At 41.5% G+C, this 116,593-nt stretch overlaps 1 protein-coding gene and 1 long non-coding RNA gene across 3 annotated transcripts; one reads left to right on the top strand and one right to left on the bottom strand.

Moving 5' to 3' along the window:
* Window positions 1–15,752: 15,752 nt before the first annotated feature.
* URB2 (URB2 ribosome biogenesis homolog) lies at window positions 15,753–88,351 on the bottom strand. 2 transcript variants are annotated; one of them, XM_075203455.1, is made up of 10 exons: window positions 88,263–88,351; window positions 77,877–78,011; window positions 71,764–71,940; window positions 64,077–67,362; window positions 61,338–61,498; window positions 30,445–30,555; window positions 22,886–23,128; window positions 18,714–18,801; window positions 18,323–18,462; window positions 15,753–16,410 (listed from the first exon to the last, which is right to left on the bottom strand). In XM_075203455.1, the coding sequence occupies exons 2-10, from the start codon at window positions 78,000–78,002 to the stop codon at window positions 16,210–16,212; spliced, it is 4,533 nt and encodes a 1,510-aa protein (XP_075059556.1). In that variant the 5' UTR covers window positions 78,003–78,011; window positions 88,263–88,351; the 3' UTR covers window positions 15,753–16,209. The 2 variants fall into 2 exon arrangements, with proteins under 2 accessions (XP_075059556.1, XP_075059557.1); XM_075203456.1 differs by having other exon boundaries at window positions 88,287–88,333.
* Window positions 88,352–106,430: 18,079 nt separating this feature from the next.
* LOC142142937 (uncharacterized) lies at window positions 106,431–108,467 on the top strand. The gene is made up of 3 exons (XR_012689410.1): window positions 106,431–106,531; window positions 106,838–106,876; window positions 107,887–108,467. It is a non-coding gene; the product is annotated as an uncharacterized LOC142142937 (long non-coding RNA).
* Window positions 108,468–116,593: the final 8,126 nt, after the last annotated feature.

Raw genomic sequence — 116,593 nt, 5'->3', positions numbered from 1 at the left:
TTAGAAGATGGCCCTGGCCTCATATTCTCTATCTCTTCTAGTATTGGAGTCATGTCCCTCTTCGCCCCTTGCTGTGGGGCCTGAAAATCCTGCATGGCCTTCACCATCCATGAAACGAACTTGAATTGCTCTGGGGGGCCAGGCTCTTCTATCGTTTCAGGGGTACATGACACAACGGATCAATGCAATCTTTCGGCATTCGGCCATCACAAGCAGCACACACTCGATTCTTAACATTTTCTTTTTTCCTGCACAAGCTCCGGAGTGGTACTGTAAACAATAGAACAAAAAGGTACTAAGTAAGCTATTCTAAATACAAACACTCACTTCTAAGGGCTTACCTTGGGGTGTCTCATCTTTTTTGGGGCGGGCTCCTGGTCCATAGTGCACTATATTCAGACAGCTACTAGGTCCTGCAGCATATATCCACCTATAGCCAACAATCAGCCTCATATAATGTGCGTTAGTTGCTTAAGACAGGTACCTGCCCTGATATTATCAGAGTGTGTCCATTGCAGGGTAACCATTTCAATCTGTCTTCTTCCTGACAGGTGGAATGGTAAACAGAGTCAGCATTGCTGGCAATCCGAACAGAGCACTGGGCATGTCCTCCGCGCTTCTTTTACATCCCTGAGGCAGAGTTCCACGATCCCCAGACAGCCCATGTTGCAGAGAACAGAACGGTCCGGTCCCGGCCCACGCCCTGCTGAACTGTGTGACAGCAGCCTTATGAGGAAAGCCAAAAACCTCAGGAAAGACCTCTCGAAAAAACAATAAACAAAACAAAAACCGCTACACTACCCTGTCATACACATACTGAGACAGGAAGAAAAAGACACTGAGGAAGAGGAGGAGCTGCTTTATATAGGGTTCTGGTGGGGCAAATTATTCCTGTCTATACTAAGCTGATCAGGGTATTAACCCATTGTAAGAGCTGTCATGGAATTGGGAAAGGAAAAAAAATTAGAGTTCCTAGAGTTCACTGTGATCCTCTCCTTGATTTCAAAGGAGAGGAATTTCAGGATGACATCTCTCGGGGGAGCAGAGTCCTTTAGTTTTGGTCGAAGGGCTCTGTGGGCCCTCTCAATGTGGATCTGGGAATCCAAGAGGGAGGGCATCAGGTGAATAAAGAGGCTCAATAGGCAAGGCTCCAGGGATGGGGCATCAATATACTTTGTAAAATTCCAGATGCAGAGGTTATTCTCGCGATTTTCAAGATCTTTTTTTTTATCCCGGTGAAAGTCAAGTTCTCTACTGAGATATTCCAGATGTTGGCCAGATTCGATTTCATAGGTTTTGTATTGTGCGTAAGACTGCTCTAGAGTGGTTATGCACTGACCCAAGTTGGAAATTCTCTTTTTCATTTCCCCCTCTGTTTTTTGGGGAATTCAGTAAGGGTAAGTTTGAGGTCCATAAGTGGGGAGCGAAGATCAGAGATAACTTTCTTTGCTGCTGGGATATCTTGTACTTCCTTGTCCTCTTCCTGAGACGGTCAGTTTCGGGGAAATGGAGAGCCCGCGGATTGTGATTTGACTTGTCTAGAAAAATGGTGTGTTATTTCGGTGTTCTGCTCCTTTTTGCTTTTGGACATGGCTTTATGCATGATTAAAGAGGAAGTAGGTACAGATTGCTGTATGTATATAGATTGTACTTGCCTGGTAGGTAATGCTGTGGACGGACGTGTCCCTGTCTCACATCATCCAAATAGTGAGACTATAGGGGAAAGCGCGATAGGATTGCAGTTAAGGCAAAAGCCCAAATAAAGGTTGCAGAGGGCGATGTAAAAGGTGAGGGAAAGAGTCTTAGCAGTTAGTATTGGTCTCAGAGTAATCTGTGTACCTGAGAGTCACTGTAAGGGGACCTGGTTCACTTAGATGCCGTGGAAGCCAGAGAAATAGTAACGCAAACCTTGCATTAAACAGTTTCACCACTAGGTGGCGGTGTTGTCCAGGATAACCCTTGCAGCTCACTAAGAGATATTTGTCTCCAATGCTGTATGTATGTGTATGTGTATGTATATATATATGTGTGTGTGTGTGATCGTTTAGCAAAGCTTTAAGGATATCGGCATCCCGAGTTTACAGCTGGATATGGTGCAGGTAGATGGGTTACAAAGTTGAGGCGTTTGTGTCTTGCCTGCAGTACTGGATTGAGAAAATTTGTGCCTGCAGTCAACCAGTAATGTCACCCTGTTCATATCTGTATATTCAGAACAGTGCTGCCACAGCCTTTATTGCCTGTTTGACAGTGAGAATCCCTCCCCAGGGGACACTTGCACTCACCAACTTCCCCCCAACCGTTGGTGACCCACCCGTTGGTGCTGCATGTTCTGATCTGCCAAGATGGCACCGGGTGGGAGTCTTCCCTGGCGGGAGATCTGCAATCCAGGTCCCGTCCGCCGTGTGTTAGGCTTGCCCCCCAACAGCACCGATCGGGGGTCTAGGAGTAATCCCTGCACTGCGTCCTTCTGCCCAGATCAGCGTGAGGCAGCTGTGATACGGGAGTTCACGCTTGACAGGGTTAGTCAGGGGAAAGTGCCGTCTAATCGCCCAAATTAGATGGTAGTAGGGGTCTTTTTGGTGATTACGTGGAGCAGAGCTCAGCAGGGTTGCTTACGCTCTCTTCGGCTGCCTAGCTATGCCCCCCAACACATCTCTCTTTATTGCTCACCTAGATCCAGGCATGGCATCTTCATCTGTAATTAATCCAGGGTTCTTTGGCTTTGCAATAAAAAAACAAACCCCTCATACGCCTCACAAATGAGATATTAGCGGCAGCTCAGATAGATAGATGTTTAACATGGGGATTTCCCATGATTGGAGTTCAGGCCATAGGAAATGTCCATGTTATATGTATGACTGAACTGCCGCTAAGATCTAATTTGCGATGGGGAGGGGGGGCTTTTTGTCTCTGGCAGCGTTAGGTCTGCTAAGGTTGTATGTGTATGTGTGTGTGTGTGTGTGGGGTGGGGGGAGGGAAGGTGGTTGGGTTGCATTTTTTTTATTGTTCAATTATTGGCCTTAACTGGGACTTTTAAAATGGATTCAGTCACAGTCTCTGGCAACGCTCGGTCTGATTACATTTTGTAAAGAGTGCAATGCCAGGGCTTGTAATGGTACAGAGTGCCCCCCCCCCCCTTCAGTATAATGCTGCAGAAATTATTTCTGATTTCAAGGCCATTTTTATCTGTTATATAGATATATAGATCTATTCTAAGATCTATATATGAACTTGACTCGTATACATACCGGTGGATTCCAAACTTTTTCAGTTCAAGGCACCCTTAGGGTCTCCAAAAATTTTTAAAGACCCCCCTAAGCCAAAATAATTACCAAGTAGCCCCCCGCCTTGCTTACCACTGACCCTGTCCGAGGCAACCCTGTGAGATCTCCAAGGCACCCCAGGGAGCCTAGGCGCTCAGTTTGGGAACCTCTGATATACACATTAATCTTTTTTAAATGGTTATCTTAATGTTTTAATAAATATAGATAGCATGGATATGATTTTTTTTTTATCAAACATTAAGATAATCATTTAAAAAATGTAAAACCATTTTAAAATTTTTAAAGAAAATGTAATGTATATACTTGTGGAGTCAAGTTCATATAGATCTTCGAATTCATCAATATATGGACTATATAGATCTCAAAAGAACATTATAAATTACAGTCTTGATATTCAGATATTATATATCATAGTCCTATAAATCAAATATGGTGGCATTTGATTTATAGGACTACGATATATTTATATTTTTAAATGGTTATCTTAATGTCTTAATAAATATAGGGATCTTTTTTTTTATCTATGTCTAGCAATCTCCTGTTTTGTTTTGGTATTATTTATGAAACGACTTGGCTCTGAAAAATATGGCTGATGAAGATTAGAACGGAACAGCCTGATCAGTCGACTGGTAAAAGGCGAGTATGCCAGGGTGGAAGAAAATGGTGGACAGTTGTCTGGTATTTGTGAACGGAGCAAGCTGAACATCGTAGAGATGTCTCTCAGAGGATGAGGGAAGAGGGTAAAAAGAAAGATCTTGACCTGCAGAATTTGTTGGACAGACTTCACTCTTGGAAGTAAAGATTGTATGGTGTGGGGCATGATCATGGGCTCAATACAGACTGGAAGCTGACTGATTAGATCTGATCAAGGGCAGAATGGGATCCGGGAAATACAAAACAGAGGAAAATGTGATGAGGTGCTTGGTACATACAAGGGTATGAGTGTGGCCAGTGGAGAGCATGCGTGGCGAATGCTGGCTCGCAGGTGATAACGCACAGGAAATGTTTGCACAGCGGTTGATGTCTTTTAGAAAAGTAGGTGCACAGGGGTTGATATGAACTAGTGAAAATGTGATGTCATGAGAGGGAAGTGGTGTGCAAGAGGTAGCGGTGATAGAAAAATTGGTACACAGGGGGAATGATGTGAAAGAAAAGGTGTAAAGCAGGTGAAACGTGTGAGAAAAGTTGGGAGATGAGGTGAATTGTGTAAGAAAATTGGATGCACAGCATGTGATGTGAGAAAAAAGCCGATGCACATAGTGGTGGCATGTGTGAGAAGAAATTGTGTATACAGTGACACATGTGAGGAAAACTGGAGCGCAGGGGTGACAAAAGCTGGTGAGAATAGGAGAGAGACTGGTACACAGGTGGCGATAAGGGGAAAAAAAAAAAAAAAAGCTGGTGTACTTGATGGTGGCATTTGTGCATGCAATCATAAACCAGTGGACAATTTATTATGTGTAAGTTGCCACTATCCCCAAGTCAAGAGTAGTCTAATATTACATGTTCGTCCACTCATGGCACTGGGTAGACATTGAATGGAGATACACTGTTTAATCTCCTAAAAAATCATTCTAGAACTAAATATTCCCATTGGGTTTTTGGACAAGCACAATAGGGCCGTTCCACTCACTAGTAGATACCTCAATCACATCCAGTTGAACCATCTTCTCAATCTACTTTCTCACGTCAGCCCGTCTGGCTTTGGGAATGCGATACGGCTCCTGCATCACAAATACCGGTGCATTGACAGTGTCATGTTTGTCTAAAGTGCACCCAGGAATGAGAAGTAAGACATCCCCGTTCCAGCATTATACCTTTCTCAGTCTGCTGTTTTTGATAAAGCTGGATCTACTGGAATGTCAGGCTTTTTAAGGACTGTACCCACTCACTAACCATCATACCAATGTTTAAGGAAACTAAATGTGCTATATTTGTTCCTCCCTTCTCCCCAATTGACACACCCTATAACTGGCAAAGCCAACAGCTTCTAGCAGTCAATTGGCACCTTGCCAGTGAGCAAAAATTCTGCTTTTCTGAGCTGTGACTAGGAGTGTGTCCCCAGGATTGAAACATTGAACTACAGCAGTTTTAGCATAACTGCTGATTTGCTGTTCCTTAGCCTCTTTTACATGTTGTACAACGGGCCTCATCTATCTCTACCTCTCATACATTTGGGTCACAAACTGTACCAGATTTGGCTCTCTGGGGCATTGCTATTCCCACCCTTCTTTCAACAGGCCCAAGATAACCCTTGGCTGTTTCCCGAACCACAACTCAAAAGGACAAGGCCCCGTAGAGACGTTAGGTACCTTACAGATGACAAACAACAAATCTGGGATAAGCGTGTCCAAAACGGTTTTTTTTTTTTCCCCCTTGTGCCACACTTTCCTCATCACGTGCTTTAATGTTCAGTTAAAGCGTCCACTAAGAAGTTTGTTTGGTGATGGTAGACGGAGGTGTTAAGAGCCATCACCTCTAATAGCTGACACATGTCCTTCATCAACTTGGACATGAACAGAGTGCCCTAGTTAGTGAGAATTTTCTTGGGAATTCCCAAACATGTACAAATCAATATAAGCTCTTTAGCTATGGTGCTGGAATTTGTAACCTGATATCCAGAGACAGTTTCCCTTTGGTATCTATAGTCAAGCACCACTAGTATATATTTGCGCCCAAGAACGAACTTGCAACTAATTTACAACTTATTCAAAGGTTACCAGAAATGCTACTATGTCATCAGCTGGTGACATTTTCTGGCATGTTTCAGTCACGACTCACCAAGGTTAACTCTTCCTGTAAGAGCGTGTTCTCCTTATAGGCCTCTGCAATTCATAGCACCTGAGCAACCATATTCACAATGGCTCACAAAACTTCCTACATGTTCATGTCTACTTAGGTTAGGTAGTGGAAACTTGCTTCCCTAAGCATCCCTATTCAAACATAAGTTGTGACACGAGCACCATTCTGGAGATGCGCACACAAACAACTTTTGTCTTTGAACTTTGCTTTTATTGTCAGGATGGCAAAGTAACATGTAACAGAAAGTTCCAGACATTTTCTTGTGACCTTAATGCTAAAACTAACAGAAACCAACTGTCACAGGCAATAGAGTTTCTGGGATCCGGCTCGGGACCCCAGGGACTAGCTGTGGCAGGAGTGTAGAGGAAAATGGGGGGCTGGATGAATGTCTTGCTCATAGAGCTTGCTTGCAGATACAAAGAAGGTGAATCCGGGGGCGTGGCTAGGTAGCCACTCAAGACGGTCGCACTTGCCTGTAGCTCCGTGCCAAGAGGATAAAATCGGCAGTTATAGTCCACCCACACTAAAATATTCCACCCCAAAGAGCTTTTATACTCCATATGGGAGTTGCTGCTTACCGATCTTACCGCAACTGCTATTCTGGAGCTCTCCCCACGACCCCGGCAGTCTGAGAAGCGCTGCGGTTAGAAGTACAGCAGCCCAGATCGGGGGAACGCGGGGCGGGTGTCGAGACACTCATCCATGGTGTCCAGGCGCAGGACCTTGTCTTCAGCTGCTTTCGCTGTCCCTGGTGGACTGGGGGAACATAGTGCTGTGGGACCGGAAGTCCCTGGACGCCATCGCGCCCTTCTCTTCCGGCGAGTGGATCCTCGTAGTGCCTGCTGGGACCCGCTGTGACGCAGAAGGGGGCGGAGCTATGCTGAACTACACTACGGAGGTAGGGCAAAGCACCCCTCCGATAATTATAACTCCCCAGGCAGCAATCCTCAATGCTCAGTGAGTCATCTCATTTATTTATTCATTCCGCCACTGAAATCAGCCCTGAAGGCATACGCAGTACACAGTGCATAGTGGCCACTCATATTCAGATGCAAAACGGGGGAGTGGCTTAGGTCACAGTTTGGAAAGTAACCTGACTGCAGAGCTTCACAATAGTTATCAACGCATCAGTTTCCATTAATGCAGCAGGGGGACTTGTGCTGTCATCAGATAAACCCGTGGGAACCCCCCAGTGTGTGATCCAGGGATACTGTAGCACCAGTTGCCCGCAGTCTACAGATATAAAAAGTCTCAAAGCATTAAGAGGTTAACATCAAATAAATCCAGCTCAACTCTGTTCCTTTAAGAAGAGTGAAGATTTACCACCCTCTACTGTCTAACTCAAAACTTGTAATTGAAAGTGCTGCCTTATGTCTGCTGTACAATACAGTTTCTCTGTTACTGTGTCTATACTGCTATCTAGTGGCCAGACAACGACCGCTCAGCTGCAGCGAGTTTAACACAACCAAGTGACTTTTTAACCACTCAAGCCTTAAACAACATCTTCCACTTTCCATTTTAGAGTAGGCATGACCGTTTAAATAATACTTTTTGGCCCGGCCCACCCGGAAACACTCTTGTTCACATCTTTTAATCCTGCCTGGTGATCTGCTATTAATCATGCATAAAAACAGCTCCAGAGGTAAAAAGGGGACGCAGACGGGAATCCTCCAACACATGTCAAGACAGGATTCTCCCGTGCATACCACCTCTCCCCCTCCGTCTCCTCGAGCATCAGCGAGAAACACGACTGATTCTGCGGACGCTTTAGCCACTATTTAAGCCATGATGGTTTCACTCCAGAACACCTTCACAACTGAATTTCAAAAACTGTCGGCAGATCTCCGCGGCGAAATTGCGCATTTGTCGAAGCGTACTGCTTCTATTGAACATAAAGTGGATTCCAACTCTAAAGTGTTGCAGGAAACAACGCAAGATATTGACTATCTGAATAGGGAGCTTTTGTTCTATAAAGAGAAATCAGAAGATCTTGAAAACAGAGAACGGCGGAATAATCTTCAGATTCGTAATATTCCGGAATCGGTGGACCACCAGCAGTTGGAACCCTATCTGGTCCGATTATTTCAAAAATTAGTTCCTGAGCTCTCAGAACAAACCATCTGCATTGAACGTGCACATAGGGCCTTGCGCCCTAAGCCTAAAGACACAGAGCCTCCCAGGGATGCGGTCCTTAAGTTCTTGTCCTTTAAAACCAAGGAAAGCATAACTACCGCAAGCAGGAACTCTCCTTATATTCTATTTGAAGTTTCCAGGATTCAAATCTTCCAAGATCTGGCTCCTTCCACAATTTTGAAGCGCAGGGAAATGAAGGACGTCACGAGAACTTTACGAGAGCATGGATATAAATATAAGTGGGGTTTTCCCTTTCGTTTAATTGTAGACGCAGGTGGTCACCAAATCACCATAAGGGACCCTACCGAAGGCAAGGACTTGCTACGTAAACTTGATTTGGGCCGTCCGGTTCCATATTCGATCGCCAGTCAGGGATAGAAACTCTTCATTTCTTTTGGTACCAGGTGTCCATTCTAAATGTCAGCCTGCTGGTTCGGAGGCTGGACATCTACAGCTTCCAGGCTGGTGCGGCTGTTCCACAAACCAAAATCTGTCGCCCTGGGCAAGTACCATTGGTCCTGACACTCTCAACTGAAAGGAACTATGTGTAGTTGATTATGTAAAGTTTGAATTACAAATTATATTTGATAATTTGTTCTATAGATATGTCATACTTAATATGTTGCTCATTTATTCACGCGTTATCCTTGCTATTGAACTTTTCAATGTGTTCAGGTTCTGTCTATACTTTGTTTTTCAAATTGTTCTTTAGGAAAACTCCCTGATGTTGAAGGTCGGCCATGTCTCCTGGGCTCTCCTGCTGTTTTGCACACTGCGAGTGCTGGGGCCTGGTCGACAATATGGTCCTGTCTATAGTCGGTATCTTTGGAGCCTGTTGGATTGCTCGCGGGTCATGGCGGCCTCCTGGTCCCGTAGTCTGGATGGAGTCCCCTGGAATTCTGTTTTTGAATTTAAGTCTTTAAAAATGCTAAAAATGTTCCTTCATTTACGTTATTGTTTTATGGTAACTGTTTATAAGGATTTATATTTCTGTTTGTAATACGTGTTTCTGGGTGGTTTGGGTTAGGTTTCTCAGCCCGGCCTCGCACCCCATATATTCTGGGTCATTGGAGTGTGTGGACAGGTTAGTCCTCATAATCTCCCTATTCACATTACTCTAACTTTAGTAACGTGAAACCCAATTCCTGAGCCCGTTCGACCCATTCTACTTGAGACGGTTCGGATTTCCACTTTTCCGTGGGCTCAACCTCAGTGGTCACCTCTTCCCCCTCACTTTGCTGGGTGAGGTGGTCGATCACTAGCTACCCTTATCATTACACCAATAATCCCCTCCCACACTTCCCCTCCCCCTTTCTTTCTCTTCTTTTTTTGCTACCCAAGCTTTACTTGCTCCCTCTTACTTTTACAGAGCATCATGTCTTTGACTTTTGCTTCCATTAATGTTAAGGGGCTTAACACACCACAAAAGAGATCACTACTACATAGAACTGTAAAAGATTTGAAAGCTGATTTTGTATTCTTACAGGAGACTCATTTTAAACAGGGCGACCATCCCTCCTTGTCCTCCCGTAGATTTCCCACTGTGGAATATGCCTCCCTACCAGTCAAGAGATGTGGAGTTGCCGTCATGATTAGGAATTCCGTGCCCTTTCAACTTACAGCGTCTAGTCTAGACCATGAAGAGCACTTCATTATATTGGTGGGTCAGGTGGGACATCAAACTATTACTGTGGCGAATATGTATGCCCCTAACACGGGGCAATCTAGATTCTTTAACAAATTTTTCCTTGAGCTAAGTAAAATACAGAGAGGTCTTCTCCTGATAGGCGGAGACTTTAATACTATACTGTCAGAGGATCTAGATAGGTCAGGAACACGTCATGTCCCCCCACCTACCACCCAAACAAAAACGCTGATTAAACACATGGCTGGGGCTGGTCTGTTCGACTCTTGGAGAGCCCATAACGTCTCCTCTCGGGAAATTACTTTTTATTCACATCCACACAATTCTTACTCCAGAATTGATATGATCATGGGCTGCAGTAAAGTTATACAACTTCTCACTCGTACTGATATACTCACCAACCCGTGGTCGGATCACTCAATAGTCACGGCTTTGTTTGATCTGTTGGATAAATCTAAAAGTAACTCATCCTGGAGATTAAACAAATCTTTACTCAAGCTACCCGTGTTTAAAGAGCAGATTGAGTCTCACCTCCAAGAATACTTTGAACTTAATCTAACACCTGACACCCCTCTTCCCACGATCTGGGAGGCACATAAATCAGTTATCAGAGGGGCCATTATTAAGTTTGCCTCCTTTCGTAAAAAACAACAAACCTTGAAACTAAACTCTCTTACTGCCCAGTTGCAACAGCTAGAGGGTATTCACAAACAAACTCATTCAAATATAGTATATAAGCAAATCTTCTCCATTAGAGGTTAAATCCAATCTTTGTTAGCGGAAAAGACTGAGAGGGCCCTCCGCTGGCTCAATCAAAAATTTTGAGAAAAGTAATAAGTCTGACACTATGCTAGCAAACAAATTGAAGGCAAAACGGGCTGCTCAGGCAATAATAGCAGTAAGAGACAAGAAGGGTACGCTGAGTTACAACCCGAAAGCTATCAACGATTCTTTTTATAGTTACTACAAATCTCTATATAATCTGAATAAAGAGGGCACCCCTGTACCCCCTCACCGTCTAGTATTCAACAATTCCTAAAGACATGTAACCTTCCAAAGCTAGACAAGAACATAGCTTCCAAACTGAACGAAGACATTAGTGAGGAGGAGCTTAAGATAGCTCTTAAATCCCAAAAGACTTCCAAGGCTCCTGGTCCGGATGGATTCACCACCTCGTACTATAAAACCTTTAAGCATATTTTGTCTCCGCACTTACTTACTAATTTTCAATTCTATCCTACGGGGGGAACAATTTCACAGAGACGCCACACGTTGCAATATTATAGTAATACCCAAGCCTAATAAGGATCCCAAGTTGTGTGCTATCGGCCCATCTCGTTGCTAAATGCGGATATTAAGCGATTTGCCAAAATTCTGGCAAATAGGTTGAACAATCATCTGTCGCACCTTATAGACCCAGATCAAGTTGGATTCGTCCCAAACAGACAAGCTCTAGACAATACTAGGAGAACTATGGTCTGGTTTATGTAAGAAATCAAATCTAAACTTCCTTCTGTAGTCTTGGCGTTAGACGCAGAGAAAGCCTTTGATAGGCTCTCCTGGCCATTTATGTTTCAAACCCTCCAATCCTTTGGATTCTTTGGAAATTTTCTTCAAGGTATTCAAGCCTTATATCATAGCCCATCCTCCTCGGTGTCGACAAATGGTTTGAGTTCTTCCGTGTTTGGCATCGGGAATGGGACGAGACAAGGTTGCCCTCTCTCCCCTCTTATCTATGCACTATGTATCGAACCACTTGCTGCTCGGATTCGACTGAACCCAGATGTGAGGAATCCAGGTCAAGAGTACACAATATAAGATATCGCTGTTTGCAGATGATGTCCTTCTCACATTATCATCACCTCAAACTTCTCTTCCTAATTTATTCATGGAATTGCAAAATTTCGGCTTTCTTTCCGGGTAAAGTAAATAACTCCAAATCAGAAGCGCTTGCGCTACATCTTTCACCTCACATAAAGAAAGTCTTCGAGCTTAATTTTGCTTTTCAGTGACGGCCCAAAGCAATCCGATATCTGGGAGTCTATATAACAAACTCCTACGAAACTTTGTTTCAGGCTAATTTCCCCCCTTTGTTGTCCATAATAAAACGTGACCTATCGACCTGGGGTTCTCTTTACATCTCGTGGTTCGGAAGGATCAATGCCATCAAAATGAATGTCTTACCCAGACTTTTATATTTATTTCAGACCCTTCCGGTTAAAGTACCTGACTCTTTCTTGAGCTCTATTCAATCTATATGCGGTGTGTTTGTATGGCAGGGTAAGAGGCCCAGACGCAGCAAACTTTGTCTAGCTAAATCTAAATATAATGGTGGCCTGGATCTCCTCCTGTTTGACAGATATTACAAAGCTACACAATTGACTCATCTCATTTCTTGTCTCTCGCCATTGGGAACCAAGAGGTGGGTGGATATTGAAGATTTGTCGTCTCCAGATATAGGAGTTCGCTTTCTACCTTGGATTCCCAGGGCTGTCAGACCAGCCTCAGCCCTTGTTACGCCCTCCATCCGTTTTACACTGGAAGTTTGGGACAAATTGAACAAAAAATATACACTAGCCCCATACCCTTCGCCTCTCACCCAGCTGTGGAGACACCCTGGTTTCCCACAGGGGTGCATCAATGCTTTTGCTTACCCTTGGAGGAATGCAGGAATAGACCGTTTTCTTCATTTGATGGGAGAGCATGCTCCACGCTCTTTCACAGACCTGAGTGAGAGACATGCACTTCCAAGCAACCTTTACTTTCACTATGTACAAATTAAAAGCTTTATTCAAGCCCACTCATTCATCTAGGTTGCGGTTGACAACATCCTTCGAGAGGCACTGTATTTATAGTCCGGGTCGCCGTGGCTATATATCGATCCTGTATAGTTCCCTCGTGTCCTCCTCATCTTCTCCTAAGGAACCGTTTGTGCAGGCTTGGGAACAGGATCTTGGGGTGACCCTAGACGAGGAGAGATGGTTGCTCATTCGTGAAAAAATCTCAAGGTCATCTATTAATACAGCTATCCGTGAAAACTCATACAAGGTCTACACCAGATGGTATATGGTCCCTGAGAGGCTCCATTCCATCTTTCCCCAAACTTCAAATTTATGTTAGCCTGATTATGGGGCGGTGGGCTCTTTTCTTCATGTTTGGTGGGATTGCCCTTTGGTGGCTATATTCTGGGACAAAGTTATATCACTGGTCTGACAGGTTACCTCAATTAACGTGCCTAAGAATCCACTCTCGGTGTTTCTATACCAACCTATCAAGGGCATTACTAAGACATCAGATAAGCTGATCCGACACATCTATAATGCAGCTAAGTTACAAATCGCCAGTGAATGGAAGAAGGCCTCACAACCTTCTAAAGAGGGCGTTATGAAAAGAACTTGGCACACGGCATCCATGGAATATATGACTAGTCTCCTCCGTGACAAGGTTCCCACGTTCCACAAAATATGGGATCCTTGGTATAGCTTTAACAACAGTACTATGCCAGGCCTCTCATAAGCCTAAGTTGCTTCTCCCTCCTTTTCTTTCTTCAATCTCAGTAACTCTCTTTCTCCTATTCTCTTTGTGTTCCCTCTATCCACCTCTCCCCCTTCCTTCCTTCCCCTCGCACCTCTCCCCAAAAAAAATAAAAAATCATAGCAGTGTGTTCTATTCGCTAGATAAGTACAATGGTACAAGATGCACCTTTGCTATTGGGAAAATTTTTCTATCTCAATTGTTCACTTTGCAGATCTTTAACTCCCTCCCGGAATGTAACTGGATGAGAAAAATGTATCTTTATTTTGTCTGTTCTTTTTTTTGCGTTTCTCATTTTTCTTATCTGATGTCCTTATATTTAGTAATATTGGTACTTGGACAAGATGTATGACCTGTACTGTTGTGCTTTATACATGTATCTGCTGTTATAAATAAAAAGTTAAAAAAAAAAAAAAAAAAAGAAGGTGAATACACTCAGAGGTAATGATGAAGATCTGTACACAGCAGGGGGAGAAAAGTCGTAATCAGGATGAGGCTGAATACACACAAAGGGTAGAGATCTGTAAACAGCAGATAGTCTGGAGCAGTCAAAACAGCAACTTGTAGTTCTGGAACCAGGAACTATGAAGTGCTGCACTGGCAACTTGCTGAGTGTAGGAGGGGAGTCAGTCTCCAGAGGAAGCCAACTGGGGAATGGGATCAGGTGTTCAGACTTAGCAGGAAGTTTTAGCAAATGTCTCACCCAAGATGGCAGCCTCCAGTGCTGCAGACAGAAGTCACGCTTGTCCCAGGATAACATGCTGCATACAACCAGGAGGAAGATGTCCGGTAATATGGTACCGCCGAGTGGTGTAAACAGGGCTAAGACCCTGATTAGTGACACCAACTCCCTAGACAATGGCCAAATGGTTTGGCATCAGTCACACTGAATAATAAACTCCAGCTTAAGAATTTTACATTCCTCAAACAGCTCAATGGACAGGTGAAACTCGCACCTGGTCTTTAAAAAGGTGTTCTCTGCAGCTGCTGTAAGCTGTGGGAAAAAAGATGCATCTAAACCACTTCAAAATATGTTAAATCACACTCTATACTAGTGGATTCCAAACTTTCTCAGTTCGAGGCACCCTTAGTGGCTCCATAATTTTTTTAAGGCGCCCCTAAGCCAAAATAATTACCAAGTATTCACCAGCCTTGCTTACCACCAGCCCTGGCCACAGCACCCAGTTTGGGAACCACTGCTCTATACTATTATTATGTCATACATATGTCCTCCACTTGTGTATCATTGAAGTAGATGAACTGCTGTATAAATGTGTAATGTCTGCAACCTTGCCCTGTAGACTGTCACCTGAATAATTCCTCTCTGATTTTAATTTCTCTTTGCCTATGGCAAACAACTCCCTTTATCACAATATATATTGTTAACTTTAAGAGTTCACAGACCATTAGTTTATAGGGTAATTATCATAATTCTTGTTGACTTTTTTCTTAACTATATTTGTGTACTATAGCAGCTGAAATAATACCCTATAAACAATGAAAACAAGACAGCACAGTGATTAGTGTGTGTTAGGAAATTTATACCATAAGCTCCAATGAGGCAGGAATTGACATGAACTGTGAAGAAAACAGATTTTAGTTGTTACATTGGTTACAGCCACCAATATGTTTCAATGAGCCTATTGTGGGATGGTTGTATTGCTAAGACTACAAATGAAGCCAGGTGGGTAACGAGTGACAAGATGGCGAAAGTCACTTCACCCAAGTGGTATATCGGGTAACAAGTGACTAAAGCATAAAAGAGTTTAATGTGATGTGGATTACACGTATTACAAGGCTAATGCGGCTATCAACAGACCAAGCGGAGTAATTCCAGTAGAGGGGGAAAATACATAGTCCATGGGGGAGGTAAGGGTGGTTTGGTCAGTAAGAACTCTAAACCAATCCAAAAATGTCCACAGATAGGGGTCTGTTAATTCCCACAGGGTCTCGAGATGGGTTTTAAAAAAGAGCCTGTCCTGAGAGAGATGGTGTGTTTGTGTTGAGGAAAGACAGAGACTAGAGGCAATACTCTGACCAGAGTAATGTAACCCTTGGATTATACCATGTTCGATTGTTGGGACTAACATTAAATGAGAAAGTAGATAAAAATAGTTTAATTAAAAAATAGAACTGTCCATACCTGCAGGAGACAAAATGAAATGCTCAATCAGAATCTGATGTTCTATTGCAGCTTAAATATACTTTCAGTTTGATATTTTATTTTTTACATTTTTTTGTACATTGGGGTAAATTGCATACATTAATTTTATCTATTAATAAATTGTACACAAAATGTATTCACTAAATCCATCAATTTCCTATATTCAGCAATAAATTAGAATGCACTGGAGTTTTTCTTGTGCTAAACATTTATTCTTGTTGCTTCATCTTTAGCCAAGCTCAATTCCTTACAAGAATTGATCAAATTCTATGAAAATCAACTGAGATCTTACAAACCAATCATTCAGGCTGTTGTCTCTGCAGTGCCCTATAAATGCCTTCATTTTGAATACAACTGACAAGCAAATATTCCTTAAGCAGTAATTTTAGTGTGTGACAGGTTACTATTAAATATTACTGTTCACAAAGTGTAACCTTAATAATCCAGGTTGGAACAAATCATCTTTGATTCTTAAAAGAGAACATTTGTATTTAGAAACATATGCATACTAAAAAACTATACTCATTTGGAATTAAGGCATTACACAAGTTACCATTTTACTGCACATCTACAGATGAATCTTGGAAATAGTTGAATCTTGGAAATTCAAAATTGTAGAGTATGAGTTGCCTTCAGAAGTTAAGTTTTTATAACGATGTATATTTCTCTTCTCCTTGGTGTCTTGCTTTGTGCTGGCTAGTATACTCATGGTATAATTCTTTAAACACTTCTCTTACTTCCATGGGTAAGGATGCATTTAAGAACTTAATATCACGATCAATGCATAGGTCCATAATGTGAAAGATTCCTTCTGTTAAATGCTTCTTTACAGCAGGCTGAAGTGTCACCTGGATGAAAATGGACTTGTTAAATCATAATTAGAGATTTATCAATTGAATTATTTATTTGCAAATGTAATGGTGTAAATGTGTGTGAAACAGCCACCTTTCCTTGACTGAACACCATTAAGAATGATTTGGGGTTTTTCCTGTTATTGGGCCCCATCAGTAATTGAGTGTAAACTATAGATTTACATTTTAACTATATAGATAACCCAAGGCTTTTTCGTGTCTATCATTTGTATTTTGATTGGCCCAGACATTTTTAATAAGTTTTGCAATCATATTTATGTGAAACTTTATTCTCACACCTAATAAGATACACAGAAACTTATTTTAGATATACCCAATTGTGTTTTTCTTTGAAGCAAATGTTTTTACTTTAGATGGTACAAATAGTGAAATTATGCCTTTTTATAAATGTGGCACGAATGCCATCTACTACTGCTTTTACTTTGTATCTAATGGTATACTGATTAACGTCTTAATACAATTTATGCACACCTCTAATTATATATGAATGCCATGAGATAGCTATTTTTTACACCAGTCAGCCACTGACAAGTGAAGTGAATAACATTGATTCTCTCGTTACAATGGCACCAGTCAATATATTAGGCAGCAACTGAACAGTCAGTGCTTGAAATTGATGTGTTGGAAGCAGGACAAATAGTCAAGTGTAAGGATCTAAACAACTTTGACAAGGGCCAAATTGTGCTGACTGGGTCAAAGCATCTACAAAACAGAAGGTCCCGGTGTTGCCAGTATGCAGTGGTCGACAGACATGGGTGCCCAAGGTTCATTGATGCACGTGGGGAGAGAAGGATAACCCGTCTAGTCCAATCCCACAGAAGAGCTACTGTAGCACAAAGTTAATGCTGGCTATGAAATAATGGTGTCAGAACACAGTGCTTGACCGGTCTGCGGCTACGCAGAACCATACAAAGCAGTGTCCCATTGCTGACCCTTGTCCACTACTAAAAGTGCCTACAATGGGCACGAGTGCCAGAACTGGACCATGGAATATTGGAGGAAGGTGTCCTGACCTGATGAATCATGTTTTCTTTTATATCATATGGCTAGCCAGGTGCACGTGCATCGTTTACCTAGGTAGAGATGGCACTAGGATGCACTATGGGAAGAAGGCAAGCCGGCGGAGGCAGTGGGATGCTTGGGCAACGTTCTGCTGGGAAACCTTGGGTCCTGGAATTCATGTTACTTGACATGTACCACCTACTTAAACAATGTTGCAGATCAAGTAAACCCTTTCATGGCAACGGTATACCATGATGGCAGTGGCCTCTTTCAGCAGGATAATGCCCCCTACCACACTGTAAAAACTGTTCAGCATTGGTTTGAGGAACATGACAGAGTTCTGTGTTCAGAGTGTTGACTTCAAATTCCCCAGATAGAAATCCGACTGAGCTATTGAGATTGAGTGGGATGTGCTGGAAAAACAAGTCAGTCATGGAGGCCCCATCTTGCAACTTACAGGACGTAAAGTAACTGCTGCTAACGTCTTGGTGCCAGATACCACAGAACACCTTCAGAGGTCTTGTGGAACTGTTTTGGCGCACGAGGAGGACCTATGCAATATTAGGCAGGTAGTTGTAATGCTGTGGCTAATCAGTGTATATCTAGCCCAGAGGACTACACAAGCACTCTGCAATCATGCTTCATTAAGGGAAAATAAATCATTTAAACGATGTGTGTGTGTGTGTATATATATATATATATATATATATATATATATATATATATATATTGTATTATCTATTGTTTAAACAGCACTTCATTGTGCACGAAATACACTTTACATGCATAAGTAATTCATAAAGAAATCCCCCCCCCAGAATAGCTCACACTTTCACATTGTTGTTAGAACACAGATGGCAAAGTAAAGGTGAAGAAAACTGCATACCTTCTGAAGCTCATGTACATATTGTGAAACAATGGAAGTAGAAAACACAGTGAATTCTTCGGTTTTTGCAGCAATAAAAGTATACATCCGTTCAACTAGTTGTGCACATTTTAGTATGGTCTCTGATTCAGAAGGACTACCTTTTAAGAGAAAAAATGTATTACAAGATATAATGGCTACAACACATGGTGGAGTAATGATTACTTAAAAAGAATGCCAGCGATTACAATCAACTTCTGATTTTGATTATGGCTGGTTGAAACTGTGGTCAGATAATGAAGGTAAGCCGACTGCCTACAGTGACCATGTAACCACACTAATGTTTTCAAATAAGAACTGTTTGTTACTTTTCAATTATGCATATTTGCCAATAAAACCTCACAAATATTACCTCTCTCTTTTTGTCGTCCTTCTTGCATGACCGATGCAACCAATCTGTAAAAACTGCTCAAAAACGTTGCAACCGCTTTTAACATTGCCTTGAGGTAAAGTAGGGAAAGATGCATTAAAATGAGGGAATACAAAAGCAGAGCAAATAGTCAAAGTTAAACACAATTACATGTCAAAATTGTGGTCACACAGAGGCTGTCATATGAGAATGTAACTTATTTTCCATTTAGAAGCTCTATGCACATATTATAAAAGAAGAACGTTCATACAGTTCTGCAAAATATGAAGCTATTTTTGTCAGTGGGACCACGTCCTCCTCATACCTCCACATATAAAGAGGGTGGACCATTTGCTTGAAAGATTCTTGATTTACACTCATTGAGGATAGGCAAGGCAGGAATTAATCTGATTTAATTGACATCTTCCATTGTCTAGGTGCTACAGCAGTCACCCTGCTATGCACATGTCCTAACATAGTAACATAGTTGATGAGGTTGAAAAAAGACACCAGTCCATCAAGTTCAACCTATTTTGGATCTCCTGCGATCCTGCACTTATATTTGAAATTGATCCAGAGTAAGCAACCGACAATCTGTTTCAATTGTGAAAATCCCCCCAGACTCAATATTGCAGTCCTATTTTTACCCTATATCCACTACGATCCTACATTTTAATTAACGGTCGTATCCCTGGATACACCTTTCCGCTAAAAATTTGTCTAACCCTTTCTTAAACATATCTATTGAATCTGCCATCACAACCTTTCCTGGCAATGAATTCCATATCTTGACTGCCCTTACTGTAAAGAACCCCTTCCTTTGCTGGTTGTGAAATTTCCTCTCCTCTAACCTTAGGGTGGGACCACGTGTCCTCTGTATAGTCCTTGGGGTAAAAAGTTCCCATGAAAGTTCTCTGTATTGACCCCTAATGTATTTGTACATAGTAATCATATCTCCCCTTAGACGCCTCTTTTCTAAAGTAAACATGCCTAAACTGGCTAACCTTTCCTCATAACTTAATGACTCCATACCCTTTATCAATTTTGTCACCCTTCTCTGAACCCTTTCTAGTTCCAAATTATCTTTTTTATAGAGTGGTGCCCAGAACTGTACTGCATATACAAGATGAGGTCTTACCAACGATTTATACAGTGGCAAAATTACACTGTCTTCTCTTGCATCTATGCCCCTTTTTATGCATGCCAATACTTTGTTTGCTCTTGCAGCTGCTGCTTGACATTGAGCACTATTGCTAAGTCTACTGTCTACGAGCACTCTCAAATCCTTTTCCATTATAGATTCTAAATTAATTCCATTTAATTTATAGATTGCGTTCTTGTTTTTGATCCCTGAATGCATAACCTTACATATATCTGTGTTAAACCTCATATTCCATTTGGCCGCCCAATCCTCCAGTTTAAGTCCCTCTGTAAAGAAGCTACAGCTCTGATTTTATTACCTTACAGAGTTTAGTGTCACCTGCAAAAATAGAAACTTTACTCACTAAACCATCACCAAGGTCATTAATGAATATATTAAAAAGGAGTGGCCCCAGCACGGAACCTTTAGGTACTCCACTTAAGACTATTGACCTACTGAAAGGAAACGTTTATCTTGCCTATTCACCTAATACAATAGGTGGTGGAAGCGATAAAGGTGTGTATGGTGATTAGTGTTTAGCAGTGGGGCTTAGGTAGATCTGTAACCTGTGTGATAGGCGAGTGCAAGACTGAGTACTGGAACTTTGTCTAACCCCTTACAGTAATGACATGATGTGTATGTTCCCCACACCCCCCAAAAAAAAAATTATTCGTATGTGGCCTTGTGTTTTTATATGGTCATAGAACTCCCCAGTGTGACTTCTATTATCGTTTTATTTCACATTCGGAGGTGCATTATACTAGATTGCATTTTAAACAGTTATTTAAAATTTCACCAAAAGAACATTTCCACGTCTGGAAATGCCCTTTGAAAACTGAATACCTCTAACCTCTTGTACCACATAGGAGTGCCCCCCCTACTGTGTCATGCAGTGGCGGAACTACCATTGGTGCAGCAGATACGGTGTCATGGGGCCCACTGCACGGGGAACTAGCGAGCTGTGAGCCCCGATTCCCTACTCCCCGCACCAGGGCCCGCAGCCCGCTAGTGTCCTGTTTCAATTCAGCATAGAGAGAGCTGGAAATTATTGCTATTTAGATGGGAGTACACAGCTGCTGATATTATAATGCTAAAATCCTTGTACAATTATTTTTTCTCTTTACAAATAAACAAGCATCTGTAGGTGTCTACTGTGCAAATAATGATATAATGTAATCTGATAGTCTTAGAGTTGCAACTAGTGATGATTGGACTTTGAAATGCCATTACAGTGATATTACATGGTGGAGAGATAGACTGCACAGGACGTTCCATCAGTCAGCTCAGCAAACTGAATCCATCTTTAGAGTGGAAATGTCCTTTTAGAAATATTAATGCTGCTTTCTGCAAGTAGAAGCTAGGAAATAATTTTATCTCCCCATAGATTGTAAGCTTGCGAGGAGCGTTCTCTTACCTCTCTGCCTGTATGTATTACCCAGTATTGTTTTATAAATGTTTGTTCCCAATTGTAAAGCGCTATATAAATAAATGATGATGATGATCTCCACAGATGCCATTATGACCATTATCAAAAATGTTGGTTAAAAAAATACAATTCTTTAAACATCATACAAGATCTAAAGCCTTGTAATGGCAGAAAACCATTTGATTATTTGTTCAAATGGTTATATCATTAGCCATCTATATTCAAATATTAATAACAACTTTTTAGACAATTTTAATAGTTTGACAGGATGGACCACCTATGCCACCCTGTCTGTTGTTGCTGGGAACCCGCTGGGCTTACTTTGCCACCGTTCCCTTTCGTTATTCCAAATGCGCCCTCTTTCCGCAGGAGGAGGCGCTTAAAAAGGCTGCCACCACTGGACTCCTATACCGGCATCCAGAACTGGGTTTCTTCTGGGTAACTGACGCTGCTAGCGTATCTCGTTGCTGGTGTATCTGGGCTGGTACTCCTGACCTCTTAATATGGATCAGGAAAGTTGCGGATGGATCCCCCCTGGCCTATCACACTGACCAGGGCTGCATGGATAGGAGGCTGTCCAAACCTCAGACAGCCAGAGAACGGATTAGGGTCTAATCTGCAGGTCACAGGAATACAGCAATATTGAAGATGTTTTCAAGCAGGTCTTTGAAGCAAGATGTTTATTTGCTCTCACTAGTTAGAGGTACCAGTGATCAGGTCAGATGTTGAAATCAGAAGAACAAGTTTCCCATACAAGCTAGTGCCTTTTATACAATTTAGACACAGGCTATTTTTAGCATCAGGATATAACATGTTTACACAAACATGGATTTACATGCATTGCAAAGCCACTAATATTTACACTTGGCTATGAATTTCTTAAAAACCTTGCTGTGATATACTGGATCTTATTTCAGAGGCAGGAGACCCACTAGCAAGTCAAAAGGTTTGACTGGCATGAATACTTCAGACAGTCGCCGAATATACATTCCCAAAGAAAAAGTACAAACCTCAAAACAAGCCATTTCCTCACATCACAATACACAAAATCCTTCGTAAACAAAGGCTCATTGTGTCAGATACATACATCAGAAATAGGCATTTGCTTTAGAAAGGTTAAAAACAGAAAAAACGAATTTTCTACCCTGGTCTCTGAAATAACAATTTCCTATCTCAACATTAACACAAATATCAAACAAAAGTGCTTGTGCAATGATATAAATAAGCGCCCTGTGCTATTTCCTTTAAATAAATTCATACCATAAGCTATTTATATGTGATCCAGTGACAAATAGGTTAAAAGGAAATCTTCTCACCAATATCACTTACTTTCCGAAGGCGTCATTTGTTTAATTTCTTGTACCCTATCCTTCTAGTTATAGACCATTTTCTGAACAAGTTAAATGTCCATATTTCAACCTTTCTATCTTAAAATGTATGTGAATGTATATACTTGTATTTTTGGGTTCTTAAAAGACTGAATAAAAAAAAAAATAGAAGTTTAAAAAAAATAAAAAATAGTTCAGGAAACCAAAAGCATTTTTACACAATTATATATGATTACAGTCCAAGATTAACATTATGGATGTTTATAAAATGTGAAGCTACCTTGGAATGACACTGCAGAATAGAAAACAGCACTTCATGAATTGCTAGAAACACGCTGTAGTATTCTTCAGCTCTCAAGTGGTCAAGCGGCACAGTTAGGAGGGTGCTGAATGAGAGTGTTACATGGTGGAGATTCATTAGATCCATTTCTCCTCGTCTTAACAACAAGGCAAGAGTGTCTAGTAAAGGCACAACGATACGGGAAAGCAGCAAACGGTGCTTGGAAGCTTCCATGCTGAGAGTCTGCAAAAGATGCATAAAAAAAAAATAAGTTATACTCTTTCTAGACACCATGCAGATTTGCAAAACTATTATGTATCAAACCAAAAGAGAAACTTACACAGCAAGTTCTCACAAAACACATATGTATTTTTATAAAAATCAAATTTCTACATTCCCCTACCCATAGGAGGTAATTATGGCATCACACACTCACAATATGGCAATTATTAATTATTTAAGTTCATCACTAGACTACATCTGACATTCTCCTCACCCATCTAGAACCGCCTCAGTCTATCTGAAATGCTGTAGCAAGATTAGTCTTCCTCACTACCATTCCACATCTGCTGTACCATTTTGCAAATCCCTACACTGGCATCCAGTGTTCTGTATAATCCAATTCAAAATTACTCATCTTTACCTACAAAGCCCTCACCAGCAGCAACCTCTTATACATCTCAAATCTTATCTTAAAATACTCTCCCTGTTGAATCTCTCTCTGATCTGCTCCTGGCCTTTGGTTACCATCTTAGTCCCACCTACAAGACCTCTCCTCTTGCACTACCCATTTATGAAATTCGCTACTATGACAAGACAAGACTCTCACCAGCCTTCAAATCTTTAAATTCTCTATGATAACCCATCTCTATACTAGATCTTACCCTACGCCCATCTGTGCTAGCCACACTAATACACTGTCAAAGCTGTCCCAGTCTCCACTCAGCCTCACGCGCGCTCCTTTTGTTTCAGCCATGCCCTCTTTCAAATAGAATGTATTTTCTCTCGTGAGCAAGGTCCAAATTTACTTTTTTGGGGGGTGGATCTTTTATTATGCATGGTTTGACAATAAGATAAAGACACATGGCTTCACATATAGCAGCAGTAGGAAAAGAACAATTACACACAATGTAAGAAAAAGAAAAATGAATCAAGAAGTGACTCTACCTTAAATAAAAAAAAATATGATAAATTAACATAAAATATAGGGCAATAATCACTTGTTAACCTATATATTTGATGGTATTAATTTTCATTCTTGGACTGAAAAATGCTAAATTTAACTAGAAGTTGAGTATTCCAATCCACGGTTGTTGAATTTAAAGGTGTTCGAAATGCATGCTTTATCATAAACTGAGCGATAGATCTATTGTCTGCATGAGCCACATTGGGTGAACACACCCTTGCAGTACTCTGCCTCTTTTTGCACACCCATTCCCTCCCCTGTTCTACCTCTCCAGTTGTAAGGAAGAGCAAATGCTAGATACGCGCAAGTCTGCATTGATGCATATGATCCCACTAGCATAACTGTGCAACTCAACATCAGGCCCGATGTAGCCAGTCTAGACTGGCAAACATGGTTTAATGGAGACCTGTCACTTGTAGTCACGGATATTCAGAGTAAAAAGATTAACTTTGGTAGCTATCTTGAAAATATGTGGACATGGTTTTTAAGTAGGGTTGTGGCGTGCGGTGGTAATCGGATTACTGATGACCACCATGCCGACAACCGTGATTCCTACATAGACCAGCACAGGGTGACAGGCGTCTACGTGACTGTAGACCTGTCTGGCACTGCAGTGTGACGTAGGCGCGAATTTACTTCAATGGTAATTTAAAGCGCCAATGTCCGGACCCTGCAGGCTAAGTGTTAAACCAGTTATCCTGCAGGGTCTGATTTAAATTACCATTGCAGTAAGTTGCGCCCACGTCACACTGCAGTGCCGGACAGGTCTCCAGTCGGATTCGTCGCCTGTCACCCTGCGCTGGCCTCGGACATCACCCTCGTCGTTTTTCAGGCAAGTCTGCTTGTATTTCATTCGTCTTCTTTTCCCATCAGATTTTTATGTAGGAATCACAGTTGTCGGCATGGTGGTCATCGCTCACCCGTACCCAACCCGTGGTGTGGAAGAAGGAGAAATATTACAGACCTTTATGTTTCATTGGGCCAGCTTTAATCATAGCAGCCAGACCAAAAGCTGGACTGTGCGGGTCTGGATACTTTTCATAAAGGCAGAGCTTCAAAAAGAGTGATAAGTTTATGGTCTATGTGAATTCTTTGGAACTGTAGTACAGCACCTTGAGGGAGTTAGAGGCTTTAGGTTGATAGAAATGCACATTACAAATAAACCTGTTATAAAAATTATTATAAAAAATACCCCATTTAAAAAACATGTATAGTGTAATGATTTTGTTCCTTAAAACACATTCATATGATGTAAAAGCAGTCCTGTTAATGTACATAATGCACAAAAACTAGAAGATTACACAATTTCAGAGCACTAGGGATAGTCCTTGTTTTAATAAGCCAGTGTGTAATCTGGCATATCCAGAAAATTGGTAAGAGAGAAAAAGGCGCACTTCTTTAAATTAATGAAATGAAATGGCAGCCAAGGACACACATTTCATTCATTTAAAGAAGCGAGCTTTTTTCTCTTTCACAATTTTCTAGTTTGCTTTTATGGGCGTTGACCACTCCCTCCAGGTGCTGAATGCTTTATAAGATGGAGGTTCAGGGAAGGTTTTAAATGCGATACCGTGAATATAAATTTGTATCACTAGCTTAGGTACTCACCTACAGGAGATGCCTTGACATTGGCAGGTGAGCTTAATCCCAATGTAGCTATATTGTGCACAAAATTCTCCTTCATTTATACGCCAATACAGTGATTTATATATTGTTTGTGAGCGCCGGACAACAACTTTCTTTTGTTTCCAGAAAATTGGCAAACTGTAAATTGTAAAAAATTCTAACCATTAAACTCCCTTCAATAACAAGAAATATGAGTACTTGTGACAGGGTCATACAGAACTCACATAAGAATGCCGAATGAATCACTCTTCTACAGCTTGTTTTATTGTTCTACACAAGGTAATTTTCCAAACAGTCACATTGGGACCCCCACTAGCCAGGGTGGGGGAAGCCTATCAATCTACAACTCCACATTAATAGTTAATGAACTCATATTTAGTGGTAGTTTTCAATAATACAGAGAAATATCATAAAATATATTCATATAGAAACTACTACCAGTGAGCATCTGGCTGCAGTTGTGCTAGGAGTCTGTGACCATGCCCATAAAATAGGACAGGTTTTCAAAATAGCCATTTCAACAAATTTACATGTGTAAAGTGTACCTACAAGCAGCAGGTACAACTCTATAGTTACAAACAAAGATAAAAGTTGTTCTTTTTATCAAGGTACTTTGTCAAGGTACAAAGTTGGGGAGCAGGTAAGGGTTAGTTACTTTATTTCAACTCTCTGGCAACTCTGAAGAGCAAAATAATCTAGCAACTCTTTTGTAGTATGGTGTGATAATCAAGTGTACATTACTGAACATTATTTTGTTACAATGACCCATTTGATTTAAATCTACAATCACTTCGATCAAAATGGCTATTATAATAAAATAATGTTCAGTAAGGAGGGAATGTGTGTGATGTCAGTTATCAGGGATGTAATGGTGTTTGAAATGTTCTATGTGATATCAAATACATAATTAAATCTGTAGTTTGCCATGTGATTTTATGAAACACGCCAGCAGAAAATTCTTGGGGGTGCAAACTTAACAGTAGACTTTTCTGTCTGTTACAACTTTGTTAAAAATACAGTCAAGGATTTATTTAAAGTCTTTACAGTTTTCACTGCTTTTTCTATAGCAGGAAAATGATATCACATTAGCTCAGTTACAACTCTTCACATCTAAAGCACACCTAAATATAATCCTTGAACTAGAAAACTTTAAAATGCCACCCCTCTCATCCCTGTCTAATAGTAAAGAATTCAGAAAGATCATCACACATTTGGCACAGTTTTATCCACCGTTCATAGCTTTTTAAACATGATGGGGCTGATGCAGAGTTGGTCACAAAATGGGCATACATTACTTTAAAAAAAAAAAAAAAAAGTGCATACAAAAACAGCGTATTTCCGCCAATATGCAGAGTAATACACATCTCAAGATGCATATGGCTCAACTACAGCAGAATATGCACCTGGTTTAAGCCAAGTCATCATTTTCATCAACATGTACATGCACCTGCTCTCTAGCAGGTGTAAAAGATAGGCCTCATAACAAGTATACACAGTCGTTTCTGCAGGTCTGCATAAGCCGCATTTGGTGAACACGCCCTTACAGTAGATTGCCTGTGTTTGCACGGCTTTTCTCACCCTTTGTCATCCACTATCAACATCTTCGGATCCCTGGTTCTTGCACTGTGCAGATCTACTTTGTAGTTTAGCGGAGAGGCCATAATATCTATCTCGGACTGCTGATCCACCTCTCCACAATCTGTGGATGGAGGGGCCATTCGCCCTGTGATGTAGACTCAAAAACTTGGCCTCCCAATTGTTCACCCGTGATAAATATATAGATTGCTGGGACATAACATTCTGCTAGAATTGCATTCTAGAAAGTTCAAGAGTGGAAGCAGGCAAGCTGCACAGCTTCGATACAAGAAACTATTCTTCCCATTAGTTTCACGCATTTGAAGATTGAGATTTGTCCTAAAGATAACAGAGCTTTCACCTGTTTCTGAATGGCCAGTATTTTCTCCTCTGGTAGGAAGACCATTTGACAAATTAGTGTCAGAGAGGAGACACGCAAAAGTCATGCTCTGGATTGAGAAAAAAAATGGACTTTTGATAATTTATCACCAAGCTATGCAATGCAAATGAATCAAGAGAGGAGGGTCAGAGCTCGCCTTTATAAAGAAGGTCATCCAGGTATGAAACAACAGTCATCCCTTTAGAACTAAAGACCTTAAGACGACTGTTTTTTGAATACTCTTAGTTTTGTAGCCAGACCAAAGAGTAGTGCTCTGAACCGGTAATGGGATTTCTCCACCGCTCACCTGCGAAGGGGCTGTCCCTCCAGATTAGGATAGGGAGATTCTTATCTTTTATGTCTATAGAGGATCGAAATTTTATCAGACAGACTCCATCCTGATGGTTTGAGTATTAATGCAAAACCTCCTGCATTTCTGCAACTTGAACTATCACAACAGGCACTGAATGGACCCCTGAAACGCCAGTCTCTTTGCTCGGTCTTTCAAGAGGGGTGTGGAGAAGGACCACTTGGGTGGAAGTGCCAAAATGCAACCTCTTTGTTTCATGCCTCCAACCCACCTGTCCGAAGACGACCTGGGGGTAAATGTATCAAGCTGAGAGTTTTTCGGCGAGTTTGAAAAGTGGAGATGTTGCCTATAGCAACCAATAACATTCTAGCTATCATTTTGTAGAATGTACTACATAAATGATAGCTACAATCTGATTGGTTTTCCAAACCCGCCGGAAAACTCTCAGCTTGATACATTTACCCCCTGATCCAACATGGATCTTACTGGGTGAGGAGTGATCCAGTCATGCAAGCTGTGTTTCAGTGGACTTGAAACAAGAATATCAGCTAGGCCAAGCAAGGTTACCCCTTTGGTGACCTCCCTGTGGAGCACAGGACGGGCCCTCGCAGGAGTTCCTCTTGTTCTCTACGAGAAACAAATGCACCCGAAACTCTGGTCTTTTGGTATAGGAGCATTAACTGGGAGAAAATAGCTTTTTCTTCCTGTGGCCTGACAGATGATCCTGTCCAGTTCTGGACCAAAGAGGACTGTTCCCTCAATGGACAATGCTTTCAAAGGTCCTTTTAGACTCCACATCTAACTTCCATGTGCCAAATAAAGTCAGAACTCAATACACTAGACCAGAGAAAATATAGTGACAGAACAGAATGGTACAATAAAAATTCTAGTAAGAGTCCGTACTCGATACATAAGAAAGGATACAGTGGTAAATTCCTGAAAGAGAGCACATCCACATACCACACAGCCTAAATTAAAGAAAAGCAGGATCCCAAGTGGAGAGAAGCAATTAGAGCACTGAGTGACTAACGGTGGGCTTTCCATGACAAAAGCCGACCAGACTGCGGGGAAAAAAGCACCGCCGCCCCGCCCCCATTAGGTTCAGTCCAGCCATGGCACTGCCCTAAAGCAAATCCCCTTGCAATTGTTCATGGTGCCGCACTTACTGTGCGCAGCCCGCACCTGACCCATGCCCCAGCTCCTGGAGGATCCCTGGTTGTCGTGCTCTCCTTGTCATCCCTCTGCTCCTCTTGCAGAGGCAATATCATACACAGCAGCCGGGGCAGAACGCTGTCAGTCCAATCGTAGCATGTCTGAAAGTGACTGTGGTTTATGTGTGCTGCAGCTCCTATAGTGCGGTCGAGGAGCTGCAGTGCACAAAGTTGCTGTCCTTAGAGCCCTGATATAAGCAGGGAACTAGATGACCCCTCTGGAGAGGCAGCAGAAAACGCTACGGAATTTGCTGGCGCTATATAAATAATTGTTAATAATGATGATGATGATGAAATAGTCTATTACAGCTCTCATACATTGTAAAAGTATAAAAATAAAATTAGACCCAATAATAGGAACGTGTCATACTACATGGGAACTAAAATTAAACTTACAATGGATTGGTTATAGAGGGGTAGGAGTCAGCCAATCTAGTTTTAGTGTAGATTAGTGCCATACCACCAACACAGTGCTATCTATAACCATGGTTAGCAATATCCCTAAAACTGGAAAATAAATAAATATTGTATTTTTTATACAGTTGTGCATGAGAGCTTAGGTAATAATTTATTCAATTTGTTAAAATTTTGCTATTTATATTTACTTTTCTAGTATAATGGATAAGGGTCTTAAGAAACTCCATTTTCCACTACATTTAAAAAAGTAAAACCCACACAGAAAAGGGCTGACAATATGGACCTGTATGTTTTTATGCTATTGAAATCTACAGAAATGTAATCCATACAAAAAAGGAGAAGTATTGACCTTGTTAAATATAAACTTAAACCTACTACTGGTAGGTACTGTATGCTTTAAAACATGTCAAATACTTGCCATGACTTAAAAACCAAGATACTTTATGGAATGGTGACAGACACTGTCCTTAAAGATTTCTTTTTTTATTAGAAAGAAACTGACATCACTGGATGACCCATTGTGTTTCAAATAAATGGAAAAATTCTAGTGAAATATAATGGTCATATATATTCAACAATTCATCACTTTAGATGAAACCTGAAGGCTTTTTCTTTTATTATTTAATATCTTGTATGTGTTGCAATAACCTTGACATGTTGTGTAAGTGATGTCATCACTGACATAACGAAGTCATTCATGAAATCACATAATTAGTACACCAATAGGGCCATTATGATTGCATGCTACTTTAACAGTCCAATGTATTGTGTTTTTAGCTTTGGACAGAACCAATTAATGTATTTAAATGCAGAAGAGCTCTTCGATCTTTGCTTAATGAAATGCTTGAAACCTACCACCAGTGCGGTTGTAATCTGGGAAGCTGTAAACCAGAAGAGTTTCCTTTTGTCTTCCTTTAACGGACAACCAAGTAGTAGTTTGGTAAATGTGATGCCAGCAAATAGATCCTGCAAAACACAATATGGCACACAAAAGAGTGTAATCAGAAAAGAGCACAGGAATGGTACACACAATTTTGCGCAAAGATACTATTAATGTGAGACCCAGCCTTTAGCGAATTACATTCCATTTTATTACTCTCCTTTTACAACTGAAATGCTAGGATTTTTTAGATTGGAAAAATGCCCACTGAAATAGGAGATGAGAAAAGATTAAAACGGAGTGGACAAGAAGGTGGATTAGAGAAAATCCTTATTGGATTTACAGGTCAGATTTTCATGTATAAACATTACACCCTGGATTGCAAGCATAAATATGTACATGGTATGAAAATTTAAGTAAAGTTGTAAAAGCTAATCGATGATCAGTTCTACAGAACAGTAATATTACTTCAACTTAAGGCTTCAGCTTGGCTCAGTTATTATACATCAATCTCATTATATGAGCAGGGTCGATCAGAGAACATGAAGATATCAAGGTTTGAAGAACTAGCTCATCAAAAATTATTATCTTCAGGACAGAATTGCTTAGTCATTGCATAGGATAAAACACTTTTATAACCAGCAATTTCTGAATGGGCTAAATTAGTTAACCACGTTGTTCGATAAAAAACAAAACAAACTCATAAGCAGAGAGGTTTCCTGCAATATACAATCCAGCTGTGGTACCCACAGAGCTCAACTGTCATTGCTGTTTCAACATCTGTTCAGCTGTTAGCATCTGTTTGGCTGCTGGACCCTCCGCACCCTACTGTCAGCATCCTCCTGGACCTCATCGTGTCAGAGCGACAGAAACAGTCTACTCCATTAAGCCCAGCCAGCGGTCAGTGAAGTATCCTTCACCTCTTCCATTGCCCCACACAATTTGAATAAATTGTTCTTTTCTTCGCTCTCATTACCTACCCTAACTAAATACACATTCATTTACATCTCTCCATCATGCACCTACTCAAATTACAGACTATTTACTGTCACCATACTTCTCTCCAAACGCGTTTCTTTTCTCCATCATCCTATTCCTCCCTCCCTGATTAGGATTTCCCTTTCACTACTTCGCTCCTCGCTTGTCTGTACACATGAATAGTTGTCTCCTGGACACACCATTCACCAGCCTACATAAATAGAAGTAAACCTCACACCCACAAATCCTTCTCGCATGTCCTTTCTCACCCTGCTCCTTCTCATGGTTGCTGGTGATATCTCGCCTAACCCTGGGCCCCGCAAAATCCACATTATTTGCTCACACTCCTCACTGCCTCCCAAATCTTTCTATCTATCACTTACTTCCAATTCTGCCAACCTTATCCAAATATCTCCACTACCCTCTCTTCCCTTCTCCTGTGCACTACGGAACGTCAGATCTGTTTGTAACTATCAAAGTCGTATAATTGGATGAAAGAAAGTATATGGATTAATATTATTTAACCGTGTGATTGCAATCAGTACACCACGTGTTACGTGTCATGGCGCAATCGCATGATAAAGCACGCACGCATACACTTGCACTGTCACATTCATTTATATATACACTTCATATTTATAATGGTTCCATTCCACAGTCGTTTATGAGCAGATGTTATTTGGTTAATAGTTATATATTATAAGGTTATTTGTACACATTAGTGATATTTTAAGTTCAGGTCATGGGAAGCATGTCATGTTTGCATACTCTAGTTATCGATGATAGGGAATAAATGTTTAGAATGATACTGTCTGTGTAGTGTAAATAAACTAGTTTAAACTGGATTCTTGGCGAGAAAATCGGAGTGGATTTCCTGGAGAGCTGACCCCTCACCTTTGGATATTTTCGTTTGAACTGGCCTATGAACTGCACTACACTGGACCCTCCTGAAGCCTGGACCTATATAAGTAAGTCACATCATCTGTATTGTTTTCTCTGTATCACTAAGTGTATATATATACAGCTCCCTGGGACCAGCTAAAAACAGTCATCACCGACCACAGTCTTCTGGACTGAAGGACTATCTAGCTGGATCCAGCAGAGCGCAGCGTATGTATGTATGTATGTATATATGTATGAATGAATGAATGAATGAATGTATGTATAAGGTATCGGCTGTACTTTACTTATTTATTGAACTGCTAAACTTTTGCTAAATAAATTGCTTGTGCTTTGGAACCACAAAAATCGCTTAGACAATGCTTATTGAAAAACGATGAAATTACTTTAATAATTTGGGGGCTCGCAGTTGGTGGTTATGCTGCCAGACGATACGCAACATATACGAATTTTGGTTCCTCAATAATGGGTGGAGTGACGCGTCATATACAGGAAAGAACGCAATGTGTTCAAACCCTGTTGTTCATTCTGTGTTGTGAAACCGAATGTCTGTTGCATAATCTAAGGAGCGCTAACTTGAATCTAGAGACAAGAAAATTGTTTCTTTTTATTGTAGTTTTGCGTTTTAAATGTTTTGCATTGCATAGCGTATGTGTACTTCCTGTATTGCGTATGTGTACTTCCAGGGGTGTTGCCACGTGTATAAACAGTCGTTTTCATTGTCTTGTTACATATGTATAGCATAATCGCTTGTAAAAGCCTCTGAAACGTTATTACTACTGTTTGGGAAAACGGGATTTATACTTACGATAAATCTTTTTCTCCGAGTCCATCTGGGGGACACTGCTTAACCATGGGGTTAAGCAGGGAGGGGAGGAGTCTGGCACCTAAAGAGTTAACTTTTTCCTGCTGACAGCATATCCCCCCCCCACCAATTCCCCACATACCTCAGTTTGATTACCAAAACCCTAGGACGAGAGGCCAATCAACCAAGACACACCACTCAACAGAGGGGGGGAGTGGAGAGAAAAGAAAAACAACGAACAAGAAGGGTGGGATCGCAGTGTCCCCCAGATGGACTCAGAGAAAAAGATTTATCGTAAGGATAAATCCCGTTTTCTCTTCCATCCATCTAGGGGACACTGCTTAACCATGGGGACTTACTAAAACAACCCCTCTGAAGGGTGGGACCGCTCTGATCTCCTTGCACGTAGAACACTACGGCCAAAGGAGGCGTCCCCAGACGCAAACACATTAAATTGGTAGAATTTCGTAAAGGTATGGACCGAGGACCATGTGGCTGCCCTGCACAGCTGGTCCACCGTTGCTCCATCCTGTGCCGCCCAAGACGCCCCAACCGAACGGGTAGAATGGGCAACAATATGCTTCGGCACAGGGAGATTAATACGGACATAAGCCTCCCTGATGGTTAGGGTAAGCCATAGTTTGCTTAGATGCTGGCCATCCCCGTTTGGAAAAGTCAAATAATACAAATAGAGAATCTGTCTTACGTATCTTTGCAGATCTCTTAACATATATACGTAATGCCCTCACTACGTCCAAACATTTATTTGTCTTTGTTCCAGGGGTCTGAGGCTCCTCTCTAAACACTGGAACAACTATTTCCTGATTAATATGGAAACCCGAGACCACCTTAGGGAGAAAGGACGGAATAGTCCTTAAAACTGCGCTGTCCTTATGAAAAACCAGATAAGGTTCTTTGCAGGATAAAGCTCCCAGCTCCGAGACCCTTCTGGCCGAGGCGATAGCAAGCAGGAAGACTGTCTTCCATGTTAAGAACCGCCACTCTGCTGAGAGTAGAGGTTCAAAGGGAGGCTCCTGCAACATGCTAAGGACCAAATTAAGATCGCAAGGTTCCGCAGGATGTACGTAGGGCGGCTGGATATGAAGCACTCCTTGTAGTAAACTCTTAACATCCGGAAGCTCCGCCAGCCGTCTGTGGAAATACACTGACAAAGCTGATACCTGAACCTTTATGGTTCCTAATTTAAGCCCCGCCTCTAAACCACACTGTAAGAAGGCGAGAAATCTAGCCAGACCAAAGGTTTTAGAATTGTAAGACTTCTTCTTACACCACTTATATATATATGCCAGATGCAGTGGTATATCCTGGCCGAAACTGGCTTACTGGCATTCAGGAGAGTGCCTATTACACCCCCCGACAACCCTCTCGCTCTCCACAGACTAGATTCAAAAGCTCTGCCATTAAATTCAGACGGTTGAGACTCTGATGCAAGAAAGGTCCCTGTCAGCAGATCTCTTCGTAGCCCTACTGGAGTTACCAGAACGACTGGTCGATCCCCCGGAATGACCCTCCACGGGATCCTGTGGGGCAGATTTTACCTGAAGCCCCAGTGGATCTCCTGTTCTTGCGCAGAACTCTGGGACTTTCCTGTCTTTTGTTCGGTTGTTGTCCAGCAACCACCAACTGAGAATTTACTTCCTCCACTGGTACCTCGAACAAAGGAAGGCTCCTTCCTGCTTCCTCCGAATGTCCCACTGAATATGTATGGAGTGGAACCATGCGCAGGGTAGGGTCACGAAAGATGTCACCAACTTTCTTAGCAGCTTCAAGGTCCTGAGCCCTGACAGCTTCCTGTCTGACAGGACCCTGCCTATCCACTCCCTCTAGGACCTTAACTTGTCCTGTGGAGAAAACAGTCTGCTGCGTACTAAGTCCCTTAATAGTCCCAAGAAACTGATTCTTTGACAAGGGCTCCTCTCTGACCCTATTATACTCCAGAAGTTCAGTTCTAGACTGAACGCCCCGTCTGGCTTTAGCAGCACGAATGGGTTTGTTTTTTACTAAAACCCCTTCCTTCTCTGGTACTTCCCAGCCTGTGCAGCTTTGTTTAACCGAAGCAAAATCGACAGCCCTGAGCTCTTTCTGACTTGACAGAGGCCAGCGAAGTACCAAAACTTGAGATGAGCTGGCCCCATGAATCCTATCATGATATCCTGGACCTACTCGTCCGCCGAGGACTTTGTCTCCTGCTGGGCGAACCCAAGCAGCCGTCCTCCCACCCCACCCTCTGTAACCAGAGGCGGGTGGTAGTCATGCTGTTGGTCTATCCAGCAGCTTGGCAGAAGAAGCTCTTCGTGCTGCTGGGGCAAAGGATGACCTTCCTCTTCGGGACTTTCTCCTGGTTTCCACGGCCCCTGGACTGGTAGTCTGGCCTCTGCCAGACCCGCCCCCGTAAAAAGGCTGTCTGAAAGAGATAAACCTAGGCTTAGCCCTAGGTTTTGGAGTATTTACAGGCAAGGACGTCTTCTTACCCCCTGGAGCCTGTAAAATCCAGGAGTCCAATTCTGGACCAAATAGCATCCCACCCGTATACGGGATGGATTCTAACGACCTTTTAGACTCTGAATCCACATTTCCAAGTCCTTAACCATAACGCCCTTCTCGCTACTACAGCTGTAGCAGAAATAGACAATGACATGGAGGCTGACTTGTGGGCCCCTTCATATACATAGCCTGCTGCCTCCCTTAGCTGCATGGCCAGGGGTAATAGATCTGAATCCTGCAGAGCAGACTTTAACTGCCCTGCCCAGGCTTCCATAGCCCTAGCTACCCAAGTAAAGGACAACGCTGGTCTGAGGCTTGTACCGGCGGCCAAGAAGACCGACTTCAGCAGGGATTCTAATTTTCGGTCGGGCGCTTCCTGTAAGGCCGCTGACCCAGGTACAGGTAGTGTAGTCTGGTGAACCAATCTCGCCACAGGCGCATCCACCTTCGCCACCTGTTCCCAACGGTTCATATCCTCCTCTTGAAGAGGATACAATGCGCCAAACTTCTTTGGCATAGAGAACCTTTTATCTGGATGTTTCCAAGAGGGCTCTACAATATTCCTCAACTCAGCTGAGGGAGGGAACCTGACCAGCTGCTAAGAAGCTTTTTTAAAGAGAGAGCGGTCTAAGGACTTTGTCTCTTCTACTTCAACAAACCCCAGGGTCTGACGAACTGCTTTTACCAGATCGTCCATGCCCTGGTGCCTAGAGTTTCCTTCTGACTCTATAATGGATAAATCTGAACCGTCCAACAATTCCCCTTCCTCCTCTGAGGAACTCTCAGAGTCCGACACTGGCCACAGAGCCTTAGCTGGTCTACGTCTTTTGATATTACGTCTATGTCTGGGATTCTCCAGTAGTTGGTTAAGTCGGTCCAGGCCCTTAGCCACTGCTGACCAACCCACCTCTCCTATCTGGGATACCCCTAGGAGGGCCGGGGAGGGATTTAATCCGACCCCTGGGGAAAATGACTCCTCTGTCATTCCTACTGTTATACCCTGAGAAGCCATAGATGTAGACGGGATCTCTACTGGTTTAGATAACAGATTTACAAGGGTATTAACCCCTTGTGACAAGGTAGCCGCCCATTCAGGAGGATCTACCGTTAGACTGGCGCTGTCTTTAGGCTGTAACTTCACAGGAGCCACAGTGCAGCCAGCACAGAGCCCCACCTGATCCAGCCGTTCACTTGTTAATTTAACATTACACTTTGAACAGACACTATGTTTGGTGCGTGTTTTATTTTTATCTGCCATCACAAGAAAAGAAAAACTGAATCACGTTTCAGATACACAAACACCTCTCCAATAATCAGGAGATACAGATTAGGTTATTTAACATATCATAGTATTTCTAATAAAATAAGACAGGTTTGGAGAGCTTTATAGTTTTCTTTAAACAACAGTTCTCTCAACACATCATGTCTTATAATACACATGCATACACAGAAGAAAACAAAGTGATACTTAGCGGGGAAGATATGTGTCAACAGTGCACTTCTCTCCAAATGACTGCTGCATCTGTCCTCTTTTGATCTTCCACGCACTCACTCAGCAGGGGGGGGGGGGAGCGGTGTTCCTCAAACACATTCCCCTGCCACTGGTTCTCCTTCTGTGTTTCTCTCATTAACAGCGTTTTGCCCTTTCTGTATCTTAGGAAAAAACCTGTTAGAATGTGTTCCCCGTACAGCGCTATCACTAGCGCGCCATCCTTCAAGTATCCACTGCCATCCCATAGAAGGAGGGAACTTGGTATGCTCCATATGGCTTCTGGGGAACATCAGCAGTAATGGTGCTTTCTGCCTAATGGCAGCGCCCATCCTGTTATCAGCGGGGAGAGTCTCTTGCCGACTGCTTCCCGCTGTGAGAAGCGTTTCATCTTCTCTGTCTGCGGGGCCGCCCCCAGCTGACAGGCGCTTCTCCCACGAGTCAACTCAGTTGTACACAGAGCCACACGCTGCTATCAACAGAAAAAAACTTGGAAAAGTAAAGACAAAACCTATTACCAGTGAACAGTGTTCACTGTTTCTTGGAGCTCTTCTGATGCGCAGCCCTTCTCCTAGGGCACCCAATTCAAACTGAGGTATGTGGGGAAATGGTGGGGGGGGGGATATGCTGTCGGCAGGAAAAAGTTAACTCTTTAGGTGCCAGACTCCTCCCCTCCCTACTCAACCCCATGGTTAAGCAGTGTCCCCCAGATGGATGGAAGAGAAATTGCTTTTATGCACAGTGTATATTGTGTGATTTTGATACACGAAGAGTTGATTTACTGTTGAAAAGAGACAGGGACAAAGGTACTGTTTGAAAAGAGAACAGGGTATTGATGTAGTATACGGTGATTTTTGGTAGTATATGGTGTGATTTTTTTGTAGCATTCGTGACGATAAGTAGTATACGGTGTGATTTTTTGTAGTATACAGTGAATTGAAGACGTATACGGTTTGAATAGGTGGTGTACAAGGTATACGGTGAAAACAGGTTTCTAAGCAAATGTTACAAATGGTTGATGAGGTTAAGGAAGGCCAAGTTGGTTCGGCGAGGTATCTTATGTTTATGAAATATGGCGTGTACACAATAGCATATTGCGACAAATGGGTCAAGATGACCAAGGATTGTGAGAGACCTTTTCCAAAGATCGGTAGATTTAATTCAGAGGTGTTGAATAATGTTACAGATAAAGTACGGTTGATTAAATCAACAAAAGCGAGAATTGAACATGACGACTGTTTAAAATTGTGGCAACGTGAAGAGTACAGGTGGCAAGGGAGTGCGCACACAACGGAAATAAGCGTTGCAAACTGTGAGAAACTGAGCGCAAGCGCACCCTCGCCGCCAAATGCAGTTGGGGTGGTAAGTACAGCAGATACTAAAAATATAACCAGTAACTTGTATCCTATAACAAGTTATGTTAATGATAATGTATCAAGAGCAGAAGGTGAACCCACCGTCATTTCGGCCATTGCTCATGCTAGTAACATGCAATAAACACCACACGGACAAGGAAAAGGAACGGTCCTACCAGCAGGGGCAGAGGCTGAAATTGGTGAGAATAATGTAGAAATTAATAGAAGGGGGGACATCCATTATACTGCAACAGTAATTCCAGCAACTAGTTCAGAATGTAGTGATTTGGTAGGTTTACATCCTGTCCGCACAATAGCAGTTCCCAATGGGAAGGCGGACAAAAATGGTGTAGTTCCCATAAGACATGTAGCAATGCATTGTCCATGGACTATAACTGAACTGCGTTCAATTACGTCTGATTTCCCATATCCTAGGAAAGATTTAGCCAAGTGTCAGAAATTTGCTAGAGATTTAGGTTATACACATGAGCCAACTAATAAAGATTGGCGAGTGGTGTTTAGGGCCTATGTTCCTCCCAATACTGATATACAAAAGTTTATTGAGGATTGTATGTTGGAGAAAGAGAAGTCCTTAACAGAGGATGATAACCATGAAAATATTAAATGCATAATCTCTCATTTGGCGATATACTTTCCTGTGGTAGTGGACTGGAGTAAAATTTTCACTATCAAACAAAAGGTGAAAATGCAGAAGACTATTTTTCTAGAGCTCCGATAGCAAAGGCCAAATACACTGGGTTATCAGACAAAGGATGATGTACACTACAGGGAGGTAGCTGTTTCAGTCTTAATGGATGGCCTCAGGGAAAATTTGAAAATCAGGGTGCAAACGTCATTACCGAACTGGAGAGGAATCACTGTAGATGCTCTCAGGGAGTCCGCTATAGAACACGATAGAAATATAAACAGAAAGAGACACTAAGTGATAGGTTAACGATGGCAAGTATCCAAGCACTAGAGGGGCTGCACACACGACCACAGTATAATAACACCTGGTTTAAGGAAAATAAACATGAGATGAGGAAGTGTTTTAGATGCACTAAAACAGGACACCAAGCAAGGAACTGTACAATGACAAGAGCGGAAGCAAAGAGACTTGGGCCACCGATGGGGGAATCACATAGATACCCACAGAGAAGGTGCACACAAGTTTCAGAGGTTTCTCAACAGTTGCCGGCACACCTCATAGCAGCATATACTTTGAGGGAAAACTATAGTCAACTTTAAAGTTCAGGTCATACCTGTAGTCCTACAACCAGGTAGGGTAAATGTTATTCAGTGGTAAGTATCAGTATGCAGGTTTAGAAAGAAATTGATTTAAAAGTGTATTTTGTTATTGCTTGTTTTAGGTTGTCTTGCATTTACTTTCCTGATCGCTGGCCATGGTAAGGAATGAGAATGTTTGTTTTCAAATAACAAAGAAAAATAACTATCTTGTTCTTTTTCCATAGATAAGGATAAACAAAAGAAATATAGCTTAATAATTAAGGGAATTGATAGAGAAGTACAAAATCTTCTCTTGAAAGACAAACAATGGATCATTGTAACTCTTCTTTATTTTTAGTGGCTCATGATAATTTGTTTGGCAGAGTCATTATGTAAAATAAAATGTGTACATACCCTGATCTGTTTTTATGTATTTCAGGTAGAAACACATGTGAGATACAAAGTATGCGTAATTAATGGTTCATTTTGCACTTCTCTATTATAGTCAGGTCTGTCGAAAAAGGTATGTAGTTATTGTGATACAGAGTTCCATATGAGCCAACGATGGACGACACTGGATTGGATGGGTGACGTAACCCCCAGTTAAGTATGGGGAGGGGGTCATAGTTTAGTGAATAGCTAAGGGGATTAGTGGAATAAGTAGAGCCATTTTCACATAGTGTCCAATCCAGCTGTCACGTTTGCTGTAAAATCTCCTTTTCTGCATTTCTGCTTGTTTTCAAATCCTTGTGTTCTTATTATTTCTTTGCTTTCCTATTTCACGGTCTTTACATCCCTTGTCAGTATCTATATATATTATATATATATATATATATATATATATATATATATATATATATATATATATATATATATATATATATATATACACACACATATATATACACACACATGTCATCAAAAGTTTTATCCCAAACAGAGTTGAAACTCCTTCAAAAAGGGCTAAAATTTGCCCCAGTAACTAAATTAAATTTATTTAATCTTTTTGTTGATCTTAATAGATACATCAGAACCCTTAGTAGAAAGCGATATTTTGCATGCAAAGCTATTCGAAAAATGGAGATCGAAGCCTCCCCTATAGTTTTGGATGTGAATGATCATCCAGCTTTGGTGTGCTTAGAGTCACTCCAACTCCTGTTCAAATGTATAATATTAACTCCTCGTTACACACAGAAAAGTTCAAGAGGAAATCAAACTTTTATCCCCTCCAATATAAGGGGCCCCTGATAGAAAGTTTTTACAGAAAGACCATGGAGGACTTCAGGGTACTATGTGAGAAATCAGCGCAGGAACAAGTTAGGGACAATTTAACATCTCTTGAAAGAAAGGCTCTTACCAATTTGATGTCAGCATTATTATTAAACCTGCCGATAAGGGCGGGGGTCTTGTAGTTCAAGATAGATCCGACTATTTGGAGGAAGCCACGAGACAATTAGGAGACACTCAATTTTATATGAAATTGAGTAGAGATCCCACTGGGCCATATCAGCAAGAATTAAGGTGTCTACTGGATGACGCCATGGGAACAGGTGCCATCACGAAGGAGACCTTTAGTTTTCTCTATACACAATTTCCTGTGGTCCCTACATATTACCACCTGCCCAAGATCCACAAGACCCTTTGTAAACCACCGGGCAGGCCCATTATATCGGGCATAGGGTCGCTGACCACTAATTTGTCATCTATGGTAGATTCTTATCTCCAACCGATTGTCCCCACTCTGAGATCTTATATTAAGGATACAACTAGTTTTCTTAGGATGATACAAGATGTACCTTGGAAATCATCGTACCACTTTCTTACGTGTGATGTGACGGGCTTATATTCTAATATTCCACACTGTTTAGGACTCAATGCAGTCAGGCTTTATCTCGAGAAGCAGGAACAATTGGATTCCTCACTCTGTCATTTTTTACTGTCGGCGATTCAGTTTATTCTTCATCATAATTATTTCATTTTTGATTCCACATATTATTTACAGATATTGGGGACGGCTATGGGGACCAGGTTTGCCCCGAGTTATGCGAATCTCTACATGGGAAGATTTGAGGAGGAGTATGTGTGGGATTCGATATTCGGGGCGAACCTGGTCCTCTATGGCCGCTATATAGATGACCTTTTCTTTATTTGGGACGGGGATTCACAATCCATATCTAGTTTTGTTACGCATTTGAATTCTAATAAGTATGGATTAAAGTTTACTAGTAATTACCACTGTTCCACTATCAATTATCTTGATATTACTCTGAAAATCCATCAAGGGAAAGTTGTCACTGAGAACTACTCGAAAGAGGTGGACTCATGTAGTTTTCTACATTTCAATAGTAGTCACTATAGACCTTGGAAGGTAAACATTCCAAAGGGTCAGTTCCTCCGTATGAGGAGGAACTGCTCAAGAGAAGAGGACTTTGTAATACACTCGGCTAAACTCTACGATTCTTTTGTCGAATTTGTTACCCCTGTCAGGTTCTGAATAAGGCATATGAGGAGGTCGCGAGGCTCGATAGATCCAGTCTTTTAAAACAACCACCTAAGTGGCGAGGTGAGGACAAATCCTTGGTCTTCGTGACCAAATTTAATAGCCATGCGAAGGACATTAAACAAATCGTAAAGAGAAATGCCTCTATATTGGAGCTTGATGAGCATATAAGCCATCTTATTAAGAAAGACAATATAACAGTGTTCAAAAGATCTAAGAATCTTAAAGAAAAATTAGCCCCTAGCTATTTTAAGGGAAATACCACACTACTCCCTGTAGCCAAAATTCCAAATGCCGATAGATGGCTTAGTAGAGATAAGGGATTCTATAGATGTGGAAAACTGAGGTGCATTTCATGTAAATACGCTGAACATAGAGCCAAAGTCTTTACATCCTTTTCATCAGGTGATACGTATCCGATTGAAAAGGTTTTAGACTGTCAATCAACATACGTGATCTACATGATCAGTTGCAAGTGTGGTATGCACGATAAGATCTTTAGCAGTGCGTTTTTCAGAACATCGTCGGAACATAATAAAAAATGTACAAACCCATACTTTGTCAGCACATGTAAATCGATGCCAGGGAAACAATCTGGGAGGTTTGACCATTAGAGCTATTGAACAAATTGATATTACTAATAGGGGAGGTGACAGATTCAATATACTTTGTAGAAGAGAAGCCTATTGGATCTTCAGACTCAAAACGCTGTCACCATGTGGTCTCAATGACTGTATTGAACTTAACAATTTTTGAGATGTCTAGGTATCCTTATGTTAGGTATCCATGTAATTCATTTAGGATGTACTTATTATGTGATATGTCCCTGTCATGCCCCATCGCATAGATGGGTTGAAGTACTTCTAGAGGACACAGAAGTTTTTACAGTCATTCCGATTTATAAGTAATTATCATATATGTTTGGTTTATTCCAACATATCTAATAGTTATGTACGTACGTACGTACGTACGTACGTACGTACGTACGTACATGTGCATCCAATATATATGTATGTATAAATATACGTATTTCTATCTACAATTTTGATTCTCTATATGGATTAACGGTGCACCAACATAATAAAATATGATACAATAATAAAATAGGATAACAAAATATGATACAATATAATGTAACATTCATTGTTGGTGCAAGGGTATTAGTCAGATTGGCACTATTCCATTTATTGACATGAATATATATATTTTTTTGGCACCAATGTAGTAAGTTGTAGGTGACCTAAGTTATTTGTGCTGTACATGTTTTTCTAACTTTTGGGATAGTCTAATGTTTCTATTAGGATTAATATAATTCCATATGAAAGTATAAGTTTAGTGGAACCAGACCCTAGACATTGATCTGGCGATTGGATGGGCTATAAGTTTATGTTAGGTGATTCCATTTTCTGTACATTCATGTTGGTATTTTTGTCTAGTTTATTTATATATTCTTTATATTTTTTTATTTTATTTTGTACCCACCTTATTGTGGGTTGGTTTATATTTGAGTAGGGAAACTGAGTCATCTAGGTACATTTATTTTATATATAGATTTATATTCACAATATAGTGGATATCTATATACAGGAATTCTTATTCCTGGTTATGTTATCTATATTATGAACAGAGACCTTTTTATATTTATGTATATTTGTTCTAAGTATTGAGGTTCTCATGCACCTTGGAATCAATATATTTTGGCTTTATTGAACAAATCTGGAAGCTCTGATGACGCTGTGCAAACCAGCTGCCAATTGGAGAATCAATGGACTGGAGGGTTTAAATGCTGAAACTTGAGAACCATAGGAACATGCTTCTGATGAAACGGCATCTGCCGAGAAACGCGTCAAGCAGTTCATTATCGATACTTTTATACTTTGGAGAATATATGCTTTTTAATTTTTGGCACATACCAACCCCGTGGTTTTATGTTCAGCAGCGCTTGGAGGAGGACATAACAAGATCGGCTTGCGAGTGAAGTTATTCGTGATCACTTTGCTAAAGAGCATCAGCTATATGTTAATTATGAAGATCTGCAGATGACCATGCCGAACATCTAGCATAAGGTACTCCCTCCCACAAAGAGGTAACGCTGCAAGCGCTTCGAGGAGGACGCACCAGATCTGCTTGTAAGTAGAGACATTGTGACTATACTATTAAGGAGAAGCAGCTGTATACTTATTAAGAAGGCTTACATCAGACCGCGCTGAACTTTCAGCATAAGGTACTCCCGATAAACAGAGACAACGCTCTAAGTGATAGTGTTTACTATATCTAGTCTCTATGAGACGCTACACCGTCACTTTCAAAGTGGACGACAGAAGGAAGTAGCGCTTCGTAGCAGGTGTGTTGTATATACACATGGGTTCCTTTAATATAGCTCTAAAGGCATGCATACATATTGGTGTGAGTTTTTCCATATGAACAGTGGATCATGCTGAATAAAACACAATAACAAAGGAATTCCTTGTTTATAGCGAATTGTTACTACCTTGTAGCTATACAACCTTGTTTGGATTTTATGATATCATCTAATTGGCCTAATTGGAGCTGAGTGAATACTAAAGGACCCTATCCACATTACGAGGTGTTTGCTCTTTTGAACATTTATGCTGCAATTAATATAGCACTTTCTCTACATAACAAAATAAGAATAGAGAGAGTATTTTTATCTGCCAAGAATTTTTTCTATCAGCGCTTTTATCTCTATTGATTTTCTACACAGGTGCATTTGCAGTTATATGATCTTATATTGATGCTATATATCTGAATGTGTCTCTTGGGGTTGTTTATGGCCATAAACTATTGTGTATTTATTGTGCATTTTACTTTTATTTTTATTAAATACTTTGTGTGGTTTACCTAGCGCTTTTCTCTATTCTCTTGTCAGTATCTCACTATTTTCTTGTAAAGAGATACAAAAACACGACATTTGTGACATTAGACAGACAGTCAGGGATACACACACTAGATTGACATAAGTCACGGAAGCAGCCAGGAGTTTGTCTTTTACGTGTATAGAAGCTGCTGATTTTAAACGGAGAGGTTTTTGTTGTGGAAATAGAATTCATGTTTTATAAATTGCATATCTGCCTTTTGTCTCCTGTGCAAAGTGTGCATGCATATATATATATATATATATATATATATATATATATATATATATATACACACACACATATATACACATATACACACACATACATATACACACACAAAGGGTGGGAGACAGGAGACTAGCTGAAAGTAAATTAAGTAGTCATACAGATATGCATATCAGTGTAGAACACTGGAGTAGGATTTTTTCCACAAGACCTGACAATGTGAAACCCTACAAAATGTAAAATTTTCATGTTTTATATTTTTTCACTGTTAGACATGTACTGGATACTTTTATATTTGAAGAAAGTGTCAGATAGACCACTTTGCCCTTCTCACTTAGCCAAGTAGCTGAATGTGTGAATTGAAAATGGCATGTGAGTTGGCAGAGGGAAAATCAATTGACATACATTGGTCTTCAGCATTTTTCTAGTCTAGGGGGCGACGTTGAGGCGACTGAAGAACTTTTTATAGCAATGGCAGTACATGAGTAGGACATTACATGGAGGCCTTATGACAGCGACACAGTTACTAACTGAAGTAGCTTTTAGAAAAGTTCACACTTAAACACACGACTGTACATGACTGTCTCACCAGGGCGGACATGGTTGTCAAATAGACAGCAGGGTTTTATGCAACAGCCGACAAATCTGTTTTGTTTTTCGTTGTATTGTTTTAAATTGTGTAAACACACACACACACAAATTAGCTAATATATAAGATTTATGTTGCCTGAAGAATAAACAGTCTGGAAGGTGTAGAGATGCGGTCAGAAGTCTGCTGGACCCTGAAGAGATAAACAAGGTAGGCCTGTGGCTCCCAGAGTGCATCTTCCAGGCCTAGCTGAAGAAGCACCTGGTCTGACTTGGCTGGGTAAAGAAGGTATGTGCAAGCTGGTAAGAGCATACTGTATTCATCAGACGTTTCTTCTCAAGCTAGTAGGAGGGCAATGTCCTGTCATACCAGATTGAGAGAAAATGTCAGGAAGATAATACAAAGAGCCATCCCATACCTCTCCTATAGGTGGACTTTCTTCAGGTAAAAACAAATCCATTTCATCCAATTACCACATTGCAGGATCCTCAAGTATGCACTGGTTTACCGATGAAATATATCTGGGTAAAGGTTTATTGAAATGTTTCTAATGTATTGCTGTGTCATACTCAGGGCTTTTGATATTTGATGTGGTAACCCTAGAGTTATAAAAGGTGATAGGGGTATTCAAGCTATTGGCAATAACTGTATAATGTATAGTGAGTTACATATTTTTGATTAGCCACAAACCAGTGGGAAAATAAAGTAACGGTACTAGCTAGAATGAATTGAATAGAATGAGGGTTGAAACTTGATTGGAGTGGCTGGTAGCTTTGGCCACTAGTCCTCCCCACTATCAAAATCACTGCTAAACTGCCTCTTAACCTGTTGTCTTTTGTAAGGTTTTCGACTTTTTTTTGGGATGAGTTTGTAATGGAGTGTTCTAGGCCTTAAGAGGAAAAGCAAATAGTGAGACAGCAACTGAGAACGTTCAAAACACTGTCTCCTGAGGTGTTACACTAACTGTCAAGATGTTGGACTGGGAGAGTAAGTTGTGGAACTGTAATTTCCTATGCTCAGGTTGTTTGACAGTTACCAAGTGTTGACGACCTGCATCACATCCTTAGGGGTAGCAGAGAGACACACCGATTCCATCCAATGCAGATGAGTCAACACCCAGAGAAGGTTCCAGTTACACTCGTGAATCTGTTCTGGGAGACCCCAACTGCAGTTAACACCACTTGAGCCAAGGACTTCACAGAGACAGTTGTCCAGCATGATGTAGTAGTTTTTATTCCTGGTTGTACTGTCTGTGTTTCTCTCATCTCATTCTCTTTTCAGGACAGTCAATTCTTTCAATTATGAAAAAGTGAGAGAGGCTGGTTCAGGTAGTGATATTGAGGAGTTGGGGATGAAGGAGAAGGTGTTTGCAAAATCGGTCCAGCCAATAACTATTCAATTCAGGGGTAAAGAAAAATTTGGAGAGCTTGGAGAAAGCGCGAGGGGCTATTGTCTAAGGAGTATTATGTCCGCAAGTACGTTGATCCTATAATTGAAGAGAGGTGTATCCAGTGCTGCCAGTCCAGTAATATTCAGACTTGAGCAGGCATCCTTGAGAATGATTATCATTCTTGGGTGGGTAAGGTTGTAGACCAAACAATGCTGGGTGTGCTCTCAAGTGCCACAGAGATTATACCAAGTAGGACTAGTTCTCTTTCCACTAAATATTCCTGAGGTACCCAAACTATGGCGTGGGAGGTCACTAGGGGAAAGGTAAAACAGCTAGGTTCCTTAGTTTGAAGTCTCCCAATATTTGGCAGGCCGATCACTGTTTCACGTACAAAGAAACTTGAGTATTGGTAGACTAGGAAGAACAAACAGACAATAGCCCGCCCCACAAGTGTTGATGAAAAGAACTGTGGACATTATTAGAGTGTATATACTAACTCAAGCTGAAAGAGTTCATATATGACATTGTTGATACCATAGGGTAATGCTATTGGTGAACATGCATTATTTAAATGTTGTCTGAGCTAAAAGACATGCTTGGGACAGATGAACATGTTAGGCATGAAGAACGGTTGTAGGCTATTCTATATTGTTGAAACATGTTCTATTGCACTCTTGAAGGGCATACAAAAGGTTATCTCCAAGCTCCAGAGGTATATGTTCTTTAGTAAAAGAAAAAATTGTTTCTAAGATTAGGACTCTCTTTTATGGTAATCTGTCTGAGATCTACAAACAGAGTGGTTATACACAAAGGGGGACTTGCATTACAGAGCAATGAAAGGTGGCACTGAGATCCTGCATATAAAATCTTTAAAATGATAGTTTATTGTACTATCAAAGGGTGGAGCTGTCAAAGTCGTATAATTAGATGAAAGTATATTGATTAATATTATTTTACGGTGCGATCAGTATACCACATGTTACGTGTCATGGCGCAATCGCATGATAAAGCACGCACACACTTGCACTGTCACATTCATTTATACATATATTTCATATTTATAATGGTTCCATTCCACAGACCTTTATGAGCAGATGTTATTTGGTTTATAGTTATATATTATAAGGTTATATGTACACATTAGTGATATTTTAAGATCAAGTCACAGGAAGCATGTCATGTTTGCCATCATTATAATCCCAAATTTATTCGCAGTTGTCCGGTTCATTCGCCGAAGGGATTGCACATTGCATACTCTAGTTATCGATGATAGGGAATAAATGTTTAGAATGATACTGTCTGTGTATTGTAAATAGACTAGTTTAAACTGGATTCTTGGCAGGAAAATCGGAATGCATCTCCTGGAGAGCTGACCCCCCACCTTTGGATATTTTTGTTTAAACTGGCCTATGACCTGCATTACACTGGACCCGCCTGAAGCCTGGACCTATAGAAGCAAGCCACTTCATCTGTATTGTTTTCTCTGTATCACTAAGTGTATATATGCAGCTCCCTGGGACAAGCTAAAAACAGTCATCACTGACCACAGTCTTCTGGACTGAAGGACTGTCTAGCTGAATCCAGCAGAGAGCGCAGCGTATGTATGCATCAGTATTGACTGTACTTTACTCAGTTATTGAACTGCTAAACTTTTGCTAAATAAATTGCTTGTGCTTTGGAACCACACAAATTGCTTAGACAATGCTTATTGGAAAACAAATAAATTACTTTAATAGTAACACATTTACATCCATCCATGTCACGAACACGCTCCCAGCTGCCGTGACTTTGGGGTGTTTGCTGTATGAGGTCACACATGATTTCAGCCCGCAGTCTCTCTACCCATCACACAGGGTTATAGACCTAAGGAATCGTCCCCAAACACAGCGCTTTCACACCCCCAGACACTTCAGGTTTGCCACTATCTATTGAGTATGGGCAATAGGACCCCAATATACTGTCCCACACTGGCACACAGGCTTCTAGTTATCCACAAACTAACAAGACCCCACACCAGCACACACAGGGTTAACTCTTCACACCTTCAGACTGTTACACAAATGTAAATACAAGCACACACAGCTTGTTAAATCAAATGTATCAACAAATCACACACTGGCATTCCAAGGGTTAACCTGGATGAGCAATCTCTTCTAAACAGACTAATGGATCCTTTAGAGTATCAAGGACGCAACTTATTAAATTATAGATTTAATATACGAAAATACAGGGCATTCAGATATAAAGAAAAATAATGAATAAACGATTATTATATTGACATAACAAGCAAAAACTGTTTAAAAAAAAAAAGGATTACATTCAGATTTGCACTTACATGAATGGCATTTTAGCCAAGGGAAATTGGCTAGGAAGATGGACAGCTTTTCAATGTAACTTGATTTCCCCAAGTCTGACGATTTTTCCTTTCCACACACAGGTTTTTAAGCAAACTCCAATGGGACGGCATTCACAAGGACAGTGTGAATGCTAATGTGGGGGCGAAAATGTCTCCTGGGTGTCACCTAAGGTTTGTTCAAACTATTCCTAAGTTTTGTTAGTAAAATTATCCTAAAAAAATTCTTTGCAAAAACACCGTTGAACGCGCAATAAGATCAGAACAAGATACCTACAAACACACTAATTTGAAACCAGAGTGAACATTCTACCCACGACAAGTCAAAGGGAGTCTCATTGATACCTTCGAAACTTTAGTTCTCAATGATATCAGTACTATTAAACAACAAAAACACAAGGTAGTCAATTTAAAACAAACAGAAATAGAAGCACTAAAAGAATTGCAAGACATGAGGAACATCATCATAAAGCCAGCAGACAAGGGTTGGGGGATAGTCATCCTAAACATAGATGACTACAATTCAGAGATGCATAGACTGCTCTCAGACACGTCTACATACAAACACCTTAAAACTAATCCTTCCAATGCATAGTTCGGATGAACTGAAATCCATTCTGATACAAGGGAGAGATTTGGGAATTCTAAACAACAATGAATTCAATTACTTACACAATCCAAACCCCATAATTCCCGTTATTTATTACTTACCGAAAATACATAAAAACCACACCAGCCCACCAGGAAGACCGATCATTTCTGGAATCTGTTCCATTACTGCCAATCTCTCCCATTATATAGACACCTATCTACAACCATATGTGAAACAGCAGCAAGCTTATCTGAAAGACACTACACACATTTTACAGCTACTAGAAAAAATAACATGGCGTGATAGTTATTGGTTAGTTACATGCGACGTAACTTCCCTATATACGGTCATAAAACATGAATTAGGCATTCAGAGCATCAAACACTTTCTCAGTCAGGACCGCAGCACAGACAGCAGACAGGTAGAGTTCATCCTTAAAAATATGGAGTTCATTCTCAGGCACAATTTCTTTTGGTTTAATAATGAATTCTATCTGCAAACACAAGGGACAGCCATGGGCACCCGATTTGCCCCCAGCTATGCCAACCTGTATATGAGTTTTTGGGAGAATGAATATATTTGGTCGGACAGTGGCTGGGCGGCGAATCTGGTGCTGTGGAAGCGCTACATAGATGATATTTTTATCATCTGGGATGGTCCTGAATCCTCCCTCCTTCAATTTTTATCCTACATAGACTCCAACGATTATGGGTTAAAATTTACAGCAAAATATAGTCAAGTTTCTGTCGAGTTCCTAGATCTCGAAATTTTCATCCTAAATAACACAATAGCCACTAAGACATATAGAAAGCCAGTTGATGTAAATAGCTACATCTTGTCAAATAGTCATCACCATCCGCAATGCCTGAAGAGTATTCCCTTCAGCCAATTCACAAGAGTCTGACGCAACTGCACACAACTGGATGACTACATCACACAAGGTACCCAAATGGTTACAGATTTTCAACAAAAACAATGACACTCATCTAGTGAATAAAGCCTTTGAACAACTAAAAAAATACCAAACGGAGCTCTCTATTGAAGTATAGATCAGATGACATGTCCAACATCTCAAGAACTGAATCCAAAACCAAGGACCAGATATACTTCATATCTGATTATTCAAATGGAGCCAATCAACTGAAACATATTATTAATAAACATTGGCTCATTCTATTGAAGGATGAAATAGTAGGACCTTCATTACCAAAACACCCCAAAATGGTCTTTAGGAAAGCACCGGACCTTAAGAAACCTCTGGTCAGAAATCACATTAGAAACAATATTACCAATAATGACTGGCTAACTAATGCAAGTAAAAAACCTGGTTTCTACTACTGTGGGAAGTGTATCAACTGCAAACCCCTGAATTATAGGTCCACCACACCTCTAAATTCCATGCTTCATATAATAACACGTTTCTCCATAAATTACTTCATCACGTGCGACACCAAAAATGTGGTTTACTTCTTACAATGCCCATGTAAAAAGCAGTATATAGGTCGCACAATCAGACCTCTAAAAAATCGGATAGGTGAACACATCAGAAACATCAGAAGTGGGTTTGACAAACATCACCTCTCCAATCACTTCAAACTTGAACACAAATGTGATCCCACTGGATTAAGCTTTATAGGTCTCAAACATGTACAACTCAACTGGAGAGGTGGGAACAATATCAAATTAATCAAGAAAGAGGAGTCAAAGATGATTCTCCTTCTTAACACTCTCACACAGCGAGGTTTAAATGTGGAATTTGACCTATCTATATAAATAAGTACATTAATGAAAGCTTGTTTAAGTCCTTTATTTTGTACAGATTTGATGAGGATGACAATTGTTGCTGAGCTTGCACCCCACTAACCTCCCAAAGGTGATATCTCTGTGTTCCCTACGATCATAACACTCTGGTATGCCCAACCTCTGCCGAACTTAGAAGCCAAGCAGAGTGTAGCCAGATCAGTACTGAGATGTGTGACCACTTGGGAATATCTGATATAGTAGATAAACATGTTGAGAATACTATCCCAAAGGTGATGGAAAGGTGGGTGTGTAACCAGCTAGTCATCAATCGTCTGTCAATATGGCAGTAGAAAATATACAATTACCTTATGATCCATACAAACGCATGGTTGTACATGGCCATTCAAATATCTCTCATCAACACATGATTACATGTGATTAATTTATGACCATAACAACTTTTTATACTGTATGTCAACATACTGTGTGTAAAAATAGCATTCTATCTGGTTTGGTATACACCACAATTATAAGTTATAGTTTAGTTTTCACTATAATCAATAATTGATACCCATACATATATATAATGCTAATTAATTGTCATAATGCATCAGTCTGGTCTCAAACTCTAAATTTAACTCATATCAAACGATTTTTATGATGTTTGTTCTATATCGATACTTGGTTTATGCATACAATCTAGAATGTGTCTTTTTATTAGTGTTTTAGTCATATATTTATGTGGCCCATATTTCTGTGGACAATCAGGAGCACTATATAAACCTACATCTGTCATCAACATCCACGATCCCCTGAGGAAATTCGCCTGAGCGAATGAAACGCGTTGGGACACACCTACCTAGTGACGTCATACCGGAAGCTACTCTGTGCATCCCACTGTGGAACGCACGCCGCACACCACTACACGCCGCTAGGATCAGTGCCTGGATGGTCTGCTTTCTACACGGCCAATACCATCTCTTATCAAGCTGGGACACTTATTCACCCTGAATGCCTCCAAGATTTATACGATCAGGACATTAACTTGGCCATTTTAATACTTGAGTCCGAGGACTTGTAACTAGCCGCTCATACTCCATCTTCGATCAATTCCCTCGGGGACTTATGATATCGGACTCACTGTATCGGACAGTATATTGGGTTACACCAGCTGCAATATTGCTGTTCGTCTTCCATTGTTCAGTGGTATTTATTATGTACCAATGTATCATTTGTATTTTATAACTCTATTTACATGTAATTGATGTGGCCGGCACACATGGTTGTTTATTTTATTTATTAAATGTATGATTTTATCTGCACACATTGCATTTATACGATCAATTATCATAATCCAGGTAATCAGTTTCCCGCTGGTCACAGTCAACATACATCTAGGATTGATTTAATCTATCTAATCAACCTATTTATTCAATTTTATTAAACTCTAACATTGACAATTGTCACCGAAAAGGAGCAATTGAGCGCTCACTTTTACACTATTTCTACTGAACAGGGAAGGGATTCCCCTTTTAGTGAGCAGCTCTTGCTACCTCTTAGGAATATTTAGATATGGAGATAGCGCTCTACTCTAAGTTTTGACCTTTCTTAGCTTTCCTCAGATATCTCCCAGAGACATAACTTTCCTCTCAATAAACAGATCATAATTTCCCGCACATTTAAATACCAAATATGAAGAGATTACAACAATATCCAATATCATCCTGAAATACATGTGACTATGGCTGTTCCCTGTGTAGTTGGTATCTATGTTTTAAAACACTGTTGTGGTTTTTTCCCTCAGTACGGAGTGGCAGAGGGATTTTCTAAAATATGAAAAACTAAGGCCTTTCCTTTGAAGTTCATATTTCTATATACCTGCATAAAGACCATGCAGATTTTTATACAAGAGTCTCCAAGATTCGCACCTAGGCATATGGCACTCCAATTTACACCCAGGGGTTAGTTTGTGTTACAACCCTATTGAAAGGAAGTCAATTAGCTAGGGAAATCATGATCAAATACAATGGATGTCTGTGATCTTCATATCTTAAGCTGGTCTCTTCACAAAGTGTTTGCCTAACTCAATTACCTCCTACTGGGCTCATTTGGTCACAAAATTTATCTGAGTTGAAGATCAGGTTAATTTATGTATCCATGCAAAGTTTTATTTTGGGCCCTGACATTCAATATTCTATTTCAGCATATCAGATTTATGCTCTCATCCTGACAATCCATAATATATTCATTTCTAAATCCCTTAACCTCATTGCCATTACAGAAACCTGACTCACCTCTCTCTCAGCCACACTCCCAGACCCAGAAACAGACAAGGTGGTGGAGCAGACATTCTACCCTCTCCAAGTTGCACCTTCCAAGTCATACCCTCTGAACCCTCACTCTCATTTTTTTACCTTTGAAGTCCACACTATCCGTCTATTTTATCCTCTCCACCTGCGTATTGCTGTCAATTATCGCCCCCCAGTTCCAGTTTTCCAATTCCTTGAAAACTTTGTGGCCTGGCTCACTTATTTCCTATCCTTTGCCCTGCCTACACTCATACTAGGTGATTTCAACATTCCCATTGATAATCCCACTGTCTCTTCTGCCACTAAACTTCTTTCACCTCGTTTGGTCAGTCCCAATGGACATCATCTCCTACCCACTGTGATGGGCACTCCCTTGACCTTGTCTTCTCCCGCTACTGCTCCATCTCTAGTTTCTCCAATTAAGCCTTCCCACTCTGACCACAACCTCCTTTCCTTCAGCCTCACCTTACCTCATGCCCTTCCCCCTGCACCCAAATACACAATGAAACCTAAGTGTTCTTAACACAATCTACTTCTCATTTTCACTAAAATAACTATATTCTCAAATTATTGCATTGCCCTATCCTGATCAGGCTGCCTCTTTTTGTAACAAAACATTCACTTCAGCCTTACACAATGCAGCTTCAGCTACTACATATAGTCTCCGACAATCCAAACCCCAGCCATGGCTCAACAAACAGACCCACTACCTGCAAAAGTGCTCCCGCACTGCAGAGTGCCACTAGAGGAAATCTAGTTCCTATCGGGATTTCCTCCACTATTAATTTATCCTTTCATCTTACTGCCCTTTCAAATGCCAAACAAACATTCTTTAAACCTCTAATATGCACCCAGTCTTCTAACCCTCATCGCCTCTTTGCCACCTTCAACTCACTTCTCTGTCCACCTGCACCTCCTCCTCTCTCCCTGCCCATGATTTTGCCGCCCATTTCAAAGACAAAAAGAACACCATTCGACAAGATATTTCCTCATGCCAAATTCCACTCATTATAAACACTCCCCAATCCACCCTTAAGTCATTCTCTCCAGTAACTGAAGACGAAGTCTCTGCACTCATTATCTCACCCTACAACCTGTCCACTCGACTCTATTCCCTCCCAACTACTCCGCTCCCTATCCTCAACCGCATGCCCATCTCTAACTCATCTCTTCAACCCGTCTCTCTCCACTGGCATATTTCCATCCTCCTTTAAACATGTGCTCACCTATTTCTCTCCTCCCCTTTACCTCCAAATTACTTGAGCGATTAGTATACAAACGCCTGTCTCACTTTCTCTCCTCTCATTCCATTCTCGACTCTCTGCAATCAGGCTTCCGCCCCCAACATTCCACCGAAACTGCTCTCACAAAAGTGACCAATGATCTACTTACTGTAAAATCTAAGGGTAATTTCTTCATACTCACTCTCCTAGACCTCTCTGCTGCTTTTGATACTGTTGATCATCCTCTTCTCCTACACACCCTTTACCTCCATTGGTTTTAGGGACAGTCCTTTCCTGGTTCACTTCCTACCTATCGAACTGCTCCTTTAGAGTTTCTACCTCTGGCACATCCTCCCCTCCACTCCACTCCCACTATCTGTTGAGATTCCACAAGGCTCTGTTCTTGGCCCTTTACTTTTTTTCATTGTACACCTCTTCTCTTGAGGCACTAATTCGCTCATTTTGCCTCTAATACCACCGCTACGCTGAGGACACCCAAATCTATATCTCTTCCCCGACCTCTCTCCTTCTGTACTATCTTGTGTCACCAACTGTCGACAGAGACAGAGACAGAGACAGAGATATATATATATATATATATATATATATATATATATATATATATATATATATATATATATATATATATCTCCACAACGCTACCTAAAGCTCAACATTATCAAAACAGAACCTATTATCTTCCCTGCTGCCAGAGTCACCACCTGCTCTCAAATCTCCCTCATTGTCAATAACACCAGAATTTCCTCAGTCTCCCAAGCCCGCTGCCTTGGTGTCACACTTGACTCCGCCCTCTGCTTTATTCCTCACATCCAGACTCTCTTGCAGTCCTGTCGACTTTTTTTACTCAATATGCTACCAAAACACTTATCCATTCTCTCATCATCTCCTGTCTTGACTATTGCAGCCTCCTTCTATCTGGCATTTCTGACTCCAATATATCCACATTTCAATCCTTCCTAAATGCTGCTGCAAGACTGATCTTCCTCTCACCACTCCACGCCTGCTGCACCACTTTGCAAATCGGTACACTGGCTCCTTGTGTCCTCTAGGATCAAATTCAGATTACTCACCCTTTCCTACAAAACCCTCAACAACACCCGCCGTGAATATATCTCAAATCTCATATCAAAATACTCTCCCTCTTGCCCTCTTAGATCTACCTCTGACCTGTGCCTTGTCTCGTCTCTGATAACCACCTCACTCCCGCCTACAAGACTTCTCTCGTGCTGCTCCTCAGTTATGGAATTTCCTACCACGCTCAATCAGACTTTCCCACAGCCTTCAAATCTTTAGATGCTCTTTGAAAACCCACCTCTTTGAGGTGACCTTATCCTCGATAACACTGTTCACAATAATGCACCCTGACAACTATCCCAATCTCCACTCTGACCCACGCTCCTCTTGTTTCAGCTGTGCCCTCTTCCCTTTAGAATGTTAGCTTTCTAATGAGCAGGGTCCTCCATACCCTTTGTTTTCAAGTCTCCATTCATTTTGTCTGCCTTGTCTGTTCTTGTTTTACATATGTCCTGTTTTATGTATGTCCTTGTCTTCCCTAGTGTACAGCACTGTGGAACCTTACAAATCTACGATTAATAATAATAATAATAATAATAATAATAATAATAAATAATGCTATACATAAAATTTACAGATGGTGGCTACAAGAGCCACAATATTCATGCATTAATTTTAGGACTATATCATCCCTCACCCATCCTGCAGCACAAACAGTTATCCACATTGCCCCTTCATTACTTCACTCACCTCTAGTGAACACTCATAACTTTAATAGCCTCACCCTGTCGCCAGAAACTGAAAAGATACACATCTTACAATCTTCTTTCCTACCTTTCTTCCTCCCTGCTTCTATTAGCTGGTGATATATCACCTAATCAAGGTCCCTCTCAATTCTCCCACATGCATAAATCTGAACACTACAAAAATACAGCAAGTCTCAAATGCATCTCCTGTCTCAACTCTCTTCCAAAGTCCTTTAAATGTGCCCTCTGGAATGCACGCTGTTTGTAACAAACTTACCTCCGTACATGATCTCTTCCTCTCAAACAACCTAAACTTTCTAGCAACAACAGAAACATGGCTCACGCAAACCAGACACTGCCTCAACCGCAGCCCTGTCACATGGTGATCTCAATTTCACCCACCCCCCAGACCAGGAGGCAGACAAGAAGAGGGGGGTTGGACTATTTCTCTCCCCACAGTGCACATTCACAGTTCTACCAAATATCCCATCACTCACGTTTACATCATTTGAAGTACATGCTGTTAGGATTTTTAACCCGTTCTCTATGTGTGTTGCCGTCATCTACTTCTCTGCATGGCTCCCTCACTTCTGATCCTCTGACATTCCCACCATCATGGGCGATTTCAACATCCCAGTGGATTGAAATCATGACAGTGCATCTGCTATTCATCAGGATTGCCACTGTCTTGATCTTGTTGTCTCTAGACTATGCTCAGTTTCTTATTTCCTTAACACTCCTTTCTCCCTCTCAGATCCCCTTATTAGTTACTCACTCACCCCCAGTTCTTTACCCTCCCTAGTGTCAAACTCGTCCAAGCCTCCTCACAACCGCAGGAATATCAACTCTATTGCTCTTCAACAGTTTTCCACCTCTCTCCAACACCTTCTCACCCCAATTTCTACACTCTCCTCCCCTGATCAGGCAGTACCCCATTTTCACCAAATCCTAGTAACTGCCCTTGATCAAGTGGCTCAGACACTACATACTCCGCGTAGACTTTGTTGCCAACCGTGGCACACTAAAGTAACACGAACTCTACAAAAACTCTCGTAAAAGCAGAACGTCACTGGCATAAATCTTGTACCTCTAATGATTTCATCACATATCCTGGTATCTACCACTCCTATAGAAATGTTCTGTACGCTGCAAAACAAATATACTTCCAATCTCTCACCTATGCTCAGGCTTCTAACCCCAAACGCCTTTTTAACACATTTAAATCTCTTTTCAATCCTCCCGCCCCAAATCCTCCAACTACCATCCATGTAGGATCTTGCTTCCTATTTCAAGGACAAAATAGACAAGATCAGACTTGAAATGGTATCATCTCCCTCAACAAGCAACCAGCTCAATTCCTTTGTAGCACCCTCTAACACTCTCTTCATTTGATACCACAAATGAAGAGGAAATTTCTACTCTTCTCATTTTCCTACCCTACCTCCTGTCCTCTTGATCCCTTTCCCTCACAAATTAGTAGGCCCCTGTCTCCTGTGCTCATTCCCCCTCTGACTAAAATCTGTAATCTCTCTCTTTCTACTGGTATTTTTCTATCACTATTCAAGCATGCAGTGATTACACCCATTAAAAAAACAAAAAAAAACCCTTTTGGATCCTCTTCAGTCAGGCTTTCGCTCTCAACACTCCACAGAGACTGCGCTGACCAAGGTTGTCAACGATTTGATCACAGCAAAAAGTAATAACCAATACTCTCTTCTAATTCTCCTGGATGTCTCTGCTGCATTTGACACAGTTGACCACTCTCTCCTCATACAAATGCTACAATCCCTAGGTCTTGAAGGCACTGTCCTATCCTGGTTCTCATCCTACCTATCTAATCGCTCTTTCAATGTTAATTTCTCTGGATCCACCCCTGCTCCGCTTCCTTTATCAGTTTGAGTACCACAAGGCTCAGTCCTAGGTCCTCGGCTATTCTCTATCTACACCACTTCTCTTGGAAAACTAATAAGCTCCTTTGGATTTCAGTATCATCTCTATATGGATGATACACAAATCTATCTATCCTCTCCTGATCTTTCACCATCTGTGTTGTCTCGCGTTAGTGACTGTCTTTCTGCCATTTCATCTTGGATGTCTTCCCGCCAACTCAAACTCAATCTTTCAAAAACTGAATGAATAATATTCCCACCCAAAAACAAAAGCTTCCTGCCCGACATTTCTATTTCTGTTGATAACATGACCATAAATCCCACCCCGCAAGCTCAATGCCTTTGTGTAATCCTTGACTCACAACTGTCGTTTATTCCCCACATCAACTCTATATCTAAATCATGTTACATACACCTAAAGAACATTTCCAGAATACGCACATATCTCACACAAGACACTGCAAAAACCTTAATTCATGCACTCATCATCTCCCGCATCGACTATTGCAATTCCCTCCTTACTGGTCTTTTCCAAAGTCAGACGCGAACCCCTAAAATCTATTTTGCACGCAGCAGCTAGACGGATTTTCCTTGCAAACCGTTATTCCTCTGCTGAGTCACTCTGTCAGTCTCTACATTGGTTGCCTGTATTTTAACGAATCCAATATAAAAATCTTCTACTAACATACAAGGCCATCAACAAAATTGCACCGACATACATTTCCTCACTTGTCACAAAATATCTCCCTACTCGACACCTCCATTCTGCACAAGATCTACGTCTCTCTCTTCCACTCTCATCACATCCTCCCATTCTCGGTTACATAACTTTTTCTGGGCTGCACCCACTTTGTGGAATTCCCTCCCTCGCACAGTAAGACTTTCCTCTAGTCTTCAAAGCTTCAAGCATTCTCTGAAAACCCACCTCTTCAGACAAGCTTATGATATTCCTCAACCACCATCTTAATCTCCCCAGATTTCCCTATTACCACCCTCTACACAGCTAACGCAAGACAACAACCCTCTGACCAACATTGCCACACACACAGCCCACTCAGTACTTTTACCTTTGCATTCTAGCTGGTCCATTGTGCAATACGATGTAGCACATTTCCTTGTGTTTCAAACTCCCAATGTCCTATAGATTGTAAGCTTGCGAGCAGGGTTCTCTTACCTCTGTCTGTATGTATTACCCAGTATTGTTTTATTAATGTTTGTTCCCAATTGTAAAGTGCTACGGAATTTGCTGGTGCTATATAAATAAATGTTGATGATGATGAAAAATTCTGTGTAAAAATTGTGATGTAGTGAGAAATATTTTAGACAGACAGTTTCAATCTGTGTTAAAATGGCACCGAGCAAGGTATGGAGGAGAGGATGGAATGTACCCCCCCTTTACTGTGTAAGAAAGTGTGTGTTGGAGTGAAGGAAGGGGGCTTGTGGTTTTGTTTATGTGACAATGCATGTATAACTGATAAAAAGGTTTTTAGAGTATGCTTCAATAATTCAAGAGTAATTAAAGTGTCTCCGGAGTGACATCAACACATTGAAGCCGAATAGTATTTAGTTAAATGCTGGGACTTGTAGTTCCAGAGCTGTAGGCTGTAAGATATGTTACATTTTTCTTCCTCTAAGTGAGAGAGAGAGTGAGTGTTTTTTGTTTTGTGGCGAATTACTAGAAGTTATCTGACTTTTCATTTTATATACAGCGGGTGAAATAAGTACTGAACACATCAACATTTTCCTCAGTAAATCTATATTTTGTGGCTACTGTAATGATATTTAGACCAAATGTCAGCAACAATTCTTGCAATCCACACATGCAAAGAAATCAAACCATAGATGTCCATAATTTAAGTTTTGTGTCAAGAGACACTCACTATGTGCTCTGAAACCATTCAAAATATTGCGTCTGTGTTCATTGAACCTTATTTTTAATGTTCTAGTTGTTCTGCCTATGTATAGCAGATTACAACTGCATATCAACAGATAAATTACAAAAGTACAACTGAAAGACTGGTGAGACTGAGAATAAGCTACAGAAGTGAAAATATATATATATATATATATATATATATATATATATATATATATATATATATATATATATATATATATAATTTTTTTAACACCAACCTTATAATTGTTTTTCCACAAGTTGGTTACTTGAAGTCCATGTAGTGTAGATTTCATTATAGTGTAGAATTCTTCACAGCTACAACTCTCCGTCACCTGGGTAAATAGGTCTTTTATCTCTACTTCTACACTCTGAAAGAGCTCATTGCCAATCCAGAGACCTCAGACAGGAAGAGAGTACAGTAAGTAAAACATTTTCATATATTACAAAACAAACAAACTTTGCTGGTTTTTTTTTTTTTTTTTAAGATAAAATGTTGTAAGTATCACATCTACAATCCTAGGTGTGAATGTATAATTTAAAGCAGCATTCCAAGGTAGAGTGAAAATTGACCATAGTAAGGGAGCCCTCGGGGTCAGGTAAATGGTAATCTGGCAAGGATCATCATTTATTTATATAGTGCCAGCATATTCCATTGAGCTTTACAATTGGGATATATTTAGAGTAGTTTGCCTCACAGCCCCAACAGAAAAATGGGGCTATGCACCACTGCAGAGGGTGGGCGCGAGTGGGAGGACAGTCAGAAGCACCAACTCAGGCCCTTGCACATTCTGGTGAACAGCAAGTGGCTGGCAGTTATCACGGTGAGACCACAGATGATGCATACTGCTTTATATGGAGAAATGTTTTCCCCAGGTATGATCTTGACTACGTTAGATCATAAAATAAAATTTTATTTTATATTTAATGGTTATCAAGTGTCATTCTAAAATTGCGTGTGTTTATTTTTGTACTTTTGGTTTAACAGCTGGGATCTTAGGTAATTTTCACTCCAGGGTCCCACTCTCCACAGCCTAGGGGAAGCAATGTACAAAAACTGGTTTGTTGAGCCTGAAACAAGCGGGAAAACTAAACAGCACACACCTCGAAATGTCTCCCAGATCCTCCTCTAACCTGAAAGTACTCTACACTTTCAGTAAATTTAGTAGCATTCAAAAGCATATACAGGTGTAAGCCAAGATGGTGTTATGTATTTAAACTAGAAAATTCCAGCAAAGGGGGAAAGTAACGAGGAATGCAGCAGCAATGCAGCCACACTTGGCAAGAAAATTACAATTTTTTTGGCCCCATTACAAACATAGAGCTCATTGTTCAAGCATTTTTAGAGCAAAAACTTTCATCTTATGGACTGAAAAATTTGTAACGTGTACCTATCTCACCATTACCTCTGCAAAATACTGAACATTAGGGCAAGACTGATTAGTCTATGCATGACTAAAAGGGGTTCTCTACCCAAAACTTCTGCTTCAAATCTCCAGCTTCCTGGCTCAAGTCAGTGAATAAATGATTACATCAACCAGAGTGAGATTTGAAACCGGCTTCTCTGATCCCTTTACAGCCAGCTTGTTATCACAACAGCTTTTAAAAGCAGTGGATTAGAAAAAGCAAATTGGCAAGACCATAGAAGCAGTAAAGAGTCCGTAATCGGATACGCTAACCTGAAAGCCAGGCGTGAAATTAGAAACAGCACAGCAGCAGTGCATGTGGCAGTGCTGGCAAGCAACAGTGAAAATTAAAAGTACAAAAAAAAAAAAAAAAAATGCCCAGATGACAATCTTCAATAGCTTTTCTGAAGTCTGAAAGGGAGAGGCCGATGGTACAACATAAAACACTTGCAGGACATCCCAGATTCTATTTCCTACAGCAGCAATCTCAAGCTGCGCAAACAGAACATCGAGTTATCCCACTGGTAATTTCACATTCCAATTACTCACACAAAAATTATATAAATTAGTAGTGTACAAATTGTTTTGGGTAGAGAATACCTTTAATATAAAACTTAAATTTATAACGTTGTGTTAAATTGTCTTTAAAGAGAGCTTGGTGTAGGGGAAACCAATGCCTACCGCTCTCCCTATGTAGAGCAGAACACCTTGCTTTTTAAATCCTCGTTGAAAAATTATTACTGTTATATACTAACATTTACTTTGAAGTAAAATTTTCTGTTCTATTTCCGTCATAGCCATGAATACAAACTAGACAACTAAAAGTTCTGCAGGAAAAAAAACCTAAATGAGCTGGGGCCTCACTTTTATAACTTGAGAAACAGGATCGCCTCTGAATTTGCTAATAAGTGCCAATGGTTAGGTCATACTGTGCTGTGTGTGGCCATGCCAAACAGCCAGATTGCTGTGTGTATGTGGGTAGCTTTAGAAAATTACTATTAAATATAACGGTACATCTAAGAATAATAAAATAAACAGAATGAGGATGAATTATAGTTAAAAGATGCCCAGCAACATTTTTTTTTTTTTAAATACCTCACAAATAAGATGATTTGACAATTCTAGGTATTCTTCTGTTATCTCAAGCATGAAATACATCATTTAAATGTATTACCTTGTCTGCAACACAAAGAAATTTCCTAATGTAATAGTGACCAGATGGAAAGTTGTGGTTGCCTACCAAGGTACCGAATGGCAAATGTTTAAATCTTTGTCAAGAAACGTAGACTGGGGTAAGACAGGGCATGACATAAATGTAGGTGGGAAAGGGTTTTACTTCATCTCTTTGGAGACAAAATAAAACGTTTTAAGTTGTATTTAAGTGCATATTTGTATCTTTGAGAAGGGTCAGTAAAAACTGTAGCAACCAAACCTTTGTTTTCCTTCTCTAAGCGGCACTAGACAGATAAAAGTTATTAGTCATTGTTTGTAAATTACTCTCATGATGCGGTATAGTAGAAGCATAGTAGTGACATACATAACGGTGCACCTACACATATATAAAATACTTACTAGCAAGTAGTTTAGTCAAAGATATGAATACAGGAATGACCATCCTTTGCTGTCCAGTGTGGATTTCTTTCACAGCAAGATATATTTTCAGATAATGTAAGGCAGATTTCAAAAATGCATTTTGTTTCTTTGCATAACAAAGCTCTCGTAGAATTTGTGAGCAAAAACTTCTGTACAGTTCAATGTTCTGAAGGTTGCCTTTAGAATAGCAACTAATCTCCGCTTCTAGAAGAGTGGTTGTACAGGATACTAGAAATGAAGGCAAAATCTGACAAGGTTCACTGACCTTTAAGCATTGTCTGACAATCATGTTCATTTTTGCAACAACTTGTTGCAACAGAGAAAACAAAATTTCAATCTGCTGTTTATTTGCATTTTGCTTCTGGGTGTAAGTTGTTAAATGGTGGCACAAACTGTTGAGTGCAACAATAAGTAATTGACCAACACAAGAATTCCAGTCTTTGCTGTCTGCATTAGGAAAAGAATTAACCACAAATGTTGCAAATTTCTCTAGATTAAGGAAAAGGCTCTGCTTTCTCTCAAAGACCAAAGTAAGGAAGGTTTCAAAGAAAGACTGAATAATATGAACAAATTCTGTCCAACACTGATCCTTTTCAATATCAACCAACTCCCAGGTGGCTACCTGAATCGTTTTCATTAAAAGTATAAGAACGTCACTGGCATGTAACAGTTTGAATAAGGAGTTGGCATGTTTCCCACTTAATAGGCATGTCATTAGCCTGTAACAAACATATGCAAGACGGAAATTCTCAAAAGAACTTGCACTAATTAAAGACAACAGCAGCAGTAAGCAGCGACATTGGTCTGAGGGTGTCAGGCTGTCAGGTTTCAATGAAGAAATAAATTCTATCACACCAATTAAATGGTTTATATCAGACTTGCTTAAATTTGCAGTGAAATTTGCTTTGGTCATAGATATATACTGTACAACATTCTCCAGATTCTTAATGCACATTGAGTCTTCACAACCGGAGGTACGGATTTTGGGATTTGCACTTATTTTACTTCCTTTATTGTATGCAGAAACAAAATCTTCATGCCAAAGTAAATCTTTTGCAGAAAGTAGACCAAAAATCTCACGTAAAGCAGTTTGCTCTCTTAGTACCATCGCACACTTTTTAATGATGCTATTTATAAAAGCACATTGCAAAACATGCATCTCAGGAAAATAATCACTTTGGAGTAAACTTGCAGACACTTCTTTAAAAGTAACTGATTTATCTTTGTCAACATGGTCATTTGTGTCGTGCGTAGATATCATGGTCTCAAGGAGAAAATCTGTTATATTGTTGACATCCTCCAGTGGCAAATATGTATGAATGATTATGAGGTTTGATACAATAAGGTGCCAATGAGCCACAAGGAAACAATCAATATTAACTTCACTAGCATTTCCACTCCAAGATTCATGATGTTTGGGAACTGTATGAGAACTACTAGAATGAACAACAAAAGATACAGCTGCTTGAATTGTGAGTTGATCAGATTCAGTTGGGGAGTGAATTTGCATTAGAATATGTTTCAGTTTCTGTATGGAAAGAAGCTCTAGGCAGAACATGCTGACTGGATTTGATCGTGTGCAAAGTCTATACACTTTAGACCAACATTCTTTATCTTCAAAGAATAACGAGAAGTCCCAACCCTCCATCGGAGAGTCCAATGGAAGGGACAGTTTACGTATCTGAGAAACATATTTATTGCAATTCAGTGTAGTCACAGTGTCTGCTTCTATCCATGTGTAGAGGAGTAACAGAACAGCATCACATAGTTTCGGAATCCAAGTTGCAGGCTCTGCATCCTTAAGAAGATTTAGAGAAGGCCCTATCAGTTTATCCGTCACTTGTTTCATTAGATTTTGGAACCTCTGGAGAACTGGCACTGGGGTACTATTATCTAAGCTCTTCATGTTAAATATCAAGGAATGAAGAATAGAGCTCAGGGAAACCAATTTTAAGCAAACATCCGTTTTATCTTTAATGTCTGGAAGGATAACACAATGACATTTTTCCAAAACCATGGCCCAAGTATCGAAAATTTGATTAGGGGGAAGCTGAACAAGAAAATCTGCAAGCTTTACAGTCAAGCCAGAAGAAAGAATTGGTTGTCTTATGCAAGCTGCTGGCTTGCATATCACCAATAAAATTTCATTGAACAGCTTTGGAAACTGGCGAAGTTTGGTGTATGTCTGCAAAAGGCTGCTGATCAAAGTTTCCTTTGCTTTCCTGATGCGCATGTCTGAACTGTCTACATCAATCCATGCACATGATACAAAGGCAGCAATATCTGGTTCAACAATAAGGTGGTTTAATAGGCTTAAATTTTTCAAGCAATGGAACCAAGATGGTGAAGAGGTGCAAGGGTTGGACACTAGCATTTCTGCTAACTTACGGTAGAACAGGTACTGGACATCCTGATGCCTTATGTGGTCCACAGCAACATTGTAAATATTATGACTGAGAACAAGGTTCAGCAGCTGTTCTAGAGAAACAAGACCCATGGTCCAACCTGACAAAGATGCTGTTGGACCCCTTTGTTGTGCTGTAATTGAAGATTGAATACATTTAAACAGTTTGACAAGCATGTGAAAGCAGATTATTTCTTTTCCATCTTTGCAGTAAGAGTCTAAAAAAAGTTTATACAGAAGAGGAACAGAACTGGTTATTACTGAAAGATGTGTTTCTGGGTCACAGAAAGTGAAATCTCCCAGTTTTGTCAAGATGGATGATACTGGAGTCAAAAGCACTTTAAGCGATCCTTTTTTCTTCTCTGACTTCACGAATTCCAAAAGCAGCTCTTTATTGTAGAAAGACAGGAGTTCAGCCTGGAAAAGACCAATATGAAGAACAGCTTCTATGTTACTTTCAATGTCTTTGATTAGTTGGTAACGTTCACGGCTATTATTACTATCACAAACATCGATATCCAAGGCATTCCTTAAAAGCAAACAAGGCTGAAAAAGTTGTGTGAGCGCATGTGTAAAAACTCTATTTGGGTTGCTCTGCTGCCTCTGTACTTGTAGATACTGGATAAAAGAAATGTGAAGCACATTTAATACTTGAAGTGTGATGGTCTGTCCAGAAGCCAAGTAATGGCAAGCCAATGTACACATCTTGCTTAGTAGGTCTACCATAAGCTCATATTTTGTTGTGTAGACAAAAGCAAGAGCTGGAGTAGAAAGAACACCTTTACAGCAGCTTAAAACTGTTCCGATACCAGGAGGGGGGCTTTCTTGAGTAGATGAAAATGCGATAAAATCATTCATAACCTAAAAATAAACATTAGATTAACGTCAATAATTTTATTTTTTTTAACTTATTATTGTGCAGTCAGGGACATATATTTAAAAGAAGAAAAAGAAAAAAAAGCAACACACTACAAGTCAAAAACACTTTTCTCAATATTTAATTTTGCCAGCCAACATGAAATGATCCCAAATATGGATATAATTATAAGTACTATTATTAGAACAGAAGAATAATTTACTTGATAAGGTTAAAAAAACGCCATGTTTTTCTAGTCTACTTTGGACATAGGCGTCACTGAAAAGGTAAAATCAGTTAAAGGCTTCGTGGGTGTTTTGTTTTGGTTTTTTTTAAGGAGATGGGGGCTTTCAATGTGATAAGGGTTAATTTAGCAAATTAAACTATCCACAAACTCTCTAGTATAGTGTATGCAAGACTTACCCGTTCCTACAATCTTTACGGAGCCAGCCATTATGCTTTGTTTACAGCCAGTGCTTTCCACCGTGTAACAAACCCTACAACGCAAATTGCTTTTCATAACTCTGAACTAATCAGATTGCATCAGCAAAATGATATGGTGGAGGGGGACAACTACAGACAGAGGACTTGCTACCTCCGGCTCCTGAAGATCACAGGAGCTGCAGGATTGGCAAGTCCTATATACACTCTAAGAGAGGGTATAAAGCAAATACTTAAATATGTTAAATTATAGCTATAATTGCCAAAAAATAGAAAATCTTCATTTTTGTAAGCCTTCTATATACATCAGTTTAAGCAATCAATCACATGAATGCATTCCACTGAACATTAAGGGTCTAATGCACAGTTAGTTGCAAACTGGATGAGAGAGGATTTTTGTACTTCCCATAAAATCCATTTTTCTGAATCCATTTAGGGAACACTAATCAACCATAGAGTATACAGGGTGCTGTACTCGAGTAGTAGGCAGTATTTAACTAAAAAGTCGACTGTATCCTAGCTCCTACCTATCTTTTCAAGGTGCAACACCAGTTACATTGCAGTGGGAGCCAACAGACTGTGTTCTGGTAGCTACGTCAGCATGCAGTGATGACCCCAGTCTCTTTTTACTTACACCGAGACAGGCCTTGCAACGTTCAGCTCCAGCCACCGTGTCCTGAATTGGGAACAATGTAGATCTTCTGGTGGCCGTGATATGGATTAGGAGGGTTCTACTACAGATGTAAGCCCCATACTAATGGCTAACATGGCTAAGGGGACCAGTTCAATAAACCGAGCCATGTTGCACTAGGCCAGTAGGGAGCGGGGAGAAGCGATTATCTCCAGCAGCCGTCACCTCCTCTTTGGCGAGCTCTCATTACACAAGAAAGCCCAAGAGAATCCAACAGGATTGTCTCTATGCATATTTTACTTTTCTGCACTTTATGTGTGACTGTATTGCCAATTTTGTCAGTACTGTGCACAGTGCCTCAGATTATAAATTAAAGACTTGTGCTCAGTCACTGTGCTCTCTCCGTTTATTCATTTTGAGTACCAACGTTCATTTCCCTTTGTGTTTGGCCATCTTACTCTCTCCTGATATAGTACTGAGTACCGACTTATTTAACCACTGTGTCCTGTCATTGTCTCCCCTGTTACTGGTATTGAGTACTGACATTGTATTAGGCTACGTTATTCTGTCACTGTACAGTGACTACTATTTTATGTAGCCTTGTGCCTGTCACGGTATTCTACCCCATTACTGCAAAATACTACTGATGTTGGTTTCCCTTTGTATTTGATCACTGTATTAACTTCTGATATTGAGTACTGACTTATGTAGCCACGGTGTCCTGTCAGGGTACCCTATCCCATCATGGTTAACTACGAACTCCATTTGCAATTGATTTTTCAAAAATATCAATACACAATCTTTGTAATAACCCTGAACATATTTATACATGTTAATTAATTAGGTCCCCCTAAGGATTGTTTTCTTTAAAGTAAACAAACCTATTTTTTCTAGCCTCTCTTTATAATTTTAAAACCATTCCATTTATTAATTAGTTTGTCGACCACTGGACTGAACTCTGAGTTCTCCTATACCAAGGCACACGATATTATAGCCCATATTCAAGATGTGGCCTAGTTTGCAGCCACTGGCTGTGTAAACTGGTCAAATGGTACCATGTTGTTATCCCTAGCCTATCAATGACCATCAACACAAAACTAGAAATGTGTTTATATAGTATAGAAAATTCAGAAAACTGAAATAACTGTAGAGTCAAACATAGTGTGCTCATCTCCAAACAGTGGTAGCCACAGACATGGGTCTTGTTTACCAAAACAAATGTATAATAATCCCCCTGATGGGCAGGTCTTAAATATATAGACAAACCACCCCTTTCTTATGAAACCCTTTACTTCTCCCCACATTTTCATTAAATTAGCCTGGTTCCCAGTCTACAATATTTTACACATGGTTTCTATCTTAGCCCTCCTAACACTCACTAATGTAGAGCTTGCCCTAGTGTTTCAAACTCCCATTGCCCCATAGATTGTAAGCTTGCGAGCAGGGCCCTCTTAACTCTCTGCTTGTATGTATTACCCAGCATTGTTTTATGAATGTTTGTTCCCAACTGTAAAGCACTACGGAATTTACTGGCGCTATATAAACGATAATGATGACGAGCCTGTATCAGAGAGAGAAATCAACAAAGTTCTCCAAAACCCTACATACACCAACTTCTCAAAGCACCCACTGTTTCAGGTGTAGCATATGGCACAGGTAATAATTCTAGAAATTAGTCTACTACCTTTGAGCATTGATGTAAACATGTAAGATGACCGCTGTCCTTCCTACTCAAGTCACACCACAACATGCTGAACCCAAGCACCTTTGAGACAGCAAACGTTAACATGTACTATCACTGCACTCTTATGATCTGCTTTACTTGAGCGGCCAATTACTTGGCTGCTAATTAAAGTATCCTGCTGCAGTCATTTCCCTGAAGTTGAACCAACATTGCCAATTTGGCATAATTTACTGGAGTGTGTTTAATCAGTTCTAAACCTTGCTGCCACGATTCCCTCTACTCCTCCAAATAAAGTGTCTGCTTCAGGTTGACAATATATCAGTGTTATCAATAGCGCATTCAGCACCAGAATCTAGGCTTCCAAATAAGCAGCTTGCTTACATGTGGCATAGCAGAATTCATCTTCAAACCATTGCTCCAGAAGTACACACACACAGTACTGTACAAGAAGTACACCAGATGACATAACCAACAATGGAATACATACAAGCTACTATTTACTTAAGCTGTTGTGGGTACTTCCCCTAAAATATAAGCATTAAGTATTAGTTAGATAAACTTTATTAATACAGTATTATAGAGTATGGATACAGTCGTGTTACAGTAATACTAGACTATTTACAACTACAAATATATATTAACAAAAAAATCCAATAATATGACAAAAAAAAGAAATTGCAACCTATTACTTGGGGTTTTCTGACCCCATTATCTGTTCTATTTGAGGTAATTGGACATCAACCTCCCAGTACTTTATGAACACCACATGATTATACAACCAGCACCAATTCATCTAAAGACTAACTTGAAGAAATCTTTAAGCATCTCAGACATAAGAATAGGGAGAAGTCCACACTGGGACACAATTAACATAACCAATTCAAGGTGCAACCACCAGCAGTGACACATCTATGTTTCCCGCAAGAGACCATCCTTGTTTGGACACTTTTGTGGAACAGTCGGATATTTCTTTGACCACACTGGGACAATCGTTGATTTAGGATCATATTTGGGACATTCTCTCTGGACTCAAACTTATCGTTACTTGATACCCGATACTAATACACTATCTACCTGTTACCAATATTGCTTTATTCCTTAGAGGTTTCACTCATTCATCAGTGTGTTTTTCTATTGGACAGCTGGGTTGATAGATTTGACACTTAGTCTTTAAACACTTCTATCAGGGCTTTCATTGTCAATTGTTAAAGTTTATTACAAGTACAGTTGGGATAAATATTTAACTTTTTACAGAAACCTATTGGAAAGACTGTAAAAGTGGTCAAATTACACCATAGTAGGTTTACTATAGTGTAGTATGCAATGCAGGGGATGCTCAGCAGGCATACAAGTGAATCCTGCAGACATACAAGGAATATTGCACAAACTCCACTCCTTTCTTTATATTTATATGTGATCAGTAGTTCAGACAAATTATGTTACATTTCACCTTACAGTCACCTTATGTACATTACTTTTGTAACCTTCTTTGGTAGAATGGGTATTCCTCTCCTTAAATTACATTCTTACATATACAAATATTCGAGTAATCGATAGGAATGTTATTATTGAACAATGAGGCTGATGCTCACACAGAAAAAGCCACTGACTGTACCAGAAATAACACATCTTTCACTTAGCTAAAATTACCTGAGCAACAGCAAAGCGAAGCTTCAAAGATTTGCCCTCTTTCACAAGACTTTGCAACCTCTTGCTGTGTAAAATGTTGTCCAAAAATCCCCATAGCTTCTGTGCAACATCTTGTTCCAGATTCAGTTTTTTTGTATGATGTCCCACTAAAACGTGGCTGACCCAATCAAGTAAAACCTGTTAGAAAATATCAAAGATCAGAAGTTATAAGTTTAGCTTTGGATAGATTTGCAAACATTTTAACACCTGTCAAAATAGTTGCCATTGGTGAATGGTGCCATTTCTCTCCAGCATTTGATCATAAAAAAATAGTCTGACAAATACAACATATAGCAAGAGTAGCTTGACTCTGCAACTACTATGCCAAGTGTCCCAACAGTAATTTTTAAGGGGAAATTAGCATATGAAATCTACTATTCTCCATATTTTATAAAGCACCAACATATTATGCAGCGCTGTACATTGATGGGATGATAAATACATTCCATACCTTGACATTAAATACAAGGCAAAATTTTCCTGCTCAATTGATAACTTGAAACATAAGGCAGTGGAGTAACAATTATAGATGCTGGGGGAGAAAGTACTTGTGACTACTGTACGGCAGCAGGATTATCAGCCACCAATATTAAAGCAGCCATTGTACAGAAACTAACCAATGGAATGGTATAGTTTAAATTAAAAAAAAAAAAGAGTGTGGATATACGAGATATTCTGGCTGTGGAAAAGGCTTTGTGGTGGCATATGTTACAAGGGGGCTGCAGAGCTCACCAAAAGGATGAGCAGAGAAGTCAACAGCAGTAGTTTAAATCGCACAAGAAACTAATTCTAATACAAAGAAACTGGAGGCTCCCCAAAAAAAAGTTAACAAAAAAAATAGCAGGAAAAAAAAAAAAAAAAGTAATGAATTGTACTACAAGCAATTGCTCAAGGAGCTGAAAGAAGTGCAGTATTAACATTAATTATTATTTGAAGGACATGCAAATCATTTTATAACTACAAATAATTACATAAATTATCACTTTTCACCAAGAATGATTTAACTTATTGTAACAGATTGGAATGTACAGAACAGATGTCTCCTCATTATAACAGCTCCCTGCTTCCAGGAAAATATACACAACAAGCTGGGCAGATTAACATGTCAGCCAAATTTGATGTGTGATAGTCCCAGATATATTACCAATGCCTAACGAGGAATAAGCCTTCAAATTAAAAATATTGTCTTTTTGTTGAGTTTTATACATTAGGAGTTAAGTGGTTGAACATATTAATGATTTCTATGCCAGGTTAGAGAACGGACAAAGCTCCCAACGTTGTTCTACATTCCGCACAAAACTGTGTATTCTCAGGTTAATTTTGGTAGTGAGGTATCAGATAATGTGATATATTATTGCTCCTAATACAGCTGCAGAAACAGACTTGGTTATTAAGAACAGGAAAAATGATAATTCACTTGGACCTGACAGGTTCACAAATTTTTATTAAAAACGCCATTTAAAAAAAAATCCTGACCATACACTTTCAAAGCGTAGCAGCTGTGGTCTTTTCCTCTGGGCTGAGCTGTGCAGGTGTAGATCCTGAAGACTGTAGCTTAGCAGCTTGGCTCCGGGTGATAGTGTTGAGAAATGCGGTCACAATTCCATCCCCAACATCGTTGCCCAAAATCACATCAGTTGGGAGGCCATCCCTAACGGCAACATCTCTCAACTCCTGGCCATCTCCCCAGTCCAGATACACCCCCCTTGCTACAGGCACTACTTTTTCAAGTCCATCTGCCACAGTAACTTTTGCAGTGCGATCCTGCAATACTGCAGCAGGATCAATAAGATAGGGACTCACAACAGTAATTGAAGCCCCAGAGTCTCTCAGTGCTTCACCCTGCAGGTGTCCCACTTGGACCGGCTGCAGGTTTCTCCACATGTTTTTTGGGGGGTCTTTTGACCACACAGGTGACTCTCTCCGCTGAGTCACCTTCAGACACGCCACACGACATTGGGCTAGCAGGGGTGGAAACAATCTCTAATGGCTCACCTTCGCCACTTAAGCAAGTTAGCCGGGCCCCAGGACTCGGATTAGGGGCACGTGTCTGGGGTGCTGGGGCTGTGGGACAGTCCATCCTTAAATGACCGGTTTTTCCGCAGCTGTAGCACTTCCTCTCCAGCCTGTGATCTGATGGTCTCCGATTACTCCCAGGGACAGGGCGGGGCAGTGGCTGGCAAGGGGTACCCGAAGGTTTAGGTACTTGCATTTGGGGGTGAGTAGAAGAGGGCTGTCCACCTGTTTGGGGTTGGCTGTTAACCTGGCACTTCTGCCAGTGTGGCCTGACTGCCACATACTGATCCGCCAGCTGTGCGGCTGCTTCCAGGGTGTCTGGCTTCCGGTCCAGCACCCATTCTGTCACCTCCGGTGCGCACCGTCGGTGAAACTGCTCTTGGCACATCAAGTCTATTACCTCATCCACTGTCTGGGCACCTGCCCCGCGCACCCTCTTCCTGGAAGACTCCAGCAGCAGATTGACAAACTCCTCATGAGTGACGTGGAAGTCCTTTGTAAAGTCCCGGAACTTTAGACGATAGGTCTCTGGGGTAATAGTGTACCGTTTAAGGAGTGCCCTTTTCACTATATCATAGTCTGCACAGTTCTCAGTGGGCACCCCACAGTAGGCCTCCACTGCACGTCCTTGCAGTGTGGGCACCAGATGCTTAACCCATTCCTCTCTGGGTACAGCGTGTAGCCTGCAGGTCCTTTCAAATACCTACAGGTGTTCATCAAAATTCCCAACACAGACCTCAAATTTAGGGCAAGGATAAAAGTCCTGATCCACTAGGGGGTGCCTCCCCCCTAGGCTACATGGCTGGTGCTCTTCCCTCTTGGCACCATGCCTCAATGACCTGTGCCTGCTCAGCTGCAAATGCGTTGTCCCCTATGGCCGCCAACTGGATCTTTAGCCCGGCAGCCCTGCGCTCATAATAGGATAGAGGGGCTGGTTGTGCGGGTGAAGTCTGCTGGGTAGAGGTCTCTGCAGGCTGTTGAGCAGGGATCTCTGATGTCTGGGGTACCATGGTGTCGGTGCCATTCCTTCAGCGCCTCTCTCATCCCCGCCCTGTTTGGCGAATGGCTGATGTTAATGCCCTTGGCACTACACAGAGTCCCAAGATCCGCCCTGGACACGTTGGTGTAATCAGACATCCTGTGCGTTCTCCTGGCTGCAGTTATTCCTCTCCTGAATAACTCGGCTATCCTGATTGGTTCACGAAAAACAGCCTGCGGTTATCCCACCGCTTGCCACCAGAAATCTGATGGGATGGACCGCCTAGGCCACCCTGTCTGTTGTTGCTGGGAACCAGCTGAGCTTACTTTGCCACGGTTCCCTTTCGTTATTCCGAATACACCCCTCCCCCTGTCCCAGTGGGAGGGGCCTGCTGCCACCACTGAGCTTCTTTATGGCACTCAGAACTAACTTCCTTCTGGGTAACTGACGCTGCTAGCATATCTCGTTGCTAGTGTACCTGGGCTGGTATTCCTGACCTCTTACTATGGATCAGGGTTGCTATGGATGGATCCCCCCTGGCCTATCACACTGACCAGGGCTGCATGGGTAGCAGGCAGAGGGGTGGTACTGGAAAGGTTGGGTCCAAACCTCAGAACAGCCGGAGAACGGATTAGTTTTAGGGTCTGATCTGCAGGTCACAGGAATATAGCAATATTGAAGATGTTTCCAAGCAGGTCCTAGAAGCAAGATGTTTATTTGCAGAAACACTGGTTGAAGGTACCAGCGTTCAGGTCTTGAAATCAGAAAGAATACATTTCAGTGTACAAGACAGTGCTTTTATACAAATTTGGACATAACTGCTAGCAGAGGTAAGCCAGCCCCTTGGACCTAGCTGGCTCCAACCCGTCTAGAATATTCCCTCATATCTCAGGATGTAATCTAATTTTGCATCTAACAATTGAACTTCCTTATCAACTTGATTTCCATCAGATCTGAGGATGTTATCTAGTTTTGCATCTAACACAATTTAACTTCCACACCCCCCTGATTTCTTCAGACATTCCATCTCCATTGTTTAGAGTTCCTGTCTGTCTAACAGGACGTGCATTCAGGTAACGGCCCCCTGTTGTGCATTCAAGTGTTGGTCACTCACCTTGAATAGACTTAATTAGCCTTAGTGAGGACATCCTCTAGACTGCACAACAGACTTACAAATGCTTATCAGAAATCAAACATATACCTTAGACATGAATGCATTTCCTTGCACCAAGATATGCAAAAGGATTTCAAAACAAAGACTTATTGTATCATGTATACATCAGAAAGGTTAAAACAGAACAAACTAATTTTCTACCCTCATCTCAGAAATAACGAATTCCTATCTCACAATATACACAATATCAAAAATAAGTGCACGTGCAATTATGTAAATAAGCGCCCTGCGCTATTTCCTTTAAAAAAATTTATACCAAAAGTTATTTATCAGTGATCCAGTCCCAATGCTTATTATAGGCCCTCTTATTTTCAAACAAGTTACTAAAGGTTTTGCTACAGGGAGTGAATGAACATTGTATTTTTCTGGTTAACAACCGTATATTTCTAAAGTACTTCTGTGGTAACACAGTAAAAAGGAAACTTTATTCCATGTTACTGGAGCTTGCCTTTGGGTTGAAGTCAGCAGTCTACAGAAAGGTGACCTTTGCAAATATTTTCAATATCAATAGCCTTAGATTCCTGTCAATGTTATGCGTGATAATACTTACACAATAAAATAATCCAGGATGTGGCCTGGTATCAACCAGTTGATTATTTGTGTATAATCTGCACAGGAGAATAGCATTCAACCATGTTGTATATATGCATTCCCTTCATAAGACACAGTTTAGGATATATAAAAAAAAAAAAAAAAAAAAAGAAGTGAATCATTCAGACCAAAATAAAGGATCTTATCCATCTGTCTTGTCCCCAGAATTCGCCATAAAAGGGTACAATGGGCTGCTTGAGAATTCTTTTCGGATTATTCAATGCAGGATGGTGTTTATTGCCGGTGCCTGCACAGTGCTTTGTGGTTGGCAACGCAGTTTATCACAAGTGCCAGTAAGCCTTATGCCAGTCTTTCTGCCTCGTTTTAGACAAATGGCAGATTACTTTTCCCTCTGCTCCTTTACACACTCATTAGAAAAAGGAATTCACGAGACACACACAAGGAAGGGGACACGTTCAAGACACAAAGTCAAGAAAAACTAAAAAAAGCAAGGAAATAGGGCAAAGGTAAGCAAGGGAAACCAAGAACAAAACACAAAGAGCTTGGAAAGATAGAGGAAATACCAGTAAGTGGGAAAGGCAGAAACTAAGAGAAAAACTATGAAAAGCAGTAATTAAAGGAGGAAAAATGAAATGGTAACTGCACAAAGTGATTATAGTAATAAGAATAATAAGAGTAAAATATATTACACACAGTAGACAATACTACAGCTCAGTACAAAAAAATGAAACAAGACAGGCACACAAGACAAAATTGGTGGAAAGCTAAGTTGACCGATTATATTGTGTATCATACATGTTGTACTGTATTATGTAAGGTTTACTTATTGTTAAGGTATGGACAATATTATATATATATAAAATATATTTATATATACATATATAGGCATTTATAATAGGCTATTTATAGCATGCACTTTAGTGTGGTTTTCTGTGACTAAGTGGTTAAGGATTTGACTGGGCGTTATTTAAACATCACAAGAAAAAGTGTAAATAGTGCGATTATGTAACAAGGTATCTTTGGAAGCGTATAAAATTAACAAGTGTATAATAAAATCTATAATATGTTCCTACATCTGGAGATTTTGCATGCTGTTAGTCATTAATTATTAGGTCAATGCCATCATTTTATAATAAAAAAAAAAAAAACACACTTTGGGAAGAAGTGAAATTATTATGAGAGATAGACAAACAATGGCACTCTAGACATTGTAAGTTCTGCATGAACGGAAAGGAAGACTCAGAGCAAATTAGTAGATCATTCAATATTAGGATGTTAAGGTTTCCATTAGACATACAGTATATAGCGGAAATTATAAAAGATAATGGCTAGTGTGCCACTAAGAGCGATTACCTGTTCCTTGTTTGGAATGAAACACTGATGATTAATCCATGCAAAGTGAGCTAGTTTGATCTTATCTTCCCACGGGACTTTGGAGTTTTTCAGTTTCAGGTGGATTCCAGAGTAAATTGCAGCCATTGTTCCGGTCTATGAAAGTTGAAATAACATTTTCAATTTTGTTAACAAATACAGAAAAAGACATTCCTGGAGATGGGTTTTTAAATGTGCACTATACTGTTGACAGCTTATATAGCAGATGTTATAAAGTTGGCAGGGCATGTGCAATACACCCAGCCCCACTGAGAACAACAATACCAGTTTAACCTACTTAGCACAAAAAAAATTGTTACAATAGTCAATTCAAACAAAAAAAAGACACGGATCCAGGCAAGAAACAAACACATTAATATATATTATATACATACACTGATCAGCCACAACATTAAAACCACCTGCCTAATATTGTGTACATCCCCCTTGTATCGCCAAAACAACTCTGACCCATTAGACTGCACAAAACATCGGAGGGTGTCCGGTGGTATCCGGCAATAAGACGTTAGAAGCAGTTTCTTTAAGTCCTCTGAGTTGCAAGGTGGGGCCTCCATGGCTCGGACTTGTTTTTCCAGCACATCCCACAGATGCTCGACCAGATTGATATCTGGGAAACTTGGAGGCCAAATCAACACCTTGAACTCTTTCATGTTCCTCAAACCATTCCTGAACAATTGTTGCAGTGAGCCAGGACACATTATCCTGCTGAAAGAGGCCACTGCCATCAGGGTATACATTTGCCATAAAGAGGTGTACTTGGTCTGCACCAATGCTTAGGTAGGTGGTATATATCAAAGTAACATCCACATGAATGCCAGGATCCAAGGTATCTCCGCAGAACATTGCTTAGAGCAAGGGTCGGCAACCCCTTGCACGCGTGCCAGACATGGCATGCCGGCCACTTTAGTCCGGGACACTGAGCTCCGCTGTCATTTAGCTAAAGCTGCCGAAGACGGCCGAAACGGAGCTGCTGCGCATGCGCCGCAGCTCTGTTGCAGTCATCTTCGGCTGCTTTAGTGAAGCAGCTCCCGTCGAACGAAGTATGCCGAGTGCAGGTAAGTATGAGGGAGAAGAGGAACCGGGGCCACAGCTATGAGGGAGAAGAGGAACCGGGGCCACAGCTATGAGGGAGAAGAGGAACCGGGGCCACAGCTATGAGGGAGAAGAGGAACCGGGGCCACAGCTATGAGGGAGAAGAGGAACCGGGGCCACAGCTATGAGGGAGAAGAGGAACCGGGGCCACAGCTATGAGGGAGAAGAGGAACCGGGGCCACAGCTATGAGGGAGAAGAGGAACCGGGGCCACAGTTATGAGGGAGAAGAGGAACCGGGGCCACAGCTATGAGGGAGAAGAGGAACCGGGGCCACAGCTATGAGGGAGAAGAGGAACCGGGGCCACAGCTATGAGGGAGAGGAGGAACCGGGGCCACAGCTATGAGGGAGAAGAGGAACCGGGGCCACAGCTATGAGGGAGAAGAGGAACCGGGGCCACAGCTATGAGGGAGAAGAGGAACCGGGGCCACAGCTATGAGGGAGAAGAGGAACCGGGGCCACAGCTATGAGGGAGAAGAGGAACCGGGGCCACAGCTATGAGGGAGAAGAGGAACCGGGGCCACAGCTATGAGGGAGAAGAGGAACCGGGGCCACAGCTATGAGGGAGAAGAGGAACCGGGGCCACAGCTATGAGGGAGAAGAGGAACCGGGGGCACAGCTATGAGGGAGAAGAGGAACCGGGGGCACAGCTATGAGGGAGAAGAGGAACCGGGGGCACAGCTATGAGGGAGAAGAGGAACCAGGGGCACAGCTATGAGGGAGAAGAGGAACCGGGGGCACAGCTATGAGGGAGAAGAGGAACCGGGGGCACAGCAATGAGGGAGAAAAGGAACCGGGGGCACAGCTATGAGAGAGAAGAGGAACTGGTGGCAAAGCTATGAGGGATTATATGAATTGGGGACACATTTGTGTGGCATAAAACTGAGGGGGGCACAGATTTGAGGTATAATATGATCTGGGGCAAAACGATGTGGCATAATATTAACTGGGGGCATTATTGTGTGGCATAGCATAAACGTTTATTTGTTGGTCCCATTACTATATATATATATACACACACACACACACACACACACCTGGGCTTGGAAGGATTTTTGCCGGCGAACTGACAGAAAAAGGTTGCTGACCCCTGGCCACACTGCCTCCCCTAGCTTGCCTTCTTCCCATAGTGCATCCTGGTGCCATCTCTTCCCCAGGTAAGAAACGCACATACATCCAATCAGTCACATGATTTAAAAGAAAGCATGAATCATCAGATCAGACAACATTCTTCCATTGCTCTATGGTCCAGTTCTGGCACACACGTGCCCAATGAAGGTGCTTCCAGCACTGGACATGGGTCAGTTCTGACTGGTCTGCAGCTACACAGCAAGCTGCGAAAAACTGTGTTCCGACACCCTTTCTATCATAGTCAGCATTAAATGTTCCAGCAATTTGTGCTACAGTAGCTCTTCTGTGGTAGACAGGCTGGACTTTGATACCCATGTGCTTTAATGAAACTTGGGTACCTATGACCATGTCGCCGGTTCACCAGTTATCCTTCCTTTGATCACTTTTGGTATGTACTAACCACTGTATACTAGGAACGCTCCCAAGACCTCCCGTTTTGTGGATACTTTGACAAGGGCCAAATTGTGATGGCTAGATGTCTGGGTTAAAGTCGCTCAGATCCTTTAAGCTTGTCCTTTTTTCCTGCTTCCAACATATCAACTTCAAGAATTGACTTCACTTGCTGCTTAATATATCCCACCCTTTGACAGGTCCCATTGTAAAGATATAATGTTATTCACTTCACTTGTTAGTGGTCAAAGTGGGGGTGTATAAGGCAGTAGGAAGGCATGTCGTACCACCTTATATACCCCCACTTTGACCACTAAGATGTGAGTTTGTATATATATTACAAGGTTCTACAAATGAGAATCCCTTTGAGTGGGTAATTATTACGTGATGTTTGCAACTTCTTTCTCTTTGTGGGACTTCGTATTGTTCCTGAAATTGAGACTGTTCTATCTTAAAATTAAATTTAACAGATTTCTTCTCAGTAAGCAGATTGAATATTTGTTTGGAATTTTAGTGCAGCTTCTCACTCAACCTTCTGACATTTGGTCTCGCCCTTTCAATATTTCTCCTTTTCCTGTGCAGAGAGAAGCTGCACTAATTAGCAGGCACGACACTCATCTCTATCAGGATCTGATCAGTGAGAACATGGAAGCAATGGAGATATTTTCTTTCCTAGTACTAATATACATTAATGTGGGACATCTACACTGACCATTTACCATTTTTTTCATTGGACTGATCTACTTACTTTTGCATATCATTAAGGAAGAATCATGTATCTATCAGCATTTACATCAGATAAGTCTCATATGTATTTCACTTTGATACACTGACCGATTACAAAATGAAGGACAGCACAAGCTGTGTGTGTGTGGGGGGGGGTGGACGACAAGATGAAGGACATGCTGTGAGTGAAAAGACAAAGAAATATTTTAAAGATGGAGGTCAGGCCTTTTGTGTGTGAGAAGACAAAGAAAGAATTGATAAAGTTAGCTATGTTATAGGATATGCAGTGTCTGGCATATTTTACTGCACATTATAGCATGGTTAATGTACAATACAATAAAGATTATTGCAGTCTTAGGCAGTATAGATAACAGAGACTAGCCATGCATATAGATTACAGGACAGTACAAACAGTATATAGATTGCAGGGTATAGATGTAGGCTAGTATAACCACAGTATATATTGCTGCGTTAGATGTAGGCTGGTATATGTAGAATGTGTAGTACAGTATTAGATATGAGAGCATATACTATAGATTGTAGGAGGCAAGCAGTATATAGATTGTAGTATAGTATAAACACTATATAGGAGAGTGTAAGCAGTATGAATATTGTAGAGTATAGACATAGTATAAAATATATATTTTACACTAGCCATTCTCCTACAGCTAGCGCGTAGCTGGCAATCGCAGTCAGCAAATGTCTGGTGGCAAGGGGACACCGGTAAGAGTGGTCAGCGACAGTGAGAAGGAAGCTAAGACAAACTGTGCAGGAAGGACACCCCTTTACCCCACCCCCCCTCCCTACAGACTGTGTGGCAAAGTAAGCCCATCCGGTCACACAGAGGCAGACCTAAAAGTCAGATGGTAGAAGGTAAGTGTGGGTGGAGGGTGGAGGGCTCTTACTGTAGTAGAGGTGGAAGCAGAGCATTTAATGGTGAAGGTGGATGATAATTTAACAGTACGCGGGAGAAAAAAAACATTTTGTGAAGAGATCATTAGATTGAAAATTAAAGTTAATGCTATAAATAGTAATCGGTGTTCTACCCAGCACCTATTTCTTGAGTGCTCCATCCGGCTGTTTTTACAAGACACCCAGCTCTTAGAGCTCAACAGATTCCTTCTATTAAAGAATAAACCTTTGTATCCCCTATCATAACAGACACTATGTGAGCACTACAGCCAGTTGTGTGTGTTAGTCCACTGACCACCACTGTGACCAGTCCTGGCAGGTGTGGGCAATACCTCCAACATTTTTCATTATTATTGCAACTGCTCCACCCAGTTGCTTCTTAATGCCACCCGGCTGCCAAATTTTCTGGAAAGAACACTGGTAATGTAGGAGCAACAACAGCTCAAAATCAGATTATTTTACCCATTTTTCACAATTTTTAATTACCGTATTTGCCGGCGTATAAGACGACTGGGCGTATAAGACGACCCCCAACATTTCCACTCAAAATTATAGAGTTTGTTATATACTCGCCGTATAAGACTACCCCCTCTTCCGCACACCTTCCACACACACACACTGTATTAAATCACTGGCCCCCCCACACACGCTGTATTAAATCACTGGCCCCCACACACGCTGTATTAAATCACTGGCCCCCACACACGCTGTATTAAATCACTGGCCCCCACACACGCTGCATTAAATCACTGGCCCCCACACACGCTGCATTAAATCACTGGCCCCCACACACGCTGCATTAAATCACTGGCCCCCACACACGCTGCATTAAATCACTGGCCCCCACACACGCTGCATGAAGTCACTGGCCCCCACACACGCTGCATGAAGTCACTGGCCCCCCCCACACACGCTGCATGAAGTCACTGGCCCCCCCCACACACGCTGCATGAAGTCACTGGCCCCCACACACACTGCATGAAGTCACTGGCTTCCACACACACTGCATGAAGTCACTGGCTTCCACACACACTGCATTAAGTCACTGGCTTCCACACACACTGCATTAAGTCACTGGTCCCCACACACACACACACTCATATATGCTGATCACACACACTCACATATGCTGATCACACACACTCACATATGCTGATCACACACACTCACATATGCTGATCACACACACTCATATATGCTGATCACACACACTCACATATGCTGATCACACACACTCACATATGCTGATCACACACACTCACATATGCTGATCACACACACTCACATATGCTGATCACACACACTCACATATGCTGATCACACACACTCATATATGCTGATCACACACACTCATATGCTGATCACACACACTCATATGCTGATCACACACACTCATATATGCTGATCACACACTCTGCATTGACATGACATAACATAAAACAAACATAACATAACACATACTAATAACACTTACCTTCTTCTGCTGTCACTCTCCTCTGTCCCCCTCCTGTCACTCTCATCTGTCCCTCTCTCACTTTGCCCCCTCTGCCACGCCCCAGCCATAAAAAAAAAAAAAAAACAGAAACACTTACCAATCCGCGCGGCGCCGGGACCCAGCATCCTCCTCTCTCACGCAGCCTGTCACTGATATGACAGGCTGCGTGAGAGAGGAGGATGCTGGGTCCCGGCGCCGTGCGGATTGGTAAGTGTTTCTGTTTGGTTTTTTTTACGGCTGGCCCGCGGCACCCCTGAGACCCCTGAGTTTGGCACCCGGCGTATAAGACGAACTCCCCCACTTGGAGGCATGTTTTTCAGGTCAAAAAAGTCGTCTTATACGCCGGCAAATACGGTAAATCCAGATCAAAACAAAAAGAACTTTTATAGCCGAAACACAGGGGTCCTCAAACATCTCTAATTATATACAGTATTCTCCCGAGAAAATGTTGCCAGTCTGGTGGGAACCTTTGCAATAAATAAATGTTGAAAACCTGACCCAATATTGATTTAACCTTGAGATTAACATTTTATATATCAATTCTTCTCTTTTTCTTAGAGGCCCAGTATGCAGCTTTTTCATAATCCAAGTCAGTAAGATCTGGTCCCTCTAGTAAAATCAGCATCATCAGCTATATATATAGTGCAAATAATTCCGCAGCGCTGTACAGAGAACTCAAATCGGTCCCTGTGCCATTGGAGCTTAGTCTAAATTCCCTAACATACACAGAGCGAGAGAGACTAAGGTCAATTTGATAGCAGCCATTTAACCTACCAATATATTTTTGAAGTGTGTGGGAGGAAACCCACACAAACACAGGGAGAACATACAAACTCCACACAGCTAAGGCCATGGTCAGGAATCAAACGCATGACCCCAATGCTGTGAGGCAGTAGTGTTAACCACTAAGCCACAGATTATTTAGTGTGTTCGGCTGCATGCGATTCCTTATACAGGTTTAAATTCAAAATCCTCTTGCGCTTGTAGGTATAGTTAGTCCAATAGCAACTAGTTTTGTTAAATTTGGAAGAGATTCTTTGGGACATATTCAATTAGCTTCTGGGCCTGCGGCATTGCGCGGCCATGCATATAAAGTGCAATTACGGCACCGTCACAGAGCAGAGATCTGTAGTGTAGCGGTATCGGGAAGGAGGCGGGCGTGTGTAGCCGCAATCCCAGAAACAAATTAAATATGCCCCTTTGAGCTCAGTTGTTGTGGAGAATATATGCATTATTTGTTTTGAATCTAGACTTCCGTAGGACTCTAGCTCAAACAATTTTGATGCAACTGCCGATTTTAGTTTACTATTTTCATAGTTTCAGTTTACAGGACTTCCCTTTTTAGAATAATGCTCAAAAAGACTCTCACAAGCCTCATTTTGGTCATGGCATTCTGTATTGAAAACTCTTGAAAAACAGGATATGATTGGCATATCCGGAAATCTTGCTTCTAGGTGGTTAATAATTGTATGGATTTACAATAGATATTCGTCTTAAAAGCAGTAGCATCGGAACAATTTATTTTAAGGTGTGACTATTCACCAGCAAGATGTAGATGTAGATTTGTGTGTTTCAATTCCATAAACAGCGTTTCTCAAACTCAATTATCGGGGATCACTAACAGTGCAGGTTTTCCGGGTCCCCAGTGATATAATTATACCACATGTGGATATGTTACAATATGTCAGTAATGACTACACCTGTGCTCCAGCAAGGAGATTTGAAAAACCTGCAATGTTAGGGGGTTCCTGAGGACTGAGTTTGGGAAACACAGTCATAATGCAGTTTTGTAGATTCTAAGATAGGGTCTATTTCTGTCACATTGACAACTTGCCTTCATCAAACTTTAGACAAATGAGGCAGCACATCCGAAAGCATCCTAAGTGAAGCTGTGAAATTGTTTGTTCTCATATATTACCTCTCTGTCTGTATGTATTACCCAGTATTGTCTTATTAATGCTTGTTCCCAATTGTAAAGCGCTACGGAATTTGCTGGCGCTATATAAATAAATGTTGATGATTACGATATTTGCTTAAACCTTCAGCTGTGATGTAATTTCGTTCATTTGGCACTCTTTAAAGTGTAGCAATGACACTCACCAAGGATTCTCAAAACCTGTATTGCAAAGTCAACAGACAGCCACCTAGAGTTATATTTACTAAACTGAGGGGTTTGAAAAAGTGGGGATGTTGGCTATAGCAACCAATCATATTCTAGCTGTCATTTTATAGAATGTACTAAATAAATGATAACTAGAATATGATTGGTTACTATAGGCAACATCTCCACTTTTTCAAACCCAGAGTTTAATAAATATAACCCCTAGTGTCACGAGTCATTTTAAGTTTAATCTGAGGACTTTTAAGTATATTCTGGATTTCAGTTAAACCAGCCATTCTAACTGGGTACATTTGAAAAAAGAACAGTTGCCTTAAGATATTGTTAAATTGCACTAAATGAGGCAACTGCTCAGGCACCAGCAAGAACCAGGCGGTGGTTTACACAATGACCGTTAATCTGTCTGTTTCATCTTTTAATAGTTTCACTACTCCTTTGTGCTTCCCAATCATGACAGTTACTCCATCGGAGCCTAGACCCACAAAGTTATATTTTGTGAAGCGCGCCTCACTGATTTTGGATGTAGAAACATTTGCGTGACTTGCATTCGCATCACAGTGCGGGCGGAGAGCCTGACAAATCGTGGGAAGAACAGTGTGTGTGTGTATAAAATAAATATATATATATTACTAGAAAAAAGCACAGGCAGGGCGCCTCATAGTGTAATACCAGGACAACAAAGGACAAAATGTGTATATATATGCGTACCGTCAGGTAAAGATGTATGATCTAGACTCGAGTGGATCCTCTTTGAGAGCTGTAACACTGGATCTCAACTCGGGAACAATCCAGGAATGTGGAAAAAGGCAAACATAGCATAATATTGTAATGCAAAAGATAATGCACCACGTGAAACACCACAGGGTATTCAAAGGGTGTAGAGTTCAAAATTCACCAGGGTATATATATAAAAAGACGTAGCCCAGAAAAACACACACCACTTTATGTGTAAGCAATAATTCATATGCGTACCAGAAATATGAGCATAATAGCCAGAAGATGTTTTCTTTATAGGCAGCTGTATCTCGTGCATGGACACCCTTCCAACGGCGGTATAATAAATGGAAGAGGATACAATGTAAAGAGCAATACAAATTTAATAAACAAAGTAACACCGAACTCACATATAGTTCACCAGGTACAGCTGATCAACAGTGAGGCTCGTAGCGTTTCGTCTTGATGATCACAAGACTTCCTCAGGAGCACAGATATATATATATATATATATATATATATATATATATATACATATATACATATATACACACGTACGTATAAGTGTGTAGAGTGTGAATTCATTCAAGCTTTGTGGCAGGATACCAAAATGAACAGCTTGCACCATTCTGGGGTTTTTTCCCTTTTCTTCTTTCCAGTGAATTGCCAATTGGATTAAAAAAAAGAAAATTTAAATTGGCTTTCCCTTTTGGATTACAAATTTAAGACATTTCCATTTGATTATTGAGAGAGATGGTATCAAGAGGGTTTTTTTAGTTAAATTTTTTATAAAAATGTTTTTTTTGTTTTGTTTTACTTTTATATTCAATATTTGTATAATGGGCATTTATGAACCCCTTAATATTACACTAGGGGTCCAGATGCCACTTCAGGGTGTCAGAAAAATGGTACATTACCCAGATATCAACTACCGAGGAAGGAACTGAAAGGAATTGAAGAAGCCTAGTACCACATTAATCTGAAAAAATTTGCAAACACATGTGCAGAAGGATAGTTCTACTGTTAACACTTGGGGTTCTCACACAAATGCAACGCCAGTGGGTAACTAGCTTTAGACTCCAAGAAAAATATATTTCAGATTGTTTACAACCCAATTCATGGGATTTGTGGAGCCTGGTTTCCAAAGGTTACCTCCCAACAGTCCCAATTTCAGCAGGACAGTCCCAAATTTAGGACTCTGTCCCACAAGGGGATATGTTTGTGCACAGGTGGAAACGCTGGGGGAAGGGGGATTTCTACAAGTCAACCTAGTGATTTACAGCAGTAGGCAGCCGTCTGGGGGCACAGCCATGCACCCAGCATGAGGAGGTATCACCCCCTATCCCACTTCCAGGGACTGAAACGTTGGGAAGTACGAGTAAGCAAAGCTTTATAAAAAGGTGCTAGCACAATATTTAGACAGTTTTGAAGAACCACAGTATCACAGCATGTTAATTCATGTTGTCTGTGCTTCAGCAACATCAGCATCCAAAATTACAATACATGGAGGTATGTTATACTATAAATAGAAGTAGGGAAAACAACTGGTAAATCAAATTCTCAATATACGCTTACCTTAAAAATAAATCATAATGCTTTTGCTTGTTTCACCATACTAATTATATCTTCCTTTAATTAAAAACACAAATAGATCTGTGTCCCCTACATAACAATTGCTTAGTAAACTTAGTAAACAGCTGTACTTATCAATAAAAAAAAACCAAGTATACTAATCACGTAAACATACAGGGAATAAAAAATCTACTCACAGAAATAATAAAGTGAACGCTCACATAAAGGAAATAGGTCACTGTCCAGATAACACGTGTAAACCAGGAAGTAAGCGCACTGGTAGATGTTAGAATGGAGCACGTTGTAGGAAGCGTGATGTCACGGTCATGTGATCGGGGTGCATAGGAAAGGGCGGAGTCCAGTAGGAGTAGATAACGTTTCAAAGGAAGCGCATACATAAGATTTGATTCATATTGCGGCAATATTTACATAATAGATGCTGTGAGATCTCGTAAACTAAGATAGTAGTGGTCAGATAATTGCTGGCTAATTCGTGTTGGGTGGGTGTTTAAAGATGTACTGCGTAGGCTCTGCTGGGTTACTGCTGTACGGGCAGGGAGAGGGTTGCGACTAAATCCCCTTCAGCGTAGGTACCCGGTACTTACACTGCATGGGAAATAGCACACTCAGTGTGAGCCAGCTAAATCCCCTTCACCGAAGGTACCTTTTGGCCCCCTGCTGGCCGGGTCATGAACTCGAAGGGGATTTAGCCAGCTCACAGTGAAGTGTCTAAATCCCCTTCAGTGTAGGTACCTGGTACAATGACTGTATGGGAAATAGGATTTAGCCAGCTCTTAGCCACACTTATACTGTCTTATATTACTGAGGTTGTTTTTGGTGATGGTATCAGTACTAAATAACAAGAAAATGGATAGTATAATATGTGCATTTTGTCTTGAATTTGTTTCCAGGTCACCTAAAAAAATAATATTTATTTAGCCATTTATTTTTTAAAGATAAAATGTACTTATTGGGCCAACCTTTTAAGAGTTAATTTCTCTTGTGGTTACTCATAAATGATCCATATTGATCTGTAGATATCTAAAAACAAGATCATTTTAGAGTGAGAAATAGAGAAACTGAAGATACTGGGTCATAAATTGGAAGCAGCAGCAAGAAATGCAAACTGAAAATTCAACTCAAAGTAAAGGATAATGTGTAGATATCAGCCCATGAGAAAAGTTATTTGCAATTATTATTTTATGCTAGAACCTTAATGCACAGTAGCATGCATTAGATATATATGAAGAGGCCCCTCTCCCTCTCTATTCACAGAACTTGTTTTCATCAGCAGAAAATTATAGTTGCCAGTTCATTTCTATGGTGTTACTTAGTATTCTCTGGGGCAGGGCCATCTTTCCCATTGGGCACCATGGGCAGGTGCCCGGGGGCCCCATGGGCAAGGGGGCCCCATAGGCAAGTCTCTTAATAAAAATAAATAATCCTGCAAAAAAAAATCCTGCAAAAGAAAAACTTCAAGGGTCACTGAGCGAGTACATTTAAAAAAAACAGTGCATCGAGGACCCTATATTTTATATATATATATATATTATATATATATATATATATATATATATATATATATATATTATATATAGGGCCCCCGATGCACTGCTTTTCCCGGGGGCCCGTAATGTTGTTAAGATGGCCCTGCTCTGGGGAATATTCAATTCAGTACTAGGAGTAGAATGACCGCACTAAGTGGGTTAATAGATAAACAATATTAAACCCCCAATCTTACTTATGATGTATTCCAGTGTAACTTTCCTATCATAGCTGGAGGGTGCTCCCTTATACTTATAATTAATGTGTAGAACCAGAGGAAAAGAAAGTATGTCAAGAGGCACTCCGGGGTATTAAAATTAAAATAACGTTTTATTAGTATGCATTAAAAAATAATGATATATCTAACAACTAGCGAAATATATTAAAAACATGTGCTGTGTGAAAATAAAAATGCAGATCTAGCTGCAAATCGCTGTGTTATCACGCTATTAAAGTATAGTAAATACAGAAATTATATATTATATATTGTAGTATTGAATTATACTGCTGATTGGGTACAGTTGTTGTATAATTATTGGTCAATAATATCAGATATAATAGTATTTAATAACATATATGTTTTTATTATGATGAAACAAGGTGATAAATTATAATATCTATAAATTCGTTAAGATAAGCAACCTTGTTCACTTAAATATAGAGACAATAATTGGCTATCTAAAGCTGATATCAATTAGTGTATAAAATGACTCTGTTTGTGATTCAAGCTCATTACACTGTCATAGTATATCAAGATACAGGTATAATTTTCTTATAGTTGTTTAAATATAGACCCTATGTTCTGATATTGTGTACTGGTTTATTTAATTGATGGCTAAATACGTTTGACACTTTGGAGTTGCTACAATACAGATGGCGTGATTGGCACATAAATATGAATGCTCTGCTGATGTGACACTTTCAACCTACTAACAGTTTAGCTAGATATCAGCGTACTCATATTAAGTTAGATAAAGCTCAGGCTTGGCAAATATATATCATACCTTGGGGGTCAATCACGCTAGTCAATGGGGATAAAATGATAAGAGATAGATCTCCTCAACCCCAGGACAATACACAGCTTAGCTAACGGCATTCATATTTATGTGCCAATCACGCCATCTGTATTGTAGCAACTCCAAAGTGTCAAACGTATTAAGCCATTAACTAAATAAACCAGTACACAATATCAGAACATAGGGTCTATATTTAAACAACTATAAGAAAATTATACCTGTATCTTGATATACTATGACAATGTAATGAGCTTGAATCACAAACAGAGTCATTTTATACACTAATTGATATCAGCTTTAGATAGCCAATTATTGTCTCTATATTTAAGTGAACAAGGTTGCTTATCTTAACGAATTTATAGATATTATAATTTATCACCTTGTTTCATCATAATAAAAACATATATGTTATTAAATACTATTATATCTGATATTATTGACCAATAATTATACAACAACTGTACCCAATCAGCAGTATAATTCAATACTACAATATATAATATAGAATTTCTGTATTTACTATACTTTAATAGCGTGATAACACAGCGATTTGCAGCTAGATCTGCATTTTTATTTTCACACAGCACATGTTTTTAATATAGTTCGCTAGTTGTTAGATATATCATTATTTTTTAATAAATATATTCAATTCAGTCTGGAGCATGTAGATTTGCTTACAGAAATTGACTATTATACTTGTATGCTTTGTAGTGGATAATTTAGGTTATGTTTTAATCATACTTGCCCACTCTCCCGTATTGTCCGGGAGACTCCCTAATTCTGCATAGATCTCCCGCAGTACCTGGTTGGTTTTCCCGCATCCTGCCACTTCCCAGTGAAGTGGTCAGGATGGGGTCCTCCATGACGTGAGTCACAGCAAGCTGCGTAATGTAGGCTTTGCCACCTGGGTCATATTAACACGGATGCATAAATGTATAGTTAAGAGCAGTACTTAAATTACACGATCCCCTGCCCCCCCCCCCCTCCCCCCAAGAAATGTTCAGATTTTAGTGTTAACATTTTTAGTTAAATAAGTACTTGGATATACCCATGGTGTATATTTTACTCAAGGGGTACTTATGTGGCATTATTTAGCACAATGGGTCTGGTGACTCCCCAGTCATTGGCTCCAGTCCATGTACTAGGATATCTCTTCCCTATCCTAATCCTACTGGAACCATACTCAAGAAGGGCACTGGGAGTAGGTATGGCAATTATAACAAGAGCGCAGAATGTTGATCAATGCAAGTAAGGCAGACAAGAGGAGGAATCATTCTGAGGATGCCCTATCACAGTAAAATCTTATATATATGTATATATATATATATATATATATATATATATATATATAAATCATTGGTCTGCTTGTCTGTCCAGTTATGCATTCAGACACCCCTGCACCGATTGGGATGAAACCAACGCGAGATGGTCCAGTTGAATCCTGTCCAGGTTTTAGTGAGATTAGGGTCCCAGTAGAACCTCCCGTTGGTGTACGCTGGGCAGAACTTTGACCTGGCGAGCCTGTCCTGGTCCTTCCACTAGATGGATTTCAATGGCATTTAATCTAAAAACAAAAATGTCACTGGGCAGCCACCTAATGGGTGTGTTGGAAGACCTGCTAAGCTTCTAATTATTTTGAAAAGGTTGACAGTTACATCCAACTCATTGATAACTTAATAGCTTGAAGATTTAAACCCAGGCAACGGCAGGTACTTCAGCTAGTAATTAATAAAACAGGATCTTTAGTCTTAAGATTATTTGCAGAATTGCCTTTCTTTCAATGCCACAGCTTTTGTCTCTCAGCACTTATTGTGGCGGGTACAGCGTGCACTGAAAATTAGAGTGCACTACATTTGTGCACGTCAAATTTAGATTCAGACACATACCTAACTTAAAATTACCTGGACTGAATAAAGATGTAGTTAGTGGCACACTATACAATTAAACACCTGTGTGATTACGATGGATCAGTTGCAAATTGCATTACAAGTTACTTCTTGCTGCTGTAGGTGGAAAATTAAGTTTATTATGCGGGGACCCTTCTTATAATCAGATGTGGTGTAATAGACTTCGTGCTAGATGCATCTTTTTAAAAAAAATTGGACATATTTTAATATAGCAATAATAATGTAATAATTGTCAGGCTAAAAGTAATGTAGGCATTCAATAAAAAAAATCCTAATATGTGGAAGATGGTTCTCATAATATATTGGTAAATTATGTCATTACTTTTTTTCCAAAAGATAATTAAGAGAATAGATAGTATATTATTTGTTTTACAATCCTTGGTTCAGCAGGTATACTTTATGCATTTATCTAATATTTTGACATGCTTGTAGGACACACGAGGAAAGCGTGAAGGTCTCTTCCACACGGGTCACATATAGACATGTAACAAGTATCTACCATACAGGGGGAGGGGAGGGGGGGGTTGGGTTAAAACTTATCTTCCAGGTCTGGTGGCTTGTAAACAAAAGAAAATGTGCTACATATTAGAGATGAGCGCACTCGGATTTTTGAAATCCGAGCCCACCCGAACGTTGCCGATCCGAGTCGGATCCGAGACAGATCCGGGTATTGGCGCCAAATTCAAATCTGAAACTGAGGCTCTGACTCATAATCCCGTTGTCGGATCTCGCGATACTCGGATACTATAAATTCCCCGCAAGTCGCCGCCATCTTCACTCGGGCATTGATCAGGGTAGAGGGAGGGTGTGTTAGGTGGTCCTCTGTCCTGCTATATCTCGTGCTGTTCAGTGCTGTGCTGTGCTGTGCTCAGTCCAGTGGTGCTGTGTCCTGTGCTCTGTCCTTCTGAGGTCAGTGGTGCTGCTGGGTCCTGTGCTGTGTCCTGTTCAGTCCAGTGGTGCTGTGTCCTGTGCTCTGTGCTTCTAAGGGCATAGTTATTTCCCCAATATTCCCCTGTGTTTAAAAAAATAAAAAAAAGTTATTTAAAAAAAAAAAAAAAAAAACAATTAAATTTTTTTTTAATTACCACAAAATTTGCACAACCAATCCTGCAGTATAAGCCCATTGGTACTGCAATATTACCAAGTTCACACATTCAGCAGTAAAAGTCCAGTGGTACTGCAATATTACAAAGTTCACACATTCTGCAGTATCAGTCCAGTGGTGCTGTGTCCTGTGCTCTGTCCTGCTGAGTTCCGTAGTGCTGCTGGGTCCTGTGCTGTGTCCTGTTCAGTCCAGTGGTGCTGTGTCCTGTGCTCTGTGCTTCTAAGGGCATAGTTATTTCCCCATTATTCCCAAGTTTTTAAAAAAATTTAAAAAAGTTATAAAAAAAAAATAAAAAAAAATATATAATTATAACCAAATTTGCAAAACCAATCCAGCAGTATAAGCCCATTGGTACTGCAATATTACCAAGTTCACACATTCAGCAGTAAACGTCCAGTGGTACTGCAATATTACAAAGTTCACACATTCTGCAGTATCAGTCCAGTGGTGCTGTGTCCTGTGCTCTGTCCTGCTGAGTTCAGTAGTGCTGCTGGGTCCTGTGCTGTGTCCTGTTCAGTCCAGTGGTGCTGTGTCCTGTGCTCTGTGCTTCTAAGGGCATAGCTATTTCCCCAATATTCCCGTGTTCAAAAAAATAAAAAAAAGTTATTTAAAAAAATACCAAAAACTAATTAAATTTTTTTTTAATTACCACAAAATTTGCACAACCAATCCTGCAGTATAAGCCCATTGGTACTGCAATATTACCAAGTTCACACATTCAGCAGTAAAAGTCCAGTGGTACTGCAATATTACAAAGTTCACACATTCTGCAGTATCAGTCCAGTGGTGCTGTGTCCTGTGCTCTGTCCTGCTGAGTTCAGTAGTGCTGCTGGGTCCTGTGCTGTGTCCTGTTCAGTCCAGTGGTGCTGTGTCCTGTGCTCTGTGCTTCTAAGGGCATAGCTATTTCCCCAATATTCCCCTGTGTTTAAAAAAATAAAAAAAAGTTATTTAAAAAAATACCAAAAACTAATTAATTTTTTTTTTAATTACCACAAAATTTGCACAACCAATCCTGCAGTATAAGCCCATTGGTACTGCAATATTACCAAGTTCACACATTCAGCAGTAAAAGTCCAGTGGTACTGCAATATTACAAAGTTCACACATTCTGCAGTATCAGTCCAGTGGTGCTGTGTCCTGTGCTCTGTCCTGCTGAGTTCCGTAGTGCTGCTGGGTCCTGTGCTGTGTCCTGTTCAGTCCAGTGGTGCTGTGTCCTGTGCTCTGTGCTTCTAAGGGCATAGTTATTTCCCCATTATTCCCAAGTTTTTAAAAAAATTTAAAAAAGTTATACAAAAAAAATAAAAAAAAATATATAATTATAACCAAATTTGCAAAACCAATCCAGCAGTATAAGCCCATTGGTACTGCAATATTACCAAGTTCACACATTCAGCAGTAAACGTCCAGTGGTACTGCAATATTACAAAGTTCACACATTCTGCAGTATCAGTCCAGTGGTGCTGTGTCCTGTGCTCTGTCCTGCTGAGTTCAGTAGTGCTGCTGGGTCCTGTGCTGTGTCCTGTTCAGTCCAGTGGTGCTGTGTCCTGTGCTCTGTGCTTCTAAGGGCATAGCTATTTCCCCAATATTCCCCTGTGTTCAAAAAAATAAAAAAAAGTTATTTAAAAAAATACCAAAAACTAATTAAATTTTTTTTTAATTACCACAAAATTTGCACAACCAATCCTGCAGTATAAGCCCATTGGTACTGCAATATTACCAAGTTCACACATTCAGCAGTAAAAGTCCAGTGGTACTGCAATATTACAAAGTTCACACATTCTGCAGTATCAGTCCAGTGGTGCTGTGTCCTGTGCTCTGTCCTGCTGAGTTCAGTAGTGCTGCTGGGTCCTGTGCTGTGTCCTGTTCAGTCCAGTGGTGCTGTGTCCTGTGCTCTGTGCTTCTAAGGGCATAGCTATTTCCCCAATATTCCCCTGTGTTTAAAAAAATAAAAAAAAGTTATTTAAAAAAATACCAAAAACTAATTAATTTTTTTTTTAATTACCACAAAATTTGCACAACCAATCCTGCAGTATAAGCCCATTGGTACTGCAATATTACCAAGTTCACACATTCAGCAGTAAAAGTCCAGTGGTACTGCAATATTACAAAGTTCACACATTCTGCAGTATCAGTCCAGTGGTGCTGTGTCCTGTGCTCTGTCCTGCTGAGTTCAGTAGTGCTGCTGGGTCCTGTGCTGTGTCCTGTTCAGTCCAGTGGTGCTGTGTCCTGTGCTCTGTGCTTCTAAAGGCATAGTTATTTCCCCAATATTCCCCTGTGTTTAAAAAAATAAAAAAAAGTTATTTAAAAAAATACCAAAAACTAATTAAATTTTTTTTTAATTACCGCAAAATTTGCACAACCAATCCTGCAGTATAAGCCCATTGGTACTGCAATATTACCAAGTTCACACATTCAGCAGTAAAAGTCCAGTGGTACTGCAATATTACAAAGTTCACACATTCTGCAGTATCAGTCCAGTGGTGCTGTGTCCTGTGCTCTGTCCTGCTGAGTTCCGTAGTGCTGCTGGGTCCTGTGCTGTGTCCTGTTCAGTCCAGTGGTGCTGTGTCCTGTGCTCTGTGCTTCTAAGGGCATAGTTATTTCCCCATTATTCCCAAGTTTTTAAAAAATAAAAAAAAAGTTATAAAAAATATTAAAATTATTTTGTTTTTTAAAAAAAGTAATTATAACCAAATTTGCAAAAGCAATCCAGCAGTATAAGTCCATTGGTACTGCAATATTACCAAGTTAACACATTCTGCAGTATCTTGTGCTACATATAATGGAGACCAAAAACTTGGAGGATAAAGTAGGGAAAGATCAAGACCCACTTCCTCCTAATGCTGAAGCTGCTGCCACTAGTCATGACATAGACGATGAAATGCCATCAACGTCGTCTTCCAAGCCCGATGCCCAATCTCGTAGTACCGGGCATGTAAAATCCAAAAAGCCCAAGTTAAGAAAAAGTAGCAAAAAGAAAAACTTAAAATCATCTGAGGAGAAACGTAAAGTTGCCAATATGCCATTTACGACACGGAGTGGCAAGGAACGGCTTAGGCCCTGGCCCGTGTTCATGACTAGTGGTTCAGCTTCACCCACGGATCTTAGCCCTCCTCCTCCTCCCCCCCCCTACAAAAAATTGAAGAGAGTTATGCTGTCAGCAACAAAACAGCAAACAACTCTGCCTTCTAAAGAGAAATTATCACAAATCCCCAAGGCGAGTCCAAGGATGTTGGTGGTTGTCAAGCCTGACCTTCCCATCACTGTACGGGAAGAGGTGGTTTGGGAGGAGCCTATTGATGATGTAGCTGGCGCTGTGGAGGAACTTGATGATGAGGATGGTGATGTGGTTATTGTAAATGAGGCACCAGGGGGGGAAACAGCTGATGTCCATGGGATGAAAAAGCCCATCGTCATGCCTGGTCAGAAGACCAAAAAATGCACCTCTTCGGTCTGGAGTTATTTTTATCCAAATCCAGACAACCAATGTATGGCCATATGTAGCTTATGTAAAGCTCAAATAAGCAGGGGTAAGGATCTTGCCCACCTAGAAACATCCTCCCTTATACGTCACCTGAATAACCTTCATAGTTCAGTGGTTAGTTCAGGAACTGGGGCTAGGACCCTCATCGGTACAGGGACACCTAAATCCCGTGGTCCAGTTGGATACACACCAGCAACACCCTCCTCGTCAACTTCCTCCACAATCTCCATCAGATTCAGTCCTGCAGCCCAAGTCAGCAGCCAGACTGAGTCCTCCTCAATACGGGATTCATCCGAGGAATCCTGCAGCGGTACGCCTACTACTGCCACTGCTGCTGTTGCTGCTGTTAGTCGGTCATCTTCCCAGAGGGGAAGTCGTAAGACCGCTAAGTCTTTCACAAAACAATTGACCGTCCAACAGTCGTTTGCCATGACCACAAAATACGATAGTAGTCACCCTATTGCAAAGCGTATAACTGCGGCTGTAAATGCAATGTTGGTGTTAGACGTGCGCCCGGTGTCCGCCATCAGTGGAGTGGGATTTAGAGGGTTGATGGAGGTATTGTGTCCCCGGTACCAAATCCCGTCGAGATTCCACTTCACTAGGCAGGCGATACCAAAAATATACAGAGAAGTACGATCAAGTGTCCTCAGTATTCTAAAAAATGCGGTTGTACCCACTGTCCACTTAACCACGGACATGTGGACAAGTGGTTCTGGGCAAACGAAGGACTATATGACTGTGACAGCCCACTGGGTAGATGCATCCCCTTCCGCAGCAACAGCAACAGCTGCATCAGTAGCAGCAACTACAAAATGGCTGCTCGTGCAAAGGCAGGCAACATTGTGTATTACAGGCTTTAATAACAGGCACAACGCTGACAACATATTAGAGAAACTGAGGGAAATTATCTCCCAGTGGCTTACCCCACTTAGACTCTCATGGGGATTTGTGGTGTCAGACAATGCCAGTAACATTGTGCGGGCATTAAATATGGGCAATTTCCAGCACGTCCCATGTTTTGCCCACACCATTAATTTGGTGGTGCAGCATTACCTCAAGAGTGACAGGGGTGTGCAGGAGATGCTTGCGGTGGCGCGCAAAATTGCTGGACACTTTCGGCATTCAGCCAGTGCCTACCGCAGACTAGAGGCACATCAAAAAAGCATGAACCTGCCCTGCCATCACCTCAAACAAGAGGTTGTGACGCGCTGGAACTCCACCCTCTATATGCTGCAGAGGATGGAGGAGCAGCAAAAGGCCATTCAGGCCTACACAGCCACCTACGACATAGGCAAAGGAGTGGGGATGCGCCTCAGTCAAGCGCAGTGGAGACTGATTTCCGTGTTATGCAAGGTTCTGCAGCCATTTGAACTTGCCACACGAGAAGTCAGTTCCGACACTGCCAGCTTGAGTCAGGTCATTCCCCTGATCAGGCTGTTGCAGAAGCAGCTGGAGAAAGTGATGGAGGAGCTGGTAAGCCATTGCGATTACACCAAGCATGTAGCTCTTGTGGATGTAGCCCTTCGTACGCTTTGCCAGGATCCGAGGGTGGTCACTCTTTTAAAGTCAGAGGAATACATTCTGGCCACCGTGCTCGATCCTCGGTTTAAAGTGTATGTTGTGTCTCTGTTTCCGGCGGACACAAGTCTACAGCGGTGCAAAGACCTGCTGGTCAGGAGATTGTCCTCTGAAGAGGACCGTGACATGCCAACAGCTGAAATGATTGGTTTGTTAAAGTGTGCATGTCCTATTTCAACAACATAAGGGTGGGTGTGAGGGCCCAAGGACAATTCCATCTTGAAACTTTTTTTTTTGCATTATATGACCAATCAACAGTCGTTTGCCATGTTCAAAAAGTAAAACCAAATTTAAACAAATTCAAGAAATTAAACCAAAAGTAAAATGCCCTGTCATAATTTAAAACAAGAGGTATTGACGTGCTCTAAAACTACTGTATTGTTGTTTATATTTTATAAACACTACACTTGAAAGCTTGAGTCTTTCAATAAAAAAGTAACTGTCCATTGCACGAATATTTGCAACAGGGACAATTTTAGGGTTAAGAAAGTCAACTAATAACACTTCGACGCTGTCTGTCTTTATAAACACTACACTTGGAAGTTGGAAGAGGTATTGTGGCCCCAGGACCAAATTTACTACCGGGGCCACTGCACTGTGCAGTCCATATTTAGGTGTATCAGATATTAAACAACAGCGACAGTTGATGCCCAATTTTTTAATTATATTGTGGCCTCGGTACCAAATTGTGTACCGGGGCCACCACACTACGCAGTCCATACCCTTTTTTGGTGGAATTCTGACCCGTGGAGGGTTTTTTAATTATATTGTGGCCTCGGTACCAAATTGTGTACCGGGGCCACCACACTACGCAGTCCATACCCTTTTTTGGTGGAATTCTGACCCGTGGAGGGTTTTTTAATTATATTGTGGCCTCGGTACCAAATTGTGTACCGGGGCCACCACACTACGCAGTCAAGATAGATAGATGCGTATCATAGATAAAGTACATTCAGTGGTGTGGGGCAAATTGAAAAATATTCAAATTGCACTGACATTATCAAAAACAAGAGGTTGTCACACGCTGAAACTCCAACATGTATATGATGGAGAGGATGGAGGAGCAGCCGTATGTGCAGTGTAATGCAGACCTGTTGAAGGTTTTTTATATATTTTATTGTGGTGCCCAGTGCCCACTACTCTACGCAGTCCAGATACTATTTTTGGTGGTAATTCTGACCTGTTGAAGGTTTTCTATATATTATATTGTGGTGGCCAGTGGCCACTACTCTACGCAGTCCAGATACTATTTTTGGGTGTAATTCTGACCTGTTGAAGGTTTTCTATATATTTTATTGTGGTGGCCAGTGGCCAGTCCTCTATGCAGTCCAGATACTATTTTTGGGTGTAATTCTGACCTGTTGAAGGTTTTCTATATATTATATTGTGGTGGCCAGTGGCCAGTCCTCTATGCAGTCCAGATACTATTTTTGGGTGTAATTCTGACCTGTTGAAGGTTTTCTATATATTTTTTATTGTGGTGCCCAGTGCCCACTACTCTACGCAGTCCAGATACTATTTTTGGGTGTAATTCTGACCTGTTGAAGGTTTTCTATATATTATATTGTGGTGGCCAGTGGCCAGTCCTCTATGCAGTCCAGATACTATTTTTGGGTGTAATTCAGACATGTTGAAGGTTTTCTATATATTTTTTATTGTGGTGCCTAGTGCCCACTACTCTACGCAGTCCAGGTACATTTATTGGTGCGAATCATACAAGTTCAGGGTTTTTAATATATATTGTGGTGACCCACTCCTCTACGCAGTCCAGGTACATTTATTGGTGCGAATCATACAAGTTCAGGGTTTTTAATATATATTGTGGTGACCCACTCCTCTACGCAGTCCAGGTACATTTATTGGTGCGAATCATACAAGTTCAGGGTTTTTAATATATATTGTGGTGACCCACTCCTCTACGCAGTCCAGATACATTTATTGGTGCGAATCATACAAGTTCAGGGTTTTTAATATATATTGTGGTGACCCACTCCTCTAGGCAGTCCAGGTACATTTATTGGTGCGAATCATACAAGTTGATGGTTTTCTTATTATATATATTGTGGTGACCCACTCCTCTAGGCAGTCCAGGTACATTTATTGGTGCGAATCATACAAGTTCAGGGTTTTTAATATATATTGTGGTGACCCACTCCTCTACGCAGTCCAGGTACATTTATTGGTGCGAATCATACAAGTTCAGGGTTTTTAATATATATTGTGGTGACCCACTCCTCTAGGCAGTCCAGGTACATTTATTGGTGCGAATCATACAAGTTGATGGTTTTCTTATTATATATATTGTGGTGACCCACTCCTCTACGCAGTCCAGATACATTTATTGGTGCGAATCATACAAGTTCAGGGTTTTTAATATATATTGTGGTGACCCACTCCTCTACGCAGTCCAGATACATTTATTGGTGCGAATCATACAAGTTCAGGGTTTTTAATATATATTGTGGTGACCCACTCCTCTACGCAGTCCAGGTACATTTATTGGTGCGAATCATACAAGTTCAGGGTTTTTAATATATATTGTGGTGACCCACTCCTCTACACAGTCCAGGTACATTTATTGGTGCGAATCATACAAGTTGATGGTTTTCTTATTATATATATTGTGGTGACCCACTCCTCTACGCAGTCCAGAAAGATACCTCGTTGCAACGTTTTGGACTAATAACTATATTGTGAGGTGTTCAGAATACACTGTAAATTAGTGGAAATGCTTGTTATTGAATGTTATTGAGGTTAATAATAGCGTAGGAGTGAAAATAAGCCCAAAAACTTGATTTTTAAACTTTTTATGTTTTTTTCAAAAAAAATCCGAATCCAAAACCTTAAATCCGAACCGAGACCTTTCGTCAAGTGTTTTGCGAGACAAATCCGAACCCCAAAAATAATGAAAATCTGGATCCAAAACACAAAACACGAGACCTCAAAAGTCGCCGGTGCACATCCCTACTACATATACAGCAGTGTGTATGTCCAAGTTGTAGCCAGTGTTCCTACGTGTGTAAGTTACTGTACATTATGAATTATTGTGCACCATTTTCACAGAGAGGCGCATGGTATCAGCACTAAATAGGTTATTGAAATAATTAGATCACAAACAGTGCAAGACAATGGGGTATATTTACTAAACTGCAGGTTTGATAAAGTGGAGATGTTGCCTATAGCAACCAATCATTTTCTAGCTGTTATTTTGTAGAATGCACTAAATAAATGATGTCTATAGCAACCAATCAGATTCTAGTTATCATTTATTTAGTGCATTCTACAAAATGACAGCTCGAAAATGATTGGTTGCTATAGACAACATCTCCACTCTTACAAAGCCGCAGTTTAATAAATATACCCCCATGAGTGTGCTGGTCCGGCCGGCTGCCTGGATCAGTCACCCCTACTGGGTCCTCCATTGCTGGGGGAGAACCTTGGTCGGCATAGCAATTACAGGTAAAGTACAGACTTGATATACTAAACATTGAGATGTTTTTGAGAAAGTTAAGCAACCAAAGCAACAATAAAGATGTAGTAATTTTAATGGTGAAATAAATAACTAGTTTATTACAACCTTAGCTCTGAAATATACAAAAAAAGCTGCTTTCAGTATGTTTTGTTTACATCACATTATGTACTTCTTACTAAGTATTCAAATATACAGTATATTACAACGTTCAGCTGTCTGTAATATGTAACAGCACACACAAATGTCTGATAACGTCCATTTACAATATCAGGTAATATATCCCACTTGCTGGTCCTCATCGTAACAAGCTACAACATAACTATCACTCTTCGCAGTAATTTCATCAGGCATTATCAGGTGGATAATAACATGAAGTTCGAGAGTAGAAATAAAATAATAAACTGTCTCTATTAGGTTTCTTGCTTTCTCCTTCGTTAATATCGCTTGATGGACGGACACTTTAAAATGGGAATCCCATAACAGTCCGCTCCAGAACGTGTCTTTTTACCCTCTGGGAGTCACAAGCACTATTTGAACTCTTCCTTAAACAGATGAGTTTTCAGCAGGATCCTGCAGTTAGAGACGATACTTGACAGACAGATATTCTGTTGAACATTTCCACGGGCAGCATTCAAGAAGGGTCATAGTCCTGAGAGCGGAGGTAACCTGGGAGAAGCAAATAAAAAAAGCGTCAGCGTAAGCAGAGGGTTGGTATGTACAGAGATTGTGATAATAGATATAAGTGGAAATGGATAGGACAGCACTAAATACTTTTGTAGTGACAAGATGATTTCAGTAAGACAACAGTAATTAATGACGGAGAGTATAGAGGTTATTTCTGCAGCGACTATTTGAATGGATTGTAGGAGACAAAGATATCATTACAGTAGTCTGGACAGTATGTAACAAAAATTGCTTTGTAGTATAAGAGAAAATGTTTTATTTCTGAAAGAGTAATCAGGGAAATAAAACACAGAATAAATAATAGGATTTTTATATATAGTCCCCTGGGAGACACTACATGACTGGTCCCTACACTATACCCCAATGTTTCCCAGACACTTTAAGACATCCTAGAAGTTCACCGTAGCTCTACCCCCTCTATACTACTCTCCCTATAGGCCGGCGGTTCCCAAACTGTGCGCCGCGGCTCCCAGGGGTGCCGCGGCGCTGTCACTGGGGTGCCGCGGGCCAAGCATTGAAAAAAAGAAAGAACACAGAAACTTACCAATCTGTCGGGCGCCGGGACCCAGCAGGAGTCTGCTGGGTCCCGGCGCCCGACAGATTGGTAAGTTTCTGTGTTCTTTCTTTTTATTCTATGGCTGGCGCGCGGCAGAGGAGTGAGAGGGAGCGTGACAGCGGGGCACAGCAGGACAGCGGGGCACAACAGGACAGAGGAGGGTGACAGCGGGGCACAACAGGACAGAGGAGGGTGACAGCGGGGCACAACAGGACAGAGGAGGGAGACAGCGGGGCACAACAGGACAGAGGAGGGAGACTGCGGGGCACAACAGGACAGAGGAGGGAGACAGCGGGGCAGAGAGGGTGACAGCGGGGCACAACAGGACAGAGGAGGGTGACAGCGGGGCACAACAGGGCAGAGGAGTGTAACAGCGGACAGAAGAGGGTGACAGCGGGGCACAACAGGACAGAGGAGTGTAACAGGGGCAGAGGAGGGTGACAGCGGGCACAACAGGGCAGAGGAGGATGACAGCGTGAGAGAGGGCAGAGGAAGGGGGACATCGTGAGAGAGGGCAGAGGAGGGGGGACACCGTGAGAGAGGGCAGAGGAGGGGGGACATCGTGAGAGAGGGCAGAGGAGGGGGGACATCTTGAGAGAGGGCAGAGGAGGGGGGACATCGTGAGAGAGGGCAGAGGAGGGGGGACATCGTGAGAGAGGGCAGAGGAGGGAAACATCGTGAGAGAGGGCAGAGGAGGGGGGGCATCGTGACAGAGGGGGCAGTGTGAGAGAGGGCAGTGTGTCTGGATGCAGAGGGGGCAGTGTGTCTGGATGCAGAGGGGGCAGTGTGTCTGGATGCAGAGGGGACAGTGTGTCTGGATGCAGAGGGGGCAGAGTGCCTAATGGCAGAGTGTCTGGATGCAGAGGGGGCATTTTTGCATACAACTAAATAAGTATTTCTGTCCTGACCTAAATACTTATTACAATTTTTTGACCCAACTACTTCTAAAACAGGACTGCTCAATAATTATTTTGGAGGGGTGCCTTGAAAAAATTTGGAGACTCTAAGGGTGCCGCGAACTGCAAAAGTTTGGGAACCACTGCTATAGGCCTTCAATTTATGTTTAACCCTGAAGAGGAGTAGACAGGCTCAAACATTAGCGATCATGGGTGGGCAGAACACCATGATGCCAATTTCTTATCAGCAGACTTGGCGACTGGGCACCTAGCAGGGCTGGCACAGGGGGCATGTGTGGTGGAATCAGGGGGCATGTGTGGTGGATGCAGGGCTGGCACAGGGGGCATGTGTGGTGGATGCAGGGCTGGCACAGGGGGCATGTGTGGTGGAAGCAGGGCTGGCACAGGGGGCATGTGTGGTGGATGCAGGGCTGGCACAGGGGGCATGTGTGGTGGAAGCAGGGCTGGCACAGGGGCATGTGTGGTGGATGCAGGGCTGGCACAGGGGGCATGTGTGGTGGAAGCAGGGCTGGCACAGGGGGCATGTGTGGTGGATGCAGGGCTGGCACAGGGGGCATGTGTGGTGGAAGCAGGGCTGGCACAGGGGGCATGTGTGGTGGAAGCAGGGCTGGCACAGGGGGCATGTGTGGTGGATGCAGGGCTGGCACAGGGGGCATGTGTGGTGGAAGCAGGGCTGGCACAGGGGGCATGTGTGGTGGAAGCAGGGCTGGCACAGGGGGCATGTGTGGTGGATGCAGGGCTGGCACAGGGGGCATGTGTGGTGGAAGCAGGGCTGGCACAGGGGGCATGTGTGGTGGAAGCAGGGCTGGCACAGGGGGCATGTGTGGTGGATGCAGGGCTGGCACAGGGGGCATGTGTGGTGGATGCAGGGCTGGCACAGGGGGCATGTGTGGTGGATGCAGGGCTGGCACAGGGGGCATGTGTGGTGGATGCAGGGCTGGCACAGGGGGCATGTGTGGTGGAAGCAGGGCTGGCACAGTGGGCATGTGTGGTGGAAGCAGGGCTGGCACAGGGGGCATGTGTGGTGGATGCAGGACTGGCACAGGGGGCATGTGTGGTGGAAGCAGGGCTGGCACAGGGGGCATGTGTGGTGGATGCAGGGCTGGCACAGGGGGCATGTGTGGTGGAAGCAGGGCAGGCACAGGGGGCATGTGTGGTGGAAGCAGGGCTGGCACAGGGGGCATGTGTGGTGGAAGCAGGGCTGGCACAGGGGGCATGTGTGGTGGAAGCAGGGCTGGCACAGGGGGCATGTGTGGTGGATGCAGGGCTGGCACAGGGGGCATGTGTGGTGGATGCAGGGCTGGCACAGGGGGCATGTGTGGTGGATGCAGGGCTGGCACAGGGGGCATGTGTGGTGGATGCAGGGCTGGCACAGGGGGCATGTGTGGTGGAAGCAGGGCTGGCACAGTGGGCATGTGTGGTGGAAGCAGGGCTGGCACAGGGGGCATGTGTGGTGGATGCAGGGCTGGCACAGGGGGCATGTGTGGTGGATGCAGGGCTGGCACAGGGGGCATGTGTGGTGGAAGCAGGGCTGGCACAGTGGGCATGTGTGGTGGAAGCAGGGCTGGCACAGGGGGCATGTGTGGTGGATGCAGGACTGGCACAGGGGGCATGTGTGGTGGAAGCAGGGCTGGCACAGGGGGCATGTGTGGTGGATGCAGGGCTGGCACAGGGGGCATGTGTGGTGGAAGCAGGGCTGGCACAGGGGGCATGTGTGGTGGAAGCAGGGCTGGCACAGGGGGCATGTGTGGTGGAAGCAGGGCTGGCACAGGGGGCATGTGTGGTGAATGCAGGGCTGGCACAGGGGGCATGTGTGGTGGATGCAGGGCTGGCACAGGGGGCATGTGTGGTGGAAGCTGTTTGACATAGGGGTCACATGGTAATATGTGTGTGTCTCTCTCTTGGCATAGGGGGGCATGTGTGATGGAAGCTGCAGGGCACAGAGGGGGGGGGGGGCATGTGTGAGTAAAGCATGTGGGCAGAAGGGGCATGTGAGGGAGAAGCCTCTTCCCCACACAGCCCCTCCTCAACCAACAATACCCTGACAACACTCACCATCTTTTATCTGCTATTCCCCATGACAGGTGCTCATTCCCTCACAGGCCCCCTGCCCACAATCGTGTCTCACTGCCGCCCACCAGCTTTTCCCTCACAGGCCCCGCTGCCTCAATCCTGACGCCTCTTACTTCAGAATGAAACAAGGTACTTTTTATTTGAAAGAGGAGTAGAACCTTACCGGCAAGTGAGATAATAATACAGAGACCGTTATTGCCATAGATGTTGTGACTAGATGCAGTAATCTTTAATAAACAAAACCACATTTTACTCAGATGATATTTTCATTACAGGCCATGAGTATAATTGCTTTTGTCACAACACTGTACATAAAAGACTTTTCTCAATTATCTCACAAAAATAACAATACATCCAGTTTTCTACACACTTTTTTAGGTGGCATACTTCAGCTTTCTCACTTATCCATAACTTTTAAATTTGGCTATTTTTCAGGCATTCATTGTGGGACACCAGGAACCATTGGAGGATACGGTAGGGACCAGGCGAAAGGGCAATATAAGACATTCTAGAAGTTCACTGACACTACTCCTGTTGTATACCACTCTCCTGTTAGGCCTTTAGTTTAGAATTTTATTACTGGGGTGGTCTCCAAAGTCTACGACTTTAATGTCACAGCTTGGATGATTGTCTAACGCTCTGAGCATAAGAATGGAGGTAACGAGGTGGTGTTTACTCTAATGCCCACACTCACAATGCTGGATTCCTCCACAGGACCCGGCCAAAGTCGGTACTGGGGTTCGCAGGCAGTCTAAGAAGACTCTTGAGTCACTTGCATTTTCTGTGGGTGTCCTGTTTTGGCCGTAGCTCGACAATATTATTAGTTGGGTGACAGGAGGAAAAAGTGCTTTTCTTCCTGTTAATGTACCAAAAGCTAAGGTGCCCAGGTTTCTCTCCTGTTTTTTCCTCCTGTCTGCTAGGTGCCCAGTCGCCAAGTCTGCTGATAAGAAATTGGCATCATCTGCCCACCCATGATCGCTAATGTTTGAGCCTGTCTACTCCTCTTCAGGGTTAAACATAAATTGAAGGCCTATAGGGAGAGTAGTATAGAGGGGGTAGAGCTACGGTGAACTTCTAGGATGTCTTAAAGTGTCTGGGAAACATTGGGGTATAGTGTAGGGACCAGTCATGCAGTGTCTCCCAGGGGACTATATATAAAAATCCTATTATTTATTCTGTGTTTTATTTCCCTGATTACTCTTTCAGAAATAAAACATTTTCTCTTATACTACAAAGCAATTTTTGTTACATACTGTCCAGACTACTGTAATGATATCTTTGTCTCCTACAATCCATTCAAATAGTGCTGCAGAAATAACCTCTATAGTCTCCGTCATTAATTACTGTTGTCTTACTGAAATCATCTTGTCACTACAAAAGTATTTAGTGCTGTCCTATCCATTTCCACTTATATCTATTCTCACAATCTCTGTACATACCAACCCTCTGCTTACGCTGACGCTTTTTTTATTTGCTTCTCCCAGGTTACCTCCGCTCTCAGGACTATGACCCTTCTTGAATGCTGCCCGTGGAAATGTTCAACAGAATATCTGTCTGTCAAGTATCGTCTCTAACTGCAGGATCCTGCTGAAAACTCATCTGTTTAAGGAAGAGTTCAAATAGTGCTTGTGACTCCCAGAGGGTAAAAAGACACGTTCTGGAGCGGACTGTTATGGGATTCCCATTTTAAAGTGTCCGTCCATCAAGCGATATTAACGAAGGAGAAAGCAAGAAACCTAATAGAGACAGTTTATTATTTTATTTCTACTCTCGAACTTCATGTTATTATCCACCTGATAATGCCTGATGAAATTACTGCGAAGAGTGATAGTTATGTTGTAGCTTGTTACGATGAGGACCAGCAAGTGGGATATATTACCTGATATTTTAAATGGACGTTATCAGACATTTGTGTGTGCTGTTACATATTACAGACAGCTGAACGTTGTAATATTCTGTATATTTGAATACTTAGTAAGAAGTACATAATGTGATGTAAACAAAACATACTGAAAGCAGCTTTTTTTTGTATATATCACAGAGGTAAGGTTGTAATAAACTAGTTATTTATTTCTCCATTAAAATTACTACATCTTTATTGTTGCTTTGCTTGCTTAACTTTCTCAAAAACATCTCAATGTTTAGTATATCAAGTCTGTACTTTACCTGTAATTGCTATGCCGACCAAGGTTCTCCCCCAGCAATGGAGGACCCAGGAGGGGGTGACTGATCCAGGCAGCCGGCCGGACCAGCACACTCATGGGGGTATATTTATTAAACTGCGGCTTTGTAAGAGTGGATATGTTGTCTATAGCAACCAATCATTTTCTAGCTGTCATTTTGTAGAATGCACTAAATAAATGATAACTAGAATCTGATTGGTTGCTATAGACATCATTTATTTAGTGCATTCTACAAAATAACAGCTAGAAAATGATTGGTTGCTATAGGCAACATCTCCACTTTATCAAACCTGCAGTTTAGTAAATATACCCCATTGTCTTGCACTGTTTGTGATCTAATTATTTCAATAACCTATTTAGTGCTGATACCATGCCATAAGCCTCTCCATGAAAATGGTGCACAATAATTCATAATGTACAGTAACTTACACATGTAGGAACACTGGCCACAACTTGGACATACACACTGCTGTATATGTAGCACATTTTCTTTTGTTTACAAGCCACCAGACCTGGAAGATAAGTTTTGACCCAAACCCCTCTACCCCTTTGTGTTAGATATTTTTTACATGTCTATATGTGACCCGTGTGGAAGAGACCTTCACGCTTTCCTCGTGTGTCCTACAAGCATGTCAAAATATTAGATAAATGCATAAAGTATACCTGCTGAACCAAGGATTGTAAAACAAATATACTATCTATTCTCTTAATTATCTTTTTGAAAAAAAGTAATGACATAATTTACCAATATATTATGAGAACCATCTTCCACATATTAGGATTTTTTTATTGAATGCCTACATTACTTTTAGCCTGACAATTATTACATATTCACAGTTGTTATATTAAAATATGTCCAAATTTTTTTAAAAAGATGCATCTAGCACGAAGTCTATTACACCACATCTGATTATAAGAAGGGTCCCCGCATAATAAACTTAATTTTCCACCTATAGCAGCAAGAAGTAACTTGTAATGCAATTTGCAACTGATCCATCGTAATCACACAGGTGTTTAATTGTATAGTGTGCCACTAACTACATCTTTATTCAGTCCAGGTAATTTTAAGTTAGGTATGTGTCTGAATCTAAATTTGACGTGCACAAATGTAGTGCACTCTAATTTTCAGTGCACGCTGTACCCGCCACAATAAGTACTGAGAGACAAAAGCTGTGGCATTGAAAGAAAGGCAATTCTGCAAATAATCTTAAGAATAAAGATCCTGTTTTATTAATTACTAGCTGAAGTACCTGCCGTTGCCTGGGTTTAAATCTTCAAGCTATTAAGTTATCAATGAGTTGGATGTAACTGTCAACCTTTTCAAAATAATTAGAAGCTTAGCAGGTCTTCCAACACACCCATTAGGTGGCTGCCCAGTGTCATTTTTGTTTTTAGATTAAATGTCATTGAAATCCATCTAGTGGAAGGACCAGGACAGGCTCGCCAGGTCAAAGTTCTGCCCAGCGTACACCAACGGGAGGTTCTACTGGGACCCTAATCTCCCTAAAACCTGGACAGGATTCAACTGGACCATCTCGCGTTGGTTTCATCACAATCGGTGCAGGGGTGTCTGAATGCATAACTGGACAGACAAGCAGACCAATGATTTATATATATAAGATTTTACTGTGCTAGGGCATCCTCAGAATGATTCCTCCTCTTGTCTGCCTTACTTGCATTGATCAACATTCTGCGCTCTTGTTATAATTGCCATACCTACTCCCAGTGCCCTTCTTGAGTATGGTTCCAGTAGGATTAGGATAGGGAAGAGGTATACTAGTACATGGACCGGAGCCAATGACTGGGGAGTCACCAGACCCATTGTGGTAAATAATGCCACATAAGTACCCCTTGAGTAAAATATACACCATGGGTATATCCAAGTACTTATTTAACTAAAAATGTTAACACTAAAATCTGAACATTTCTTGGAGGGGGAGGGGATCGTGTTATTTAAGTACCGCCCTTAACTATACATTTATGCATCCGTGTTAATATGACCCAGGTGGCAAAGCCTACATTACGCAGCTTGCTGTGACTCACGTCATGGAGGACCCCATCCTGACCACTTCACTGGGAAGTGGCAGGATGCGGGAAAACCAACCAGGTACTGCGGGAGATCTATGCAGAATTAGGGAGTCTCCCGGACAATACGGGAGAGTGGGCAAGTATGATTAAAACATAACCTAAATTATCCACTACAAAGCATACAAGTATAATAGTCAATTTCTGTAAGCAAATCTACATGCTCCAGACTGAATTGAATATTCCCCAGAGCAGGGCCATCTTAACAACATTACGGGCCCCCGGGAAAAGCAGTGCATTGGGGGCCCTATATATAATATATATATATATATATATATATATATATATATATCTATATATATATAGATATATATATATATATATATATATATATATCTATATCTATATATATATATATATATATATATATATATATATATATATAATATATAGGGGCCTCGATGCACTGCTTTTTTTAAATGTACTCGCTCAGTGACCCTTGAAGTTTTTCTTTTGCAGGATTTTTTTTTTGCAGGATTATTTATTCTTATTAAGAGACTTGCCTATGGGGCCCCCTTGCCCCTGGGGCCCCCGGGCACCTGCCCATGGTGCCCAAGGGAAAAGATGGCCCTGCCCCAGAGAATACTAAGTAACACCATAGAAATGAACTGGCAACTATAATTTTCTGCTGATGAAAACAAGTTCTGTGAATAGAGAGGGAGAGGGGGCTCTTCATATATATATCTAATGCATGCTACTGTGCATTAAGGTTCTAGCATAAAATAATAATTGCAAATAACTTTTCTCATGGGCTAATATCTACACATTATCCTTTACTTTGAGTTGACCTTTCAGTTTGCATTTCTTGCTGCTGCTTCCAATTTATGACCCTGTATCTTCAGTTTCTCTATTTCTCACTCTAAAATGATCTTGTTTTTAGATATCTACAGATCAATATGGATCATTTATGAGTAACCACAAGAGAAATTAACTCTTAAAAGGTTGGCCCAATAAGTACATTTTATCTTTAAAAAATAAATGGCTAAATAAATATTATTATTTTTTTAGGTGACCTGGAAACAAATTCAAGACAAAATGCACATATTATACTATCCATTTTCTTGTTATTTAGTACTGATACTACCATCACCAAAAACAACCTCAGTAATATAAGACAGTATAAGTGTGGCTAAAAGCTGGCTAAATCCTATTTCCCATACAGTCATTGTACCAGGTACCTACACTGAAGGGGATTTAGACACTTCACTGTGAGCTGGCTAAATCCATTTTCAATTCATGACCCGGCCAGCAGGGGGCCAAAAGGTACCTTCGGTGAAGGGGATTTAGCTGGCTCACACTGAGCTGGGTAAATCCCCTTCGAGTTCATGACCCGGCCAGCAGGGGGCCAAATGGTACCTTCGGTGAAGGGGATTTAGCTGGCTCACACTGAGTGTGCTATTTCCCATGCAGTGTAGGTACCGGGTACCTACGCTGAAGGGGATTTAGTCGCAACCCTGGTGAAAGTGGCAGGGGGTTGTGTGACCTAATATACGGGATGTCAACTTTTATTCCAATACATACTCAGGGAGTTAACGCAATTTCTTTTTAACAGATTTTTTACTCCGTTCATTCTCCTTACTAAAGGAAACACCCAGCATTTTAAGAAGTGTCTGTTAAATAAAAACCTACATACACAGTATAAATTAGAAAGTGTGTGAAAAATCTACAATGTAAATAAACATAATAGGCCTTATTCACGTCCTATTCAGAGTTAAAGATGCGGCTGCTTAACAACACACTCCCGTCAGTCACTTGCATCCACCTTGCCAACATGTAGAAAAAAAAATATTTTATATATTACAAACACAGTTGCTGTAAAGCATCATTTAAATTTGAATAACCTAGCAAATAATTTTTGGTGTTTACTTCAACAAAGTCGGCAAATCCTAATCTATGGGAGAATGTCCTCTCACTTCCCATCCCCCTCCCTATTTCACTCCTCTCATCTCTTCTGGGCCCCTGATCTAACATGCTGCCCCCTCTTACATCTTTTCCTCTCTCCTCCCTTTCCCCACTCTCACCCTTTCCCTCTTGTCCCCTTCACTGCTCTTCTCTCAGTGTCAATCTGCTCCTACCTACCTCCTCCCTCTCTTTCCCCCAGCTAATCTTCTACCTCACGTCACTTCTACCTTCTGCCTCTCCCATTCATAAACCCCCTTATCTGCCCCATCTCCACTCCTCCCCTACCTCTTGCTCCCCTGCCCCTCATCTCCTGTCTGCTGACAAATCCCCTCTTATTTCTGCGTCTCGTCCAATTCCAACCCTCTCTTCCTGTCATTCCCCTCGCTCCATATCTTACTCACCCTTGCAGACGAGCAACCCCAACAATCTCATCCACATCTCTCCTCTTCCCTCTCTTTCACTATCCTGTGGTCTCTGGAATGCCAGATCAGTCTGTAACAAATTGACCTCTATCCATGATCTCCTTATCTCTAGATCCTTCAACCTGCTTGCCATCACTGAAACCTGGCTATCCCCTGAGGACACTACCTCTCCAGCTGCTTTCTCTTTCGGGGGCTTGTCTTTCTCCCACACACCCAGACCTGGGGAACGGCAAGGTGGTGACGTCGGCATACTTCTCTCCTCCTGCTGTTCTTTTCGGGTTCTTCCCCCTGAACCCTCCCTCTCTGTTTCCTCCTTTGAGGTACACTCTATCCGCCTATTCCACCCAGTCCACCTTCGTGTTGCTGTTATCTACCGTCCTCCTGGTCCTGTCTTCCAATTTCTTGATCACTTTGCCACCTGGCTCCCTCACTTTCTCTTCTCTGACCTTCCCTCCCTGATCTTGGGGGATTTTAATATCCCTATAGACAATCCCTCAGACCCTGCTGCCTCCAAACTTCTCTCCCTCTCCTCCTCCCTTGGTCTCTCTCAATGGACCTCCTCTCCCTCCCACCGCAGTGGCCACTCCCTAGATCTGTTTTTTTCACACCTCGGTAATGTCTCTGACCTCATTAATTCACCTTTTCCTCTCTCGGACCACCATCTCCTCTCTTTTAGCATCTCTCCACCCCTCTCATCGTCCCCTGGCCCCAAGGTTACTCTCACCAAGCGTAATCTTGACACAGTTGATCCTACCAGTTTCTCCTCCCTGGGCTCGCACCTCTCCCCCATCACCACTCTTTCTTGCCCCGATAAGGCTGTCTCCTTCTACAATCGCACTCTTAACGCTGCACTTGACTCTGTTGCCCCGGCTGTCACCGTCAAGCTTCGTCGGTCCCCGACACAACCGCGGCACACTAAACTTACCCGTTATCTTCAAAAATGCTCCCGCAGTGCAGAACGGCTTTGGAGAAAGTCACGTACTCATGCTGACTTCCTACACTTCAAGTTCATGCTTGCCTCTTATAGTTCGGCCCTTTCCCTCTCTAAACAACCTTTCTTCAAAGCTCTCATTTCTTCCCAATCCTCCAACCGCCGTCGGCTTTTTGCCACCTTCAACTCCCTCCTCTCTCCTCCCCCTCCCCACCATGCTCTCTGCTGTCGACTTTGCTACTCACTTCACCTCCAAGGTTGAGTCTATACGTCATGACATCTCCCAGCAGTCCCTTCTTACCCCACCCTCTCTCCCCTCCACGCCCATTCTGTCCCCCTTCTCACCCTCCTCTGCTGCTGCTATCTCCTTTCTCCCCTCCAGCTAGCTCACCCTCCTTCTCTTCCTTCACTCCGGTATCTGCAGATGAAGTCCATTCCCTTCTCTCTTCCTTTCCCCACTCCACTTGCACACAGGACCCAATCCCCTCCCACCTCCTCCGCTCCCTCTCTCCTGAAGCCTGCTCCCACCTTGCACACCTCCTCAACCTCTCCCTCTCCTCTGGAATCTTCCCCTCCTCTTTTAAACATGCTCTTGTCTCCCCCATACTCAAGAAACCGTCCCTTGATCCCGCCTCTCTCTCTAATTACCGCCCTATTTCGCTTCTTCCTTTTGCCTCCAAACTCCTTGAACGGGCTGTCTACAACCGTCTCACCTCCTTTCTTTCCTCTCACTCACTACTTGACCCGCTCCAATCTGCTTTTCACCCCCTCCACTCCACTGAAACTGCCCTCACTAAGGTCACTAATGACCTTCTCCTCGCTAAATCCAATAGACACTACTCCCTTCTTATCCTTCTTGACCTCTCTGCTGCCTTCGATACCGTTGACCACGCACTCCTTTTGCAAACTCTCAAATCTTTAGGCCTAAGTAACACTGTCCTCTCCTGGTTTTCCTCTTACCTCACAGACCGCTCCTTATCAGTCTCTACTCATGGTTCTACATCACCCCCTCTTCCCCTACCCGTTGGCGTTCCTCAAGGCTCTGTTCTTGGCCCCCTGCTTTTCTCCCTCTACACCTCCTCCCTTGGTGTCCTCATTAACTCCTTTGGCCTCCAGTACCACCTCTATGCTGATGATACCCAAATCTATCTTTCATCCCCTGACCTCTCCCCTTCCCTTCTGTCTCGTGTCTCCTCCTGTCTCTCGGCCATCTCATCTCGGATGTCCCAACGCTTCCTTAAACTCAATATTTCCAAGACCGAGCTTATAGTCTTTCCCCCTGCCAGGACTCTCCCACCTCTCCCCCCCTCTCTATTTCTGCTAATAACACTACCCTCGTTTCTGTCCCCCAAGTCCGATGCCTTGGGGTCATCCTTGATTCCTCTCTCTCATTTAAGCCTCACATTCTGTCCCTCTCAAAATCCTGTTACTTCCACCTTCGGAATATATCTAAGATACGTCCCTTTCTCACCACGGAAGCCCCGAAAACCCTTGTTCACTCGCTTATTATCTCTCGCCTTGACTACTGTAACCTTCTTCTCTCTGGCCTTCCTGATTCTCGCCTTGACCCTCTTAAGTCTATCCTCAATGCTGCTGCCCGCCTCATTTTTCTCTCCCGCCACTCTATCTCTGCGGTCTCCCTCCAACAGTCACTACATTGGCTCCTCATACCCTACAGAATTAAATTTAAACCCCTCACCCTCACCTTTAAAGCTCTTAGTCAATCTTCCCCTCCCTACATCTCCAATATTATCTCTACCTACACTCCTACCCGCCCCCTCCGCTCTGCCTCTGACCGCCGCCTCACTACTTCACTGATCACCTCCTCTCACTCTCGTCTTTAGGACTTTGCCTGGGCTGCTCCCCTGCTGTGGAACGATCTTCCACGTTCCATCAGGTTAGCATCTATTCTCAAAGGCTTCAAGCGTGCCCTTAAGACTCATTTCTTTATTCAAGTCTATCAGTCCTCCTAACTTTCTTGTCCTGGCTCTCTCCCATAGTTAGTACCACCCTTTATGTGTCTCCCCCTTCCCTTTAGGTTGTTAGCTCTCATGAGCAGGGCCCTCTTTCCTTGTGTGCTCCTTCTACTGTTCCTTCACCCTCTGTACCTCTTGGCCTGCTTCGCTAGCCCTGTTTTCCCTGTTTTATTAATCTTCGGCCTTCTTGCTGATTTCTCCTATCAGTTTCACTATCTGTCAGATATAATCTGATTTGCTTTACCCTGTCACCTGTGTTTGTATATATTTGTGTATCATGTTGTGTCTTGGTTCTGTTTTCTGTATATGTAATGTACGGCGCTGTAGACCCTTTGTGGCGCCTTATAAGTCAAAGATAATAATAATAATGACTGCTAAAGTCCCAATAAGTATCCGTGAATCATTTGCAGACCAAAGTACAAGCAAATTGATAGTTTGGGTGTTCGTCAACATCATCAGTTACTTACACCTTCCCCTGATGAACCGCAATTGTAAACACTTTTCAGTCATATTTGTGACTACGTCCCGGTCTGAAGCAGGGGCGGATCTAGAATTTAATTTTACTGGGGAAGATTTAGTCCCCGCCCCATTTTTGATAGCTAAGGTTGCCTGCGGCTGCACACTATGTGCAGGTCTGTTAGGCAGAGACAGGCATGGAGAGTGTGCTGCCCAGCTGCTCTGATTGAACACAA

This window comes from Mixophyes fleayi, chromosome 3 (genome assembly GCF_038048845.1).
Source record: "Mixophyes fleayi isolate aMixFle1 chromosome 3, aMixFle1.hap1, whole genome shotgun sequence".
NCBI lineage: Eukaryota > Metazoa > Chordata > Amphibia > Anura > Limnodynastidae > Mixophyes > Mixophyes fleayi.
This window is presented reverse-complemented; position numbering and strand designations above follow the sequence as displayed.

Bases quoted from the DNA above. Each gene is read 5' to 3' on its own strand.
- URB2 (XM_075203455.1), bottom strand. From the start codon at position 78,002: ATGGCTGCAATTTACTCTGGAATCCACCTGAAACTGAAAAACTCCAAA. The intron at 30,556-61,337 runs GTTGGTGTTAAA...TGTGTTTTGCAG, and splicing joins TGTGGAAAAACAATTATAAG to GATCTATTTGCTGGCATCAC. The intron at 18,463-18,713 runs GTAATATTTGTG...TTCTCTTAAAAG, and splicing joins AGGACGACAAAAAGAGAGAG to GTAGTCCTTCTGAATCAGAG.